Below are 121,896 nucleotides of genomic sequence, written 5' to 3'. Positions count from 1 at the left end.
CAGCTTCTTTTCTGGTCTCATAACCAACTGCTATTACCCAATAACATCTTAAATAGGTAATTAGTGGATGAGTTAAAGTCATAAAAATAAAAATTTTCTGTGTATTTTGATTCATCTAGAGGAACATGAATAAAGGATTAAATAAGAAAGACACTATTTCATGAATATAAATGACTTAAATAAGGGATGGGGAGGAAGGGAAGAGATGGAAGGATTAGGAGAAAGGCTTATATAACAATTTTGACACATTTTTTATTTGCTCACAACATTCCGAACAAAATGACATCACATTTCAACTATTGCTTTTACATAAGAAGTTAATTGTTTTATCCAAAGTAGACAAAAATCTATTTCTTTAAGTTGCCAACCAGCACTTTTTCCCCCAGGGAAAGCCACTGCTCATTTTTTGAATACATTAACAGAAACACAGAATTGCCCTATAATTAGAAAAAAAAAAGAAAAAAGAATTGTCCTATAATAGTTGGGTCTTAGCTGAACTACATTTAAATTTTTTCTTGTCAAAAGCTGAAGCCAGAAAAAAACAAAACAAAACGAAACAAGCTCACTCATGATTTCGCTCAGATGTTTAATAAGTCCATCAATCTTCGTTAACAATCTGCTTGTGTGGAGAGGTTCATAAATGTGAAAATGGAAAGTAAGCCTGCCCAGACTTGTTCGTAGAGAAGCTGGGTGGACCATTTATCCTGAGAAAATAGCTGCTGGCCCCCAATCATTAATTCAAGGAGGATAATAAACATTATTGCCCTCCAAGCCAAACCTCTTCTCTTCCGTGCCATGATAGTGTGTAATCTTTCCTGCTCTGGTAACGAGCATTCCACTTTTCACTCATATAATGCTGCTCCTTTGAGCAAATCTTTGACCAAGTTCAATTTCACTGAATGCAAAGGGGAGAAACAGTACATAAACAATTATTAATACTGGAATAAAAACGAAGACTACGTATATTTTTCACATAGAGAAACACATACAAATCCAAATAGTTGTTAAAATAGAAAAAAAAACAGGATGGGCATTTTCAAGAAAAAGATCTTGTTTTCTGAACTGGTGCCAGTAAGACACTGATTTTATATCTAACTCTACCACCATATATATATACAAAGAGAGGCTGGTCTAGGTTCACTGATACATTGATATCCCCTGATTTCTCCTATTTCCTTAAAGATTGTCTTTCAGAACGTATTTGAACTACAACCAGTGTAATTCTATGTTTACACTATTCTTGTCACTGGCACACTCTCTTCGATCTGGCACACACAAAAATTCATTTCAACATCGATTCACTTTTCTGATGCTAAAGCAAACATAATTTTCCTGCTACTTCAATTCTATCACTACTTTGGTATTTCATTCATTATTATAGAAACAGGTAAGATTCTAAATATGGATTTTAAGACTACATAAAATTCTAACATACATAGGTTGAAAGCAAGGAAAAGTAGGAAGGTAGACACACTTATGTTTTTCTTTTCATGTATGTCACTATGTTACATTCTAATTTACAAGCGGGGACACTTAGCTTGGCTTCCAGACTATCAGACAGTTAGATTTTATTGGTAGCTTTTAGACCACCTCACTACAGAATTTCTGAAATGGTTACTGATTATTTTAAGCAAAAACAGGACAATATCTATATTATATAAACAGAGTTCATTTAAAGACCATATTATTGACCAAACTTTCTAATGACATTCTTAAAACATTAAAGTTTTTTTCCTCCCTAGAAGGGGAAAACTTACTTAAAAAGTTTCCCCTTTCATAATTGGATCATTCTTTATTAAGTATATTGACAAAGGTTTAAATCAGTTCAAGACCTCAGCTGTTGAAAGATTAAAATATAAAGGTAAGTATTTTGAGCATGGAAATTAAACAGAATTGCTTTCCATGTAAGAGTAAACATTCAATATATAAAATGAACTTTAATGGTTAGCACCTGATCCTTACCAGGATTTTGCTACATCTCCTAGAACTCTAGAGCTGGATAATAAAACATTGAAAACATTAAAAAAAAATAAAAAAAGAAAAAAGATAATCCCAAGGTTGCAAAGTCTCCTACAGGAAACCAAAACCAATTTTTAAAAATTCCTGTGATACTGAGACGCCAAACCACCATGATTTTAATAAAATGAACCCAATTTTTTAAAGTTTTATCTTGTTGAGAAAATAATAGTTTTAATGCTGCGTTCTCAATGTACTTGCTACACAACACTGCATCTGTTATTGTCCACTTGGATATTTTTTATCACTCTTCTCTTTGGCAAGTTTGCAGAGAGAGGTGTGTCAACAGACATGAACAAATACTGCAAGTCTCAGGTCTTGCTATACCACAGGAGTCAATCCTTAAACATTTGATATATACCATGTGAAAAGATGCGTTAACTCTCATCATGTTTAAATTATGTCTCTCACAGGCTGGTTTCTGTACCATTTAAGAAGAACTTAGTAATTAGACATATCTTTAAACTCTTTTAGTTTTGCTAGGAGTACAAATTTCTAAAACACATATGGAAGAAATTATTCCCATTAGAATCTCATCACTCTATAATCCTTGACAGCACTTGATGCCCTCCTGAGATTTGAGGAGAATAAAGCTATACGCAATGCACAGTCATCATCCTCAGGCTACTTTAGAATCCCACAGACCATTAACTCAAAGAATACCCATAAAGTCCATACACCATTCTCTAGAAACATTCTTGGGGCAAAGCAAAAAGAAGCAACAGTTAACAGTAAGTAAAATAAACCAACGTTTTAACGGGTATTTTTAAAAAGCTTTAGGTTTTCCTTTTGTTTCAGTTCAAAGACAGCTTTATGGAAATAGCCACTGTCCTTTGAATACAGTCAAGATTTTCTTAGCAAATACATCTCTTTTCATAAACGCTCACTGGCAGAGAAGCCTCATAAAAGGCCTTCACACCGAGCACTAACCACATTTCCTTCCTACCACAGACTGAAAAGCAAATACTGAAGATGAAAAAATGCCTTTAAGCTTTAAAATACCACTGTGATATATCCAAGTGTGGTATTTAAAAACAAAAAAGCTAGTCACCAATACTGTCATTCTCTCATTAGCTATTACGCTAAATAATCGAGAAACCAAAAAGGAAGAGGCCACGATTGGTTATCCTGTCTGACGAGTCTATGCTTTTTGCTACGAATGAAGCAACATCAGGAATGTGACTGAGATGCAAAGAAAGCCATGAAGAACTACTCTTCCTGTTAATTAACCTAGGGCTAAAATAAAGCGAAGGAAATAAAAATCATTTCCAAACTGAAGCACAAAAAATCTGAAAGGAGCTCTGAAAAGAGACTGACTTGATAGTTACAACACATAAAAATGAAAACCGATTTTTATACATTTTAATCAACCAATTTAATACAAATACCTGATTTATACTTTTACACCAAATGGGCTAAGTCCCAAGTTCCAAACTATAGTTCGCAGGCCTCTACAGAAAGGATCTTTGGAAGGATAAGGTACCTTTGGAGAACAGTGTATAAATGACTGTAAACATACACTGATTGTCCACTAGCTTTCTTAAATAGAATTTCTGAAATATTTTTGTAGGAAATTATATATAACGAGTGTAATTGATCAGATTTCTATTACAACATATAAATTCTGTTGTGTGTGCAAAATGTGGTAGAAATAGAAGATACTACGGATGATTCATATTTTTAAAGTAAGTGATACATTACAATCCAGTAAGAGTCCTTTAATCTTTTCATGAAACTTCTCTCTATACATGTTGAAATACATAATGCTTTCTGGCTTTTCTTCAAACCAAAACTTGTCAAATTCATAGACAAGGTAACCTGCAGTTAAAGAAAAATAAAACATAAATATAGTGCTCAGTAGGGAAATCACAACCAAAGCATCTCATTTTAAAGTGCAGAATCATCCTTTAAATTCCACATTAAGATACAATAATCAGACCCTACGACCCAGCAATTGCACTACTAAGTAGTTAACCAAATGATACAAAAATAGTGATCTGAAGGGGCACCTGCATCCCAATGTTTATGGGTAATATCCACAATAACCAAACTATGGAAAGAGTCCAGATGTCCATCGACAGATGAATGGATAAAGAAGATGTGTTATATATACACAGTGGACTATTACTTGCCCATCAAAAAAAAAATGAAATCTTGCCATTTGCAACGACACGGATGGAACTAGAAGGTATTATGCTAAGCGAAATAAGTCAGTCAGAGAAAGACAAATACCGTATGATTTCACTCAAATGTGGAATTTAAGAAACAAAACAGATGAACAAAAGAGAAGGGAAGGAAAAATAAAGTAAATTGAAAACAGAGATGGGGGTAAACCATAAGAGACTCTTAACTATGAGAAACAAACTGAAGGTTGCTGGAGGGGATGGGGGTCGGGGGACTGGATAATTGAGTGATGGGGTTTATTAAGGAGGGCACTTGATGTAATGAGCACTGGGTATTAGATGCAACTGATGAGTCACTAAATTCTACCCCTGAAACCAATTTTACACTATATGTAACTAAACTGAATTTCAATAAAAAATTTTTTTGAAAGATACAGTAATCAGAAATTATATTAAACTACTAGAAACATGGAAAACCTTAAAAGAAATATTTTTGTATGTTCAAAATAAGCAGGAATTTCAATAAAATATTTAGTATATTTACTGTTTGTCTCAAATATCAATAAAATCCCTCAAATGGAAAGAGACACAGCACTGTCAAAAGATACCTTGGGAATAGGAAAAAAAGTTATCCTCAGAGACCCCTGAAACACAAATATGAAAGTAATGAGAAAAGATTTGACAAGGATAAAATACATGAAAGCTGTTTGCTACTTGATTTATAAATCTAAAAATTATTTCTGCCTTCCTCAATGAACTATCAGCACCTCCTCTTTTTAAAAAGAATATATGAGGGGTGCCTGGGTGGCTTAGTTAGTTAAGAGTCTCACTTTTAATTTTGGCTCAGGTCATGATCTCAGGGTTGTGAGACAAGCCCCACATCGGGCTCTGTGCTCAGCATGGAGTCTGCTGGTCCCTCTCCCTCTGCTCCTCCACAGCCTCCCCCCGGCATTGGCTCATGCTCTCTCTCTCTCTCTCAAATAAATAAAATGTTAAAAAAAAAAAAGAACTCTAAATAGTAGGCTTATCATTTTTGTTTTTTAACATCCTCATGATAGTAGCCAAATTAATCCTCAAAATGTTAACAGTACTTAATAAAAAATATGTATATAGATATATTTACAACCAAAAAACGTGAATTTAAAACCACTCCTACACTGTATTTGGATTCAACCAAATATATTTATTTAATTATTTAACAAATGCTATTATAGTGCTCACCATGTGCTCATGTGCATATTTACTCTCACAGCAATCCTATGATGCAGTACTACCTTATACCCATTTTACCGAAGAGGAAACGGAGTGTGCAGAGAGCTTTTACTTTTTTTCCCCGTAATCTCTGTGTTCAGCGTGGGACTGGAACTCATGACCCTGAGATCAAGAGTTGCATGCTCTAAGCTAGCCAGGTGCCCACAGAGCTTAAAAAACTTGCTCAAATCACATAGTTTGCAAGTGGTCTCTATTATGTAATAAATTAGACTTTGTTTCCACCAGAATCTCATTTCCTCTCCTGAAAGAATTTTTAAGAAGAAATAGAAGTGACTTAAGATTTTTTTTTTTTAGATTTTTAAATTTTATTTATTTACTTGACAGAGAGAGGGAGAGAGAGAGCACACAAGCAGGGGGAACAGCAGAGGGAGAGAGAGAAGCAGACTCTCCACTGAGCAGGGAGCCCGACGCGGGGCTCGACCCCAGGACCCTGAGATCATAACCTGAGCCAAAGGCAGATGCTTAACTGACTAAGCCACCCAGGCAGCCTTAAGATTTTTTTTTTTATTTGACAGAGAGAGAGAGAGCACAAGAGAGCACAAGCAGGGGGAGCAGCAGAGGGAGAGGGAGAAGCAGGCTCCCCACTGAGCAGGGAGCCCTATCTGGGATTTGATCCCAGGACCCGGGGATCAGGACCTGAGCCAAAGGCAGACGCTTAACCGACTGCCACCCAAGCACCCCAGAAGTGACTTATTTCAGATAAATGGAGCAGGGGAAGACAGTGACTACATAAAGTGTGGCTAGACTATCATAATCACTTAATATGAAAAAAAATAAAGTAAATTCTATTTTAGAACATTAGTCATAAATAAAGTAAACATTAACAGTTAAGAACCATGACATTTCGGGGTGCCTGGGTGGTTCATTCAGTCAAGCGTCTGCCTTCGGCTCACGTCATGATCCCAGGGTCCTGGGATAGAGCCCCGCATCAGGCTCCCTGCTCAGTGGGGAGCCTGCCTCTCCCTCTCCCTCTCCCTCTGCTGTGCTCTTTCTCTATCAAATAAATAAGTAAAATCTTGCAAAAAAAAAAACACATGACATTTCAACACTGAAATATCACTTCATAAGAAGGCCAATTTAAGAACGATCTCAGATTAATCTCTTGATATGATAAAACAGATATTTGTTAACCAGGATATGTGGGAAAAGTGAAGAATAAGCCCTTGCCGGGCAGAGGGATACCACTTGCTTCTCATTCCCAAAAGACAAACTGAGAATGGTAATCTTGTAAATATTTTTAAGTAGTACTTTTAATCTTTATTTCATTCAAAATTTAGCTTGTGTATACATTGGAACAATAGTACATCTACAGAAATTACATATTCATGTATAAATTGAATCTGTGCTCTCCCCCACCCCAAATCCCATCACATTGATAGGGATGTACAATAAAAAAATTTAGAGATTAATAATCTGGGTAGTATGAAAAATAAGACATCTATCTAAACTTTATTGTATTTTTGTTTTAGTATTTTTGGCTATTATGTTTTAGCTATTTACCATTCATATAAGTCCTTTAGATCGCCTTTTTTTTTTTTTTTAAGTGGGTTCCACACTGGGCATGGAGCCCAATGCAGGGCTTGAACTCATGACCATGAGATCAAGACCAGAGCTTAATCAATGGAGCCACCCAGGCATCCCAAAACTGCTTTTCATTACCACCTATGCAAATGATTATTTAGGTCTGGAACAAACTGCTCAAGTAAAAAGTACTAGAATTTCTTCCTTCAGAGTTGGGTTGTTGGTCTATAATGTAAATTGGTCTCAGAGAAAGACCTGCCTAAAGTCCTGCGACTATAATGGCTAAGTTGATGAGACATCAAGAAACTCCAGGAGATGACATCAAAATTATAGGAAGCTGGCAGGGCCTTACATGGCATAAACTATGAAATCCTTGCAGGGAAGGATGGAAAAGAGTTGTTTCCACAAAGCACATCTGTTTTCCTTTTGACTCTAGGAGTTCTAAAACACTAGTATTGACAGAAATTCCATTAAAATTTTTTTTTTAAGATTTATTTATTTATTTGACAGAGAGAGACACAGTGAGAGAGGGAACACAAACAGGGGGAGTGGGAGAGGGAGAAGCAGGCTCCCCACCGAGCGGGGAACCCGACACAGGGCTCGATTCCAGGCCCCTGGGATCATGACCTGAGCTAAAGGCAGAGGCTTAACTGACTGAGCCACCCAGGCGCCCCTCCATACAAAATTTCTAACTTTAAAATTCCCTGTGTGCTTTTACTGTCCCTAACCAAAGCCACAGGGGCACCTGATGTTTTCCAGTAGGGGTTAAAAATAAGGGAACCAGGGGCGCCTGGGTGGTTCAGTCGGTTAAGCATCTGCCTTTGGTTCAGGTCATAGTCCCAGGGTCCTGGGATCGACCGAGTCCCTCATCGGTCTCCCTGCTCAGTGGGGAACCTGCTTCTCCTTCTCCCTCTGCTGCTCCCCATGCTTGTGCTCTCTCTCGCTTGCTCTCTCTCCCTCTCAAGTAAATAAGTAAAATCTTAAAAAAATAAATAAATAAGGGAACCATAGGAATAGGGATTAACTGTAAACTGGCGTGAGGGATCTTGTGGGGTAATAAAAATGTTCTAAAATTGGATTATGGTGTTGGTTGTGTAACAGCAAATTTACCAAAACTCAGTGAATTGTATACTTAAAATGGGTGAATGTTATGTTATATAAATTATTCCTCAATAAAGTTGTTATTGAGCCATAAATTTTTTTGTTATACAAACTTGAGTTATTTTTTTTGGAATCACCAAACCAATCAGGATAACACTGGATATCTGCTTATATTTAAATGTACAAGAGGGTGACAAAGGAGCTAAGAAACTGAATTAGCACTCACCATTTCCAGCCTTGTCTATAGAGAACAGCAACACCAACAAAAAAGCAGTAGGAAAAAAGGGGGAAATGGGGAGATGGAGACAGATCACAGGGCAATCAAAAATGTGAAAGCTCCTCTCTTTATAGTTTTTTGTTCTATACAAAAACTATGACCTTGGAACCGATTTTTGCAAACTGGGCCCAGTCCCCCAATAAATAAGGTATGTATGTTCAAAAGATAAAGTTTCAAATCATTTTCTAGTTAGAATATGCTCCTTCTAAGAAAAACAGACCTTAATTAAGACATAAAACTTTACTGGTAAAGGGTATGAAAACCAATTTTTGGGAAGAAACTTCAGTGTATAAGATTGAAAGGGTGAGGGTGTGTGTGTGTATGTGTGTGTGTGTGTGTGTGTGTGTGTGTGTTTGCTTTAAATATTTCAAGAAATTTGGGCGCCTGGGTGGCTCAGATGGTTAAGCGTCTGCCTTCGACTCAGATCATGATCCCAGGGTCCTGGGATCGAGTCCCACATTGGGGTCCCTGCTCCTTGGGAGCCTGCTTCTCCCTCTGCCTCTGTCTCTTATGAATAAATAAAATCTTTAAAAATAAATAAATAAATAAATAAATAAATAAATAAATAAATAAATTTCAAGAAATGTGAAAAGCATAAGCTTCACCATTTGCAGGAAGATTTACAGCTCTTATGGATCTGAACTGATAGAAACAAGGCAACTGAGAAGGCCCTATGATGACTTCTGTACCTCAGATATTACTGTGATGCTCTTCTTAGACAAGCCAAACAAGATGTTGGTGCTGAGGGCACTGAGATCAACAGTATCCAAAGATACTCACATTACCCATAATTAGGGGAAAAAACCATAATTAAGAGGTCATTTTGCACCGTCTTCCTACCTACCACACTCCTGTATTTATTTAAATACGGCAAAATGTTTAATTTGGGGGAGGGAAGAGTTTATTTCTTCCTTTTTATATTTATGTTCAATGGGCAGCATTAAATAAGCATGTATTTCATAGAGAAAACAAATATCAGAAACTATTAGTGAAGTCTCAGGAGTTTAGACACTATGCTAAAAGTCAATGAGAGATTTAGGGGAGGAAATCAAACAAGACTAATGGGGGAAAAACAGTTCCCCAGCAACAAGATGAGAAAAAAAGACCCGGGGAACAGGGAAAAAGAAGATGCAGATTTGGATTAAAAATCTGTTCAAAATGCCCAACCCCTATAAAAACAGACTGGCTGAGGTTGACCCAAGGGAAGGGTCTTTTCCCAGCTCACAGGATGAATATACAGTCTGAGTCTATAGTAAAGGATAGGTACACTGGGACTATACTGACCCAGTTTCATTATTTATATCGGGGAGCAGCCATGGCGTGGAGACATCCACAGTAGGGTCAGGAAGGACCAGGAGGGTGCTTAAACAAAGCAACAATGACAGCTCTGCAAGGGTAAAGGAAAGCATCTCATGCCTGCTAGGAATCTTCAGTCCCACCAGGCAGAATCATCAGCGATGGTCCTAGGGACCTGAAAAACCTGTCTCTCCATCTGAAAACATGATGCATCGACTGCTACTTTGTGTAATCATCCTCCCCATATGATCCTTTATCCTTATCCATTAAAAAAAAATCTAGACATACAAATGGCGGGGGTTAAAGAGGTTGGGCTAAAGATGTACACTTTGGTATCACTAGTACATGCATGGTTTATCAAATGGGGGACTTAGAGGGGCGCCTGGGTGGCTCAGATGGTTAAGCATCTGCCTTCAGCTCAGGTCATGATCCCAGGGTCCTGGGATCGAGCCCCACATCGGGCTCCCTGCTTGGCGGGGAGCCTGCTTCTCCCTCTCCCTCTACTATTACCCCTGCTTGTGCTCTCACTCTGTCAAATAAATAAAATGTTTAAAAAAACAAAAAACAAAAAAAACGGGGGACTTAGGGATCACTTAGGGACAGAATGAAGACTCAAGAGAGAAGGGGGTCCAGGGCTGGGCTTTGAGGTGTTCCTACATTTAGTAAGGGAGTGGATGAAAAGCTAGCAAAAAAGTCTATAGAAGAGCGAGGGGGCCAGAGAAAAGCCAGAAGAGTGTGCCATCAGAAAAGCCCAGATGATGTTTTAAGATAAGAAAAGCATGGTGATCTATGCTTAGTGCTGCTAAAAGTATCAAATAACATGGGGAGAAAAAGGTGGCAAGTGGATTTGGCAACAAAGGATTTTCATGTATTTGTGAAAGTCAGTATAGTGGGGAGAGAAACTAAACTGGAGTTAGAAAAAAATTAGAAGTGAGGGAGTGAAAACACTTATTTGAAAAGTTTTATGATGAAGGGGAGCAGATAACTGGATTGGTATCTGGAGGTGGACGCTGCATGAAGGGAATGTTTTGTTTCAGTCTTGAAAATGGAAGCTCTATAAATGCCAAGACTTTTGCCTCATTTCTGCTCTATCCCCAGTGCCTAGAACAGCAACTGACACCCAGTGCATAAATGCATGAATGGGAGGAAGAAGCAGGTCTCTAGTTTGACAGGGATGCTCCAAAAGAGAAGGAAAGAAGAATAATGCAGAAAGAAATGGATAACTGAAGGAACAAAGTCTCTGATAAGACTTCCCAGAGAAGGTCACATCTAAACTGAGATTTGAAAGATGAGCAGGCACCACCTGGACGAAAGGAAGAAGCGAATGGGTATTCCAGGTGGAATGAAAGGTCCAGAGTCAAAAGAGAGCATAATAGATTTGCCTGACAAAAAGGCCAGCGTGCCCACATTTCAGACTGTGGGGAGCTGGTGTTTGGTAGGAGAATGAATCTGGAGAGGTTTCCAAGGTACGGATCATGAAAGGCCTTGTAATGGAACCTTTTGAAGAACTGTAGGCAATGGAGCAGAATGGTTCGATTTTCATTTTAAATCATTCTCTCTGCAATGTGGAGAAGAACTGGAAAAAGGTCATCACAGAAAGACTACTGAAAAAGCTACTGCATATTAAGGAGGGCACGGATTGCATGGAGCACTGGGTGTTATACGCAAACAATGAATCATGGAACACTACATCAAAAACTAATGATGTAATGTATGGTGACTAACATAACATAAAAAAATTAAATTAAAAAAAAAGAAAAAGCTATTGCAGTAACCTAGTAACAAAGGCCTCATGCTGCACACAGTTACAGTGGGGATGGGAAAGGCAAGAGAAATTTAGCAATCCACAAACCTGGAACAAGGGATTAAGTGAAGGCAGGGGAGGCTGCAGGAAGGAGAGACTTGGATGATGCCTTCAACAATGGAGATGACGAAGTTATGATTTGGCCGTTTATTACCTAATTAGTTTCCTATATCCTGCCAACATGCAAATGGCATTCTAAAGACACAAAAAGATCAAGAAAAGTAGAATGTGAAACTAAGCTGGGTTTAAAGTCTTTGCTTCTGAGCAATAGCTTCACAAGATAAATTCATTTAATTAAACCTTCAGGGTGCAAATATCATCACAAGAAAACTTAATGGAACAATGGTAATAATGACTGCATTAGGAACAGTTAGTTATGAAGTACCCCCAATCTAACACAAGAAAACCTGGCCTTGAAATGGGGGGTGGGGGGCGGGGAATGTTCCTTTAAATTAAATTTCTTTATAAGATTAACAAAATAATGTGCAAATGGTCTGTCCTTGACTCAACAGCATTCGCTAACCAGTATTCAAGAGGGAAAATGCATTTTACAGTTGACTGGAAAATGGATGTCTACAGGAAAACTGCATAAATCCTGAATTTACATATATGTGAAAAAACGGTCTTGCTAAATTTTTTTATTTAGCAAACACAGAAACTGATGATAAAATACTCTTGGGGACTCATCTTCCATTATTTCTCTGTTTTTCTTTTTTCTTTCTTTTTAAAGATTGATTTATTTATTTGAGAGAGACAGTGCATGAGCAGGGAGGGGCAGAGGGAGAGACCTAGCGTGGAACCTGATGCGGGGCTTCATCTCATGACCCTGAGATCATCACCTGAGCCAAAACCAAGAGTCAGATGCTTAACCGCCTGAGCCACCCAGGCACCCCCATTATTTCCATTTTTCAAAGATCCTAAATAAATAATAAATAAAATGACAAGCATAAGTTTGACATTTAGTAGAAATATTATATCTAGAAATGTCTAGCTTTAACTCATTTTAATACTCACAATAAAACTGATGAAAGTGTTCCATTGTTGGTACACCAGGAACAAAGTTGTAGAGATGAAACTTCAAAGCTTCACTTTTCAGCAAGCTGTAAGCCATCTCGGTAAGGTTGATTCCAACTATTGCATAAGAATACCTATGTCAGAAACATTACCAGTTATATCAGCTAGCCAAATAGCTCATAAAATAAATGTAAAATTATGCAAGAAGTTAGTGAAAAATTACTCTGATGCATTTCTAATACAGTATTGGTTTTATGAACAGATAAAAGATTTTTGTTCTTTTAGAGGCTGTTGATTTTCTGGATATAATCTAAGAAGTGATAATGAAGCTTTGGCCATACAAATACGAAAAACCAAAATCCTTAAAAAAAAATAAAAAGAGTACACTCTCATTGGTTTCTAAAATACACTGGGTAATCTGACATTTTCTCCTCCATTATCAGGGTATTTATTCTTATGATGTAATGTTGTTATAATGTTTTTTCAAAGGTAGGTATCATTGGAATATAAAAATAAAATAACGATAACGCCCTTAGTAGGACCGCAGTTGCATTTCACTTTACAATTTTCAGAGCTATTTCTCATTTTTCTATTTCAATGTCAAAGCTATTTCCATGTCAAAGCTATTTCCTATTCCTATTTTCAAATCTATTCCTCAACAAACTTTCATAAAGTCCCTTACCTCCATTTTATAGACAAACTATATCTTGTGACAAAAAAATATTGAAGTAATACAAAATTGGTGTATGATCACATTTCGCCTTAAAAATAATGTATCATGCAGTATATTCTACAAAGTTCTTATTAATAAAAATAATCTCATTTTAAAAAACACCTCAAAATACTTTCAAATTCAGATAATCTAATCAACATTTTAAAATTCAAGAATTTACAGTTTCTTTGATGTATCTGGCTTACCCTAATTTTGGATGATTTGAACGGGAAAGAATCTGGTGAGCTTCACTGGTATAATTTTCACTGAAATACCTTTAAAAAGTTGAAGAAAAATAGTAAAATTAACATACGTTATTCAAATTGAAGATATCCAGAAGAAATTTAAAAAGGTACTGACCAAGATGATAGTCTCAGTACTGCCACAATCATCCCAATCTCCACCTCAAATCACTTCAGTGACTCAGAAATGCTGGTGAATCAAAATTTAATTCTGAGGGTTCAGGCCTATCTAGTTAGTACAGGACATGGGTCCTTGGCAATGCTTTATTTTAAAAATAAATTATTTAACAAGAGACTTTCTACCTAGCTTTAAAAAAGAAATCTAGAGTTCTTTTTGTTTGTTGTTAAATTTTCTATAAAATAGTCTGTGTGTACCTGTTGAGACCTTCATCCTTTCGCCTCAGCTAACTCCTTCTATCGTAACTGAAGCCCATATTGTTTAATGCCATTTTCTGTGCAAACAGAAGAAAGGCAATAACCTTTCTTTTGCACTAAAAAAGCCCTCCTTGGTCAGTGGTATAACTGAAATGCTGGCCATAAAACGAAGTATTTGCAGGTACAATGGAGAAATACATAAAGCTACCTATTTGTAGGCTCACACATCCCGTTGGCTTATACTAATGCAACTTCTTTGAGTTCTTCAAGAGAGGGACTAAATCTTCTGTTCAACCTCCTGGGTCACCTCATGATGCACTGGTACTGAGGCACATATACATATATGATGAATGACTGGGTGTTTGTATAAGGATAAGAAGTAGAATAAAAAGTGGATTCCCATGGCTCATTTAAATTTTAGAAGTCACAATCATTGAAATTTTCATAAAGCATAGAAATTTCTAACCAAGTTTTCCCATTTTCCTTCTACAGATTAATACCATAGACTTTGATTTTTCTTTACTGGCTAATTTTCAACCCATTAAAACAAGGGTTGTTAATTCAGAAGTCCATGACTGAAGGATCATTCATGAATGAAGGGGTATCCATGAGGTTCAAATAATCTGTGTAGTTTGCAAGTACCAAGAAGAAAGATGGTCTTTAAAGGCTAAGAACAAAGATACTATGTGTTCTGAAAAACAATGAATTTCAAAATATTTTATAGTTTTTCCAAGTGGAAACAAACCGCATTTATTCTACTTCAATTCCAACTGGAAGTTTGTTTATCAAAGTAGAAAACAGGCAATCTCATCTTTTGTAATTTTATTTTTAAATTTTTTAAGACTATATTTATTTATTTGAGAGAGTGAGTGAGTGCACGAGTGAGGGGAGGAGGAGAGGGAGAAGCAGGCTCCCCACTGAGCAAGGAGACCAATGGTGGGCTTGATCCCAGGACCCTGGGATCATGACCTGAGCCGAAGTCAGACCCTTAACCGACTCAGCCACCCAGGTGCCCCTGTAATTATTTTTGTATTGTGTTATATCTTTGGCAGGTAGACTTACAGGGAATCTTTATAATATTTATACTTATAAAATTTAGGTATTACAGAAAATTAAGTACTTTTATGACTGGAAAAAATTAGAGATATTGAAACCCTACTGTATCTTCTATTTTCCCCCAAAATAGCTTTATCCATACAGACCTATTCTCAATATTAATAATTTAGCACAGTTTTAGGACTAACTTTTTCACAGTAACAATTATCCAAACTTTGCTAATGGTTAGGTTTCCCATTCTAGGCATTTTATGGTCTATAAATCACAGTTCAAGGACAGACACTAACACTGAAATCTTTTAATTTGCATATCCACATCCATACTAATCTAGTTTACTTTCTAGAATAGTTTTGGCCATCAATTCTGATTTTAATTACATATTTTGGGATTTCATGTATGTGCCCAAGCATAAGTATTAAAGGAGAAAAAAAAAGAGAGTTCATATAGGCTCTGAAAAGTAAGGGCTTTAGATCACTTATCACAGATGTTGAAGAGTAAGTGTGAAGAGACGTTATTAGTATCAAGTTATATTTCCCAAAATGGAATTAGAGAGCCAAGAGAGAAGAGGCAAGAAGATAAAACAAATAAGAAAAAAAGTATACGTGATTCCTTACGAGGTATCAGAAAGAGAAAGGAAGAAAGGTATCAGTAAGTAAAGAAATCACACAAACATACAAAATATGTTTCCCATGTCTTCATATTGTTGCCAGCACATTAGTAAATACTTTAAGCACTGTAGCTATTAAAATTCAGAGATAGTGTGAAACGACTAGGTCAATTCTTCTTAGAACTTAACAATATTGGAGGTTACCCATCATTTCACTTAGAGAAGAAGAAAAAGTTTATTTCACTTACACAAGATTGATTAATCCAAGTATGCCCATGCCTCTGAAGTCAGTTTTGGGATCATCACCCTGGAAACCAATGTCAGCCCACTGCTTGGAGATTCTAGCCTTCAACTTTTTCGTGGGCATTAGAAGATTCCAAAGCTGTACAAACATACTTCCATATTACAAATAATAGCGATGTTCTTAATTTACTAAGACATTTTTCTTCTCATAGCTGACATACAAGTAAGTTGAATGCTTTCAATTAAACAGCTTTAGTAGATAAATCACAGGGGTTCAACAAAGACTGTATTTAGAGAACTTATCAATTACCCTAAAAAACTTTACTTATTCCAATTTAAAAGACTAATATTAAGAATAGTAGATTTGAAAAAAGTGACAAGTACACAGAAATCGAAAACAATGAGATATCTTTATTTACTAAAGTAATATATATATATACACATACATACACACACACACACACACACACACACACATATATATATACCAGGACTGGTAAACTGCCTCCTTAAGAGAAAAACAAAACAAAACAAAACAGTGTTAGGTACTTGGTCCTTCGCTCAAACACTACATACTTAAATAGGCTCCACTCTAATGGTGGGTGATTGGTCCCTAAACAGAAGAAGGGAAACGGAGGGAATCACGAAGAAGTAAGACTGACAGGATTTCAATCCGTATGATCATTATTTTACAAATTTTCATAATTTTAAAAGAAAAAATAATATGGCTTGGTTTTAAGTAAATATGTTCCTTAAGACTGAGCACTTAAGAACAGCAATCAAATATTAGCAACAAACTGACCAACGCAAAACAAAGTTTAAAAAATTTAATCATTTTCTAAATTCAACACCACAAGTCATCAAACAAAGCAGACTTACAAAAGTTGTTTAAAAAGTTTGTAAATATTTGCAGAACAGAAATACTTGCATGTTTTTTTCCATTTCACTACCATTTCAGGCATTGTTGAGTAAAGGACTCCTAATGAAAGGAGTATCCTGTCACCTAAAATAAAATGTGAAGACTTGTGACCTTACTTTAAGACAGGGTCAGGACTCTGGCCCTGAAGCTAATCCAATCATTAGATTGGGTTTTTATCTGGTCCCTTCTCCTTTTACTAACACATCAGTGTCTCTCCATGGGTTCAGCAAGGGGTTTGATTATGCCAGTGATAAAGTCTCAGTGATGTGGGGAGAGACACAATAAAACCAGTAATAGTCAAATGTTAATATGCATAAATAATCAAATTTCTGGGTTCTACCCCTGGAGATTCTGATTTCATGGGGCCAAAGTGGAACCTTAAATTCTAAGTATTAAGATATTGGTTAACTGTAGTGAAGGTGGTCCTTAAACTACACTTAAAGAAACACATACCTACATAGCTCTTTACCCACAGAGACTGCAGAGTATATGCAGTGGCTGAGTGATTCACCGCCGGCAACTGGCTCCCTACCTTTAAAACTGAGTCTCATAATGAATCAACAAGATAAAAATTCCCTTGATTAAAATGCTAGGATGTGTATTTTACCCCTTCTAAAGGGAAGGTAATGTGTAGAAAGGGTCAGAAGTTATGGGAATAATGATAATAATGAAGATACAAATGGTGGCCAACCCCCAGTGAGTGCTAGGCACCATTCTAAAACTTCTTAAATATAAAGGTTCAGTCTACACCAACAGGCCTTTGAGGTACGTTTTTTCATTATCCTCATTTTACAAAATCAAGTTTTATTTTTAAATTTAAAAGTAGGTGAAGTGTATATTTATACCTTCTCAGAAAAAAAGGTGGTTTTTTTTAAAACTTGTCTGTTTACTTAGATATTACCTGTTACATAAATATTATCTGCTACTTAGATATTATCAATGTCTCTTTCCACAGCATTTTTAGATATAACATAAACTCCTAACTCCAAGTACAATGTGCTATGTTCTTTGACTTTAACCATTTAAAAATGAAATTGCCCTAAAAGCAAATTACTTCATCTCCTCTGGGCCTTAGAATCCTCATCCCTAAAACTAAAATGAAGGTGGCAGACTAGATGATCTGGAAAGCTTACTCCAGGTTTAATAATCTCTACTTTTGGCCTCTCACTGGCCTTATGTATTTATACTTTAGCAATAAGAATTAGGAAAATTCAAAGTAAATTTCATTACTTTCTTAATTTTCAATGTATGGTGGCATTATTTGGCAATTCACATTCTGCAAATCCCAAAATATATGACATAATAATATGAAAAGGGACAGTCATGTTTACAATTTGAAAGTAAGCTGAAAAAAATGCCCAACTTATACGAGCAATTTATATAAAAAGTAGGGGGAACGTCTGAAGCTTGTGGACTCACCAGTTGAAAAGATCCCTCTATTAATAAGTTTATAATTTATTTCAGAATTAAAAGCATTAAAATAAAACTTATGTGAATATATTTTAATGAGGCTTATCAGAAAATTACAAAAATAGGTACATCTTTCACCAACAATAAGGGGCAAAGAAATTGAATGACTGTATAAGCCTCTAGAATTTGCACACAGACTTTACTACCTCAAATACAGAAAACAAAAACTTACCTTGAGAAGCAGCTTTTCATGTTGGAGGTTATCAGAATCATATGGCCTTTTCCTCACACTTTCTACATCCAAATAGAGCTGTTTATAACCAGATATCTGCAGTAAGCACGCCTTCATACAGATTTTAAAACTGAAAATGAGAAAGTTATTATTTCTAAAAATCATACCTTCTATCACAATAAAGTAATGCCTTCCATAGCTTGCATTTTTTCTGTCTGTCGAGAAAGCATTTCCTCAATTCCTCATCTTAGAGAAGTGAGAGGGTTGAACTGGATGAACTCTAAAACCCCTTCAGATCCAATGTTTTACAATTAACTGTGTGTGATCTCCACACCTCACAATAAAAGTAGACCATAAAAACAACATACCTGGCATCCTTCTCAGGGTTAATATTCTTTTCCTTCATTATATCTTCCACACATTTGTCCACTTCACTCTGGACAACAAGAGTCGCTTTCTGTAAAACCTATTTATGTGAAAGAAAACAGAATGAGGAAAATCTCTTAGAGCTGAAAACAGAACACTAAGTTTTGGGTATTGAGTCAACACACAGTGCATATATTAAAATGCAAAATGAAACCAAATTTGTTTCACCAAGGCTAAAATCATACATACATATCTACATACATGCATGCTTACATAAATACATAAAAGAGAAGCAGCATGATGTGAAGAAGGCTTCCTCAACTGAGTATCAACAGGGTCTCAACTGATAAGTTCTTAACATATGAGCTCCCACCATAGTGGGCGTGTGAAGCAGATACTTTTTATAAAATTTTTAAATTACATATATGTGTACAAAAATTTTAGTGCAGAAGTCAAAAAACCTTTTAAATTCAGAAGAGCAAAAAGAAGAGAACTCAAATATTCTTGTAATTATTTGCCACCACCAGAGACAGTCACTGGTAACAGATATCCTTAGTCTTTTTTCTATTCACATAAAACAGATTTCTTACATTATATGCCCTATAAATGTCCACCGGATCATTCTTTCAACAAACAAGCAAGTTCAGGACTTTTTTTACCCTTAAAAAGTTTCTTTAACTCTGATCCCTCTGTAGACTACTAACAAAATCCTTGCTGGTATCTCTTATAGCCCCAGGCAAAATATTCTCATCATACCTGAAGTTATGCTGCTGCATCTCCTGGGCCTTTCTTCTGGAATGTTCCTTCCCAATCACTAAACATATCAATGCTGCCCATTTTTAAGCTAGCTCACATACCAGGTCCAAGAAGCTTTCCCTGATTCTATTCAAGTGGAATTAACCTCTCCTCTCTTGGAATCCCCATAGTAATTTATCTATAACCTTTTTATGATGCTTTCTGCTTTCTAAATTAGTTACTTTTATATATTAAGTGGAAAATTCTTTGAGCACAGTGATTGTATCTAGTTCATCTTTTCATATCCTGCATGTAAAAGATAATTGACAAGTAACTGTTAAATGGAGATATTTAACAGATAAAAACCTTAAGAAAGGCAACTGTTTCAGTAAAAGACGCATACAGCAATGCATACGATTATTTAAAAGAAGGAAGAAAAGGAAGGAAACAAAAAGAAGGCTCCTCAAAGTAAATGAAAAAGTAAGAAGGAAAATGATCAAAGACTAACAGTTGGTAAGGATACACATATGGTCAAGGTCTAATTGGTCAAATCCTGAGGTAATATGGCTACAGGAAAGGTCTTGAACCTTAAAACCCAGCGCTAATGAAAGGGTTACCTTTACCACAGATAGAAACCTTTTGCTTCCTGAAACATGAAAAATCTAGTCAAATATCACCTCCTTTTGTGAAGCCTTCCTCAGCCACTGAGTTGGCTACTCCCTTTTATGATCATACTCAGTGAGAAAGCACTTAGGATACTGTATTTGCTTACTTTTACAGATTTGACACCAGGCTTTGTCTCTCTTACATACTCTTATATTATGAATGAATGAATAACTGATTGAATGAACTAGCTCAAGGCCAAATAAACTTAGAGACAGAGTTCACATTAGAAATAATGTCTAGGGGCGCCTGGGTGGCTCAGTCATTAAGCGTCTGCCTTTGGCTTAGGTCATGATCCCAGGGTCCTGGGATTGAGCCCTGCATCAGGCTCCCTGCTCAGCGGGAAGCCTGCTTCTCTCTCTGCTGGTGTTCCCTCTCTCGCTGTGTCTCTGTCAAATAAATAAAATCTTTAAAAAAAAGAAAAGAAAAGAAATAATGTCTAGTCTCTCAGCAAATACTTTTCCTATAGACACTACTCTTACCACTTTTTATTTTTAAGATTTTATTTATTTGAGAGAGAGAGAGAGAGCATGCAAGAGAGAGCATGAGCGGGGTGGGGGTGGGGGGGCAGAGCAGCAGGCAGAGGGAGAGGGAGACGCCGACTCCCTGAGCAGGGAGCCTGATGTGGGACTCGAACCCAGAATTCTGGGATCATGACCTGAGCCGAAGGCAGATGCTTCACCTACTGAGTCACCCAGGCGCCCCAACTTTGTTCTTTTAATAGATTACTTGGGCTATACTAGGTACATTACATTTCTGTATAAACTTTAGAATGATCTTGTCACTTTCTTCAAAAATAGCTTGCTGGGATTTTGACTGGAATTGCATTGAATCCATTTTTAAGCTAGCTCACATACCAGGTCCAAGAAGCTTTCCCTGATTCTATTCAAGTGGAATTAACCTCTCCTCTCTTGGAATCCCCATAGTAACCTTTTTATGATGCTTTTACTTTCTTAACATCTTAACATGTTAAGAATTAACATCTTAGCAATACTAAGTCTTCCTATTGATGACTACCACCTGTATCTTTCCATTTTTAACTTATCTTAGGAAAAGGAGTTTTAGTGTAGAAGTCCTGTGTGGCTTTCATTAATCATTGAATATTTTATGTTTCTGAATGCTACTATAAGTGGTACTGTTCTTTTATCTTGTTTTCTAAAAGCTTGTTGCTAACTTACAAAGCATACTGTGTCCTGAGACACTGCTAAACTCATATATTAATAATGCTAGTAGTTTTTGTAGACTTCTTAGGGTTCTCTGCACTCACAAACTGCATCATCTGTTAACGAATAGTTTTTTTTCTTTCTTTTCAATCATTGTATTTTAGATTTCTTTTTCTTATTGGACTACCTAGGACCTCCAGCACAATGCTGGAAAAAAAAAATCAGAGAGCAACCATCTTTGCTTTGTTCCCAATTCAATGTGGGAGCATTCAATATTTCAGTATTATATATCATGTTAGCTTCATGTTTTCCACCGATGGCCTTTATTAGGATGAAGAAATTCCTTCTATTCCTAGCTGAGTTTTTAATCATGAATGGGCATTGAGTTCTGTCAAAATAGTTTTTCAGTATCTATTGCAATGATCTTATTCTTCTCATTTACTTTGTTAATGTGGTGAGTTACATTCATTGACTTTGAAAACTCAATCGTGATGTATTATTCTTTTTATAGATTACTGGGATCAATTTGCTAATGAAGAATTTTTGCATCTGTGTTCTTGAAGGATGATTTACAATTTTCATTTATTATACTGTCCTTGTCTGGTTTTAGTGGGTTATACTGGCTTCACAAAATGTGTTTTTTCTACTTGATGTTCTAGGAGTTTTTGTAATAGTGGTATTATTTCTTCTTAATGTTAAGAGTTCACTAGTAAAGAAGGGTTTTTGGTGCAAAATTTTTTAATTACAAATCCCATTTATTAGGTATATGGCTATTTATATTTTTAAATTTCATTTTGTTTTGATAAATTGTATTTTTCAAGGACTTTGTCCCTTTCATCTAGGCTACAGAATTTATTGGCATAAAATTATTCATAGTATACCCTAATACTTTTAATGATTGTGGTCTGACACCTCCTCTATCATTCCTGATATTGGTAATTTGGGTTTTCTCTTTCTTGATCAGTGTTGCTAGGGGGTTATTAATATCACTAAGAATCAAATTGTTTCAAAGAATCAAATTTGAGTCTGTTATTTCCTATTTTTGTCTGTTTACCATTTTGCTAATTTATCTTCTTTTTATTATATCCTTTCTTTTACTTACTTAGGGTTTAATTTGCTCTTTTCTGGTTTAAAGTGTAAGCAGAGATCATTGATTTGAGGCCTTAAACATCACTCAAGTAAATTTTTTAAAAAATTTCCCTTGTGAGTTCTTTTCTGATCCATGAGTTAAATTTTTAATTTCCAGATATTTGGGGATTTTCTAGATGTCACACTTTTCTTATTTCTAAGTTAGTACTGTGCAGGACAGAGAACATACTCTGTGTAAGTTCAAACCTTTGAAATTTATTGAGACTTAAAGTCTCATATATTGACATACCTATATGAATGTTCCATGTGTACTTGAGAATGTGCATATTGCTTTTGTTGGGGGTAGCATTCTATAAATGTCATTTGGGTCAAGACAAAGTATTGTTCAAAGTATTGTTTGTAAAAGTATTGTTCAAATGGTATACATCCCTTCTGATTTTTTTGGTATTTTTGTACTGTCAATTATTGAGAGAAGTATATTAAAATTTTCAACTACAACGGGGGATTCAAATATTTGTCTCTTTAGTTGAGTCAATTTTTGCTTCAAGTATTTGGCAGCTTTGTTAGTAAGTGCATATACTTTTAATATTGTTGTATTTTCTTGATAAATAAACCCTTTTATCATTATAAAAAAAATTCAGTCACTGATAATATTCCAAGTTTATGTTTTCTGAAACAAAGACACAACAGCTTTTTTATTCTTAATTGTTTGCATGGTGTATCCTTTTGCTTTCTATTTGTGTCTTTATGTTTAGAGTATACTTCTTGAAACAACATTCAGTTAATTGGGTCTTACTTTTTATCCATCTGTCAATCTCTGGCTTATTCTCTAACTTTTTGTTAGGTCTTTGTTTCCTCATCAAAAATAAAATAGCAGCCTGGATGGAGGATAAATATAAACCATTACAGCATTTTCTAAGTTCATTTTGAAGGTATATTCAATACTGGAATATATAGTACTTAGAGAGTTTCTAAAGTCAGCAATTCTACTTTCTTTTTTAATCTCAAACCATGTATGTACCCAAAGACTATTTTCCCAATGTCATTTAACTTTTTACTAAAGAAAACACAGGTGATAATAAAGAATAAGAGAACCACAAATACGAATCACTTATCATATACTTTATAAAAAAATTGTATGTGCTTATGTATTTTATTTTATTATAAAACAACACTTGATGAACATAAAAGTAAAACAGTCTTTTTTTTTATCACATCTACCTTGAGAATAGGTTACAAATTAAATGATTAACACATATTCCTAGGCAGTAAATGTCAACAGTGAGTTTCACTAAGCAAGTAAATTTGGGGATATTACACATACAGAGTATGAATGTTTCATTTGTGAACCACAACGCCTATGTGGTTATATACTTAAAAGCTAGGTACTTACAAAGTCCAGCTTTTGCAAAATTAAAGACAAAAAAAATGCAAATGTACATCACTATACCATACCATCAACCCACAGACAACTAAACTGATGCCATAAAACTAATTTATTATTCAACAGCTAGAATGTTATTATTTAAAAGCTAACACAGCAGCTGCAATTGAAAAGCACAGCCAGGGCGCCTGGGTGGCTCAGTTGGTTAAGCGACTGCCTTCGGCTCAGGTCATGATCCCGGAGTCCCGGGATCGAGTCCCACATCGGGCTCTCTGCTCAGCAAGGGAGCCTGCTTTTCCCTCTGACCCTCCCCCCTCTCATGTACTCTCTCTCTCTCTCATTCTCTCTCTCACAAAAAAATAAATAAATCTTTAAAAAAAAAAAAAAAAAGAAAAGCACAGCCAGTCAAAAACACTATTAGATTGACAAAGTGTTCTTTCCCTCAGTTTCAAACACCTGTATATGAGTTAGGACTGTGAGGCTTTGCAACGTTACCATACACTGCACAGCAGCCAGACTTGTTAGCACAATACTGAATTCGACTGCTCAAATTCTAAAACAGTTTTCATTTTCATTTATAAATCCTAAAGTTTAGTAACCCTTAATATAGATTAATAAGTAGTCCTTAGCCTGAAATACAAGTAAATGAGACTCAATTTTTAACAAAGACTTTCCACTATGAAATAGTTCACAACCCAGTAGGATCATACTATCACTGCTTTAAGGAACTGGCCTTAATAGATTAAAATCATTATTATTCACAGCAATTATCAGTAATGTTAAGTATTTAAATACCTAAGAAGTGTTCATGAATATTTTAAACTTCTAAAAATCTTGTAGAATATATTGGTTTAATCCCATCATCATTAATATTACTAACAACTAGTATTTGTTGCATAACCTATCATGTACTAGGCATTCTTTTAGACTGCTTTCATATTAATATCTATAATCCTAAAACAATCATGTGTCTATTAACACCTCCTTTGATGATGAGAAAATAAGTAACCTGCACAAAAGTCAAACTATTAGCAAGTGATAAAATCAGGATTTGAATTCAGACTTTTCTCATACCAATAAAAAAGTAGATCAGATTAATAAATATCACAAAATCGGAATTTGATTTTACTCTACAAAGCAACTGGAAGTATAGAAGTGAGATACAATACATACCAGAAATGGTATGTTTAAATTGATGAGGCTTCCTCCATTTGTTTATTGACAAGTTTACCTTAGATCTAAAACTTCAAGAAAACAAAGTTTCTGTGATTTAATTCAGTAAGGAACTACCCATTTGTTGACTATCCTTTTTTTCAACATGCCCTACGTAACATTATTAGCAATCTACACTTTTAATAATAAAATTGTTGGTTTTTTGTTTGTTTTTAAAGATTTTATTTATTGGGGCGCCTGGGTGGCTCAGCTGGTTAAACGACTGCCTTCGGCTCAGGTCATGATCCTGGAGTCCCGGGATCGAGTCCCACATGGGGCTCCTTGCTCAGCAGGGAGTGTGCTTCTCCCTCTGACCCTACCCCGTCTTGGGCTCTCTCTCTCTTTCACTCTCTCTCTCTCAAATAAATAAATAAAATCTTAAAAAAAAAAAGATTTTATTTATTTGTCAGAGAGAGAGCGCTCACAAGTAGGGAGAGCAGCAGAGAGAGAGGGAGAAGCAGACTCCCCACTGAGCAGGGAGCCCGATGAGGGACTTGATCCCAGGACCCTGGGATCATGACCTGAGCTGAAGGCAGATGCTTAACCGAGCCACCCAGGCATCCCAATAAAATTGTTAACAATACAATTTTAATGTTTACTTTTCAAGTGGGCTTTTGTAGTCAGTAAATCAGATAAAAAAGAATAAACACTGTATTTTTCTTTAACTCATTACCTCAACCTTAAAGTTCCCAATAAAGTTTACCTATACCTTCTCTAAATGCCTATTCATAATTACATTCAACACTGCTCTTTATTTCTTTTGTGTATCCCAAAGACCCTGTGGAATACTGAACATATAGCACCATTCAAATCTTTGGTCAAGGATTTCGACCAAGGCACTAGAGTTCTTAAAAAGCAACATCTTATGTATGGTCCCACTTAAGTTTGGCATAATTATACCACACATGAAGTCCCATTAGTAAAATCTGTGACCAAAACTGTTGTTACAATCAGTTGTAGTAACAACAGTTACACAGACAGCTGTGACACTGAGCTGCTGGTTTCAGAACTTCTCTAGAGGTTCTTCCACAATTTATTATGTTACTCGGTGACACTGCATCCTAAGTTTCAATTAATGGAAGGAACTATATGAGTGGATAAATTTTTAGAACCAGCAACTTATTAACTTTTTAGACCCCTACATTCTTATTAAAAAAAAAAAGAAAAGAACAAGAATATTAATCACTCTCTAGGATTCTGAACAAAAGGACTCCAGACTCTTGTTCCCCCAATATATACTCATGTATATGAGTTATTCTTACCTTGACCATTCATAAAAAAAGACTGTTAACTAAATCAATAAGGCACTTACTTTATAGGTCATTCCCCAGAACATAACTGATATGCTTGCAACATTCAACAATGCCCACTTTGCATGAATTCGTAACTCCTATCAGTTATCACTAGACAATAGCAAGTCAACAGTTTTTTATTCTATTTTTTACCCATGTACAATGTGGTAAAAATAGAATTTGAACACTACTGTTCAAAAGAAATATAATGCAAGCCAAAATGTGAACCATGTACATGACCAAGTACAAACTTACCTATGGATATCTAAAATATAAATAGATGCACACACACAGATAACTAAAATTAAAATTTCATAAAACAATATTTAACCTTATTATAACCAGTGTTATCTGGTTATTTTCTATTCTATTTCTTTTGTTTTGTTTAATGCTGGCTGTAATCTACTATGGGATTTTAAACAATGACCTAGATGACCCATACTCTACCTCTGCCATACCAAATAATCTATATATATACAGAGAGAGAGAAAATTGTGAACTACTATAGAGAAGTACAGGATGTAACAGACTGAATCACTGGTTCCAATTTTTCACTCCCCTATAATTAAATTATACACTCACATGCTTACCATGGCTTTGTAGTGGGCACAGTATATTTCTCTACTCCTTGACTTGGGCTGGCTATGGAACTTACTTTAGCTAATGGGATGTTAATGAACATAACAGGAGGAAATTTAAAAAATATGTCTGTGTGGTTGGACATTCAATGATCTACTGTAAGAACATTCTCCAAGTACCCACTACCTTTTCAACTGGGTTCCATAATGACACAACTGGAACAGACCTGAACTTGGGACTAACTTGAAGAAGAATCTCTCCAGTTGGCTCAAAGACCATAGGCAAGAAATAAACAATGTCTTCTTATATATGCCCCTGAGATTTTATAAGTTTGTTACACAGCAAAAGCTAACAAATAGCATGAGGTATGACTTATTTTGGATCAAAAGGCATGTGATTCAGGGTTTGTTTTTTAAGTAACTATCCAAAATTGCTTTTCTCTCACATAAGAATCTATCTGAAGGACACAGTTTATGAGGTTTTTCCCTTAAGAACTGCTTTCCCAAAGGCCATCAAGTTTTGAAGCAAAATAAAAAAACAAAACCTCAGCTAAGGACAAATTATTCAAATACCTTCTTTGTGCACCAGTAGCACACTAACATACAAACAGAAAATGTTTCAAAAATAAAATAATACTTTTAAAGTGGGAAATTTCATGTTAATACTCTACAGCAAAGATTCTTCTCGTAGAACCTTAAAAATAATTAATTCTAAAACTGGGGCATTCTTTTAAAAAAAAAGTATCTCCAGGTTAAGTTTTCTAGAATTACCACCTTGATATAATCCTACCTTATTCTTGGAGTATGTCAAGGAATTTTCTGAAATAAAGAAAAAAAGAAAAAAGAATTTTACCACTTAAATGTTGTTTGTGAGTTAGTCCATAAACAAATAATATAAATATCAAGCCAGTAATAAGTTAATAGTTCTAGAAGATATAATTTCTATGTGTATAACACAGCAAACATTTTTAAATGTTATCCCCACAGTATAGAGAACTAGATATGATTCCAAGATCCTCAACCCAATGCAACACACCAGAGCCAGAGAGGTGAGACCATCCTAATTTCCCCCAGGGTCATGTTTCTGTGCAAACCCCCAAGTGTCTACTAACCACTGTATATTCATTCATGGCTGCCTCACAATAGCTTAGGTTCCAGAAATTCATCTAAAGAACATACAAGGAAAGTGCTATCTACTACACTTTCTTCATTTGTTGGCCTTATGGAGTAAGCATTTAGATTTGAGGAGCCAGTGACTGAATCATACAACAAAGGGGCAAAAATGTAATGACTTAGATTATATGGCCAACTATCTTCTAACCAGACAAAGAGTAAAGCAGTTTCTCCATTCTCGTCTTCTGTTTCAAGAATGACTAGAACATTTTTACTAGACTATTTAAACATTTTTTTCTGGCACATTTACTAAGTCTCTTTATTCTCGGCAATTTGAGAAATTCAAGAAAAATGGTTTTGCCACAAATTAATGCCTTAATATGTTCTTTCCCCATAGTACAAAACATAAACCATTACTTCTAAGATTTCTTATCAAGAGGTACTTTGTTCTTAGAGCAGCCAAAAGGGCAAATCAAAAGAGCAGGCAGTAATTGAAGTCAGTCACAAAGTTGTGAAAAAAAACTAGGGAAGTAATTAAACTTCAATCATCCAGCTGCCCTGAGGCTTACTCCCTCCTTATATCTCCCATTCTTCCCATGTTGCCTTGGATACCAACACCCACTCCCTAGATCTCACAGGAGTGGATTTCTTAGTTGAAGTACACTTGTTCAACACAAAGGAGGATTTAGTTAAGTCATGATTTTCCATTTAACACAGTGAACATGAACTGTAGCCAATCCCTGGTCTTCCTTACTCTGGTCAAAGAGTAATTACCTCAACCACATTTCTCATTCCTCTGTGTTCTAATTTAAAGCAATATTTTCAATTAAGCACTGAAAGCTGATGAAATTTAGAAGGTAAAAGAACACTACTGTTCAAAAGAAATATAATGCAAGCCAAAATGTGAACCATGTGTGTACTTTAAAATTTTCTAGTAGCCACATTAGAATAAAAGAAACACATAAAATTTATATATTTTAACCCAATACATCAAAAATATTATCAACATATAATGAATAGAAACAATTATTAATGAGGTATTTCTATATTCCTTTTTCATATAAAGTCTTGGAAACCCAGGGTACATTTTTTATATTTCAGCACATCTCAAGTCACACTAATCACATTTCAAGTGCTCAATAGCCACATGTGGCTACTGGCTACAACACTGGACAGTGCAGACTCTGATGTAATAATCTTTCCCATGGATCACTACATACCTATTACTGTTCTTTCATGAATTACATAAGAGACTAAAAGACTGATGAAAGTGCTGACTATAAAAATTGATCTAGATTCAGATACTCTTCCCCATCATTTAAGTGAAAATTTTAAAGAACATAGAAGTATAAAGATTTTTCTCTGAAAAATAGGTTGCAACTATAATCTAAGGTACAACTGATGAATTTCAGGAGCCACAGAAGATCATTCTTTGTACAGATGTGGAACTAAATTATAATGACTCTTTTTCTCTAAAAGCATAGTTTTAGAGCTGGAATCATTTAAAGCTAGATTTCAAAGATTAAAAAACTAAATTTAAGTTTCTGGATCAGGATACACAATGAGTACATCTGTCACTATCAATATTGAGAAAAAAATTCATTCAGAGTTAAAATTGATTTATTCTTTTTCAAATAACATTACCTATCCTGTGTGTCCTTTGTGCACCTACATAGGTATCAAAAATTCGCTGCAATTCACATTTTCCAGTCATCTGTCGCAAGAGCCATTTCATCCAAAATCGAAAAAAGTGCCCATAGAAGAACTCCCACAAAGAAATAAACATTTTTTTTTCCTGGAGAAGGAAATATATGACAGATTTAATGACCTTAAATTAGATTTAAAAATGGAAAAAAAAAGTTATTTCGACTTGTCAAATCCCAAATTATATCTACGTTATTCCATTGGGTCTATTTTGTAGTAGTATTTAGGCATGTAAGAAAACAATGACAGATGTAATAAATACCATTTAGATCAGTTAAATAATGGATGGTCAAATGGTCAATTTACCACTTTTTAGGAATTAACTGTAAAAATCAAACTACCTACTTAGATTCAACTTCTCAGTTCCCTATGTTCTCATCTTTGAGAATGGGGCTCAACAGTTTAAGAACAAAAGAGACCCAACTTAGCAACAATTAAGTCAAATATGCCATACATCTGAATGGTTTGTATAATGAAGAGTTCTTTTAACCCCTATGTATAATTCCAGTTACATCTGTCCCACCGTCAGGAGATTCCAGGAAATAAAAACACGACATATGGCTTACAAATTGAAGTATAAAAGTTGAACACAGAGTAGATCACACCCTGGCTAAAAACTGATTTTCCATTCAAGAGGTGAAGGGCAGAAATACTAAGAGTAATAAGCTACACCCTCGACAAAACTGAATCTTTATGCCATTAGAAAAATCTTGAAGGGGATTGGGGGGAATAGAAGTGAGAAGTTATTTTAAAATAAAAATGCTTTATCTCCTTTCTGCCTTCAACATTCCCATAGATACATCATCTCTAGACCACGGCCTGAGGGACTGTCAAATTTGAAATCCCCGCAGGTCGGTGCAGAAGCAACGCCCATCGTCAGAGATCGGCAGAACTGCGACTTTAAAAAATGAATCCATCCAGTCCGCGCTCGATAGGACAAAAGAAGCAAGAACTGCCAAGCGCAGGGAACGCAAGCCTCGAGGCGCCTGAGCTCCCCAGACTTCGGGGAGTCGCTGCGCGGAACCCCCCTTCCGGAGCCCGGCCGCGCTGCCCGCGAGTGGGAAAGTACGTCTCGCACAAAGCCCCGCCGGCCTGGGCACCCCACGGTTTTCCTTAGGACACCGAGGGGCTCAACCAGCCCGCGCGCCCTCAGCGCAGCCGCACCAAAGCAGCGCGGGGCAAGAGGAAAAGAAACGGCAGCCACCTCACAGGAGCTGAAGAACTAGGGGGGAAGCTGGAGTTGCCTCGGTTTCCCCAACTGCAAACAGCCGGCAACGGAAACGACGCTACTCGCGCAGCACTCCCTGCAAGCACCGCGACCCGGAAGTCGGGGAGGGAGGCCGCGGGAACGCCTTCCCGGGGACACTGCCCGCCCCTGCCCCGCCCCTGCCCCGCCCCTCCCGCCACTCCGATTGGCCCGAACTCCACCAATTGCTAACGCTAGAAGGAGGTAGCGCTGAGTCGCTGGCGCGCGTGCTCAGGTTCTAAGGACGCCCAACGGTTTCCCTGGCAACGGCTACCTGGAGGCACGCCCAGCGCCAAAGGTTGGTCTCAGAAGGTCTCAGAAGTGCCGCTCTGGACGTATTTCTCGCCTTAAACCTCAGATCATTTGCGCTGACTGAAACTGCGTACCACTCCTAAACTCCAAGAACTCACGGGAGAAACGGCGTACTTTCAGTAACTTTCATAGCACCAAGGTTGCAAAAGCACTTTCACCTACATTTAATCTTAATTCTGCGAAGTAATTATTAATAGCTCTACTTTATAGATGAGGAAACGGGATTTACGTTTCATGACTTGCCCGTGGCTAGTACATGGCAAAAAAAGGAGAGTTCTTTATGTTGAGTAAAGAAGTTGGGACTTTGTTCTAAACCTAAGAGAATCTGGAGGAAGAGCATTCCAGGCCCTAGAACCGCAAGTGCAGAGGAGAATACTTCATAAATGGGAGAAAGAGCAAGAAGGCCAGTGTGGCTGGAGGAGAAAAGAACAAGGGGAGAGTAGAATATAAGGACAAAGGACAACTTCCACTGAGAAATAACTCACCCCTACCCACCCACAACTCCTGATCCCTCAGCCCCTTTTCTCAAAAGCAACCAGTATTAGTTTCTCGTTTATAGCTCCAGGAATATCTTATGCAAGTGTGTATTTGTATAATCCCTGCATCCCCTTGCTAACACACATTGCAGCAGCAATACACACTTTTCCACACTTCAACATTTTTTCAAAAGGTGCTAATTGTAAAGCATTAGACATGTGAAGCTCCATAGAAGCAACCAACACTCAACTTGGTAATGAAAACTGGACATGTACTGTAATAATAAAATCAGAGAATCTCAGATCTTGAAGAGAATGTAAAGATCATCTCATTGAATTTTTTTTTTTAAGATCTTATTTATTTGACAGAGACACAGCGAGAGAGGGAACACAAGGAGGGGAAGTGGGAGAGGGAGAAGCAGGCTTCCTGCCGAACAGGGAGACCGATGAGGGGCTCGATCCCAGGACCCTGGGATCATGACCTGAGCCGAAGGCAGATGCCTAACGACTGAGCCACCCAGGCGCCCCTCACTGAATACTTTTTATTGTTAATGAAAAAACTCAGAAAGGCAAAGTACAGAGCCAATTTGACAAGTTAAGAAGTAGAAACAAACTTCTATTTCAAGGGTCTTTCAATTATTACACAAGATCTTTGTATAATTGAAAGTGAGATAATCCTGTAGTACAAGTATATAATCCTTTTATGTTTTATTAAATTTGCTATACTGAGAGTAGGGAGTATAAAGAGGAACTCTCTCTTTGTCTCCATGCTGCCTGTTGGGACACTCCTATCCATGTTTTTCTCCAAGAGAAAGTAATGGTAACCTGTTTTGTCAGAACCTGAAAAATTGATTGAAATGCATTTATTGGAAGCAAAGTCATTGTACATTAAAATGTCACGTGCATATGATTGCCTCTTCTATTTTCCACTAATTCATTTGCATGTAACTGGCAGATATATTAAGCCCTTCTTGTCTCTCAGGGAAGATTGTCCTTCTCTCTTTCTCTCTTATTCTCTTTGGTTTTCTTCTTCCATGTGGCCGGCTAAATGATGGTTAACTTTGGGATTAGAATTCTGGCTTCAAGGAGAAGATGGGACCCTACTTAAGTCTCTGAACTAATCTGTATGCTTCTACCTGGCCCTATCAAATCACCTACATGGAAAACAAAGGCTATGGTGTAATGGTGTTTGGTTATATTTTTGAGTAGTACTAAGGAATCCCTGTTTTCTTAGATTCTCAGACTAAACAGTCAAGCACTGTTGATTTTAAAAATTGCTTAATGGAAAGGATGTTCGGCATGACCGTTAATCAACAGCTCATTGCAGTGTTCAGCATTTGATCCAAGAGGAATCAAATTAAATATCAATGCCCCCTTTTGGAGTGTGTGGAGCCTGGAATGCAGCAAATTTACAGTGAGAAGGAAAATTGTATACTCCCTTCACTAACAGTAAAATGAATCATCTCTGTGGAAGCATTAAAAATATTAAGAACAAAAAAATATTAAGGACAGTGGCAACGCTGATTGGTTGTATAATGATTTGTACTGCACTTCTCTAAAACTATTTTAAATGCGATACACTGTAATTAGAGGAATCACCTCATATGTATATGGTTCCCCTTATGATTCTTTTAGTGGGAGAAGAGGAAATACAGAATGCCAAAGCAGATTGTTTCTCATAGCTACCAGTACCAAGCTTTACTGATGATAAGAAAGTTTAAACTATTCAGAATTAAGCTAATGGACTGGGGTGAAAATGGTAACCAGGACAAAGGAAATAAACATTGAATCAGGTTAAATGATTTGTATGATTGTTTAAAAAAAGAAGGGAGGGTGAGAGGGAAGAGAGAAGCAGGAAATTGGACGACCTACGAAGGGTTTGGTAGCACGTTTGGTAGCAATAATTGAGAGGAGGGAAACCTACTCCAGCTCCTACATCCACCTCACCTAAGCTAACCTATCGGATCTGTTCCAATTATCCCAACCTGGGAGAGTTTAAAGCCAATGATGCTAAAAGGAAATAGGGAAGTAAAGAGTGTTTAGCACAGAATGGTGATTTTAATTCATCCATTAAGGTGTGGGAGAAAAGGTCGTTTAACTTGAGGGTCAAGAAATCTTCATTTGTCCCCAGGTAGGAGGTCCAAGATTGTTTGATGAAATTAATTTTGAGTGGCAGAGGGTAGTGAAATACCCTTTGGGGATTATTGAATGATGATGCAAAATGCACCAGCAAGAGAATGGAAGGACAATATTAAGGTATGAAAATTAAAGTTTGGAGCATATGAAAATGTTAGGGTAGGTTACACCAGAATCACCATGAAACTGAAGATGAAGAAATAAGAAAGAAAGAACTATCCAGTTCTTGACTTTACCTGAGTATATAATTAGAATGGATGTGATGGTGGTCCTTATCCCTGCCAGCTTAAAGCCAAATGTTTTTAAGAGACAGAGAAGTCTGCCCTTTGTGTAGCTTTAATTTGACACGCAAAACGGAAGATCTGAGAATTGCCCAAACCTTCCTTTTTAGTAAATATCAGGCAGTGTGAGATTCTGGAAGGACACAGAAAATCTCACCTTTCATTAAGGAAACAATGGGAGCATAAGAGCTAATCTCCACTAATGCTTGTTACTAATCCTCTGTGGCCCAGGAAAAAAAAAAAAAAGGCTCTTGAAAATAACATGTTAAGTATTATGATTTAAACAAGGTAGTTTCCATGATTTAAACAAGTGTCTGTTATGCCAGGAATTGTAAAAACTGTAAGAGGTTCAATATGCCAACTGGGACTGGGATTTTTTGTGATCATTTCAGCTAATGCTGTATTCTTGATCCCACTCTCAGAAGTCAAACACAGTTTTCTTGTACATGAGAATGAATGTAATATTTTGTTCATGGTCCTTCCCCAGGATATCTGACCTCTCCAACTCACTGCCACAATTGGTGAAATTGAGTTCAGACATGATTACCATCAAAATTAAGTTAATTCATTGTATTGATAACATTATGATCATTTCTATCTTGAAGGAAGAAACTCAGAAGATTTGAGATATGTAGTGGCAAATATAACTAGCCAAATGGTTCATCAATCCAGATAAAATTTAGAACTTACTGCAATCTTTGAAATTTCTAAACATAACATCGGGCTACCAGAGCTATTCTATGAACAGTAAATAATACATAACTCTCCCTCCAGGACTCTGCCAATAAAAAGAAGGCACAATACCTTTACGAACTATTTGGAAAGCTATGAAAAATATATAATGGGCAGTGGCCCAAGAATGCTCCGTGACCCTCCCATTCTAATACGTTCACCCATAATTTTCGAAGTTTCTGACAAAAGAATACAAGCAGATTGGAGGCTTTGACTAAAATACGATACTGCCGCCTTGTGGCGGCCACTGGGATTTTTTTACTCAAAAATTTCCTGATGGTGGCGCTAGAGAGCCGGTTTGACAGCATGCTGTTGGGCTCTAATGAAAACAGTCCCCCATAACTTAAGAGGAGCAAATTATATTAAGACCTGAACTACCTATGATATGATATGGGTGATGTCAGAAAGAAATTGTGATGAAGAGGAAGCTGCACAACAAGTTCTCAAATAAAATGTAATTCGTGTCATGAGAGGGGTCTCTGAGGAGCTATAACACACCCATGACCAAATAGCATCTCTGCTTTAGGACTAATTCATCGTCCACTTCTCTTGCTGACCAGTTTAAACCTCATGACTTTCCTTTCACCAAAATAAAACAAGTTTCTTGGTTCATCCGTGAGAGGTCCTGTATCATAAAAACTCCAATGTAAAAGTCAGCTACCATTTGCTCTATGGGTGGTAAAAACCCAGTGAAATTAGGCAAAGGTAAGTTCATGCAAGGGGCCAAGTTGAGGGCAGTATACTTGACAGTGGAGGAAGAACTTAGTTTTTTTACCTCAGGGCAATGTCCGCACGTTTCAAGAGTCGTGGACCAGTCACCAAATGAGAATCTTGGTGAGTGAACATAAGAACACTCCCAGTATAGGTGATAAAATTGTGGAAGACCCTAGGAGACTTCCCAAGGAAGATTCTAGTGGATCATAGAAATGCCCACGACAAGAACTGAATTGGTTCAGGAGGAGAATGGAATGCCAAGGTGATGCCCTGCCACTTTCTAGAAGTACCCATGTGGGTAATTTTTGTGGGTACAGTGGTGCCAAAGCCATGCAATAGTGGGTGGAATAATGATATATTCCACTTGTCTCTTACCTGTGCCACTAATGTGGTAAGAGACTGTTGAATGCTAATAACAACAACAAAATTAGCTTTTTAAAGATTGGCATTCAGAAAAATCTCCTGGGCAAAAGAATCCAAGCATAAAAGCCAGTGAGCTATATAGGATTACTATTTGCAGTCCCGATAGGATCCAAATGAGTCTGACATTTATTTTATCCTGGACTACAGCCCAGACACTGTCAAGTGCTATTTGGTTCCCTATCCTACATCTCTTTGTGTGGGGTGTTCCGATCGGATGGGAACGACACCAAATGTGGGGTGCTCTGATTGGGTGGAGGCCGGCGGCATGAGCGGTGAAAGAATTCATCCAAAGCAGAACAAAAGAGATAAAAGTTGGGGCACCTGGGTGGCTCAGTCGGTGAAGCGTATGCCTTTGGCTCAGGTCATGATCCCAGAGTCCTGGGATCGAGTCCTGCGTCGGGCTCCCTGCTCAGCGGGGAGTCTGTTTCTCCCCTCCCTCTTCCTGTGGCTTCTGCTTGTGCTCTCTAAATAAATAAATGAATTAAATAAAATCTTTAAAAAAAGAGAGAAAAGTTTATTGAATACACTGAAAGGGAGCAGCAGGCTGGGCAGGAAAAGAGGGACCGCGGCCGGGAGGCAAGGAGGTGGTGGTGAGGGGCCACAGTTAGAGGGTGGAGTGAGGGAATATGGGGACCTGCGGAATTTCCCCTTTTTTGGTAATCTTAGGAACCATGCCTACTTGTTTAATTGGTCATTTAGGGCCTATAGCTATTTCCAGGTGGGTCACTTAATGAGCCTGTTTGCATTAAGCTCCGTGGTGGTCACTGTGGGCCCTTTTCCCTTGCTCTACACTCTGGACCAAAGAACGCAGTCTACATTCCAGTGTGCAGAAGTTGGCCCCCCAAATGCTAACATGATATGGACACATCAAATTCTTTGCCGTCTATAACGTAGCTGTTAAATTGGAACTAGAACTGGTAATTAAACATTATTGAATATACAATGTAAAGATATGGAGGGCTGGCTTGATCAGTTAGGTGAATGTGTGTTTTGTCCAAATATAGGGGTAGTAAAAGAGGAATAGCTTTACAAAGGTTTTTGGGTACTGGGGATGGGTATGATTCTGGCCCTCAATTCCAGTGTAAGAGTTTTTTCCACATCACCAAGCAATGCTCAGACACCAGCTGGGTAGCTACAATTCTATTCAATTCTGACAGTAGATAATGTGGGATCTAACAGGTTAATGGCTCAGTCTACAATAGTGCTCCTCCACCCACCACTTCAGACACCAATTGCAGGTTGTCAACTGTGCTTCTGACCAGCCCTCAGGGATCAGAGGTTCCAAAGACCCCCTCATCAGGTTTGATTAAATTGCTAGAGCAGCTCACAGATTACTGGTTTATTATAAGGGAATTTAACTCAGGAACAGCCAAATGAAAGAGATGCATAGGACAGTGTGTGGAGAAAGAGGCACGAGGTTTCCACACTCTCTGAGTACTCCACTTCCCCCCAATCTCCACGTGTTCCCCAACCCAGAAGCTCACCGAATTCCGTCCATTTTGGTGCTTATGGAGGCTTTATTACATAGACACCATTGATTAAATCTTTGGCCCCCTTGGTGCTTTTACTCAATCTCCTGCCCCTCTCCCATCCCCAGAGGTTAGGGTGATAGGACTGAATGTTCCAACACTCCACACACCCCTGCTTTAGATGCTTTCCAAAGTGACTTCATTAACATAACAAAAATCACTTTTATCACTCTCTCAGGAAATTCCAAGAGTTTTAGGAGCTCTGTGCCAGGACTGGCTGATGACACAATATATATTTCTTATTATAAATCACAATATGGCAACAGGAATGAAGAGGTGGGGGATGGTGCTCTGAGAGAACTCTCTTTCCCACTGTACACACTTATTTTATTGGATCCCGTGCTTAAGGACCAACATTTCACAGGGAAGACCCAGGGGAAGGGAATTGTTCCCCAGTCCATTCTACATAATGTGCATAATTTGAAGGAACCCCCTGTGTTGGATAGTGACTTCACATCATGTGGCCAAACAAGGATTGGCTGTATGTTGAACTCCACTTCTCCCAGGGACCCCATAGAGTGGGAATATAACTATGTTGTACTTGGCTGAGGCAACCCTACCACTTCCTCCTGAGAATGGACAGAGGGGAGGCCCTCGCAAGTTTCCAACTGCTGCTCTCTTTTTGGATTGAGAGCATGGCTGAACCAGAAGCCCTTGCCTGGGGAGACCAGGTCTATATTCTGACAGGTGATAAATGGAAAAAAGATGAAATTTTAAAAGAAGGAGAACAAGTAAATGATGATGCTGGGGAAAGAGACTGTTATGCTCAGTCCTCAAGAGTGTCTGATAGTAAGGACGCCTGGCGGGCTCAGTCATTGAGGTCTGCCTTCTGCTCAGGTCATGATCCCGGGATCCTGGGATCGGGTCCCACATTGGGCTCCCTGCTCAGCCGGGGGCCTGCCTCTCCCTCTCCCCCTGCTTTGTGCTCTCTCTCTCAAATAAATAAAATCTTAAAAAAAAAAAAAAGAGTGTCTGATAGTAAGAGAATAACACTTATTATAGTGATTTCTCTCAGAGGTAAAGCCACATCTTGGCTGATGATGGGATCAGCCCTCAGATCTGTTCTCCCTGAAAACTAGACTGAAGCTGATTGAAAACTCCGCCAGGATACTCTGGAGAAAACCATGACACAGGACCCCTGAGCCCCTGCCCCGATGGTAGAAGATTGGCACTGTCATTTGGGTTGTGATTTATGAGCCATGCTTGTTTTTCTGCTGCTTTTCTAGGTACCGCATGTGGTAATCTAGGTGGCTTCCTAGTTTTTGTTAGGACTGGGACAATGCCTTGTGCTTGTTCCACTCCTTCCAAGGACGGCGAGACTTCCGTCAGCCTACTTGATGCTTTGGTGTGACTTAGTATAAAATACATTCCTTGCTCTGAACAGACACAATCCTGCATCAGAGTACAGTTGGAGCACGTGCTGATTTTAGCTCTCACCTAGGCAGGCCGCTTTGGTAGGATTATAGACTTTCAATTCATGGGGACAATTCCAGAAACTTGAAGCCTTTTTTTTTCTTTTTTTCTTTTTTCCTAATCAGGCCTGTCTTAGTACATTTGGGGATATGAGACAAATTTTTATAAGTATTGTTAACTTCTAGAATATAATGACCAGGGCACATAATGGAATCCCCCTCACTAGTGGTAGAGAATATGGTGTCTCTATTAATTGGGTATTTGGGGGTGGTTTGAACAAAGAGAATAAACTAGGTAATCTATACCTTTTTCTAAATCCAACCTATGATTCTATGAAGTGCTACTGTGCAATGATTCCCAAAGTGTCATCCTTTGGACCAGCAGCATCAATATTATCTGGGATTTGTTAGAAATGCAAATTTTGGAGTCCCAGCCTTACCCCACTGAGTAACTGAAGGTGGGCCCAGAACTCTAGCAAGATTTCCAGGTGATTCCTTTTTTTTTTAAGATTTTATTTATTTGTCAGATGATCTATAAAAGTTCCTTTAGTGCTGTCATTTTCCTGAATTGTGCTGAACAAATGGCACTCGGGTGGGTACAGTGACTTATTTCTAAATAACTTGAAACAGACAACAGGGCCAGGGTAACTGGCATTTTATCAAGTTATTATCTTTCAGATTCTTTTCACCTTCAGGATCCTACATATAAACAAGACTAGAAAAATTTGTCCCCACTTAGTTTATTTTTCTGTGCTAACAGTCGTGAGACCACCATTTAGACTGAAGTTAACTCAAGAAGCCCCGATGGCTGGTAATACCCCCAGAGAATACTCTCCCCATTCCTATTATTATTCTATAAATATTCCTATACATATTGAGCAATTATTTGGCCTGGCAATTCTCTACTTCCCATGGTCTGAATGTGCCACTAATTTTAGAAAACAAATCGCAAAAAGGGAAGTCTGAAGGTCTTTGAAAATGCTACTGTATTATTTATCCACTGGATTTCCTGGAGTGTATTTATTGTTGTCTTAAGTGGTAGCAGCTAGTAACTGCAGGTAGTTCGTTGAGAATATTGCTCAGTTGTACTATAGGCTTGTGCTTCAATCCTACTTTTGATCTATAAAACACCCTTGAATCCACAGGGGGAAGTAGGATATGGAAATAGGTAAGGCATAATCTTTCTCTTGTAGGGACTCATACCATGGTAAAGGAAATAAAATATGTGCATAACAAATAAATATTGAGTGTCCTGAGAGAGAACACAAATGCTACAAGATTTCAAAGAGGATAGAGATTTCTTTACACATGGGTGATCACCAAAGGCTTCACGTAGTGTCATTTCAGCTGAGTCTTGAATACATTTGGAAGGTCGGAGTCTGAGTGTGTGCAGTGCAGTCCATGTTTGAGCATGAAGAAGGTGGAGCCCAGAACCAGCAGGTGACCATTTGTATCTCCAGTACGTAGTTCAGTGACCAGCACAGAGTAGATGTTCAGTGACTATCATGAGTTCCGACTCATAGACAAACCATTGACTGATTATCACGTTTTTTTTTAAGATTTTATTTATTTATTTGAGTGAGAGAGAACAAGGGGGAGGGGCAGAGGGAGAGGGAGAATCAGACTCCCCGCTGAGGAGCTGCAGGATTCCATCCCAGGACCCTGGGATCATGACCTGAGCCAAAGGCAGACACTTAACCAACTGAGCCACCCAGGTGGCCCTGATTATCAAGTTTTTGGTTTTTCCTTTCTTTGGAAAAAAAGGCAAAAGAAAAATAAGTAACTCTATAAAAGGAAAAATCAGAAGACACATGCTGATTTCAAAAAAATTCATTAAGATGTGAGAACAAAGTGCTTTTCTGAATCTTGAAAACATGGTATTTGGTGGGTTTGAGTGGAGTAGAACTTTTGAGTACTACATTAGAGGCATCTACAGAGCTGGAATAGGGAGAATAGCTGGAAAGGTAGATGGAACCAGATTGCGAATGGCTCTGGATTCCACGTTAACACTTTTCACTTTTAACAGAGTTGCTAAAGGATTTTTGAGCAGGTAGTCTGCTCAAAATAATATAGAAAAAATAATAATTAATGGTAGTTAAATGCCATAAACTATGGGAAAGCTCTCCACTGCTTTGTAGAAAAATGATAATTAGAATTAGTGAGAAAACTGATACTGCTTCTGATGAGCAACAGCAGAGAACCAAAATGTATTGAGCATTACATAATGACAAGGCATATGCTAATTGGTTTTGAATGTTATTTAACTCAGCAACCTGGAACAGATATTATTCATGTCATCTTTTTGTTAAACCCTAACTTAGAGAGGATTAAAAACTTTCCCAACATACTGCGAGTGGATTCTGACATCGTTTGCTTTTCAATGCAAAGCTGAAAGTGTGAAACTGGAGACCAAGTAAGAGGACTGTGACAGATTGAATTTGGAGATATCCTGTGCTGAATAGCCTCTTGCCGCAGGTCAGTCTGCTCTACATCTTTCTCTACCCTGCTCCATACCCCAGGAGGCAGGTCCTAAGATCTAGTACACTATACAGAACTTCCTTGCCTTCTGGCTTCCAGTAGAGCTTAGCCAATGGGGGATACTGGCAAGGGACCCGAGGGCTGAGGGAGAATAGAGTTGAGGTGTTCCTCTTGCCTCCCAATCCTGGGATCTGGCTGGGTCACTGCTCAACTGAAGGTCACACCTCCTGCCATCAGCACATGAGAAAATACAGCTTATAATGGCATCCTCAGGTTGGCATATGTTCAAATCTTTTTTCTCTTTCAAGGAGCCAGAAACTAGCTCAGCCAGTGGTGTAGGGCTGGTTTGAAGTAGCTTATTACCAGATGCCCAATAAGAAGATTGATCAGCGTGGAGAATCCAAACAGCAAACCACAGTTCAAGGATCCCAAAGAGAGCATCAACCTACTGATTTTCTCCTAGTATTTCCCAGGCTTGGTTTTTTTTTTTTAAAGATTTTATTTATTTATTTGACAGAAAGAGACACAGTGAGAGAGGGAACACAGGCAGGGGGAGTGGGAGAGGGAAGAGCAGGCTTCCCACCAAGCGGGGAGCCCGATGTGGGGCTCGATCCCAGGACCCTGGGATCATGACCCGAGCCGAGGGCAGACGCTTGACGACTGAGCCACCCAGGCCCCCCCCCCCCCAGGCTTGGTTTTTAAGGGGCTGAGAAACTGATACCTTGACCTTGGCATAGCTTAGCAAGTCTTCGTTGGTCTACTCATATATAACTTCTTTCTTTCACAAACGTTGATTCCCTGCTCCTTTCCTGGGGGAGGAGGTACCAAAATATAAAAAATAAAGAGATTAAGCTGAGTGTCTGGCGTTGGCCATTTCCCACGCAAAAATCTAAGCCCCTGAGTTATTTGGGCATTTGATGGCTTTCATTTAAAACTAAAGATACTCACTTTATTTAGGACCTTCTTATCAGATTTTATTTATAAACTTATCTAGGTACACAATTTGTGGAGGAACCAATAACATATTGCTCAGTCCCAATAGCAAATGGCTCAATTTCACAATGGCTCCCATTTTTCAAGATAAAATGAAGAGAACAATAGCATATTAGAACTATTGTCATCTTGCCTTTAAAAAATTGCGATGTTTGAGGATTTACCAAGATAATATATACAAACTGCTTAGCCTAGGGTCTGGCACAGAAGTACAGCTACAGGAAAATAAAGTAACAGTTACTGAGCACCCACCAACCACATGCTAGGCAGTGAAGCGCTTGCCCAAAGTTTATAACGTTGAACCACCAGCGGTCCTAGCAACGGGTTCGAGACGCTAAGTGCTGAGCCACGGAAGGGGGCTCCCAAGGGGCGGGCATGCTGGGGTCCCCAGCGACAGGGGCGGGATGGGGGGCAGGGGGCGCGGGGGCGCGCGCCCCGCGGCGCAGGCGCGGCCTGCGTTCCTCCTCCGCTGCGGGGGGCGCGCTCCGAGTCGCCACCACTCGCAACGCTGGGGGTTGCCGGCAGTCAATCCAGCTCCATGAGGACCAAGCACGTGAACGCGCTGATCGCCCTGGCCGCCGTCATGCTCTTAAGCTTTTCCTGCTTTTGCATCTCCAGGATGACTCGAATCAGTGAGCTGCGGCTAGCTTCTCCGGCTTCGGGGCTGCGGGATTGCCAGGGCGGCCCGGGGTGGGGGTGGGGGTGGGGAGGAGAGAAGCGGGGCGACGTGAGAGCCTGGCGCTGTCGCCCGCTCTCGTATGAGGTGTTTGACCGATGGCGCCCCCCCGCGCCCTTGTCCGACCGGCGGTTAAGCTGTAACGGGCGCCCTTCGTCTATCCCGGCGGCCGCGCCCCCCGCCAGGCGCGCGCGCTAATCGATCGGCCCGCGCGGTTGCCCGGCGCTGTCCCGCCTCCGTGCGCCCTTTCCCTCCGAAGGTTCGAGGGTCCGGTTTGTGCCCAGCTTCCCGCCGCGCGCGTCTTCCTCTTCCCCATCGTTTCCAGAAATGTGCCTGTCTGAATTAAGAACTCTTTTTACAAAGCCAACATCTTTCCTCTTCGTATTCCACGTTACGTTATTGAGCCACACTTCAAGGCTCCCTAGAGTATTTTTTGCGAAGCCAAAAAGGGGTATGATGGAGAGACAATTTAGAGCGCGGGTATAGCACCTGCACTTTCTCAAATGAACCTTGAGGCTTAGGTTACTGCTTCGAAATACACCGAGGTTTTAGTTCATTTTGTTTTAGGGTTCCCAGTTTAGCAAATCAAAGTGGAGATTGCCCAGGGAAATTTGAAGTTTGGATAAACAATGAGTAAACTTTTAGTATAAAAATTGCACAGAATATATTTCTACCAAAAGACTTGTTTATCTGAAATTCAAATTTAACTAGATTTCCTGCGTTTTATCTTTCAGCTCTACTTGTCCATTGGCCAGTGTAACATTTTTTTTTGAAAGTAATAGAAGAGCTTTATTTTTATTGATTTTTTTAATTATGTTAATCACCATACATTACATTGGCCAGTGTAACATTTTAGCGTCCATGTAGTTGGATTTTTAATTTAAGCTTAGGAATCCTGTAAATATATTAAGCCAGCCTTCCAAGATTGTCCTTAGGTTGTTTTAGGTTAAATTTTCTTTCTTAGTAAACACATTTATGACCCAGGATTCACACAGAGTAACCTTGGTGGTAGTGTCAAGGATCGCGTTTAGAAGTGGCTTTAGTCTTCTGATTAATACGAAATTTTGTCATGTATACACAATATCAACATTCTACTATTTGTTTCAAAGGATTAGGAATACATAATAATTTATCTGATTTATACTACTGATTTTTAATCATTTTATACACTTCCCCCTTCTTCATTTTCTGTAAGGAACATTATCCAGATGTGTTTTTATGCATTCTAGGACAATAAACAATTACTACTTTTATAACACAAAATAAATCGTCATTCATAATTAGAAAGTAAAATGTAAACTCTCTTTTAGACTAATTTTGGAAGGCAATTTGGATTGGTAATGTCAGAAGACATTTTAATACAACTAATATTATTATATTATTTATTATAAACTGTGGACTTTGTGTTATGACCAGGAAAAAGAAGTTTGGTCCCTCAAAGTATTTATATTCCCAGCATTCATATGTTCAAATTCAGAATATGAGATACTGTTCTTGAAAATGTACCACTCTTAGAATAACTGATAAAACAGGTTTCTCATGTTTTACATTTATGTTTCTGTGTAACCTAGGTCTAAAATCAATCCTTGTACAAAATCAATCCTTGTACAAAATCAATCCTGAGATGTTCTTATGTCAACAAAAGAAAACAAACTTCATTTAGTTTTGGAAGCAGCGATTTTTATAAGACACCAAAGATAGTCCCAATGGTTTTTAAAATTTGATCCATAGTTGTAATTCTTATCAATGAAAACTTGGGAATATTTATTAGAAAGATGGCTGGGGGTGCCTGGGTGGCTCAGTTGATTAAGCGCCCAGCTCTTGATCTCAGCTCAGGTTTTGATCTCAGAGTAGTGAGTTCAAACCCCATGCTGGGTTCCATGCTGGGCAAAGAGCCTACTTAAAAAAGAAAAGTTGGCCACAACCTAGTGGCCTTCTTTACCCTTTTAAATTTTTATGTGCCTATAACCTTTTGTTTCTATAAGCTCATAGTATTAACAGTTCATTAATTTATTCTATAAATATGTAAGCTCCATGAGGAGAAGAATTTTTTCTGTTTTTGCCTGTTTGGTTCACTGCTGTGTCCCCAGCATCTGGAAAAATGCCTGATATAATAGGTATGCTAAATATTTGTTGTCTGGTTGAATGAATGAGTGAATTAATGAATTTGATAAATACTTCTTCATGTTGTAGGAACTAGGCAACAAAAATTTTTAAACCCTCACTTTCAGGGAGCTTACATTCTGGTTAAGGGAAATAAACAACAAACAGGAATGATAATGCTCTGTGATGTCAGGTGTTGACAAGGGAGAGAAAGTGCTATTTTAGATAGGGTGGTTAAGGAAATTCATATTAATGCCTATTCCTGAATGAAGTAAGGGAGACTATTGTGTGGATATCTGGGGGGAGAGTTTTCGAGGCAATGAGAAAAGCTGGTGCAAAAGCCCTGTGGTACAATCAGCTTGATATGTTTGAGAAACAGCTAGGAGGCTAATGTGAACAAGGAAGAGTTGTAAAGGGATAAGATCATGGAGACCATAGTAAGAACTATGACTTTTATGCTGAGTAATATAGGAAGCCATCTATATAAAAAGATGGTCAACATCACTAATCATCAGGGAAATGCAAATGAAAACCACAGTGAGATACCACCTCATACCTGTTAGGTTGGCTATTTTTAAAAAGACAAGAAATAATGAGTGTTGGTGAAGATGTGGAGAAAAAGAGAACCTTCATGCACTGTTGGTGGGAATGTAAACTGGTGTAGCCATGGGAAAAAAGCATGGAGTTTCCTCAAAACAATAAAGATGGCACTACTCATATGACCCAGCGATTCCACTTCTGGGTATTTATATGAAGCAAGTGAAAACACTAACTTGAAAAGGTATGTTTATTGCAGCATTATTTATAATAGCCAAGCTATGGAAGCATCCTAAGTGTCCTTCAATGGATGAAAGGATAAAGAAATTTTATATATTCTATTATAATGGAATATTATTCTTTCAGTCCCAGGTGTAGCTCGAAGTCAGCAGAGTCCAGGATGTACATGTGGGCCAATCAAGACAGTAATTGAAATGTCTTGTGGAATTTAAAGTGTATCTAGAACAACAATGTGTGACAATAATTACAAGATAAGATAGGAGAGGGGTAAATGGAGTTAAATGGTACTAAACTTGCAGCACTGTTGAAAAGTGAGAATGTGAGAATTTGTATGAGACTGTAATAAGTCAAAGATTCACATTGAAATCTCTGGTCTAACTACTAAAATAATCGTAAAATAATGCATAGCAATATCACTCATTATAGTTAGTGCTCCAAAAAGGAAATTACAGTATTTTCTGACTGGATATAAAACATAACCAAACTTGATGATGTTTACAAGAGATACATTTAAATTTTAAAGATAGAGAAATGTTGGAAGAGGGATGGAAATGTATATACCAGCAACCTGATCCAAAAGAAAGTTGATGTAGCTATATTAATATCAGCAAAATAGACTCTAAGGCCAAGTGCAACATAAATGTTGAATAAACATGGCAAGAACTTCATTAGCAATCAAAGAAATGCAAATTAAAAACACAAGATAGCATTTCATACCATTCAGATTTTTAAATTTAGGAGATAAGACATTTGGTGAGGATGGGGAAGTACAGGAATTTGCACACACTCCCCTCGGGAGTGGGGAGTATACATACATACAGTCAATCACTTTCATTATGTGACGTGCATTTCCTGTGTCCTAGCAATTCTGCTAGTCAAGACTGAAATTGGTGTGCAACCTTACCCAGTGGTTTATGGCCACCTCCCCTTGTCACACTGATCAGTACCCATGCCATATAGGTTGTTCAATATTTGTTTTTTTTTTAAGATTTTACTTATTTATTTGTCAGAGAGAGAGAGCACAAGCAGGGGGAGCAACAGGCAGAGGGAGAAGCAGGCTCCCCACTGAGCAGTGAGCCTGATGCAGGACTTGAACCCAGCACCCTGGGATCATGACCTGAGCCGAAGGCAGATGCTTAACTGACTGAGTCATCCAGGCATCCCAAGGTTGTTCAATATTTAAAATAACATCGCTACCACCAGATATATCAAAGGGAAACTCTTGAATATATCAATCTGGTATATTTTTGGTAGCATTTTTTATAATTGTTCGTCAACAGAAGAGCTAAATGTGTTACTGTATATTCAAAACAGTGGAACATTTAACAGTAGTGGAAGTGAATGGACTAGAGCTTGACTTATCAGTATGGATGGATTGCAAAAACATAAATTAAGCAAAAGAAGCAAGTACAGAAGAATGCATATAAGTATTATTTATTAATAGCTAAAAACATATGAGTCAGCTTGCACAAGTGGTAAAACTTGAAAGAAAAGCAGTGGAAGATTAATACAAAATTCAGAATTCTGCTCATCTGGGAGTAAGGAGGAAAGGGAACATAATCTTGGAAGGAAACAGATGGACTATTTAAGGCTAGGGTAGTAGTGGATTCATGGATGCTCATTTTTATTGTTGTCTTTCAAACTATTTTATATGCTTTGTAATGCCTGAAATATTTCATCATAAGACCTAACGCATAGAGGGACCACTCAAAGGGAGTTCAAAGGGTGTTGTTCGTAGTGTGATTTGATTATTGCAAAATATATGTGGAGTGGAATAATCCAAAATATATTTTACCTTCATCTCCTACCAACTGCCTCGGATAGTCTTTCTTTGGAACCACTTTGGGTACAAATAAATGAGTAATAAATTTGAAGTGGTCTGCCAATACTTCAACCTCATGCCATTCATTCCCCTTTCTTTTGACCCCCTGAGTGAATTACTTGCTTTTCCCCCAGTACGCCATACCATTTCATACTCATGCATTTATGTTGCTATTTTCTTAGTTTGGAATGCCCTTCCCTTTGCTGTAGGGCGGCATTCTGTACATTCTTCAAGTTCTTAAATATCCCCTCTTCTCTGAAACCTTTTCCCTTGTCCCTCCCCCACTCCTCAGTCTTCCTTACTCGTTAAGAATTTCTGCCTCTCTCTGCCTGTGGCACTTGAGCATAACTCCATTTTCACAATTATATTAATTGGTTGTTTAAATACATGCTCCTTCCTCCATCTCTTGTCAGGTAATTTAGAGCAGGAACCTGACTTTATCCATGTTTACCTGTCATATAGCTCAGTGAATAACACATGGTAAGTATTAAATGGCAGAAAGAATGCACACCCTGTGATGCTTCTCATTGCTGGAGGGGTTTAGTGAATGAAATGGGGTGGGAGAGTCAGGGCATGGCCATATGGGATAAGACCTTGTATGTTAAGGCAAGTCGTTTGGACTTAATTCAGTAAGCATTCAGGGAATCATTTAAAGTCTTTGAGCAGTGTTTCCAGAAGATTAATTGTGGATTGGAGGTGAGAGACTAATTAAGAGACAGTTAAAATAGTGTAGCTAGAGGCAGTAATGACCTGAACTATGGTAAAGTCAGTGATGAGAAAGATAAAACAATTAAAGAGATCTATAACAGTGCTTCTTAAATTTTAACGTGTATACCAATCACCTGTGAATTTATTAAAGCACAGATTCTGACTCAGTAGGTCTGGGGAGAGGCCTGAAATACTGCATTTCTTTTCTTCTTTTTTTTTCTCTTTTTCCTTTCTTTTTTTTTTTTTTTTTTTTGAGAGAGAGAAAGAAAGCATGCGTGCATGTGAGCGAGTGGGGGAGGAGCAGAGGGAGAGGGAGAGAGAGAATCTCAAGCAGACTCCATGCTCAGCGTGGAGCCCAACACGGGACTCTGTCTCACAACCCTGAGATCACAACCTGAGTCGAAATCAAGAGTCAACACATAACTGACTGAGCCACCCAGGCACCCCAAGGGATACTGCATTTCTAATAAGCTCACAGCTGGTGCCAAGAAACCGCTGTCCAATATGGCAACCCCTATCTAGGTGACTGTCGAGCCCTTGAAATATGGTTAGTGTAACTGAGAAAATGAATTTTAAATTTTGTTTAATTTTAACTAACTTAAACTTAAATATAAAGGCTGAAGCAGTGCAAAATATTTATCCATTAAGCAAAATTTTATTGTTTTGGTAAGACTGCATTTCACTATTAAAATTTTACATGTGAATTAAGATGTACTGTAAGTATAAAATATACACAGGATTTAGCATTCATAGTACAAAAAGGAATGCAAACTATTCCATTAGTTACTCTTTATGTTGGTTACATGTTGAAAAATATTTCAGATATATTGAATTACATTAAATATATTCTTTACAATTACTTGTTTCTTGTTACTTTTTTTAAATGTGGCTACTAGAAAATTTAAAATTACAAAGGTATCTTACATTTTATTTCTACTGGATAGCGGTGTCTTGGACTCTTGCTGTGAGAAACAAAGGTCAGTGGTACTTAGGATCTCACCTGGCCCCTTTATTATGGGTGGAAGTCACATTGGCCCATTGCACCCATGGACTGGTGTTTGTTTTCACAATTTCACCACACTTGATTCAAAACATCAAATTATTGTTTATTTCAAACCTTTGAAACATAGTTTTATAACATCTCACCCTCGCAAATACCTAAGTGAATATGAAAGTAATGTAAATATTTGAAATAGAATATTGTTGAATAGAATTATCAAGTAAAATTGTATAAGAAGCAGATGTAAGACTAGGGAATATATCCTTTAACTTTTTTGCATGGTTGTTTTCTGCAAATACTACTTCCTCTAGAGAAAACTCTGTTTTCATGTTTACCAAATTGATCCCTCAGGGACTGACTTAAAACATTGTGGAAGCTTAGCTGTGTTGCATCACCCATGATATATTAGCTTCAAACACGATTCACTTTGCAGAGAGAATATTACCCCAGGAACCCCAATAAGATAGGGTTATACTGGTGAAACTATGTCTACTTCTAAAGTTTGTCGACATCTTTAAATAGTATCCATTTTATGAATATTCAAGATTTATCTGGGATAGTTGCAGTTCTTTTGATTAAAGCACAGTTCAGTTTAAAAATCACTCAGGGCGCCTGGGTGGCTCAGTCAGTTAAGCTCTTGGTTTCGGCTCAGGTCATGATCTCAGGGTCATGAGATCGAGCCCCACATCAGGCTCTGCGCTGGGTATGGAGTCTGCTTGGGATGCTCTCTCTCTCCCTCTCCCTCTGCCCCTCTCCACCACCCCCCAAAAAGTTGTCCCCCTGCCCTGTCTCTAAGCCCACTGGTCCTGCTTTCTCCTGAACCGGCTCCAGCTAGGCTTTCACTTCGCCGGGGACTGCACACTGCTGTCTCGTGGCTCCCACCCTGTCCTTACCCTCCTTGTCCTATTCAACAGCACTTGACAGTTGATGCCTTTCATCTCCTTGACACATTTTTCTCACTTGGTTTCCAAGGTCTTGACACACACCCGAGCTTCCTCCTGCCTTACCAGCTAATCTGTCTTAGCTTTGTTACTGACTTCTCATGTGTTCAACTTATAACTAGGGGTGCCCCAGAATTTAGTCCTTGGGCCTCATCTCTTCTCTGTTCATCCTCGTTCTCATAGTGATCTCCTGCTTCTTACCCCAGGTCTCTCTAAGTGTCTGTGGCCAGGCCAGGCCAGTTCTCCTGCCAGACCCACACATGGAGCTGCCTACTGAGATGTGTGATAAGCATCTCAAATCTAACATGTCTCAAACCACACAGACTCCTAATATTCACACCGAAACTTGCTCCCTTCATCTTCTCCATCTCAGTAAATGGCTACTCCTTTCTTCTAGTTGCTCAGAATATCATTGCCTCCTTTTTTTTTTTTCCGTATCCCACATTTGATGTCAGCAAATCCTATCTTCTTTATCTTCAGACTCTATCCAGAATTAAACCATTCCTCAGCACTTACCCACCAACAATCTTTTCTAAGCCACAGACGTCTTTCCTGATCGCCCTTCTTCAGTCTTAGTTTCCCCAACTCTGTTGTTCACACGGCAGATAGAAGGATCCTGTTCTGGTAAGTTGGATTATGTGGCTCTCTGCCTATAGACTTCTATTGGCTCCCCAGTTTGCTTAAAGTAAATCTAAAGTACTTACAAAGGTGGCTTTGTAATTTCATCACCTACAACTCTTCCTGTCATCCATTTTGCTTCAGCCACACTGGTCTCCATGCTGTTTCTGGAGATAACGGGCACCCTCCTGCCTCAGGGCTTTTGCACAAGCTCTTCTCTCTGTACCAGAGTTACCTGCAGCATTCTTTCATTTGCTTTGTTCTTGTCTGTGCTCACACGTTATCTCCTCAAGCCTTCTCTGATCACCCTGTTGACAGTTAAAACCTCCCCCCACCATCAACACTCTGTATCCTTTTTCCCTGCTTTATATTTTTTTGGTACTTATAAACATATGATTCACTTATTTCTTGTTTTTTCCATTCAGTAGGATGTAAGTTCCAAGGGGGCCAGGAGTTCTGTTTTGTGCATTGTCATATCCCCAGGACATGTAACAGTATTTAGTTTAATAAATATTTGTTGAACGAGGGAATTAATTGCATGGCCAGGCAACTGTTCTGGCTGGTGACATATAGAAGGCCCTGAGAAGAGCATTCCTTCCCAAAGAAAAACTCGGGCTTTGCTTGGAATTGTAAATGAATTCTGAACTCTCTGTCACAGTGTATTAGGAAGGAACAGAAAATTGCTTTTACTCTTGACATCCCCCTCTCTACTGAGACCAAATGGTTGATCTATAGCCATGTATTTCCATCTGTAGAGAATAGGCAAAAATCCTAGTATTGTACTGTGAGGGCAATGATGACCAACACAAATTGCCAACCAGTACACTGATAGGTCCTGGAGACCAACCATTGCTTCAGCTAGATTGATTCTGGGGCCCAGATTAGGAGGCCTTCAAGAGGTTGCAGAGAAAAAAATAGTTCAGAGCAGCAAGCCTCCATCTTTTCCTTACTGAGTGATTTATATGTACAGATTAAATTGTGGCTTGGATCCAGCAGTGCCTTTTCACTCGTGTCCTTTGTCATTCACTCTTGTCTGGCCTTTCCCTGGAGGTGGATTGAGGGAGGAAACTGTATATCTTGTGCCACCACCCACTCGCTAGTGAAGACTAGACATGTAGAGCCTTGAGTTCTGCTGGTTGTATCTTAACAGGCTAGGGACTTGTGCAGGGATGGGGCACAAGGCTCACTGCGAAAGACTGCAAGAAGTCTTCATAATTACAGGATTCTCTGTAATGGTTAGTCAGCCAGTTGGGTCTTTCCCTAAACCTCCACTGCCCTGTTTCAGCAAGCCCAACTATGCATAAAATCTGAATCTACATGTTTGTGTGTGCACCCCATTGATGGGAGTCCCTGTTGGCAGGATACTCCATATAATATGAAATTGTTGCATTTGAGAGATTCAGTGACACAGAACTGGAGATGGAGAGGTGTTGTGAGAGACCCTAGAGATGGAGCTGGCCACTGTGTGAGGACTGGAGAAGTGGGGCCCCCTCCAACCCAAGCGGGAGAGACAACGTGTCTTGTTAGAGAGCAGTGAAACAGCAGTTTAATTTCCTCTGTTGTATCTTGGGGTGGATGATCCATTGAGGCTTGGCAGAGAAATACCGGGATATTATAGTTTATTGGTTGCTTCCTGTCTTCAGTAGAGTAGCTCAGGCAAGACACAAGTTTTGTTCCAAGCTGGCCTATCTGATGGATGTACAGTGGCCAGCAAGATGGATGTATAGTGCTGTCAGGAGGGGCCGAGTCTGCCCATGGCCAGGGATTCAAGACCTCTGGGAACCACGTAGGCACCTGCTGGACTTCAAATTCTGAACCCTCTGCCCAAGGCTAAGGCTAGTGTGAGCCAAGGCAGGGAGGGAAGGACACAACAGAGATGAGACTGGGAGAGTTTTTATCACTACATTTTCTTACTCCATGTTATAAGTCAATCTCACTTTTACTCTCAAATCTATAACACCAGCCCTAATCTCTCCCTTGAACTTCGGAGTCGTAGAGCCAAATGTTTGCCACATATGTAGATGCCTCATAAGCATCATCACGGCTCCTTTTCCTGTTTTCCCAATTCAGACTGAAGAAATCTGTAGTCATGTCGGAAACCTAGTAGGGATTCTAATCTCTTTCAGTCAGTTCAAAGTCTTTTCAATAAAAGCTCTTAGATGTTTTTCATATTATCCCCTATTTCCTAATCCTTTCTGCCCTAGTTTATTCTTTTACCATCTCTCACATGAAACTACTATCAATTTAGGTTCCTAACTAGTGGTTTCTTTGGCTTTAGTTTTGCCTTCCTGAAACAACCTTCAATATGGCCACCAGAATGATCTTCCTAAAACGCAGGTTGCGCCTAGTAGTCTTCAGCTATGTTTCTTTTTTTTTTATTAAAGATTTATTTATTTATTTATTTGAAAGAGAGAGAATGAGAAAGAGAGAAAGAGCACATGAGAGGGGGGAGGGTCAGAGGGAGAAGCAGACACCCCTCCGAGCAGAGAGCCTGATGCGGGACTCGATCCAGGGACTCCAGGATCATGACCCAAGCCGAAGGCAGTCGCTTAACCAACTGAGCCACCCAGACGCCCCTTCAGCTATGTTTCTTGATTGAAATACTTGTTCCCATGATAGCCAATAGTGCTGTTCCAAGATATATAAAGTCACCTGAAAAAAACGTTGGGAGGAGGGCAGAACATGACTCTGTTATCTTTATATTAAAACAAATACATCTTAACTAGGATTATTGTGATCATTTCATAACATGCAAATATCAACTCATTACTTGGCACACCTGAAACTAACGTTATATGTCAACTATGCCTCAATTAAAAAATAAGTAAATGAAAATCCATGAACCCTAAACCAAAACAAAACAAATATGTACTGTAGAATGGGCTACAAAATTTGCACATATTTTATTTTTAAATTTTATTTATTTATTTATTTATTTATTTATTTATTTATTTATTTATTTGACAGAGAGAGACACAGCGAGAGAGGGAACACAAGCAGGGGGAGTGGGAGAGGCAGAGGGAGAAGCAGGCTTCCCGCAGAGCAGGGAGCCCAATGTGGGGCTCGATCCCAGGACCCTGGGACCATGACCTGAGCCGAAGGCAGACGCTTAATGACTGAGCCACCCAGGCGCCCCTTTGCACATATTTTAAAGAAACTTCACTGAAATTTCATGACTGGGGGGTGCTATTTCATGTTATGCCTCCACCCACATCCCTTTTATTCAAATTTACTGCCATTAGAGGTTTTTTTTAGAAAAAAGGTTTGAGAAATATAGGTGTAGGAGAGTGTTCAAGCTCTTTATCATAACTTATCAAAAAGATCCGCAGAACCAGATTCCTCTTTTAACCTCTGAATTTTCCCCTGTTGTCCCTGAAATACTGAATAGCTTCTAGGTGTGTAGGACCGCGTTTTTGAAAGCCTCCTCGCCTTTCCCACGGCAGTGCTCCACATAGAACACCTGTCTTTGCTTCCCTTGATTGCCTCACTCACACTGCCCCCAGAGTCCCCCCGGGCAGCGCATCCTCCAGATTCCTCCTCTGAGTTCCTGCCCTCCCCCTCCTAAGCTGAATGGATCCTGCCCTCTGTGCATACTATTATCACTAGATGTCAGGGCTTGCAGCCTTGTTTTACTGTGTCCATGTTTCCTTCACGGGGACACCTTTCATTTCATTCTCCTAGAAGGGCCATTTTCAAGTGACCTCTTGGACCTTCTCTCAGAAGATAGAGTCATCTGAATGGTGAGATGGGTCAGACCTGACTTCTGTGGGCCAATACATGGACAGGGAGGCGGAATAGCTTCCTTGAAAAGGCAACTTGGGCCATCTCTGAGCTCTTTCTCTCATAACATCTCTTATGTACTCCCTGAAAGAAGGGCCAGCTCTCTCTACTTTTTCCTCCAAAATAGTAAGCACATGTGGCAAGTCATCCCCTTTGTGGGTATGGCCCCACTGTGGTCCAGTTGCTCTTTCAATAATGGGTGGGAGTAAGTTAACTTGGGTAGGGAAATAGGACATCCCACTGCACTTGGCAACGTACCCATTGTCAGACAGCCCCCGATAAAACTGATAGCTACTGTTTGGGGCTGGTGTTATCTATGTACTCCTAATAAGTTAAAACCCAAGGAGAAGGAAATCTGTAACATCCAAAATATCACAATGATTTAAATGACCAGTTAAGTTAGTTCTACCAATTAGTCTATAAACTTCCTAAAGGCAAGACTACCGTATCTTTTTTTATTGTTGTACTTCCCTTGGCACAGAGTACTTGGCAAATAAAAGGTGCTTAGTATTTTATTTGTTAATTTTTTTCTGATTATAGAAGCAATGTAACATGATTCTAGAACAAAAGAATTCTAGGAAATAAAAACTGATCCAGCAAACTAAAGATTTTATATTAACAAAATACAAACTTGTGTTCTTACTCTTTTTTACTATCTGTATATGTGTTGTTTTACAAAAAAGAAATGATTTTATACATAGCTTTGTTTTTAAAAAACAATTGTTTGTACAACATTAAATATTCTATAAGATGATTTTCATAGCTGTATAGTATTACATTGGCAAATGAATAAAATGTAGCCTATTGATAAATAATATTTGTCAGATGTTTGTCAAAGCGTTTTTTTTCAGGTGCTTTGCCACATGGCTTATGTGCATTATTGTATCACTTCTTCCCAACTCTGGGGCAGGGATTTTTATAAATCCATTTATACGTGAAGGAACAGAAGTTAACAAACATAAAATAGCTTGTCCAAGATCACACAAGTATTAAGTGATGAAATTGGGATTCAGTTATACATGATTTAACCCCCGAGCCACTGTAACTTTTAAAAAGGATATTCTGTAATTTATTTAGCATATGTCCATGTTGAGCATTTAGGCTGTTTCTGATTTTCTTATAATGATTAATAATGCTGCTGCCTGTGTTAGACATCCTTAGAGCCAAATCTGTGTATATATTTCTGGTTATTTTCTTCAGATAAATTCTTAAAAGTGAATTTTTTGTCTCCATTGGTTTTTCCCTCTAATTACAAATCTACTATGTGCACAAAATGGAAAATTTGGAAGATATAGAAAAGCACAAAGTAATAAAGCAAAAACCGTTTATAATAGTTCCACTCCCAGATAGTACTGTTTTAACATCCCACTCTTTCTCCAGCCTCTTATGTGTATTGTATAGACATATATATATATAAACTGTGTACCTGTATATATACACACAGTGTTACAGCTATGTTGAAGCATATATTTTATTTTTTCATTATATATTACAGAAAATTTTATGATACCATTGCTACATATATAAATATATACACATATGTTTTCCTTGCAGGTAATCAATTAATTAATTGTAGAAACCATATTTTGGAGTTTAAGGAAAAAATGCTACATTTAAAAAACAAAACTGAAAGAAACCACCAAGAACTGACCAAAGCCTTGAGTAAAATGAAGTATGAAATGACACAGAGAAAAAATATGTCCATAAACTTAGGTTTGTGTTGCTTTTGTTTTTGTGGGTGGTGGTTTGTTTGTTGGTCTTGTGTTTTGTGTTTGGGAATTTAGATTTTGTGCTTTGTGATTTGAGGACACTTCTCCCCAACAAATATAACTAAATTAGTTACTTGTTCTTTTATTGTGAGACATACAAAAATCGGGTAAGAGACAACACTAATATACTTCCTCTCCTCTGGAGCTCAGAAATGGTCTTCCTGTGTTTGCTGTGTGACCCGCACCACCGTCATGACCCATCCGCTAGGTGAGCCAGAACCCTGAGTGTCACTCTGACCCCCCCGCCCCGCCTCCTCTTGCATATTCCCATTTCAGTCAGTAAGCAAACCTGTTGATTCACAATCCTATGTGTCCACAAATCTGTCCACATTTTCCCATCACCATCTCTGCTGCTCTAGTCAGGCCGCCTTCATGCCTCGTCTGAATGACTGCTAACATACTTCTGTTTTTTCTCTTTCCCCAGACTTGTCCCCGCCTGTCTATTTCCACTGTAGCCAAAGTGAAGGCTCACTATCCTGTGTATCATCCTGCCGTGGCTCGCACTTCTCCAGGATAAAAAGTCCTGCCTCTGTTTCCTCTTTTGTAGTCAGGTAGTCCTTACTCTTAATACCTTGCAACCACTAATCAGTTCTCTGTTCTTAGAGTTTTCTCTTTCCCAGAATGTCATTCAAAGGGAATCATACAGTGTGTAATTCTTGGAGACTGACTTCTTTCACTTAACAAAGATTCATCAAAGTTATGTGACCAAATTTTTTGTTGACTTTATATTGCTGAGTAGCCTTTGATTATATGGATGTACAGTGGATACAGTTTGTTTATCCTTTTACCAATTGAAGGACATTTAGGTTGTTTTCATTTTTTTGGCAATTACAAGTACATGTTACTGTAAACATTCATATGCAGGTTTTTTGTATGAAAAGAATTTTCTTTAAAGTGTATATATTTATATATACGTATATATATCCTGAATACATTTCAGATAGATAGGTGATTTGGAAATGTTTTCTCCCAATCTTGGCTAGTCTTTTCATTCTCCTTATGGTGTCCTTCAGAAACCAAACACTTTTAATTGTGAAGTTCAATTTATCAATTTTTCTTTTTATATAATGTTTTTGATATTACCTTTAAGAATTCTTTACCTCTCTCAGGGTCACGAAGATTTTCTTTTATGTGTGTGCTTTGAATTTTATAGTTTAGGTTTTACATTTGGGTCTCTGAAACTTTTGAGTTGGTTTTTGTAACTAGTGTGAAGTACGGGTCAAGATTCAGTCTTTTTCATGTGAATGTCCAAGTATTCCAAGTATTCTTTGTCAAAAACGCTGTCCTTTCCTGCATTGAATTGCCTTTGTACCTTTTCCAAAAATCAGTTGATGATATTTATGTGGATCTATTTCTGGATTCTCTATTCTGTTCCATCGGTCTGTGTATCTTTTTTAAATGTAATACCACACTGTCTTGATTACCATATTATATATTATGAATTATATAGGGTGTGAGTCTCTAATTTTGCTCTTCTTTTTCAAAATTGTAGAGGTATATTCAAATGAGTGGTACAAGTAGAATCATTAAATGTTGAGCTACAAAACGAAGTTATAGAGATACCAACCTTAATGTGATATTAATCAAAATAGCAGATCAGATCAATTATAGCATGTTTCAGTTATACTTCATTTAGAACTGACAGTTCTGTTAGTCTCTGGTTATGTAGCTCATAGTGCTAGGCTTAAATATTATTTTTAAAATAAATATGAATCAATAATATTGGAACTATATTTTGTAGCCATATGTTTTAATAGTTCACATTTAATTGTATTTCTCTTATATATTGAATACTAAATCTGTTAATCTCATTATGAAAAATTGTACCAAAGAGAGAAAAATCCCTGTCGTCATGCACTTAGCAACTCTCTTTTTTCCCTCTTTCAGTTGAGAAGAAAATGAATACATTGGGTAAGAATGAAACAACATCTAATACATTTGAAATCCTAAAGTTCTTTTTTCCTCATCTAAGGAAAGTAGACAGAATTTATCCTGATGTAATCATTGGCAAAGAGAAAACAGGTGGTAAGCAAATTTAGAATTAGAAAATCAAATATAGATATTTTGATCTTTGAGGACATGCTTTTAAGTTTTGTTGTTGTTTGTTTGTTTGTTTTTTTAAGTAGGCTCCATGCCCAATGTGGGGCTTGAACTGAGAATCCTGAGATCAAGAGTTGTGTGCTCTACCGACTGAGCCAGCCAGGGGCCTCTTGGTTTTGTGGATGCTTCTCTAACTATTATTATATTGCTTTTAAGTTTTAATATGTAATCCATTAATATAATACTCCAGTACATAGACCACCAGCTTATGTGGCATTAATTTGGACTGGCAGAAATTATATGACTTGGCAGAAAAAAAATAGTTCAATAGATATTTAGAGACTTGAATTCAAGTTCAACTTGAATACAGATGTTTTAAAAATAGGTTATTATAAGTCACATATACATCTGACTTATATTAAGCATCTGCTAAGTACCTGGCAACGCTTGTCTCCCTTGGTTTTGATCAATTCATTCTTACCTGGTTATCTTCCTATTTCCCCATCTTTCTGGGGACCAAGGTCAGCGAAAGCTTTACAGAAGAGGTGATGTTTGAGCTAATCCTTAAATAATGAATTTAACTTCAGCAGGTATTAAAGAAGAGAGAAAGCATTTAAGTTAGAAGCAGGGATTTTAGGGTGAGTCTCCGAACGCTTGCCATTCTCATAGACCTTGTTTATTCTAATGAGTCACCCCAAGCCAGTGGCAGCCAACTACAGCCCTCAGGCCAAAGCTGCTACTTTACAATAAGATTTTGTTGGAGCCTAGTCAGTGCTCATTGTTACTTGTCTGAGGCTGTTCTCATGCTACAGCGACAGAATTGAGTAGTTTCAACAGAGACTGTATGGCCCGAGAGACAAAAATGTTTATTTACTACCTGGTCCTTTACAGAAAAAGCTTACTGATCTCTGATCTACACGGTTCCTTGGGAATAAGTAGTGTTCCGAAGCACATGCCTCTGCCGAGCTTGCTGAGTTGGGGTGGGGGTGCCAGTGGCATTGCTTAACATCTGAGTTCTCACTGTGTTCCATATACTGAGTTACTGTGCTTTCCTTCCTTCCTTCTTTCTTTTTTCTTTTTTTTTTTTATGTTTTCTCTCATTGTCTCATCTGACCCTCACAACCCAGTACAGTAGGACCTATAATTATCTCTATTTTACACCTAAGAAAATTGAGGTTTAGAGATATTAAGCTACTTCTTGAGATCGCACTTGAGTCTTAAACTGCATCAGATTCCCTCTTAGGAGTATTTTGAATGTGGCACGTGTATGTACATAGACGTGCATAATGTGTGTGAATACACGAGAAAGTGTGTGCTCCCCCAAAGCTAAAGGTAACAGGAGGAGGAGATGAAAGACATAGGAAAAAAAACCCAGTATGTAGAAACTATAAAATAGTAGATACCAAGAATCAGCATAGCTTTAACTAAACATCAGCAAAGATAAGCAGAAGCCCATGCCAGAGAGTGAAAGGAAGGAGGGAGAGATGTTTGTAATTGGGAAGAACAACAGAACTCCTTTTGGGGTTTTGAGGTGTTGAGGTAACCCAGTTAGCAGAACTGTGTTAAATCTTTTTTTTTCTTTTTTAAAGATTTTATTTATTTATTTGACAGAGAGAGACACAGCAAGAGAGGGAACACAAGCAGGGAGAGCGGAAGAGGGAGAAGCAGGTTTCCCGCGGAGCAGGGAGTCTGATGCGTGGCTCCATCCCAGGACCCTGGGATCATGACCTGAGCCAAGGCAAATGCATAACTGACAGAGCCACCCAGACACCCTATAGAACTGTGTTAAATCTTGAATAATTTTCTAATTCCCCAACTATTTCCTGATTCCCACCCATGCTGTATATATTGATCCTCCTTTTGAGCCCTTTGGTGGATTTTCATTGGTCCTTGGGAGGACCAGTTTGCCTATAAACCTTCATTACCAGAAGTAATTGAAAAGATTTTTTTTTCCTGGTAACTAAAAGATCATAGCACATAAGACATTTGTGAAACCACTGAAGCCTATAGCAAGGCCTACTGGGGAATCTGTCATCAGTCTTATTTGTTCTATATTCTGAGTATATTTCAAATAATTTCTGCTCTCTACCCTCTATAACTATTCTTTCAGCTTTCATTTCTTGCCCAGTGTATTGAAATAGACTTGTAAATTGACTGAAGTCAATCCATTCTTCATACCCTCCTCAGAGCTGTGTACTAAAATGCATAACATCATGCTCAACTCTTGCTTAAAATCCTTTAGTGGATCCTCAGTACATATAGGATGAAGCTAGCTCTTTGACATGGTGTATGCACAATAGACTGTATTTTTCAAATCAATTTTTGCCACTTCCCCTCCTTTCCAGCAACCCCAAAACACTTACAGTCCCTGTGAATAAGCCAAGTGATTAGCACATGCAGATCACTGCCTGCAACAAACCCACCACCTCCTGTCGACCGCAACTAACTTCCCCACTATGACTTTTCAGCTTAACTGACAATTTCTTTGTGCAGTCCTCCATGTCCTCAAGTAACCAGCTTCTACTAGGGGAATAGTGGTCGATAAGACAAGACCCTCATCTTCCTACAGACACGTGAGAAGGCAATTACAGTATAGAGTAGCTAGTGCTGTGACAAGGGAAATACAAGGTGGAGCAAGTAATCCATACTTGGGGAATTAGGGAAGACTTTCTGGACAAAGTGACATTCACCTGAGTCATGAAGGGTGAACAGAATTAGAATAGACTAAATAGGGAAAAAGCAGGTGATGGATAGTGGAAAAGTAGAGGATGTTCATCCAGGTAGAGAAAAAGAAATAGGAAGGGTCTAACAGCAAGAGGGCCTGGACAAAAAGTGGGGCGTGTGTGCACAATTGGGGCTGGAAGTTATTGTCAGTATGACATGGGGTAGAGCCCAAATAATAAAGAGACTTGGCTATTCACTTATTCACCCCAAGTTTGTTGCCATTATTATGTATTCCAATAACAAATAGAATGATAAGTACTATATGAGATGAAGTAAGAATATGTAGCTGGTACGCCCAACCTAGTTTAGAAAGAAAGTATAGAATCAGCACAAGGAACCTGAAGAAGAGTGTTCTAGGCAAAGAAAGGATGGCATGAGCAAAAGCCTGGAGATGAGAGTGTCCTATTTGGTCATTCTGAGAAGCTGAGCGATGTTAAGTGAGACTGGTTTTAAAGAGAGGATAGTTGGAACGGAAGAGGAAGGTCAGGACCAGGTCATTAAAGGCCTTGTAAATGTTTGTAAACGTGTTCGTTACCCTAAGGCATTGGGAGTCATTTCGGGAATTGCATTTTAGAGTGGATCCCAAAGTTTGAATAGTAAAAAAAATTTAAAAATTCACTCATATTAGAATATAATTTTAAAATAAAAAGTTCAACATGGTAACAACAACAAGAAAAACCACCCAAAAACAAAAACAACAAAACCCAAAGTTTGAAACTTGATTCCTGCCTTATACCATCCATAAAAATCAATTCCAGATGGACTGTAGATCTAACTATAAAAGGCAAACAATAAACCATCGAGAAGATATTCAGGAGAATGTCTTTATGACCTGAAGATAAACAAAGATTTCTCAACAGGAATCAAAAAAGCACTAACTTTATGTAAAGGAAGAGATGGATAAATTGTAGTATATTAAAATTAAGAATTTCTGTTCATCAGGAGGTAAAACATTGAAAAGGGAACCCAGAGTGGGAGATGATACTTGTAATACACATAACTGACAAAGCATTCATATTCAGAATCTATAGAGAGCATTAATAAATAAGAAAAGTCCAGAAAACTCAGAGAAATGGGTAAGAACTTAAACAGGAATTTCACAGAAGAATGTCCAAAGACCAATAAACGTATGAAAGTATGTTCGAACTCAATAGTAATCAGAGAAATACTAATTCTTACTGTTGTCACCAAAGTTCAGTAATTTTTTGTTACATAAATGCTTCTCAGTTTGTTGTATATCCAGGGCCCTGATTGTTTCGACAGTTTTTTTCTAGTTTTATTATTGCTTTTTTAGGGAGAGGATTTTCTGAGTTCCTTACTTAGCCATTCTAGAAGTCCCATTTTAAAGGTGGGGACAGTGAGGCTGGAGAGGCTGTGTATCTTGCCCAAGTTCATATGTCCAGGCACTAGTGTTGAGTTTGGGCAGACTTTACTGATATAATTTTAGTATCTATTTGGATGACATGAGATCTGTTCTCCCAGTGTTCCAGTCAATAGTGGTCAATACAAGTAACTTAGGGGTATGGATTCATTCCATTAAATCACTTGAAAATTACTTCATACATTTTTTTTCACAGATGAAAATATTTCATAGTATTTTTCCTGTTTTGGATTCCAGCATTTCCTTAGGAAGAGAAGTAGAGAATTCGCCAATGTGTGACATTTTGTACCCAAGTTAGGTAAAAGCTAAAATAAATGGAGAGTGGTTAGTTTTATCTTTTACTACACTGAAACCCTCCAACATGAGAACATCTTGGAGTCTACTTAATGCATTTACTAACAATCCACTGCAAATTGGAATTTGCTCAGGCAGAAAATGAACTTTATGATGAAAATTAAGAGTAGTTTGGATAATTTTTGTAATATAGTTTCGGACATTCTTTATGACCATATGACTAACCCAAACACAGTAATAAGCATAGATATTAATGATAAATTATGTTTTTCTCTGTGGTTTGAAATGATGATTCCATGCTCCTTTGCCTGCAGTCTCTTTCGCACTGGGCATTTCCACTGTTAACAGAGGAAATCAAAGTTACCTGAAGCAAACACTGAATTCTCTCGTCTCCAGGATGACTCCTTCAGAAGAGAAGGACTCTGTGGTGATTGTCTCTGTCTCAGATGTACGTATGAAAAATAAGTGGCTCTCCTCAGGCCCAACCTGTGGTCTCCAAGTACCCTTCCTCCATGGTAATCACTGTATCGTTTTGGATTTTTCTTCTTAAATTTAAAAAAGCAATTCATAGATGCCTTTTTGGTTGGCAGACAATGTATTTAATACTTGTTTGATACCACTGAGAAGGAACTAAATATGTCAATCTAAAAAGAAAATATAGTGGTTCCATGTGGAGAAATAAGATTGCATTGTTAAATATGTTACTAGGAGCCCTGCATACTATGTAGTACAGAAATTATATTTACAAACAGAACATTAAAATTGAAGCTATAGTAATAAAACCTGCCGGCCCAATAAAAGGTAGGTATATGAATCAAGAGTACTTTGTGTTAACTTAAGTAACAATAACCACCATGAATATTGAGGGATTCCTTCCTATATCTGAAGGATTGTAGACAATTTTTATATACATTATCTATGGTCTGCATTACATCCTTGTAAAGTAGGTGTAGCTATCCTGATTTTACAGGTGAAGAAACTGGAGCTTATAGAAAGTAAGTAACTTGCCCAGTAATTAATACAGCAGATTCAAATCTATGTCCAATGGCCCCCAAATTTTCTATCTTGTCTTCTAATGCCATGTAAAATGTACATAAAGCACTGTATAAATATTGACACCATAAAACCTTTTGGAGGGGGAATTTGGCGACTTGTGTTAGATTTAAAATGTGTATATCCTATGTATCAGAAATCTCAATTCTGGGAAGTTATCCTAAGGAGATAATCAAGCAGGAATTCCAAATAATAAAAATATGACAGTATGTACAGTAGTTGAGAACACATACTCTGGATCTAGATTGCCAAGGTTCAAATGCTGGCTTCTCCATTCCCTGGCTTGTGAACTTGACAAGTTCCTTCAGTTTTCTATGCTTCACTTTCTTTCTCTGCAAAATAGTGATGATAATATTACCTATGTCATAGGGTTGTTTTGTCAATTACATTAGCTATTATATTTAAAGTATTTAGAATGATGCATGGCATATAGTAAACGTTCAATAAGTAACTATTTCAAGGATTTTCAGTGCTTTATAAAAGCATAACATTGGAAAACCACCAAAAATGTCTATCAATAAGAGGCTGGTTAAATCCTTGTGTCTACATTGCAATAATCCACAATGCAATTGTAACCATGGAAAAGAGAATGAATATCTGTATTAACTGACATAAATGACATCCATATCATATTGCTGAGTGGGAAAAAAGTTTTAAAGCATCACATTTAACATCATATTATCTACGTAAAATGTGGTAGATGGAAGGAAGGAGGTAAAAAAGATATAGACAAAATGTATTTAAAAAAAAGAGAAAATGAACAAACCTTGGAATAATGGTCTCCAAAATATAAATAATGTTATCTCCAGATAGTAAGAGTTGGAGGGATCTTTGTTGTCCTTTCTATATTATTTTTTTTAAAGATTTTATTTATTTGTTTGACACAGAGAGAGACACAACGAGAGCAGGAACACAAGCAGGGGGAGTGGAAGAGGGAGAAGCAGGCTTCCCGCCGAGCAGGGAGCCCGATGCAGGGCTCAATCCCAGGACCCTGGGATCATGACCTGAGCCAAAGGCAGATGCTTAATGACTGAGCCACCCAGGCATCCCTGTACTTTCTATGCTCTTGTCTTTATTTGAATTTTCTACAATAAATATGTCTTTGAATGCAGAAAAAACTCAAAAAACAAAACAAGCAATAGAAAAACTAAGAGGAAAACATAAAAGATTAAACAGTCATTCTCTCCAAGTTTAATTTCTTAATATTGAAAGCATATACATAATCTCCGAAATGTTTTGCCACATTTCTGTACGTTACATATTATAATCTTTATTTCTTTGCTGCTGACACAGTGCACATGTGCCTAAAATGTTTAGAACGGTAATAAAATATTAGGGACAAATTTTAAAATGGAATGTCGATTGCTTAAGAAGTGTAACTTTAGTACTATATTTAAGATATAAAATATTTCTGTGTAACAAATAGCTGGTGATTCAATTTATGGCTATCTTAAGAACCTTAAGTACTGTCATAGGGTTATCTGCATCATGATGGATATTTTAAAATAAGCAGTCTGTATACATTTCAGAGTACTCAGATTTGACAATAGAACTGTCATTATTCAGAATTTTTCAGGATTTTATATTAGGAATGTTTGGGGCCCTGAGGCAATATTGTGTAAATACTATCACTTTTGTGAAAGTAAATACATACATACATACATACATACATTTGGGAATGTACCACCGAAAGCTACTTACGGATGAATCTGTCATCAGTAATCTAGCACAGAATTTGATAAAGAGTAGGCACACAAGGTTTGTTGATGGAAGACAATTTGGGAATCAAGCTGAGTAATACCATCTTGAAAGCCGTGGTCTAATTTTGAAGTACGTTTATTATCCTATAATACTCATAAAATGAAGACATTTTCAAAAAGTGCAGTTCTTAGAAATAAACCATCCCATTTTTAGGACAAAACTGTTTTAGATACATAGGTTTTTGCATACTAATTTTTAAGTGTAAATAATGTGTAGTGATATTTTGTACTGTGACGAAGGAAGAATGAAATCTTTTCAGTGTTCACATCAGGTCTTTTAGACACATGGGTATTTTAAATTCTTTTATAAAAACAAAAAATTCTTAGGAAGCAATGACATTCCATACCTAAACTAGAATTATATGTAGCAACCGTATCGTAGCAAAACTATGAGGCATGCTTAATTTCAGTAAAATATTTTTCTCATTTTTAGAGAAATGAAGATTATTTAAAATCTGTTGTTGGCATGATTACAAAAAGGTAAGTACTGTCTGATAAGTTTGAAAATAACTGTTCTTTCATTTTTCTATTTTATTTTTTCTGCCCGATTATATTATTGTATTAGTGATCATATTCATTCTGATGAGTGAGCTGTATAGAAAGAACTACTTAGGACTACAGGTAGTTCTGAGCTGTGACAAAGTATAGCTTATAACTTTCCCCAATTTTGTAAGTTGTCTGCCTAATAAAATCCACCTTTTCCATGTTACTATTGTTGTATCTATTCTCCATGAAATCCACTTCCTCTGAGAGAAGCCTACTAGATTATTTCTTAATAATCTAGTTCTTGTGTTCCTTACTGTATGGAGTCACATTGTCCACGTCTGCTTACAATCTCCTGTTGGATGTAGCCTGGGAGATGCGAGCACATAATGATGAGCCAACATGATGTTATTTCTCAAGCAAGATGCTGTGGAATGGACCCAGCCTTTCAGATCTTTATGTTCAAGTGGGTGATACAACTGGTAAAAAACAAATCACAACCCGGAAGCTGGTGTTTCATATTGGTATGGGGAGGGCAGTATGAGAACACGTAGAGGGTGAAGTCTTTCACTCTACCTGCAAGATATAAAGAAAGTAATAATTGAGCTGAGTCTAAAGGTATAAGTAGACACTCTTAAAGCAGATTAAAGGAGAAAGGGATGCCTGGCAAATAGAATTGCTTAAGAAGGCAGAAAGGCCAGAAAGGCGCACACTAGATTTTTGGAAATATGAGTGTATCCTGGAGTATGGACGTTTGAGGTTAAGGAAGCAGTATCAGGGGGAGTTACGGCAGGCTGTGATAAGATCCTGAAGAGCTTTGGGTAACATGCTGAGGATTAAGCACTTTATGCTACAGACCAGGCTCGCAAACATGGCCTTCAAGCTGAATCTGGCCAATAGACGTTTAGCTTCGCCAGCAAAGTGTTTGGTTTTGTTCCCTTACCAAGTAGCTCAAGGGGACAAGGCAAAAGTTATTTTCGTCAAAAAAAATTCTAGCTAATAACTGTAGAATGAATAGAATTAGAAAATCACCATTTTGAAACAGCTGGCCCAGGCATGTCCTTCAGTGACATGTGGATGGGGCACTTGATGTGGAAGGTGTACCAGCCAGCACCCAACCAGGAAAACGCTTGGTAATTCAGATAGAGGGAATTCAGTACAAAGAACTGGTCAAAAAGTGTTGACAGGGGCTGAGAGAACAAAAGAGAGGAGATGGGAGAAGCATAAAGGGAGGTGGGGTTTGATGAGCTGACGTTGGCCGCACCTGCTGCAGTGCTGTTGGGAACCCCCCCCGCCCCCGCCGGGTAGCAGTGCCATCTCTGTCAGGGCTGGAGCCTCCGCTGACCCCCCACCTCCTGCTGCTCCATCCTGCTTCTGCTGCTGCAGACGTCACCCCAGCCCCAAAGGAGGAAGCATAGCCTCCACTTTACTGCCTTCTAATCTCTTAATGCTGCCTCCCATAGGCAGAACCTACCCGGAAGCCGGCCAGCAAGGGGGTCTGGGGTTGTGGCATGCAGACCCCCTGCCCCTACAGTCCCTGGCAGAGCAGAGTGGGAGAGTGGGGGCTGAGGCCAGAGGGGCAATCTGCAGGAAGGGCTCAGATGCCCCCACCTGAACCTGTTAGCAGTCTCAGCGTCCCTGGAAGTTAGACAGACGTTTTGTGTCTTTTGTTGTGTAGCCAATGAAATACACTCTGAAAAAACTGTAGGGAATTATTGCCCACCACCCTCCAGAATACAATATAACACAGTACAAGACAGAACAGCCTTTTTGTTTGTTTGTTTTTAGTTTCAGAGGTAGAATTTAGTGATCCATCAGTTGGATATAACACCCAGTGCCCATTACGTCAAGTGCCCTCCTTCATGCCCATCACCCAGTTACCCCATCTCCCCCATCCACATCCCCTCCAGCAACCCTCAGTTTGTTTCCTAGAGTTAAGAGTCTCTTATGGTTTGTCTCCCTCTCTGTTTTCCTCTTATTTTATTTTTCCCTGCCTTCCCCTGTATTCATCTTTTTGTTTCTTAAATTCCACATATGAGTGAAATCATATATTTAAGACAGAACAACCTTTAATCTGATCTAAAGTCCAGTTTAGAGTATACACACACAGTGAATAGAGGAAGCAATCTGTAGTAACCACTAGGATGTAGGACATTCTATAGGACAGTTGACCCAGTTCTATTCAAAAAGATAGTTGAGGGAAAAAGAGAAAAACTGAAATTACTGGTCTGGATAATAAGTTTAAAAAAAGAAGTAAGAGATAACTGGTTATAATGAGAAGATCTTAAGTGGATACTCAGTGAAACAACCCCCCCCCCCGGCCTTCACCCATTAGATACTTGTTAGGATACTGGGCATATTTGAATATCAACTGAATATTATGTGATATTAAGTAACTATTCTTAGTCTTATAAGGTGTGGTAATGGCATGTGGTTGTGTAAATAAATGTCCTTTTTTGATTTTGACACTGAAGAACTAAAGGGTGAGAACTGATTAGGATTTGTTTTAAAATACTTCAGCAACGCATCGCTTCTCGGCCTTTTGGCTAAGATCAGGTGTAGTATCTGTTCTTATCAGTTTACTATCTGATACGTCCTCTATCCAAGGACAATATATTAAAATAGTTGAGCAACAAAAAGGGGGCTGTATGGATGAAACAAGTGTGGTAAAAAAAAAATTAATGGTTGTTGAAATCAAGTGATTCGGGATTCATTGTAGTCCCACTTGTGTGTGTGTGTGTGTGTGTGTGTGTGTGTGTGTGTGTGTGTGTGTGGTAATTTTCATAATAAAAATTTAAAGAATTGAATTAGACTATTCTCAACAAGTTTGGCCAATGGAGAGAGATGTTAAAACACAGCAGCCTGAGGCAAAGCTTATGTTTGGGGAGGTCTGGAGATGGGGGCACTAGGAGAGGTTTTACATGTGCTCTCATCAAGAGGGAGGGAGCCGATGCACAAGGTCTACGGGGGGCAGGGGGTTGGATGTAAGGTACACATGGAAGGAGGTTTAGGCAGGACCAAGCTAAGATAACGTAGAAAAAAATAATTAGCTTGAGAAAGGAGGGTGAAATGAAAGCATTCCCTCCCTAAAGGATTTTCTTTTCTCTGTGAAAGGAAAATAGTATGTTGAGAATGAGGAATTTATTGGCAGTGAACTTGAACTTGAGACTGGTAGGGAACCTTGAAGTAGATGATGTGTATGGAGGGAGATAGAACTGGGCAAGATTAACTAAAACACCTTTGTATGTCTAGTTTTACCCAAAAAAGATTCCCCAGGAAAAAAATTGCCTCATACTTGAATCCTTAAAATGTTCTCATATTCCAGGATACCCTCTCTTGGTTGCTTTTTTCTGCATAATAAACTGTTTGCAGAAGACACATTAATGTGAAATGACTTAAATCTATGCTAGTTTGGTGTCCTTATAAGGTAGTCTTCACGGAATCATTTACAAAGAAGGCAGAGATTTACAAACAATTCTTGGGGATATGTTTTGAAATCTTTTTAGGATGACTTTAAAAAAGAATTACAGTATATGGTTACTTGTGGAGATCACAAATAAAAAACTACTTGACGTATAAAAACACTTATGTTTTGCTATAAAATGTACAAAGACAGTGTCACTAACTAGAAATTTAGTTAGACTTAACCATCATGTGTACCAGAGAACTATGTCAGATGATTCAAAAAGAGAGTCATATTATCTGTCTCTAAAGGAAAACCATTTAAAATGCTCTATCTGGTGTGTCCCATCCTTTACCTTGATGGTACAAGATGTGTATTACGGTTTTTGTGAACAGTATTTCGTGCATTTTAATGATTTCCTAGTTGGTCTATAAATATTAACTTTTAAAAATAAAGATTCTAAAAAGCATACATAGTCATCCAGTGAGTTGTGGACAAGAGTCACACTCAATCCTCGCTTGCTGTGAGGAGTCTATAGTTTCAGCAGGCATGATGCTATTCAATGGGACTCTTTTTTTTTTTTTAAAGATTTTATTTATTTGACAGAGAGAGACACAGCAAGAGAGGGAACACAAGCAGGGGGAGTGGGAGAGGGAGAAGCAGGCTTCCCGCTGAGCAGGGAGCCCGATGCAGGGCTCGATCATGACCTGAGCCGAAGGCAGACGCTTAACGACTGAACCACCCAGGCGCCCCCAGTAGGACTCTTATTAAACTCAAAACTGTGCACTTTAAAAAAATCATCTAATGTTCTATGCTAACTCGTTAGTTCCATTATTTTGAATCTTTTAGTGTACATATCTGATTGTAAATGTGCAAAAATTTAAAGTGCCTATAATTTTTATGAAAGGAAATTAATTTTATATTGTATATTTTAACTTTTTGTTAGGTTGCTTACTAATTTATAAAAGAAATGTTTTGGCTAAAAAGTATTAGTTTCATAAGGTGGACATCATGTATCTACATGTGAAACAATTCAAATAAAAACATGTGGACATGCATGAGGACATTCTTTTTAAGTATTTGTTATTTTGGTAAATTAAATATTGAGTTGCAAGCTTCCATTTACTTCTCTTTACAGATTCAAAAGGCAACTAAGGTCTGGATCCTTAGAAATCATTTCAATACCTGCCTTTTTTTATCCAAACATATCACATGTCAAGGAGTCAACTGACGACTCAGGAAAGTCAGAGAGGTATTACGGATTACCTGAAATAACTTCATCAGACGTAATGTTGGAACCAGTATCTAAGAGATCCCATTTCAAACACAGCCAGCTCCTATTAGCTTGCAAGAGCTGACAAAGTGCAGCACTTCTCAGTCTGCATCCAGCGACGTCAAGTTGGTAGCATGAAATCAGCCATGGTAGGAGCATTTACACCATGGAAATGGGCAAAAGCACAAATCATGGCTCACCCTTACCCCACTCCCCGAAGAGTCAGTTGTTGAACATTTACCACCAGCACACCACTGATTATCTGTGTTTGCTTATTCAGCCAATAATTAGCAAGGGCATAATGAAGGGGTAAAGAAAGCCTGGGGTTATAAATTATTACGTGTACATTCTAGTTCCAGTTTTACTGTTTGTTGTAGGTCATCCTAGACAGGTAATTTAGCCTTTGTCTTGGCTTCCTCTGCTTTCCCGTGTGCATAATAAAATCTACATTATACATTTGGAAGAATCATTGTAAGAATAAAATATGATAGTAGTTATGAAAGAATTTTGAAAAAAAGTCTATACATGTATAAAGGATCACTATTGTTTGATTTTAAATGTTGTAGGTATTATAAGAAATGTAATAATTTGGCTCCTCAAAACTTAATAGAGTAAAAGAAATGTCAGAATTCAGAAAAAAGTCAGATCCCAGGAAACTATTAGCTCTGTTTTATGATAATAAATGGGTATGTCAGAATCTGGAAATCTCTTAGGGGTTTTCTTTTGCTTTGAATTTAGTCAGTTCTTAGAGTCATAAACCTGGGAGACATTGTAGATCCTGTTTTTCCTTCTGCTGTTTATATCCCCATCATCATTTCTTCTTTTTAAAAAAAACTCCCTCTGCATCATCCCTCTCATCCCCATTCCTCTGCCTTGGACTTAGTTCAGGTCATTCATGATCTATTTGTTTTCCCTAAGCGTAGCCTAGCCTGGCCTCTCTTCCAATTCATTCTCCATAGTGTAGCCAGAAGAATCCATTTTCATGGGAGATCAAGTCCAAAGTCTCGTTCATGATCTGGTCTCTGCCCACCTCACCATCATCAGCTTTTCCATCCCCTCTTGGTGCTGTGGATCTAAGGTGGCATGTGCTCTCGTGCGTTTCATGCCTTTGCAGTATTCGTCCTCCCACTGAATGCCCGGCCTCCTGATCTTATTGTATGTCATCATTGCCAATGTCTCTGTGTAGCACTTATCTAATTGTTGTGATTTTATTAATTTTCTGTCTTTTCATACTGGATTATGAAACACAGAACTGCATTGTGTATTGCTCTTTGTACGTTCAGGAACTGGCCTAATACCTAGCTTAGTATTAAATTAGAATAAAGTTTCTTCTTACTTTTATTTGAACAAGACCTAAGACCAGAAAGAATATTAATTTTACTACACAGATAAAAATTTAACCAAAACATAAAATAGATTATGTTTATCCTAGTTTAGTGATGGCCGATATGGTCCACTGAATAAAGATGGGAAACATTTTAATATAGTATAAAATATTCAATTACACTTACTGTAGATAGTACTCTATGTTAGCAAAGCGTAAAAAATTGTTTTTAGTTACTGAAGTGTGCTTATAAATAAAAATTATGTAATAATGACAAATATTAACAGATTTTATTACTATCTTTAGTAAGTGCATCAAACAAGTACTGGATTTTTGTTTTTTGATGCTGTATGCCCAACCCAAGGCCATGTATTATTTACAGGTAAGACCATGGTATATATATATATAATTTAAAGTGGAAGAATTATGTTCTCCTCGAACCATGAGAGATGATGGACTCTGAAAAACTGAGGGTTCTAGAGGGTAGGGGGGTGGGGGGATGGGTTAGCCTGGTGATGGGTATTGAGGAGGGCACGTTTTGCATGGTGCACTGGGTGTTATGAACAAACAATGAATCATGGAACACTGCATCAAAAACTAATGATGTAATATATGGTGATTAACATAACAATAAAAAAAATTAAAAAAAAAAAAGAATTATGTTCTCCTTCCCTCTTTTGATTCCTTCCTCATTGTATTCCTCCACCTTACTTTGTATTCAGAAAATACTCATTAAAGTTCCAAAAGGAAGTTTAAAGTTGATTTTATGTAAGTCTTCTTGCTGGATTTACTATTAACAGAGGAAATTATAGTTACCTGAAGCAAACTGAAAAGAAATTCTCAAATTAGAAAAAAAATAGAAATTATGCTCCCTACATTTCTCTTCTCACAAATTTATTACATTAACATTAAGCAGACATATTTTGAGCACTTACTATATGTCAGACAGTGTGTATGCTCACCATTGGTACCTTACATTGGCTCACCTTGTATGTTCTACCCAGTTCTACAATGCCTTACTGTATTTCTGAAATAAATCAATTATATATAGCTTGAATTCCCTGAATTCTGGTGTATTGTTAAATAATAGTGTTATGTTTCCCAGCAGTGAGTATAGGCCTTACTACATGTGACAATATACAGTTGTAAGAAGAGTTTGCAAGATATCACTGGAGAAGAGAGAATGTTAGAAAAAGGCCTGAAGTAGGGTCTTCTCTTTTACTGGAAGAAAAAAAAAATCTCTTTTGATTCCTAGTTAGTGGAATGTAACAGAAACTTGAGATCCAGCCAATGTTTTCTTAAACAATTTGAAACCACGTAGTTCTCTTTTGTGTTCTGGTAATGTGCTTGAGGACGTCCACATTTTTCTGAATCATTTAGGAGGTCCTCTTAGCAGATAGATTACACGTAATATATATGAGATTAAATAAAAGGAAAATTATAGTTTTCCTTTCCCCCTCTCTTAGGGAGAACTATTCTTAGGTTTATGTGCACCGCTATTCTACCCAGCTAGTGGTGGATGAGAGTGCCAGTTCCCTTTTGTCATCTCTTGGGCAGCCACCCTCTCTGGCAGTAGGACATGGTGGCACCTGTCATCTCAAACATAAAGCTAGTTGGCCTTAAATTAGAAATGGAAGTCTTGGTAAGGATGAAAATGGATTCAGATAAGCAAAATTTTTTCAATGAGGATTTATTTATTTTTTTAAAGATTTTATTTATTTATTTGACAGAGAGAGACACAGCGACAGAGGGAACACAAGCAGGGGGAGTAGGAAAGAGAGAAACAGGCTTCCTGCGGAGCAGGGAGCCCGATGCGGGGCTCGATCCCAGGACCCTGGGATCATGACCTGAGCCGGAGGCAGATGCTTAATGACTGAGCCACCCAGGTGCCCCTATTTATTTATTAAAAAAATTTTTTAAAAAGATTTTGTTCATTTGAGAGAGAGAGAATGAGCAGGGGTGGAAAGGTAGAGGGGGAGAGAGAGAGAGAGAGAGAGAGAGAGAAGAGCCGGCTCCCCACAGAGCAGGGAGCCCGATGTGGGACTCGATCCCAGGACTCTGGGATTATGACCTGACCGAAAGGCAGATGCTTAATCGACTGAGCCACCCAGGTGTCCTTCACTGAGGATTTAGTTTGAGTGTTCCATATTATTATTTAGGGAAAGAAACAGATGATCTCTGGTCTCAGAATCTGAAAGTGAAAACTAACAGTAAATACCCTCAGCGAATTGAACTAAAAATAAAATTAGCCTCATAAAAACATTTTCTTCAGTGTATGCTATTGAAAGTATTTTCACTTCTCAAGCTGATGCAGCTTATTCAGTGGAAGTATCAAAGGTACTCACGACTTTTTGTTTTTTTCCAGCTAGAAGATGATATCATAGCTAAAAAGATGTACTTTACAAAAATCACAGATTTTGTGCATAATATCACTTCAAAAAATTGGTTTTATATTGAGTTTTCAATTCTTGGATTCATAGGTAAGCAATGTATCTATTTTTTAGCACACAATAATCTTAAAAGTTCTTAAGAACTTATCAGTTTGTTAATAAATGGAAAGGAAGGGCATGATTTCTATAAAGATACTTTTAATTTAATAATAAGATCAAATTCAAGTATCTGAATTTCAGAAAATGTATTTTAAACCAATTTTTTCCTAGATGGACAATATAAATTAGCAGGTTGATTTGTACATAATATTTTATCAAAAGGTAAGAAAGATACCACTTGCCAAGTGTTTGCTGAGAGTCTGCAGGCTCAGTGACTAAGGTGTACTTCTCTATTTTACATAGAAAAATACTTTCAGTTTATATAGAAACTATATAGAAAAGAATTACAGTTCTAGAGAAAGGAATTCTAACGTAGGACTCCCGTACTCTAAATTCCCTGTAATTTCCAGTATGCCAAAGCTGACATACTTAGAAAAGGTAAAAATACATGAATCGGCCCCACCACAGAAGAGTTCCTAAAATTGTGTCCATGAGGGGATTTTTAAAAAATTTCTTCTATAAACTTCTTTTTCTTCCTTCCACTCTTTCCACCCTTCCTTCTCTACTTTTCCTTTTAGTTGAACTTTGAGGTAGCAAGTTGAATGACCTTACTCATTTCATGGTGCACGGCATCGTTTCTTCATGCAGGAGCCCTCTCTTATTTTTTTCGTTTTATGCCCAGTCCCTACTCCCACTTCTTCCCACATCCCAGTAGGTTTGCACTCTACTGTGTTCAAAGTATACATATAAATATGCATGTATCCATGTCAAATACTCGGTGTTTATCATGTTTGTACCTGTTTAAAGTTTACATAAACGAGTGATGTGATGAGCCTATTCATGCCCCTTACATTTTTGTCCTCAAAACTAGATTTTAAAACTGCCAACATGTCGATATATGTCCATTTAGTTTATTGTTCCTCACGGCTGTTGCATAAGCCCTACATAATAATCCATTTGATTTATCCATCCTCAGAGTAGTTGACCTTGATTGCTTCCAACTCCCTGCTGCCGCAAAGAAATGAAGTGATGTATTTGTCCCCGAGAGCAAGATCACTGAGGGTGAAAGTAGCAGTGTCTCTGTGTAGCCAGATTGCTTTGCAGATTGGCTGTACAGTTTATCCTCCCTTAAGCAGTACGTATGGGTTCCTGCTTCCCCATGTGCTTGACAACATTTGATTCTATCCATTACATTTTTTTTTTTTTTTTGCCACTGGGAGGAGTGTAAAGCATTTCTCTGACTGCTCATGAAATCTGTTATTCATATACTTACTTGATCACCTTCTTTCCCATACATTTTTTGTCAAGTGTTGTAGAATCCAGTTTTAAGACCCCAAAGATTTTTGCTCAGCTTTGATTTAAATAAGAAGAAAAATTATAGCTAACAGTAACACCCGATAAACTTGAAGAGGAAGTGTTTTGTTGATACATTACCTTGTGAACTATAAATTCCTTTTTATTTTTCTCGCCAAAGTCAGGTATGAGAAGGATAGAGAATATTCACATTCTGATCACAAGAGCACAATGAACAGGAGCACATATATGTAATGCTGAAGTCTTATTTAAGCTTAAGTTTACAAGGGCTTTGTTCTCTGTTGTTATAATAACAATTTTCTTACTCAATATTACCAAAAATATGAATTTGCTAAACAGAATTTTATAGCATACTGAGAGCAGATAAGGAAAACACAAATACTGAATCACCTGTTTCCATCATTAAATCACTTGTTTTGGTCGCTATATAAATGGGTGCCAAAAAATTAAAATACAACTATACATTTGATTAAGTAACCCATACAGACTCAGCTCCTAGTGAAAAAAAGGAAGCATGCTTACTTTCTACCAGCATGTTTATTAAATGGTTAGATGTATTTTATACTCTTTACTTTAAAGTGAAAATTTACCTGAATTTTATACCTTCAACTTCATTTTAAAATTAATTTTAAAATTAAAAATGCAGTGTATTAGAAAAAAAGCAATTGGACCTAATGAAATATCCTACTTTAAAATAGGGCAAATCTTTTAGAATCACAAATACAAGAGAAATAAAATTCATATAAAAATGATGCTCAAATACTGAAATAATACTGTATTCTAATAAAAATTAAGTACTAAGCATAAAAAATCTGGTAGATAAAGTTCTACAAAAGTCAGGTTATAAATCAGTTTCTGCAAAAATAAGTAAAAGATTATAGCTCCTATAATTTTCATTTTTTAAATATCTTTTTAATTATTATGTATAAATCTTTCACATGACTTAGAAAATTGATCTCACTGGTTATCAAAATTGATTACCTGAGAGTATTCACTATTCTAAACCTGCTTCACACTTTCCTGCCCAGAAATGGTAATCCTTAATACTTAAGCAGATGTATTATTTTGCTTTATTATCCTTCAACTTCACGAATACTTTAGGCTTTATTTATTTTGAAGGAATAATTTAATTTTTAATGATTTTTTTGGTCCTTTCTTATGTTAATAGAATGAATGACTATATATAAGCATTATTTTATGATATATTGTTATTTGGATTTGTAAACACTCAAGAGTTGTTTGGATTTGTTTACTTTTTCTCCATAGGAAAGCTGTTTAAATCTCAGGACTTACCTGACTTTGTACGTTTTTTTTTAATGTTCTATAAAGATAAACCCATAGACTTGCTCTTGAGGGACATTTTTCAGGTAAAGATGTGTAACCCAGGAGAAAATCCCGTAAGTATTTCTTTACTTTCAAATGCAAAATATTTTAGGAAAATACTATCTGTCTAATGTAATTCCCTAAAATTTGTTCACCAAACTAAACCTGATGAGTGCATTAATTTTTTAACTTCTGGTATCCAGAATTTTTACTGACACTTATACGTACTAAATGAAGTAATGAGAGGCCACAAATTTAGTGAAAAGTAGAAAAAAAGAGACAAAAAAACCCCAAACAAATAATAAAATGTTGGTTGTAAATCCAAATATGTCAATATTTACATCAAATATAAATAACCAAAATATACCAATTAAGAGAGAGTTCATCAGAATGGATTAAAAAACACTATGCAATTACTTGCTGTCTCTACTTAGTTCAAATATAATGATATACATAAATAAAAGTAAAAGGTAGAGGGCGCCTGGGTGGCTCAGTCGGTTAAGCATCTGCCTTCGGCTCAGATCATGATCCCAGGGTCCTGGGATCGAGTCCTGCATTGGGCTTCCTGCTTGCGCTCTCGCTCATTCTCTCTCTCAAATAAAATATATTTTTAAAAAGTAAAAGGTAGGGGGCGGAGCAAGATGGTGGAGGAGTAGGAGACCTAGATTTCGTCTGGTCTCAGGAATTCAGCTGAATAGGGATCAAACCATTCTGAACACCTACGAACTCAACAGGAGATCAAAGAGGAGAGTAGCAACATCCATCTGAACAGAGAAGCAGCCACTTACTGGAAGGCAGGACGTGCGGAGAAGTGAATCCGAGGCGATATTCGGGAGGATAGACGGCGGGGGAGGGGCCTCCGCCGGCCGCTTCTGGCAAGTGATAGAGCTGCGGAGCACAAAATCGGAACTTTTAGAAGTTGGCTCCGCTGAGGGACGTTGCTCCAGTGGCTAAGCGGGGGTGGAACCCTCGCGGGACAGTGGGGTCTCAGGACCCTTGGGGTCACAGAAAGACCGGGGGAGCCTGAGTGCGCCAGAGCTCCCAGGTATCGGAGCGGGGAAGCCGGCTGCGGAGACGGAGCCGAGGCGCGGGCTCTCAGCTCGGGGTTGCCATAAACTGTGATCCGCGGCCCAGTCGGGCCACTGCTCCTGCAGCAGGGACCCAACAGGCGGCAGATCCGGGGAGACTCCGCTTCCTTCCCGGGGAGGAGCGGCGCGGGAACGCACCGCAGGGATCTGCTGGGTTTGGAGACTCCACACGGGGTCGGGTGCCAGAGATACAAACGCTCGGTCACAGGCCGGGTGAGCACGGAGTGCGGCCAGAGACCAGGGAGGCGGGAGTGATTGACTGCTTTTCTCTGGGGGCGCACTGAGGAGCGGGGCCCCGAGTTCTCAGCTCCTCCGGGTGGAGATTGGGAGGCCACCATTTTTGCCCTGGTCCTCCAGGGCTGTGCGGAGAGCTTGCAGGGAACAAAAGCTCCTGAGATCAAACCCGAGCAGCTTGCTTAGCCCGGACCGACAAGGGCGGGGCAATTCAGCCTCTGGCAAAGACATTTGGAAACCACAGCAACAGGCCCCTCCCCCAGAAGATCAGCACGAACAGCCAGCAAGCCAAGACCAAGTTTACCGATCAAGGAGGAACGGGAGAACTCCAGCGCTAGGGGAATACTGCACATAGAATTCATGGCTTTTTTTACCATGATTCATTAGTTCATCAAAGTTAATTTTTGTTAACTGTTTTTTTTCCTCTTTTTCTTTTTCCCTTTTCCAACCAATATCTTATCAATCTCTTTTAAAAAAAAAAAACATTTTTTATTTTTCATTTTTAGAGTCATATTTTATCCCTTCATAGTAGTTACCCTTATTTTTGGCATATATATATAAGTTGTTCTCTCTTTAAAATTTTGAGATACAGTTTCTTCTAACAGATAAAAATATACCCTAAATCACTAGTGTATGGTTCTGTTCTAGTCTCCTGCCTGATCACATTCTCTCCCTTTTTTTTTTTAAATCTTCTTTCTTTTTTCAAACAACTTCTTATCTTATCAAGTCCTTTTATAAAATCTTTTATAATTTTCATCTTTACAGTCATCTTCTATCCCTTCATTGTATCAACCCTTATTTTGTACATATATGTCTTTCTTCCTTTAAAATTTTAGGAGGCACTTTTTTCTAACAGACCAAAATATGCCCAAAATCTAATGTGTGGCACTGATCTATGCACTAGCCTGATGATATTTGATCATATTCTGCTTTTTTTGTATTGTTCTGTTTTTGTTTTTATCTTTTTTTTTCTTTTTTTTTTCTCTTTCTTTTTTCTTTCTTTCCCTTTCTTTTCCCCTGGTTTCAGGTCTTTTCTGATTTGTATACAGTATATTTGCTGGGGACGTTGTAAACCTGTTAGCATTCTGTTCTCTCATTCATCTATTCTCCTCTGGACAAAATGACAAGACGAAAAAAATCACCTCAGCAAAAAGAACAAGAGGTAGTACCGTCAGCCAGGGACCTACTCAATACGGACATTAGTACGATGTCGGACCTAGAGTTCAGAATCATGACTTTAAAGATACTAGCTGGGCTTGAAAAAAGCGTGGAAGTTATTAGAGAAACCCTTTCTGGAGAAATAAAAGAACTAAAATCTAACCAAGTCGAAATCAAAAAGGCTATTGATGAGGTGCAATCAAAAATGGGGGCACTAACTGCTAGGATAAATGAGGCAGAAGAGAGAATCAGTGATATAGAAGACCAAATGATGGTAAGTAAAGAGGCTGAGAAAAAGAGGGAGAAACAACTACAGGATCACGAGGGCAGAATTCGAGAGATAAGTGATTCGATAAGACGAAACAACATTAGAATAATTGGGATCCCAGAAGAAGAAGAAAGAGAGAGAAGGGCAGAAGGTATATTGGAGCAAATAATAGCAGAGAACTTCCCTAATGTGAGGAAGGAAACAGGCATCAAAATCCAGGAGGCACAGAGAACCCCTCTCAAAATCAATAAAAATAGGTCAACACCCCGACATCTAATAGTAAAACTTACGAGTCTCAGAGACAAAGAGAAAATCCTGAAAGCAGCTCGGGAGAAGAGATATGTAACCTACAATGGTAAAAATATTAGATTGGCAACAGACCAATCCACAGAGACCTGGCAGGCCAGAAAGGCCTGGCAAGATATCTTCAGAGCACTAAACGAGAAAAATATGCAGCCAAGAATACTATATCCAGCTAGGTTGTCATTGAAAATAGAAGGAGAGATAAAAAGCTTCCAGAACAAACAAAAACTAAAGGAATTTGCAAACACGAAACCAGCCCTCCAAGAAATATTGAAAGGGGTCCTCTAAGCAAAGAGAGAGCCTAAAAGCAGCAAAGATCAGAAAGGAACACAGACAACATACAGTAACAGTCACCTTACAGGCAATACAATGGCACTAAATTCATACCTTTCAATAGTTACCCTGAATGTAAATGGGCTCAATGCCCCAATCAAAAGACACAGGCTATCAGATTGGATTAAAAAACAAGACCCATCCATATGCTGTCTGCAAGAGTCTCATTTTAGACCCAAAGGTACCCCCAGATTGAAAGTGAGGGGGTGGAAAACCATTTACCATGCTAATGGACACCAAAAGAAAGCTGGGGTGGCAATCCTTATATCAGACAAACTAGATTTTAAAACAAAGACTGTAATAAGAGATGAGGAAGGACACTATATCCTACTTAAAGGGTCTATCCAACAAGAAGATCTAACAATTGTAAATATCTATGCCCCGAACATGGGAGCAGCCAATTATATAAGGCAATTAATAACAAAAGCAAAGAAACACATTGATAATAGTGGGGGACTTTAACACTCCCCTGACTGAAATGGACAGATCATCTAAGCAAAAGATCAACAAGGAAGTAAAGACTTTAAATGACACACTGGACCAAATGGACTTCACAGACATATTCAGAACATTCCATCCCAAAGCAACGGAATACACATTCTTCTCTAGTGCCCATGGAACATTCTCCAGAATTGATCACATCCTAGGTCACAAATCAGGTCTCAACCGGTACCAAAAGATTGGGATCATTCCCTGCATATTTTCAGACCACAATGCTTTGAAACTAGAACTCAATCACAAGAGGAAAGTCGGAAAGAACTCAAATACATGGAGGCTAAAGAGCGTCCTACTAAAGAATGAATGGGTCAACCAGGAAATTAAAGAAGAATTTTAAAAATTCATGGAAACCAATGAAAATGAAAACACAACTGTCCAAAATCTTTGGGATACAACAAAGGCACTCCTGAGAGGAAAGTATATAGCAATACAAGCCTTTCTCAAGAAACAAGAAAGGTCTTAAATAAACAATCTAACCCTACACCTAAAGGAGCTGGAGAAAGAAGAGCGAGTAAAGCCTAAGCCCAGCAGGAGAAGAGAAATAATAAAGATCAGAGCAGAAATCAATGAAATAGAAACCAAAAGAACAGTAGAACAGATCAACGAAACTAGGAGCTGGTTCTTTGAAAGAATTAACAAGATTGATAAACCGCTGGCCAGACTTACCAAAAAGAAAAGAGAAATGACCCAAATCAACAAAATCATGAATGGAAGAGGAGAGATCACAACTAACACCAAAGAAATACAAACAATTATAAGAACATATTATGAGTAACTCTATGCCAGCAAATTAGATAACCTGGAAGAAATGGGTGCATTCCTAGAGATGTATCAACTACCAAAACTGAACCAGGAAGAAATAGAAAACCTGAACAGACCTATAACCACTAAGGAAATTGAAGCAGTCATCAAAAATCTCCCAACAAACAAAAGCCCAGGGCCAGATGGCTTCCCAGGGGAATTCTATCAGACATTTAAAGAAGAATTAATACCTTTTCTGAAACTGTTCCAAAAAATAGAAATGGAAGGAAAACTTCCAAATTCATTTTATGAGGCCACCATTACCTTGATCCCAAAACCAGACAAAGACCCCATCAAAAAGGAGAATTACAGACCAATATCCTTGATGAACATGGATGCAAAAATTCTCACCAAATGTGCTACGGTGAGCGCTGTGAATTGTGCAAGACTGTTGAATCACAGATCTGTACTTCTGAAACAAATAACGCAACATATTTTAAGAAAAAAGAAAAAGAAGATAACAGGAGAGGAAGAAAAAGGGAGTATGTCAGAGGGGGAGACGAACCATGAGAGATGATGGACTCTGAAAAACAAACTGAGGGTTCTAGAGGGGAGGGGATAGGGGGATGGGTTAGCCTGGTGATGGGTATTGAGGAGGGCACGTTCTGCATGGAGCACTGGGTGTTATGAACAAACAATGAATCATGGAACACTGCACCCAAAAAAAAAAAAAAATTCTCACCAAAATACTAGCCAATAGGATCCAACAGTACATTAAAAGGATTATTCACCACGACCAAGTGGGATTTATCCCTGGGCTGCAAGGCTGGTTCAACATCCGCAAATCAATCAACGTAATACAATACATTAACAAAAGAAAGAACAAGAATCATATGATCCTCTCAATAGATGCAGAAAAAGCATTTGACAAAGTACAGCATCCTTTCTTAATCAAAACTCTTCAGAGTATAGGGATAGAGGGTACATACCTCAATATCATAAAAGCCATCTATGAAAAACCTACAGCCAATATCATTCTCAATGGGGAAAAGCTGAGAGCTTTTCCTCTAAGGTCATGAACGCGGCAGGGATGTCCACTCTCACCACTGCTATTCCACATAGTATTAGAAGTCCTAGCCACAGCAATCAGACAACAAAAAGAAATCAAAGGCATCCAAATCGGCAAAGAGGAAGTCAAACTCTCACTCTTTGCAGATGATATGATACATTATGTGGAAAACCCAAAAGACTCTACCCCAAAACTGCTAGAACTCATACAGGAATTCAGTCAAGTAGCAGGCTATAAAATCAATGCACAGAAATCAGTGGCATTCCTATACACCAACAAGACAGAAGAGAGACAAATCAAGGAGTCGATCCCATTCACAATTGCACCCAAAACCATAAGATACCTAGGAATAAATTTAACCAAAGAGGCAAAGGATCTGTACTCAGAAAACTATAAAATACTCAGGAAAGAAATTGAAGAAGACACAAAGAAATGGAAAAACGTTCCATGCTCATGGATTGGAAGAACCAACATTGTGAAGATGTCAATGCTACCTAGAGCAATCTACATATTCAATGCAATCCCCATCAAAATACCATCCACTTTTTTCAAAGAAATGGAACAAATAATCCTAAAATTTGTATGGAACCAGAAGAGACCCCGAATAGCCAGAGGAATATTGAAAAAGAAAAGCAAAGCTGGCGGCATCACAATTCCGGACTTCCAGCTCTATTACAAAGCTGTCATTATCAATACAGTATGGTACTGGCACAAAAACAGACACATAGATCAATGGAACAGAATCGAGAGCCCAGAAATGGACCCTCAACTCTATGGTCAACTTATCTTTGACAAAGCAGGAAAGAATGTCCAATGGCAAAAAGACAGTCTCTTCAACAAATGGTGTTGGGAAAATTGGACAGCCACATGCAGAAGAATGAAACTGGACCATTTCCTTACACCACACACAGAAATAGACTCCAAATGGTTGAAAGACCTAAACGTGAGACAGGAGTCCATCCAAATCCTAAAGGAGAACACAGGTAGCAACGACCTCAGCTGCAGCAACTTCTTCCTAGAAACATCACCAAAGGCACAGGAAGCCAGGGCAAAAATGAATTATTGGGATTTCATCAAGATAAAAAGCTTTTGCACAGCAAAAGAAACAGTCCACAAAACCAAAAGACAACCGACAGAATGGGAGAAAATATTTGCAAATGACATATCAGATAAAGGGCTAGTATCCAAAATCTATAAAGAACTTATCAAACTCAACACCCAAAGAACAAATAATCCAATCAAGAAATGGGCAGAAGACATGGACAGACATTTTTCCAAAGAAGACATCCAAATGGCCAACAGACGCATGAAAAAGTGCTCAACATCGCTCGGCATCAGGGAAATCCAAATCAAAACCTCAATGAGATACCACCTCACACCCATCAGAATGGCTAAAATTAACAAGTCAGGAAACGACAGATGTTGGCGGGGATGTGGAGAAAGGGGAACCCTCCTACACTGTTGGTGGGAATGCAAGCTGGTGCAACCATCCTGGAAAACAGTATGGAGGTTCCTCAAACAGTTGAAATTAGAGCTACCATTCGATCCAGCAATTGCACTACTGGGTATTTACCCCAAAGATACAAATGTAGGGACCCGAAGGGGTACGTGCACCCCAATGTTTATAGCAGCAATGTCCACAATAGCCAAACTGTGGAAAGAGCCAAGATGTCCATCGACAGATGAATGGATAAAGAAGAAGTGGTATATATACACAATGGAATATTATGCAGCCATCAAAAGGAATGAGATCTTGCCATTTGCAACGACGTGGATGGAACTGGAGGGTGTTATGCTGAGTGAAATAAGTCAATCAGAGAAAGACATGTATCATATGACCTCACTGATATGAGGAATTCTTAATCTCAGGAACAAACTGAGGGTTGCTGGAGTGGTCGGGGGTGGGAGGGATGCGGTGGCTGGGTGATAGACATTGGGGAAGATATGTGCTACGGTGAGCGCTGTGAATTGTGTAAGACTGTTGAATCACAGATCTGTACTTCTGAAACAAGTAATGCAACATATTAAAAAAAAAAAAGAAAAAGAAGAGAACAGGAGAGGAAGAATGAAAGGGAGTAAGTCAGAGGGGGAGACGAACCAGGAGAGATGATGGACTCTGAAAAACAAACAGGTTTCTAGAGGGGAGGAGGATAGGGGGATGGGTTAGCCTGGTGATGGGTATTAAAGAGGGCACGTTCTGCATGGAGCACTGCTGTAATGAACAAACAATGAATCATGGAACACTACACCAAAACAAATTATGTAATATATGGTGATTAACATAACAATAAAAAAATAAAAAAAAAGTAAAAGGTAGAGAAAAGAAATACCTGCAGACACTAATCAAAGGAAATCTGTAGTAGCTATATTAATATCAAAGTAGACTTTGGTGAAAAAAGCCAAAAAATTTAACCAGGGATCAAGAAAGACACTTATATACAGGTAAAAGGGTCAAATCACCAAGAAGATATGACAATCCTAAAAGTGTATGCATCTAATGACAGAGCCTTAAAATACATTAAGCAAAAGATGACAGAACTAAAAGAAAAAATAGATTAGTCTATAATTATAGTTGGAGACTTCAACACTCCCCTCTCAGTAAGCAACAGAGCTGGTGGGTCGAAAACCAGCAAAGTGATAAAAGAATTGAACAACACCATCTACCATCTAGATTTAATTGGTATTTTATTTTATTTTAAAGATTTCATTTATTTATTTGACAGAGAGAATGTGCATGCCCAAGCAAGGGGAGCAGCAGGCAGTGAGAGAGAGGGAAGAAGGCTCCCCAGTCAGCAGCCTCGATCCCAGGATCTTGGGATCATGACCCGAGCTAAAGGTAGATGCTTAACCTGCTGAGCCATGCTTAACCTACTGAGCCCCTTAACTGATATTTTAAAAACACTATGTCCAACAGCACTAGAAAACACATTCTTTTAAAATATGTATAGAACACTCACCAAAATAGACATGTCTTATATCATAAAGCAAAGCTTAACAAATTTAAGATGTAATCACAAAAAATGAAACTAAAATTTGGCAACAATGGAATAAAATTAGAAATTAATAACAGAAAGATAACTGAAAAATCTACAAGCACTTGGAATTTAAACAATACACTCCTGAATAAACCATGAGTGAAAGAGGAAGTCTCTAAAGGAAATTAGAAAATACTTTGAATTGAATGAAATGAAAATACAACCTAACAAAATTTGTGGGAGGCAGCTAAAGCACTGCTTATGGAGAAATTTGTCCTAGAAGAAATCATTATCTTAGAAGACAAGAAAGATCTCCCATTAATAATCTCAGCTTCACCTTAAGTCACTAGAAAAAGAAGAGCAAAATAAACCCAAATCAAGCAGAAGAAAGAGAATAATACCTCTAAGGGCAGAAAGAAACAAAACTGAAAACATAAAAGCAGTAGAGAAAACTAATGAAACCAAAATCTGGTTCTTTGAAAAGAGCAAGAAAACTGATAAATTTCTGATAAGACCAACAAAGAAGACACAAAAAATAAATTATCAATATTAAAATGAAAGAGAAAATATCATGATATGTATGTATATGTGTGTGTGTGTGTAAGTCTAACAAAATATGTAAGTTATCTATATGCTGAAAACTTAAAAATGCTGATGAAAGGAAGAGACATACCTTGATCATGGATTAGAAAGCTCAACATAGTAAATATGCAAATGCTTCCTAAATTGATCTATGTATTTAACATAATGCCAATCAAAATCCCAGCAGGATTTTCTATGGTAGATATAGACAAGCTAATTCTAAAATTTTTAAGAAAAGGCAAAGGAACTAGTTTAGCTAAAATGATTTTGAAAAAGAAGAATAAAGTTAGAGGCATTATACTATGCAATTTCAAATCTTATGATAAAGCTACAGTAAGCAAGACAAACATTTATAGGTAAAGAGCTAAACAAATAGATCCATGGAACTAAACAGATAATGCAGAAATAGGTCCACAAAATATGGCCAATTGATATTTGACAAAGGAGCATATACAATTCAATGGAGAAAGAATAGTCTTCTCAACAAATGTGTATTGGATTAATTGAAGGTGTGTGTCTGTGTGTGTGTGTGTATGTATGTGTATATGATCTCAACCTAAACATCACACTTGATAAAATCATTACTTCAAAATACATCATTTATCTAGATATGAAACATAAACTATAAAACTTTTAGAAGAAAGTATAGAAAAATACCTTTAGGATCCAGGGCCAGGAGAAGAATTCTTAGACATGACACTAAAACCATGATCCAGTTTTTTTCCATTGCTAAATTGGATTTCATTCAAATTAAAATCTTTTGTACTGTAAATTTTACTGTTAGAGGGTAAGACACAATAGACTAGGAAGAAATATTTGTAAACTCCATATACAACAAGGATTTGTATTCAGAATATGTATAAAATTCTCAAAACTTAACAACAGGAAAACAACCCAATTAAAAAATGGGCACAAGACTTGAATAGACACTACAAATGTAGTTTCTTCCTTACTGTAATAAGCAATGAACTCAGTTTTTCTTTATCAACAGGTTATTTGGGGGGTAATTTTGGGAAGCCAGCATTTGATAATACCATCTCAGTGGTACTTCTATTAATAGTTTAGCAAATATTAGAATATTTCCTAAAGTTTAACTCCTCAACTAATTTTATCTGACTTTAGTTTAAATTAAATTAACTCAGGATTATTTATTTAGTTTACAGTTTTAAAAACAGTCATTTAATCTAATATTTTCCTACATGTTAGTACTGAGTAGAAATGCATTTAAGTAAGTCTGCTATTTAAAAAATAAAACAAGGCAACCTACTGAATGGGAGAAGATATTTACAAATAATATATATCTGAAAAGGTTAATATCCTAAATATATAAAGAATTTATACAATTCAACACCAAAAAAACCCCAAACTAATTAAAAATGGGCAGATAACCTGAACAGACCTTTTTCCAAAGAAGCCATACAGATAGAGGCGACTGGGTGGCTCAGTTAAGTGTCTGCCTTCAACTCAGGTCCTGGATCAAGCCCCATGTCAGGCTCTCTTCTCAGCAGGGAGTCTGCTTCTCCCTCTCCCTCTGTGTGTGAGCTCTCAATCTCTCTCAAATAAATAAATAAATAGCAATACAGATGGCCAACAGATAACATGAAAAGATGTTCAACATGAGTCATCATCAGGGAAATGCAAATCAAACCATAATGAAATAGCACTTCACACTGGTCAGAATGGCCAAAATAAAAAACACAAGAAATAACAAGTGTTGGCAAGGATGTAGAGAAAAAAGAACCCTTGTGTGCTCTTGGTGGGAATGTAAATTGGTGCATCCACTATGGAAAACAGTATGGAGGTTCCTCAAAAAATTAAAAATATAATTACCATATGATCCAGTAATTCCACACTGGATATTTACCCAGAAAAAACAAAACACTAATTGGAAAATATATATGCACCCCTATGTTTTTGTAGCATTATTTACAATAACCAAATTATGGAAGCAGTCCAAGAGTCCATCAATAGATGAATGGATAGGGAAGATGTGATATATATACACAATGGAATATTATTCAGCCATAAAAAGAATGAAATCTTAACATTTGCAACAACATGGCTGGAACTAGAGAGTATAATGCTAAGTGAAAAAAAATCAGAGAAAGACAAACACCACATGATTTCATTCATGTGCAATTTAAGAAACAAAACAAATGAGCAAAGGAAAAAAAGAGACAAACCAAGAAATAGACTCTTTGCGGGGAGGGTCAGAGGGAAAAGGAGAGAGAGAATCTTTCTTTTTTTTTTGTATTTAACCCTTATTTATTTACTTTTATTAATTTTATTTTATTATGTTAGTCACCATACATTACATCATTAGTTTTTGATGTAGTGTTCCATGACTCGTTGTTTGCGTATAACACCCAGTGTTCCATGCAATATGTACCCTCCTTAATACCCATCACCAGGCTAACCTATCCCCCCACCCCTTCCCCTCTAGAACCCTCAGTTTGTTTCTCAGAGTCCATAGTCGGAGAGAGAGAATCTTAAGCAGCCTCCATGTCCAGCATGGAGCCCGACCTCACAACCTTGAGATCATGACCTGAGCTGAAATCAAGAGACACTTAACTGACTGAGCCACCCAGGCGCCCCAAGAAATAGATTTAACTATAGAAAACAAACTGGAGGTTACCAAAGGGAGGTAGTGGGGGGATGGGTGAAATAGGTGAGGGGAATTAAGGGCACGCTTATCATGATGAGCACTGAATAATGTATAGAATTGTTGAATCACTACATTGTGCCCCTGAAACTAATCCAACTCTGTATGTTAACTATACTGGAATAAAAATTATGTTAACTATACTGGAAAAAAAGACATCTGGGTGGCTCAGTCAGTTAAGTATCTGACTCTTGATTTGGGCTCCGGTCATGATCTCAGGGTCATGAGATCCAACCCTACATCTAGCTCTGTGCTCAGTGCAGAGTCTGCTTGAGATTCTGTCTCTTCCTCTCCCTCTGCCCCTCCCCTCTGGGTGCTTGCTCACGCAAGCGCGCACACACACTCTCACTCTCTCTCTCTCTCAAATAAATAAATCTTTAAAAAAAATTGAGTATATAAATTTGGGAGGCATTTTTATGAATTTTCTATGTATACAGTATGTAAAATAATTCTCATCATAATAATTTCAGATGTTTTCTTCTTTTTTTATTATGTTAATCACCATACAGTACATCATTAGTTTTTGATGTAGTGTTCCATGATTCATTGTTTCTGTATAACACCCAGTGCTCCATGCAGTACGTGCCCTCTTTAATACCCATCACTGGGCTAACGCATCCCCCCATCCCCTCCCCTCTAGAACCCTCAGTTTGTTTCTCAGAGTCCATAGTCTCTCATGGTTCGTCTCCCCCTCCGATTTCTCCCACTTCATTTTTCCCTTCCTACTATCTTCTTCTTTTTTTTTTTTTAACATATAATGTATTATTTGTTTCAGAAGTACAGGTCTGTGATTCAACAGTCTTACACAATTTACAGCACTCACCATAGCACATACCCTCCCCAATGTCTCTCACCCAGCCACCCCATCTCTCCCACCCCCCACCACTCCAGCAACCCTTAGTTTGTTTCCTGAGATGTTTGCTTCTAATAGGAATGGTGTCACAGGTCATCTTTCTTATTTTTATTTTTAATGAGATTAACCAAATCTTTTTCCATAAAGTATAATATTGTTTTTTTGTTTTAATTATATGGTTTTTTTTTTACTTAAGAAGAAATTAAGGAGGATGTAACTCTGTAGGAATTAATGACTATGGAAAGAGAAAGAATAATGTACTCTGAGAGAAATGGATAGAAAAATATGAAAAAATTTCATCTATGTTATTGAAATAAAAGGAAGGGAGCAGAAAATTATAGTTGGTACAACAGTAGCCTGATTTTCTAACACAGAGTTCAGGAAAATAACATGCTTTAACTAAAACCTTTTTGTATCTCAACCTGTGTTTTATTATTCTTATGAAGAAAAAGCTAAGAAACAAAGTTTTATTTAATTTTTAAAGATTAAAATAAATCTCTGGCAAAAACTAATATTATACAAAATTCTGCCATCCATAAATGTAATAAAAAGGAGTGTTTGGGTTGTTACAGAAGAGTGTTGTTTCTCTTATTTTTCCCTAGGAAAAATGCGCAGAACGAAATAAGCAAATTCGTATTCGATATAAACCTTCTCTTTTCCAGCATGTGGGTATACAGTCATCATTCCCTGGAATAGAACAATACTCCAAAGTAAGATTTTGAAATGTATCTTGAGTAATATACAATGTCTCATTAACTTATAAAATATTGTTTAGAAAAGGAGTGATGAAAACATGAGAATAAAATATGGTCGTTCAAACATAATTATCTTATGACAACTATATGTTGTGAAGAGCAATCATTTTTTCAAGACCCAGTTTATCTGTCATGGTAAGAAAAATCCAGTGTATGTTCTTTGCCTTACTGTTACCAGCTGTGCGGTTCAAGTAATGACTACAAATGTGTTTTAAAAATCATAATAAAATTCACTCTTTTAGTCTAATATTTAAAGTTATAGAAGAATATTTCTAAATAAAATGCTCCTATTATTGAATTTAAATGTATCAACATTCTTATTTCAGATTACTGTTTACCATATCAACAAAAATTCAGTCTTGTTTGATTTTTAATCAGTCTTTAATGTTCCATCATTTTTTGGAAGCAATGTTATTTGTCATTGACTTAGCATCTTGGTAGAGTAGAAGCAAAGACTTCAGAGTCAAAACAACTAGTTTTTAGTTATGGTGACCTGTGTACGTGATATTGGGCAAGCCCTAACACTCCTCTGTGCTTTTTTCATCTGTACGAGAAGCTTAAATTAGTTGATCCTTAAGGTGTTTTCTGCCTTTGAAATCTCTCCTTTCTTAGTTTCTTCACACAACAAAGCAAATGATTGCTTTAATCCTTTGTCAGTTGAAATGAGAGAAATGCACATACACATACCCCCATCACTTCGTTCATTTTTTTATGAACTGCCCTCTTTCCACCTTTTCTACTTCTTATCTCTGTGTATTTATTGCACTGCACTCTTTGGAGCACTGTCTGAAACATAGTGTGAATTCAGTGAATGTTAGCTATTAGCAGTTAGGCAAAGTGAAATTCTAGATTAAAAGTGTTCATTAAACAAAGCAAACAAGTGCCGGAAATAATGAAAATTTAACTATTATAAATCTTCATGCAACAAATAACACCGTGAAATACATAAAACATAGCTGCAGGTGATGCAGAAAGAAATTGGGTCTATGCCATTCTATTTGTTGGTGCTATTATAATGGGACTCTTTTCTTCCATCATATTTTTTGCTGGATAAGCTATTTTAACCTTACCTTTGTAAATTCACAACAGAATAGAATATTTATCTAATCACTCATATTTTGATATTATAATCTAGCTTTTGTCCTTTTTTATGCCTCACCCCATGTAAAATAGAAATAAATAACAATTTAATGGTATGTCAAATGTGATTGTATATTTTTAAAATTTATATTGTTATAATTAATTATTTTAAAATTTTCTAACAGGATATTTATTATTAGGAGTTTCATAATTCAAATACCTTCTTTAAAAATGATCAGCATCATTCTTTGGAAAAAACGTCATAATAAGGATTAGTCTTAGTTCTCAACTTTCTTCATAGTGGATAAAAGGACTATATCATATAAAAAAATTTAAGCCTTTGATAATATAGTGGTAAGTATAAAATTGATATATAGAAAATTATCAGATATTTGTTAGCTTTATTTATTTTGTGTATTTTAAAATCTTATACAGATAACTTTCTGATATACTCTCTAATATTTTGTTTTAGAAGAATGAATAGGTATTTTCTTTTCCTTTTTTATCATATACTGTAGACATACAACGAATTTGGAGACAATAGATCCGAGTTTGAAGCCTCATTTTTTTTTAAGATTTTATTTATGTATTTGAGAGAGAGAGCATGAGCAAAGGGAAGAGGAGGGGGAAGGGGAGAGGGAGAAGCAGGCTCCCTGCTGAGCAGGGAGTACAATGCAGGGTTCATCCCAGGACCCTGGGATCATGACCTGAGCCAAAGGCAGACACTTAACTGAATGAGCCACCCAGGTGCCCCTGAAGCCTCATTCTTATCAATGGATGCAACAAGATGGATGAATCTCTAAAATTACATTATGCTAAATGAAAAAAGCCAGATGCAAAAGACTATACTATATGATTCAATTTATATGGAATGCTAGAAAAGGCAGATCCTGATATCTCATTATGATTTTAATTTGTATTTCTTTAATGACCAATGATGTTGAGCATCTTTTCATGTGCTAATTGTGTGTGTATGTGTGTGTGTATACAGATATACACACACATTTTTATGAAATGTGGATTTTAATAAAATATATGTATATATTTTGTGAAATGTCTTGTTAAGTATTTGCCCATTTAAAAAATTGGGTTGTTCGCCTGTTTATTTTTGAATTGTTATAATTCCATATATAAGCTGACCACAAGGTTCAACTTATGGCTTGTTCTTTCATTTTCTTAATTTCATTTTCTTTTAATGAATGAAAGATTTTAACTTTGATAGAATTCACTCCACCCAAACCTCCACCCTGTCTGTATAGTTATGTCATTGGTTAGCTCAGTATTCAATGATTTTATAATGACAATATAAATGCTATTTACACTTAAACTATGTAATATGCTCTATTTGTCCTTTATCATACAACTTTTTTTGGAGTTTTAAATTGGCTTTATTTCAATGTACTTATCACTAATTCGCCCTTAGATTCCCTGTGAATTATCTAAATCTGTTCTTAGTATATTCAAACATTTTTAAAATCATGGTTGAATGTAGAATATTGTCAAATGCTTTTCTGCATTTCTACTGCTTCTTAATCTTGAAAAATATCTTTCCTGCAGCCTTCTGACCAGTTCTAGCTGATATTTTAGGAACCAGGGGGTTGATGTTCTTGTTTTCTATATCCCAAATATGCATCATACTTGGTCCACGTGTTTGTTAGTAAAGCACACCTCCCCCCCGTAATTTCTTGAGGAAGATTGTGTAGGAGGTGAATTCTTGGAGAACTGAAACATCTTAAAATTAATGCCGTCTGTCAAACTTAATTGTTAGGTTGGCTAGGCAAAGAATTCTGAATTCTGATTTTTGAAGGCATTCAAGAGTGTAACCAATGAAAAGTAGTTAAAGCCATTCTAATTCCCGTTTCTTGGTATATGAACAATTTTCCCATCTGTAAACCTTTAACATTTTTCTTGTATTTAGGGTTCTACAATTTCATGATGATGGTATGGGTCTATTTTTATTGATTGTGCTTGATATTTGGTAGGGCTTTTTAATCTGAAAACTCATATTTGGATTCTGGAAAATATTCACAAATTATTTTGTTGATAAATTTTCTCCTCTATTTTCTATATTCTTTTTAAGGAACCTTATTTCAAATGTTAGATTCCTTGGATTGATGTTCTCTCTCTCTCTCCTACTTTCCCCTTCCTGTTTTCTTTCTATTTGTTTCACTTTCTGAAAGTTTTTCTGAATTTCATCTTATATCCTTTTTATTAGTGCTTTTTTTGTTTTTTGGGGGGAGTTTTCATTGATTGGTTGGTTTTTGTTTTTGCTGTTATAGCTTTAATGTCTAAGAACTCCTTTTGTTCTCCTAATGCCATTGTCCCCTTTTATAACACTTGGTTCTTATTTTATGATTGAAATAGTTCCACTTATCCCTCTGAGGATTTTAATAGTTTTTTTTTTAAGATTTAAAAAAAAAATTCTTCCTCCTGCATTGTTTCTATTTCCTCCAGGTTGTTTTTTGTTGTTGTTGTTGTTCTCTGTTCTTCAAGTTGTTGAAGGGTTTCCTCATGTATGTAGTGGTCATAGATTGTATGTTCAAGTGGAGAAAGCTGGTTGGAGGCTCTGAGCACATGGCTGAACCCATCAGTTTCACTGACAGAGGAGTGGCTAGGCTCTTTCCCAGGAAATCACCTTAGTGCCTCCCAGTCTTGCTGCATGGGCTAATCAAATTGCTAGAGAATCTGGGAGCCAAGTGGGCAAAGATAGCTGGGGCTTTCAGTGTTCATTTTGTCAGTATTTACTTATTTGTTCTGTTTTCTCTCTTTTTTTAAGATTGATTGATTGATTGATTTATGGGACGGGGAGGGGCAGAGGGAGTGAGAGAATTTCAAGCAGACTCCCCGTCAAGTGTGGAGCCTGACAGGGGGCTAGATCTCACGACCCTGAGACCACGACCCTGAGATTATGACCTGAGCCAAAATCAAGAGTCGGACACTTAACGGATTGAGCCACCCAGGTGCCCCTGTTTGTCTTGTTTATCATTATTATCCTTACCCTGGTTTGAGTCTAGATACACACCTTATGTTTGCCTTTTCAGAGAATTATCCTTCAAGAGTGAGGAAAAGATAATCGCCTGTGGGGCGATTATGGCTCTGTGGGGTGGGAGAAGATATTTAGAGCTTTATTCACTGCTGAGACTTGCAAGCCATCTTTTGCCCCATCTTCACCTCTGTTTCTAGCAGTAGTGGGGATTTCTGCCCTGCAGATTGTGCTTCTCTGCTTCCCACTGGCAGCTTGCGACACAGCTCTCTCACACCTCCATTTGGTTACCATTGTATGCTTTCGCATTGTTTGTAAGATCATGTATCTTCAGCTGGCCCTTATGGTTAAGTGTGACTTCTAGAAAGAGTGAAAGTTAATACTTGTGTCCGATTCGCCATCTTTACGAGGCATCCTGCTAGTTCATTCTCGAACTTTAACTTTTTGGCTCATTTGTTTTTGAACTTCCAAAAAGAAAATCTTAATTTCCAGGACTTTCAGCTGATTCTTTTTATATGACAATATCCTTCCTATCATTCAGAGAAAATTAATTACACTTAAACAGTAGTATATTATGTAATGTGTAATTCATTATTTTTTTTTTAAGATTTTATTTCTTTGACAGAAAGATATAGAGAGAGAGAGTACAAGTAGGCAGAGCGGTCAGCAGAGGGAGAAGCAGGCCCCCCGCCGAGCAGGGAGCCCGATGTGGGACTCGATCCCAGGACCCTGGGATCATGACCTGAGCTGAAGGCAGATGCCCAACCAACTGAGCCACCCAGCGCCCCTGTAATTCATTATTTTAACGCTTCCTATACTTAGTGTCTGTCGTTAATTCTGCATCCTTGCCATCCTCCTCTCCACTCTGCTTCTCAGGGGAGAATTGGGGGCGTACACCTCACAGAATGTCTTTCCCTCACAGAGTGCCGTGTTAGATTCTGTCTGTGAGAGGTACTCCTAGTAGACCTGGAAGATGGCGGCCAAGAGGGCAGCAGACGCCTGGACAGGAAGTTGAGTTCACACTTGCTGCCCCGCCAGCTGAGACCACGGGTGGCTTCTCCTGGCTTCCAGGGTTCTGAAAATGGCCCACTGTTCTGCTGAGGATTTCCAGGTTTCCAGAAGTGGCTTCTTAACCTTTGCTCCCCTAATCCTTCCAACAGTTGAGCTCACCTCTAGTTTACTCTAGCTTCATGAAGCTGATTTCTTTATTCAGAATACCCCAAGTGTCATCTGTTTCCTTGACTGGCCTCAGTTTCTCAGGATCTGCTGCTGCTTTTGCTTCACGCCCCCCCCCAAACTGAAATTTTATTTCTTACTCATTGGGACTCTCCATTGTTTTGTCTGTGAATGTTGAGTCTGTTTTCTGTAGCCTTCCTCCAGTATTTATGGGAGGAATGGGCAGTCTATGGCTCACTCTGTACAGAGGCTTTTCTTCTGAGTAGGGAAGACCCCATTCTTTTTGGGTATTGTTTTCTTCTCCACGAACACCCATACTCTATGCCCCTGCTCGACAAAGGTCATTTGATGTCTGCTGCTGGGCATAAGCATGCATATCCCAACTGTGACTCTGCAGCTAATTCCAGTGTCCCTACTTGTTGCCCTATATCCACCACCTCTGAGCTTGGGTCATCCTTAGAGCCGTGCCCACCTTTTTAGTAGCTGGCTCCTTTGTGTTTTGGAATTTGAATTCCTCCCCTTCTAGTCCAGTCTCATCTGCTTTCCATTTAACATTCCATCTGCATGGTGTATATGGATGGAAGTGTGTTCATGCAGAATTACCTTTTGACACTTCAACAGCAAAAGAGGCCTATAATATATTATTAAAAGTATGCATTATTTATACAAAGACCACTTCATGGAAATGTGGGTGCATTTCCATGAAGATAACCCTGCATTCTATGCATTTCGATTAGACCTGCGTCACATTAAAAGGTGTTTTTCTTTTTTTAATGGGACTGAGATCAGCAAAAGTTTGAAGAAGATACCTCAGCTGGCAAATTTCCCAGGAACCTGTATTTGTTATACTCTCAGTCACCTGTCTTTCTCTTTTAGTAGCTCCTTTCAGAATGTCTCCCTTCTTTCCTTCAAGAACAAGAAGACTACCACCACCTCATAGTTTCCCTCCCACGTTAGGAATTAGAAATGCCTTCAGCATCCTCCACTGCAACCACATTTCACTATCAAAAACAATTTCAGGGAAATAATGAGCTGTCCATTTGCTAAGGCTTTTACATATTTAAAATTAGATGTTTCCAAACTGAGGAAAGAGTTGCAGAATGGATTACCCCTTTCACTTCCCAAAGGCTGTATTTCAAAATGGAATAAAATTTAATTGTATAAAATTTTTAGCTTTGTTTATATTTTTCAAGCAATATGCACATATCTGGCTAAAAATTAATAAAAAGAGGAGCTTATAATAAAAGGCAACAACCCCCTGCACTTCCCCAGCCCTATCTCACTCACCAGAGGCAATGACATTTCATCATTTCTGGTTTAAATGCCTCTGGTAGTTTTCTTTATATTGCTAAATAATATGCTTATGCTACTCATTTTTATTTATCCACATTATTTTTCCTGCAGTACAGATGAGTATTTAGCTCAGATACTTATTCATTTTTGTTATGTCTTAGTTTCGGCTGCTAAGACAAAAATACCACAGACTGGGTGGCTTAGACAACAGAAATTTATTTCTCACAGTTTCAGAGGTTGGAAAGTCCAAGATCAGGGTTCCCACATGGGGGCTTTTGGTGAGAGCCCACTTACTGGTTTGTAGACAGTGTCTTCTAACTATATCCTCACATGGCCAAGAGTAGAGAAAGCTCTAGTCTCTTTATCCCCTTATAAAGGCACTAAACTCATTCATGAACCCTCTGGACCTAATTATCTCCCCAAATCCCCATTTCCAAATACACTGAAGACTTAGGCTTCAGCATATGAATTTGAGGAAGGGGACACAAATACTCAGTTGATAGCATATTACGACTTTAATTATTTTGCCCCTTTCTTTTCTAAGTTCTCTTTTCTGAAAGAATAATCAAATATTAAACTTACTGAATTGATCTCCTATATGTCATAGCTTTCATTTACTTTTTTTTTTTAAAGATTTTATTTATTTGAGAGAGAGAGCACATGAGAGAGAGCTAGAGAGAGCATGAGCAAAGGAAGGAGCAGAGGGAGAAGCAGACTCCCCGTGGAGCAGGGAGCCAGACGTGGGCCTCTGGGCTGAGGCTCGATCCCAGGATGCTGGGATCATGACCTGAGCCAAAGGCAGACGCTTAACCGACTGAGCCACCCAGGTGCCCCTCAAATTTTAATTTTATTAAGTAAAATAAAATTTAAATTCATGATTTCAGCGAGATAAATGTCACTCTCTTTTCTTTAACCAGGTCCAACATAGCAACACTTGTGTTGCTACGCTTTCCTTAATATTCATTTCTTTAAGTCTTTAAAAAAATTTTATGTAAAATTTGTTCTTTAATCAGTTAAATTATATATTACACTCCTCATAAAACTTTTTATTTTTTTATTTTTTTAAATTCTTTTTGAAGATTTTACTTATTCATTTGAGACCCAGAGACACACAGCGAGAGAGCATGAGCAGAGGGAGAGGGAGAAGCAGGCTCCCTGCCGAGCCAGGAGCCCAATGTGGGGCTCATCCCAGGGCCCCAGGATCATGACCCAAGCTGAAGGCAGACACCCAAACATCTGAGCCATCCAGGCACCCCTCATAAAACTTTTTAAAATGCAAGATAAATTTTCTATAGCTCATTAAGGAGAAAAAATAGTTTGGTTTATTTCTATTCATCTAACTTGTAGTTAAAAATAATAATTAATAAATAAAAAACTTGTCTTAGTGATAAATTTTCTAGGTTTTAAGTTTAAAAATTTTGCCTGTGTCATCAGGTTAAATGTTCTTTATCATTTCATGCCCTAAATCTGTAATAAAAATAAAAGAAATTTCTTTTAGAAACAACTAAAATATTTCTGTATGAATAATTTCTGAAAACTCAAAGTAATTAAAGTTTTGGGGCACCTGGGTGGCACAGTTAAGCGTCTGACTCTTGGTTTTGGCTCAGGTCGTCATCTCAGGGTTGTGGGATCGAGGCCCCCCCCCCCCCCGTCGGGCTCCACACTCAGCGCCGAGTCTGTTTGGGATTCCCTCTCTCCTCTTCCTCTATCCTCCTTCCCCCCACCGTGCTCTCTCTCTCAAATAAATAAATCTTTAAAAAAAGATAAAGATTTTCTGTTGATAAGCAAGCGAATAGTGTGTTTCTATAATTTGCTAGTGCTTCATCCTACATGAAAAGTTATTTTTGTTTTACTGCAGCATACTGGGGTGTTTCGAGGTGTTGGAAGTAGGGTTACCAGATAAAATACGGGATATCCCACTTAACCTCGAATTTAGTTAAAAAATAACTTTTTTTTTTTGGTATGTATGTATGAGCCATTTGTTTTATTGCTGTTGCTAAATCTGGAGATGCCTAATTGGAGGTGATGGAAGGAAAGAAGTAGATGGATATTTCCCATCAAAATGCTTTAACTGGATTATTTGAGTTTATGCTTTTGACTTTTATTAAAGAATGATATATGGCATATTTGCATTTCCTTCAAAACCGTTATTTCAAGTTTTATGTTTCTTTTCTATGTAAAGATACACGTGACAACTTTCTCTTAGAATTTGGAGCTAGAAAAAAGATATTCTTTCCCAAAGAATTGTCATGATCCCTTTTGCCCATTATGGATATTTTTGTTCCCTTTGACTAGCAAGAAATTCAAAACTAATTTCATATGAAATGTAGTACTCATAGTATATTCACAGCAAAATTTCTCCAATTCTAATTTTATATTACTCTCTGATTTTCTTTCATATATTAGTGTTAAAAGATTATTTTGTCTTTACTTTGTTATCCTAAATCTTTTCAATATTTATATTTTAAATTATAAAAATAAAGTGAATGTTTAAAAATATCTGTACTTTATCTATAACAGTTTGTTGGCTTAAATGATTATCCAACAATATAGACTTCCCAGGTGTCCCAGGGATGGAAATCTACTTTCAATAATTTTAACACCAGGACAGTATTAAAACTGATATTGTCGAATACATCTTAAGAATCGTGTCTTTCACCAATGTAAAATTATCTTCTCTATTTATAAGGGGAAAGCATGGTCAAAGGAAAGAATAAGGAAAGAACGTTATCAAAAATTTTCACGAAAATAATTATATCCTTGTGAATTAATGTTATTTCTAGATGTTACAGGTTTCTTGTTTTTATTTCAGAAAATAAGATAAGCATAACAAGAAAAAACTCTGTAATACCTTGGAACCTCATCTTTCAGAAATGATAATAATGAAAATGCAAAATTGTATAGAAGAGGAGAAAACAATAAACAAACTACTAGGCTTGAAAGTATTAACTACCTCTTATGTCAAGAAAAATTAGAATATTTGTTTATGATGTTTGTACCATTACTATTACAATTTAGTTTAAAAATAGTAAAGGCAGGTAAGTTTTTGAAATTAAGAAATGCATTTTGTTGACTTAGATAGTGATGCTATCACATAATCTCAATAAATAGCTACAAGTTTAGAAGCTTGTCATTGTCACAGACAGGTTCTGTGTAAATTGGCAAATGTTCTTACCCATTTTGTAGGACATCTAAAGTAATAGAAAGCACAATATAAGCAAGCCTCGGTCTGGCAGTGCCACAGTAGCTTCTTCTCTTTTAAATAAATTCATTTAAAACTATAAACTTACGCCTAAGTGCCATTTGAGTTGATTACCAACCTCTTGATATTTATGTATTCTGGTAGTCATTCAGTTCTAAAGATTTATAATTTCTCTTATTACCTTTTTAGCTCCTGGGTATTTGGGAGTGTTTTCCTTTTTTTCAAATATATTGGTTTTTTGCCACCTTTTACTGTTGATTTCTTATTTAAGTACGTTGATGTTAATGAATTTTATCTGTGTGAATTTGAGAATTGTTATGAATTCTAGTGTTTCGTGTGAATTTGAAAAGAATCTATAGTCTCTGTACACTCCCTTTAAAATATGTTGCTTTCATTTGTTTTTTATAAATGTTAGTTTTGTGCTTTAAAAATGTCTTCTTAAAATAAATTCTATTTATTGGGTGCAGTATTCTCTTACATCAGGCTTTTTAATTTACTTATTCAAGTTTTTTAAATTCTTACAGATTTGCCTGCTTGAATGATCTATCAGTTTCTTAGAGAAACTGATTAAACTCCCCTAGAGAAACTATTAAACTCCCCTATCCTTCTTATTATTCTGTTGAGTTTTACTTTATTTATTTTGGGAAATAATAAGAGATGTTTCTTCTTCCTTCTGATTTTGCAATAAACTATGGAAATCATACTTTATACTCCTAGCTGTATTATCTATCCTTGAGGACCAAAACGACATATTTACCTCAGTCTGAACTGCATCACATACCAACATATAAGGAGAATATGAAAGCTGAACTGTTCACGTGTCTGTTTCATTCTCCCCTTTTAGAAAAGAAGAAGCAATATGTCAAGTATATTTCAGTAAAGCCAGGCGGAAGGGAGAGATAAGAAAAGACATTACATGTCTGTTACAAAAATTTGTTTATTATTTTTTTAAGATTTTATTTATTTATTTGACACACAGAGAGAGCACAAGCAGTGGGAGCAGCAGAGGGAGAGGCAGAAGCAGGTTCCCTGCTGAGTGGAGAACCTGATGCAGGACTCCATCCCAGGACCCTGGGATCATGACTTGAGGCAAAGGCAGATGCTTAACCGACTGAGTCACCCAGGAGCCCCTACAAAAATTTTTAGTTTGACTTAAATTTTGAACTGAAGTACTCTGAGAGTGGCAGATGCTAGAAGGAAAAAAAAAGAAAGAAAGAAATTGAAGAACAGCCTTAAAGATTCAACCCCAATAACTGCTGTCCTTAATGAAATGATTCCAGGACAGAGATTTTGATAGCACAAAGCATTTCCAGAAAATGTTCATAGTACAGGCAGGACACCCGCCCCCAGTTTCCATCCCCATCCCAACTGCCCAAATGCTGGATGTTTGGACCGTTTCACTCACCACCCGTGGTCTCTGGTCTGAGGTGTATGAGAAAGGGGCAATTTGGAGAACCCCTGACACCCATCTGGGATAGAGCAGAGCAAATAGTGCTTATTGCTTGGTTTGGGAATTTGTTTTATTGCGTTCATACTGATTTTGCTGTTTAAAATCACTTTTCTTCAAGCATTCAGATGAAAGCATATGATATATTTATGTCACTGACTCAGTATAGCAGATGAGTTTGTAGAAACCACATTCAGACAAGATCCTACCGAAATCTTTTTTACCCCCTCAAACACTACTTTTGTAGTAAATAGAAGCTCTGCAAACTTTGGAGAAATGGTAAGTGAGATTCTTTCAAGTATTGAGATAAGCTACCAACAAGCTACCATAATATGGTAATATTACTAGTATTGTAGTAATAGCAAATGTGACTATACTCTTGGGTAAATGGGAGTTAACCCTCTACCAGCATAGGTGTGTAACAATAACTTGGGTTTTGTTGTATACTCTTAAATAGACCTTCCAGTCTGTGGCAGAGTTGCAGCAATTATGAACAAATAATGGGAGCTAAATCTGGGCAAGCATTTTCCCATGAAAACTATCTTACTATGTTTTTCCCCTTAATTACCTTTTTTCCTCCTAATTACATTTTTAGATGCTATGTTATTAATAGCCAGTCATAGGCAATGAATTATGAGGAAGTTTATATGAGCTGGTAAGTGTTTGTTTTGCCAATATTAGTTTTCTTTCTAAAAGCCCAGATAAAAATGAAGATTTCTTAGGAGGATTCAGGTTACTGAAATTGATGTGAATAGAAACAGAAAGCATAAACCAATGAATTTTCATTGAAGAAATAGAGAAAGTTACTGAGAAATAACAAGCACAAAGAGACATTGATCTTGTGCAATCATCTCTAGATGATTGCACAAGGGAACTTAACTAAACTTTGAGAAAACAGTCCCAGTGTTTTAAAGTTGTTTCAGAGTATAGCAAATAATGGAAAATTAGTAAATTTTCATAAATTTTTAGTGATGTAAGTATAGTGATGTAAGTATAACATGAATACCTGGTCCTAATAATGATAGCACAAAAAAGAAAACCACAGACCTATATCATCTATGATGATTGATGCAGAAATCTTAAATGCAATATTAGAAATAAATTCCTAAGCTACATGAAGAAAACAACACACCATGACCTGGCTTTTTGATACCAGGAGTGCAAGGATCTGGGTAGGATTCTTACTAATAGGTCTAAGGAGAAAAATATTACCTCCACAGAAAAATGCAACACCTATTTTCTATAAGAATATTAAAATTACAACGAATGGATACCTTAACATGATAAAATTAAGGGCCAGATAAACATATATGAAAAAGATATGTACGAAAAATTATTTGTCTATATGAAATTAGAATCTCATTGAGTGTCCTGTATTTTAATTTGTTAAATCTGACAGTCATAGATACCTCAATTATAAAAATGGTTCCTTATTTAATGGGGAAACACTGGAGGCATTTCTACTAGCATCAGAAACAGAGCAAACGAGCCCCACTGTCTCCAGGACTGTTACATTGTTCTGGCAAGGTTAGCCAATGAAATTTGATAAGAAAAAACAATTATAGGCATAAGAATTGGAAAATAAAAAATAAAGTTCTATTTGAAGATAGCATGATACTTATGTGGAAAAACTCAGGGGACTTCATCACAAAACTAATTTAAATAAAATAATTCAGCAAGATCTCAGGATATAGGCTTAGCATTCAAAAATGAGTAACTTCTTAAAAGTGATAATAAACCCTTAGAATATATGATGAGCGAGAAAACCTCTTTTATAACAGCAGTGAAAAAGATATTTAGGAATAAACCTAAGAAGAAATATACAAAACCAGGAAACTCTTGGAAGTGATGGAAGTAGTCTGTATTTTGATTGTGGAAGTGGTTTCAGAGGTATATACACCTGTCAAAACTCATCAAATTGTAAACTTTAAAGGAATGATATTTTGTGTATGTAAATTTCAATGAAGTTGATCTAAAATGTGCAAAACCTATACAAAGAAAGCTATAAACACTCTTAAAGATGCAAGAGACTCAAGCAAATAGACTTTTCTTGGATAAGACATCTGATCAAAATGTTAGTTCTTCTTAAGTTAAGTTAGAATTTTATTGTGATCCCAATAAATACGCCAACAATCTTTTTTTCCTGGAGGCTGACATACTGATATTAAGGTTCATATGGAAAAAAACCATTCAAGAATATCTAGAAGAGCACTGAAAAGAGCCGGGAGGGGATTTAGAACAACCAGACCCTAAAACATTTTTCAAAGCCTCTATAATTAAAACACTGTGGCAATTTGTACCAGCACTTGAGTAGACAAATCAATGAAATAGAATAGAAAGTCCAGAAATAGACTCAAGTACATATAGATATTTGGTAAATGATAAAAGCAGTATCTTAAGTCTCTGGGCAAAGAGATACTCTGATAAATGGTATCAGGACAACTGGATAGCCATTTGGAGCCATAAGATTCACATGCTACACAAAAATAAACCTCAAATGAATCAGCAATAAATAAAATTACACAAGTATTACAAGAAAATATAGGTGAATCGTTCTACAACCTGGGGACAGGGAAAGGTATTCTATGACTCAAAATCTGGATGCAATAAAAAGAAAACTTTGCCCTTATATATAAAAATTTATTCAGCCTCAGAAGTAAAAATTAAAATTACACTGAGATCTCAAAAACTGCCCCACCAGGTTGACAAAAATTCAAAAGCTTGACAGTGCATTCTGTTGGGTGAGGTTAGGTGGAAATAAACATTCTCATACACTGTTAATGGGGATAAAAAATGATATAACTCCTAAGGAGGGGATTTGGTAATACATAAGAACACTACATAGCATTTTAAAGCACAGTGAGGGGCATCTGGGTGGCTTGGTGGGTTGAGCGACAAACTCTTGATTTCTGTTCAGGTCATGGTGTCAGGGTCTTGAGATCCAGCCCCATGTCGGCTGGGCACTCAGCAGGGAGTCTGCTTGAGATTCTCTCTCTCTCCCCCTTCCCTCTGCCCCTTCCCCTGCTGGCACTCCCTCTCACTCTGTCTCCCAAATAGATAAAAGAAATATATATATAAAACCACAACGAGACATCACTGATTGACCTCTGGAAGGGTTAAGACTGACCATACCAAGCAATGGTGAAAACGTAGCATAACTGGAACTCTTATACTATATCGCTGGTAGGAACGTTCAACAGCTCAGCATTTTCTTAAACAGTTAAACATATGCCTACCATACGTCCCAGCTATTCAAAATCAGTCAAGATTTACTATAAAATATTAAAGGAAGCTGCATGGTAAACCTCAATGGGGCAAAGAAGCTTCTGATTCAATCCTACCTTTGTGCTGTATTTTTATTTTTGGTGTGTTGATTAAAAGTACAGGCTCTGAGAGAGAGAGACCTGGATTTGAGCCCTGTTTGTTAATCAAAGATTCGGGCAAGTAATTATCTTTAGTTCTTTCACCTGGGTTGTTGTGATGGTTAATGAAATGAATGTAAAGCCCCTGGAGTACAGTGAGCGCAATAAATGTTACCAATTCTTATTAATAGTATTTCGGAAAGAAAATTTATTACATCAACATTTAATAGATCTATATTTATCATACACACCCACACGAAATAGGAAGCCTCCCCGAGGATCACAATGACTTCTCGTCTTTTTTTTTTTAAGATTTTATTTATTTATATGACAAAGCGAGACACAGCGAGAGAGGGAACACAAGCAGGGGAAGTGGGAGAGGGAGAAGCAGGCTTCCTGTCGAGCAGGGAGCCCTATGTAGGGCTCGATCCCAGGACCCTGGGATTATGACCCAAGCCGAAGGCAGACGCTTAACGACTGAGCCACCCAGGCGCCCCTACTTCCCGTCTCTTAACATACAGAATTCTATGAAAAGCCTGGGGTACTAAGTGGGAACTGTTCAGAAACGTGGTTTATATAAAACTCAGGACCCATTTATGCGCAATAGCAGGCAGAACCCCTCTGAGTGCAGAGGACAGGTGCTCCTCGGGGGGAAAAAGTCTTCGGGCTAATGAAGAACTCGTGCCCTGCCGGTCCAGGAGACCCGTCCACCCCACTACCGGCCGGCGGAGCTGGCGCGGGCCCCAAGGGCGCGCTTTACGGCGGGCTCGGCAAGTCCGCGCAGGCCTCGCCCAGCAGCGCCCCTCCGCGGCGGTTGAGCCCCTTGGTGCAGGTGCGCGCGGCCCGCGCCTCCGGCCGCCGCCTCCTCCCAGCCTGCGGCCGCACGCGCATGCGCGGTTAGCAGTCGCTGCTGAGCGGCCACTGGTGGGCTTGGTCTGGGGAAGCGCGGGGACCAAGTGGCAGCGACTCGGACATCTGAGCTGCCACTGCCGAAAACGGGCCCGCAAGACAGGTGCGTAGGCAGTAGGCCACTTTCCTGCTGCTCTTCGCGCTCGGGCTAGGGTGAGGAATGAGAGTCATTGCTTCTACGCCCAGGGCTTCTACACCCCTTTCTTTGGCGGCCCGCCAGGCTGAACAGGTTGGGGCCGGGTGAGGGACTGGCTTTTGAGTTCGGGGATGGAGGTGACCCGAGCGAGGTTCTTGGGTGGGCTCTCCCGGCCTCGGGAGGAGGAAAGCCAGCCACGGGTGGCGGGAGTTGATGTCACGCCGGTTCCGTTGGGTCCTCTGGAACTGCTGTGCCCACCCGCTGCGCTGGGGCTGGGGCTGGGGCGCAGGGAAGACTGGTGCCTTCTCCATCCCGACCTGTCCCCGAGGGCTTGAGCGGCCCCAGGGAGCCGAGTCCGTTATTCCAGCGGTTACCATTTCAGCCCCGTTCCAAGCTCGAGCCCGGGCGCGCGCTCCCGAGGGGTGTACGGAAGGCCGGGGCGTGTCTGGGCGCGGCTCACCCCCCTCGCAGTTTTCACGAAAACGTGAACAAAACCAAAAAACGCTCAGTTTATGCAATCCTCGCCTCTGTGAAGGCGAAGAGACCCAACCCTCTTAGCAGGGTGGCCTGTAATTCCTGGCCACTCCCTAGATGCGCTGCTTGGAGCCGGGTGTGCGCCGTCAGGGAGGGAGCGGGAAGGTTGGGTTGAATCCAGTGAAGCCCTAATTACTATAGACTCATTATCGCCTAAAGCCTGTTTACGATCAATGAGACACTTTAGCTGATTTTTTTTATAGCATCACCGGAGCAACAAGGAGGAGGCATTTGCTTGGGATAAAAAAAAAAAAAAAAAAAAAAAAAAAGCAAGTGGCAACAAAGCTCAGAAGGGGGAGAGAGAAAGTGACCATGGGGTCACAAATTAGAAAAAAAGTTATTTTATTTTGAAACTTTTTGGTTCATTAAAGCCATCAAAACCCTGATCTAGTCTTAAGATTTTGCTTGCTTTTAAAATTTTGACATCACTCTAGGTCATTTAATCACTCTAGGTAGCCTTCCATTGGTAATTGTAAATTGGCCTCTTTTCACTTTACATTTCTGCCTTCACATTTAGTTGGTTTGATCTTCCAATATCATTTAGACCTATCCCCAAAGCCTTAGAGCAAGATAATCTATATTATCTAGTTGATAAAGTTAATTATTATGTATGAACCATGTAAGTATGTTGATGGATCTCTAGAAATTGAACAGTGTTATAAGTTAGCCTTACTGCTTTTCAGGGCCTCCTAAGTTTTAGTGCTCTTAATTAGAAAGTTAGAATTGTCAATTTTAATGGACCTTTAAATCATCTAGTTTGACCCTTTCACTTGACAAATGAAAAACAAAACAAGCCCCAGGCAGTTTTAACCTCTTGCCTTTTTAATAATAGAACTAGGAGCTTGATGTGATGGTGCCAAGTTCAGTGTACTTTCTATTATATCATTCTGTAGTTGAGTTCCTCCTGAAACTGCAGGACAACTAAAACTTTAAAAATAGTTATTTTTCAAACTGTACTTTTGAGGCATACCAGTGTTGGGTGAGTCCTCAGTCAGCCATTGGAAATGAACAGCAGAAAGGCATCTCGGTTATAAGATACAGCATACAGAGCAGTATTAATGTATTACATACGTAGGTGAATGTTGAAGGAAGTGAAAGAAATGAGTCTTAAAAGGACAGAATTTATGCTGAGAACTGCAGAGAACTGCTGTACATTTTTATAAACAGTAAAATGAGACTTGTTTTAGAAAACTCATGGTAGAGAGAAGGTGGAGGAAAGATTTAGAGATTGGCAAGACTGGAAATGAAGAGGCAAAGTGGGAGTTCGCTAATCTACTTCAGAAATGATAGATTCCTAAATCAGGCTATGGCTTGGGGATAGAACAGGACATTTAAGAAATGCCCAGGTGTGTTCAGCTACCAATGACATAAGGGATTCATGAGAAAGAATAATCTTAAGGTAATGGCAAAGTAACTTGACTGGTTTACTTGACTGGAGGTAGAGTTAGTTAATGGAGGAAGAGTGTTCAGGAGCTAGAGAAGCAGGTTTGGGAGGAAAGACTAAGTTCAAATTAGGAAAACTTTGGGACATCCTTGAAGATGGATAGTGATTTGAAATTAAGGAGTGACTTTTGAGCTGTGGATAAGATTTGGGAGTCCCTGGCTAGCTTTTGTTTTTTTTTAAATTTTTTTTTAATTAAAAAAATTTTTTTAAAGATTTTATTTATTTGACAGAGAGAGACCAGTGAGAGAGGGAACATAAGCACGGGGAGGCGGAGAGGGAGAAGCAGGCTCCCCGCAGAGCAGGGAGCCCAATGCGGGGCTCGATCCTAGGACCGAGCCGAAGGCAGACGCTTAACCACCTGAGTCACCCAGGCGCCCCTCCATCACACTTTAAATGTAACTTTCTCAAGGAGGCTTCCTCTGACCTTTCCCCTACCATGTAAATTCAGTTCCCCAACTACCAACTCTTAGAACGAACTTACTTTTCTGTCACTTACTATGGTTTACATGTAATACGTGGGTTAATTTTTCAATGTTGGCTTTCCATCCTAGACTATAAGCTCTTTGAGATCGAGGGCTATGTATGTTTCACTAATTACGGTAAATTCAGTGTCTGACATAATTCCTGGCATGTAATTGGCAGTCATAAATATTTGTTAAATGAATCTGTGAATGATGAATGTTAATATCTACTGGCTGACTTCCCCTGAATTTCTGGACACATCAGCCATCACAAAATTAACAAATCCCTGGTGCAGTTCATTCTGAAGCACGCTAGTTTCTTTTGTAAGAAAATAGCTGCATTTCAAATGGAGTCTTGCAGCGTCTTTGGAAGAAGGCTGCCTTCTAAGATGCCACTGTTTCCTACCTCCCCACCTTGGATTTCCTGTGATCCTTCAAAGTGAATTTTCTATGTGCTACACAGAATGCCCTCTAATTTTGGTGAGAATCTGTCCCGTTTTATTTTGTGATATGGTAATATAAAACCTTTTAATCTGATTTTTCTGTTTACTATCTTTTCTAGCAAATTATTAGTTGGGTTGTTAAAATGCAGTCTGTAACAAGATTCTGAAATAACTCATAATAAGAGATGTTTCTTCATAGATGTAGAGTAGAATTTTAATTTTCCCATATTAAATTAGATCATAAAATGCAAACTTTCTAGACCATTATTTCTCTTCTCTCTAGAAATGCTTTTATTGTGTTAGTTTTACCAACGTCCTAACAAACTTTAGAGGACCAGTGTTAGAAGTGTTTACATAACTATTTTTCTCTCAAAACCGTAGTTACAGACATCTATTATGGAAGGATTTAGTCCATAAATTTTTCTAGCAGTTAATTCTAAAGTAGGATTTTTCTCTTTAAGGATCTTGTAGACTTCTGTAGACAGTGAAACTCCCTTTATTTCTGGCTGTTCTCTGAGTGAGTAGAAACCCTTCACTAAATTTATTGCTGCAGTGCTGCCTCAACAACAAACTCATTCCAGTTGGTTGCCTAGTAACATCTATTTTCTTTTTTTCCCTGTCACTTAGGCACTCATGCATTCATTCATGCATTCATGCATGCATTCTCTCATTCATTCTATAAACGTGTTTCTGTTCCTAGTCATCATGTGCCAGCACTCCTGGGTACTGTGAATACAGAAATGAGAAGGAGTTCCAGTCCTCAGCAGGCTTATATTTTTGTCTGTTTTGTGTTTTGCACGATGCCTTGAGCTATTCTTTTTGGAACTATGCAGAGGTAGTATAAACCCTAAATACATAAGTAATGTATCATTCTAATGTTTATATAAACATGATTTTGAAAATGACCTTAGTGTATAACTCAAATAATACTTTTATATCCAGGATTTCAGCTCTGTTCCTTTCATTAATCTCAGAACTTCAGTAGTTTCTCACTTTGTAGGATCAGATCCAGGCTCCTTGGAATGTTTTATAGTACTGTGGTGTCTGAACTGCCAGAAAGTTGCATTTTCAACTATTATTTCTGCTGTTATGGTTCTTTCTCTACTTTTTGTTGTATTGCTTGAGGTCTTTTCATTGTTTCTAGGTTTTTCTGACTTAGAAAAAAAAATACCGGGTTTTAGTCAAAAGTATGTGTTAGTTAAGGTAATGAACAGAAATAAATAAACAGAAAATGAAAATATCCCAGAGACCTAACATGGTTTCTGGCTGCCGGCATTCTGGAGGAGTGTGTGGTTGTGGCAGTTAGTTGTATGTATCAACTCGACTGAACCACGAGGTGCCCAGGTACTTAGACATTATTCTGGGTGTGTATGTGAGGGTGGTTTTGGATGAGGTTACGTTTGAATGATAGGCTGGGTAACGCAGATTGCCCTCCCCAGTGCAGGTAGCGTTCATCCAATCCACTGAAAGTCTGAATTGAACTGAGAGGCTGACCCTCCAGTGAGGAAGAGGTAATTCCTCCTGCCTGGCTGTCAGAGTGGGCACTTCTGTCGTTTTCTGTCTTTGGACTCAAGCCGAATAATTGGCTGTGTTTGGGTCTTGAGCCTGCTGGCTCAGACTGAAACTTATATCAGACTCAGACTCAGCCTATACCTACATCATTGGCTTTTCTGGCTCTCAGGGCCTCAGACTCAGCCTATACCTACATCATTGGCTTTTCGGGGCCTCACCTAACTCCAAAGGAAATATAGTCCAGTCATGTCCCCTGGAAAAAGGCAAAAAAGCTTGGTGATTAGCCAGCAATCTCTCTCGCACTTTACAATTATTGGGTATCCTGTGATTGTCTTTCTTTTTAGTGCTCCAGCTACCTTTGATGTGGGAGTGAGCATTACTTCAGTACCAGTAAACGAGCTGCACATTATAATTTGTGATTATGGGCTCACAGTGGAGATTGAAGAGGGCTTGTAGGTGATGTTGGTGAAACTCTTTGAGGTCGATTGGGCTGCTTGGTCTTGGTTTCAAATATTAGCAAGAATGGTATCTCATACTTGGCCAAAGTTACTTGCACTTTAACTTGTTATTGAATCAGCCCAGAAGCAGTGCAAAGAACATACACAGGATCAAAGATATAAGAAAATGGATGTACTTCTCCAGTGCCTCTCTTCTTCCTCAGGAAGGCACAAATGATATTTGGTGATTTCAGCAATCTTGTGGAGTAAGGAATACACAGGAAGCTTAGAATCCTGGACCTGCTAGCTTTTATATGTTTGTAAGCAGGGAAGGGGGGATAGCATTAGCATTAAATGTTCTACCTTACACCATATAAACAAATTATTGCTGCACTAAACATGCATAACTTAGGACAACCATTTAAATCAATAAGGAAACAGAAAACTTGAACAACACTATATACCAATTGGACTGAATAGAAGTATTATATAGAACACTCTATCTAACGACAGAAAAATTAATACCAATCAATTGAAATAAATATTAATACCAGTCTTCCTCCAACTCTCCCAAAAAATCGAAGAGGAGGGAATACTTTCAAAGTCATTCTGTGAGGGCAGTATTACCCAGATACCAAAGCTAGGCAAAGACACTACATGAAAAGTACAGACCAATATAACTGATGAATATTGATTCAGATACATTATTTTTCTTAAGTGCACATGGAATATTTTGTAGGGTAGACCATATATTAGTCCAAAAAACAAATCTTAATGAATTTTTAAAAACTGAAATCATACAAAGTATTTTTTCCAATTATAATGTAATGAAGTGAGAAATCAGTAGCAGAAGGAAAACAGAAAAACCCACACCTATGTGGAAATTACACAAACACTCTTAAACATCCAAAAGGCCAAAAAAGGAAATCACAAGGAAATTAGAAAATATCTTGAAATAAATGACAGAAACGCAACATGCCAAAATGGGATACAGTTAATGGGATACAGTGAAAATTTTGTTAAGAGGGAAATGTATAGCTGTTGATGTTTACATTAAAAAATAAAAATCTCAAATTTACAACTTAACTTTATACCTTAAGGAACTAGAAAAACCAAAGCTAGCAGAAGGAAGGAAATAATAAAGATTTGATGAGAGATAAGTGGAATGGAGAGTAGATAAATAACAGAGAAAATCATCAAAACCGAGAGTTGGTTTTTCAAAAAGATTGACAAAATTAACTAACCTTATCTACATTGAGTAAGAAAAAAAGAAGACTCAACTAAAATCAGAAGTGAAAGAGGGGACATTACACCTGATTCTATAGATATAAAAAGGACTGTAAGAGAGTATTATGAAGAATTATATGCCAACAGCTTGATAATCTAAATGCAATGGATGAATTCCTAGAACATACAATCTATTAAGACTAAATCATGATGAAACAGGACCTAGAACTAGTAAGGAGATTGAATCAGTAATCAAAAACCTCCCAACAAATAAAAGCCCAGGAGCATATGGCTTAACTAATAAAGTCTACCAAACATTGAAAGAAAAATTAATACCAATCCTCCTCTAATTCTTTTGAATAATTAAAGAGGAAGGAACACTTTGAAACTCATTCTGTGAGGGTAGTGTTATCCCGATACCAAAGCCAGACAGAGAAGCTACAAGAAAACTACAGACCAATATCCCTAATGAATATTGATGCAGAAATCCTTAACAACATACTAGCAAACAGAATTCAGCAGCACATTAAAAAGATTATACAACAGGGCGCCTGGGTGCCTCAGCCAGTTAGGCGTCTGACTCTTGATTTCGGCTCAGGTGATCTCAGGGTTGTGAAATTGAGCCCTGTGTTGGACTCTATGTTCAGCAGGGATTTTCTCTCTGTCTCTCCCTCTGTTCCTCCCCCTGCTTGCATTCTCTCTCTCTCTCTTATAAATCTTAAAAAAAAAAAAAAAAGATTATATACCATGAACAAGTGGGATTTATTCCTGGCATGCAAGGATGATTCAACATATGAAAATCAATCAATGTAGTATAACCCATTACCAAAATGGAGGGAAAAAAAAACCATGATCATCTCAGTTGATGCAACAATACCATTTGACAAGATTCAACACCCTTTTATGATACAGACACTCAACAAACTGTGAATAGAAAGACACTAGCTCAACATAATAAAGGCCATATATAGAAAAGCCAAAAGCCGGCACCATACTCAATGATGAAACTGAAAACCTTTCCTCCTAAGAACTAGAATAAAACAAGTATGCCTGTTTTTGTCACTTCTATTCAACATAGTATTAGAAGTCCTAGCAGGAGCAATTAGGCAAGAAAAAGAAATAAAATTGGAAAGGAAGAAATAAAATTTATTCATAAATAACATGATCTTATATATAGACAAAACCTAAAGACTCTACCAAAAAAAAACATGTTGAACTAATATAGGAATGATGGTTGCTAGGGGCTTGAGAGAGGGAGAATTAGAGAGTTGTTGTTTAATGGTATAGAGTTTTAGTTTTATAAGATGAAAAGAGTTCTGGAGATTGGTTGTACAACAGTGTAAATGTACCTAGCACTACTGAATTGAATGGTTAAAATTGTTTTAAATGTTAACTTGTATGTTGTGTATTCTACCACAGTTAAAAAAAATAGTTTAACTGCACAAATTAGTTAGTTGTGTTTTGTAGTATTACCTCATTGTCAGCCTCTCAAAGCTACAATGCAGTCCTGGCCATATTTTACCACTTCCTTTAAGAAATGATATGTGACAAACCTCACAATTTTGTTTGGAGCTGATGACATATTGTCACCATAGTGTGACAAGTAATACTGTGATGTCACCTTCATGATTTAATTCTTAGTTATCAGCTGGTCCATCACTGAATAATTATAGAGCACTCAAGAATTAAGCAGAAACTATTAGGTCTGTATTTCTGATTCTTATTTAAAAGGAATAAATAGCAGCAATGACCTTGAACTACATAATTTTTAAATGGAGACTATTATTTATAGAACTGTATTGCCTGCAGAATGGTTTGTGACCAAGAGCAGTTTATTTTTAAGTATTTTACTTCTGTAGTAAGGTAATATGGTCATTTCTGGGTAAATATCTTCATAGCTTAATACTAATAATCTAAATTTGAGAAATTTCCAAGAGGTTCAGAGTATGTGCTGTTACCATTTTTGTAATTTCTTTCTGTTGTTTTATCAAAAAGTACATAATAATGCAGCGGGATAAGATTAAAATATGAAGTAGCATGGTATATTGATGGACAGATCTAGATTCTGATCTTGTTTCACATTTCCAACCCATGTGACTTTGACCAAGTTGTTAAATCTGTTTTCAGTTTGTAGATTGGAAGTAATAATGCCTTCTTATTCGTGTCCTGGGCTGCAGAGATTAGTTTAGCACATTGCTTTATGCAAATGCATGATCATAGTCATAGAACTTTAAAGATTCAGATTTTTTAGATAAAAGATTTTCTAAACTTTTTTCCTGAAGCTTTGTCAATTATTTATTTCTGAAGGGAAGTTAGGAAGAACTCTAATATAGAAAACAGAATGGGATTGCTCTGGATGAAGTAAGAATGGGGTTCTAGTAGAGTACTGCCTGCTTGGTTTCCCCTTAACTTTCCCAGCAGCCCAATACACCAGAACTCAAAGGACTTAGAATGTATTTTTTCAACAAATTAATTATTAAGAAACTAAAGTGTGTGTTCATTTTGAAGAAGAAGATGTGGGCCATAAGTGATATTAATGGTCGTTATTACTGCTATTATTTTATGCATTTCTGTTTTACTTAAATGTTATTGATAGTGAGTCAAGCAAGACACTTTACTACATTATGGAAATCATGGGAGGCTTTTAAAACTTTAGAACCGAAGCTTTTAGAATTATTAACAATTCATAAGCAATTTGCAAATGTACTCATTCCTGTGCCAGTTAGTAAAAAAAAATTTAAATAAACCTACCTATGGTTATTGAGTTAAATTGATCTCTTTAAGACATACGAATGGCTAACAGACACATGAAAAAAGTGTTCATCATCATTAGCCATCAGGGAAATTCAAATCAAAACCACATTGAGATACCACCTTACACCAGTTAGAATGGCAAAAATTGACAAGGCAAGAAACAACAAATGTTGGAGAGGTTGTGGAGAAAGGGGAACCCTCTTACACTGTTGGTGGGAATGCAAGTCGGTACAGCCACTCTGGAAAACAGTGTGGAGGTTCCTCAAAAAATTGAAAATAGAGCTACCCTATGACCCAGCAATTGCACTACTGGGTATTTACCCCAAAGCCACAGATGTAGTGAAAAGAAGGGCCATATGCACCCCAATGTTCATAGCAGCAATGTCTGCAATAGCCAAACTGTGGAAAGAGCCGAGATGCCCTTCAGCAGACGAATGGATAAAAATGTGGTCCATATATACAATGGAATATTACTCAGCCATCAGAAAGGATGAATACCCAACTTTTGCATCAACATGGATGGGACTGGAGGAGATTATGCAAAGTGAAATAAGTCAAGCAGAAAAAGTCAATTATCATATGGTTTCACTTATTTGTGGAACATAAGGAATAGCGTGGAGGACATTAGGAGAAAGAAGGGAAGAATGAAGGGGGGGAAATCGGAGGAAGAGATGAACCATGAGAGACGATGGACTCTGAGAAACAAACTGAGGGTTCTAGAGGGGAGGGGGGTGGGGGGATGGGTTAGCCTGGTGATGGGTATTAAGGAGGGCACATTCTGCATGGAGCACTGGGTGTTATACACAAACAGTGAATCATGGAACACGACATCAAAAACTAATGTACTGTATGGTGACTAACATAAAAAATTTGATCTCTTTAAATTTACTTTCTATCTCAGTTACACCTCTTTTTTTTATGATTCAGGGAACTCAAACTCTTCTAACAAATAACAGCATACATCATTTTTTGTGCTGTCTTTGTCCATAAAGAGGGTGGTATTAACATACTTTTTAATATAGAATATTCCTATTATGGTAGATTGGTCGATTTAAAAAAAAACATGCATTTTTCAAAGTAAACTTCAGTGTTATAGCCAGTGTCCCATAGAAGAAATCAAGGTTTAACTGGCTCACATATTCACTTAAGTTTTGATCTCATTAGGAAGGGTTCTAATCATAGATCAATGAAACCAGGAATTAGTTCTTTGAAAAGATCAACAAAATTGATAAACCTCTAGCAAGACTTACTAAAAAAAGAGAGAGAGAGGACTCAAATAAAATTACCAGTGAAAGAGGAGAGAAACAACTGACACCACAGAAATACAAACAATTGTAACAGAATATTATAAAAACCTATATGCCAGCAAATTAGACAACTTAGAAGAAATGGATAAATTCCTAGAAATGTGTAACCTATCAAAATTAAAGCAGGAAGAAATAGAAAATTTGAACAGACCAAGCACCAGCAATGAAATGGAATCAGTAACCAAAAAACTCCCAACAAACAGAAGTATAGGACCAGATGGCTTCACAGGCAAATTCTGCCAAATACTGAAAAAAGAGTTAATACCCATTCTTCTCAAACCATTCCAAAAAATACAACAGGAAGGAAACCAAATTCATTCTATGAAGCCAGCATTACCCTGATACCAAAACCAGATAAAGACATCACAAAAAAAGAGAACTGCAGGCCAGTATCTCTGATGAATATAGATGCAAAAATCCTCAACAAAATATTAGCAAACTGAATCCAACAATATATTTAAAAAATCATATACCACAGTCAAGTGGGATTTATTCCTGGGATGCAAGGTGGTTTAATATTCATAAAACAATCAGCATGATATGTCACATCAATAAGAGAAAGGATAAAATCCATATGATCATTTCAATATATGCAGAAAAAGCATCTGAAGAAGTACAAAATCCATTCATGGTAAAAAACAAAAACAAAAACAAAAAACAAAACCCTCTGCAAAGTCGGTCTAGAAAGGAACAAATCTCAAAATAATAAAGGCCTTATATGAAAACCTACAGCCAACACAATACTCGATGGTGAAAAACATAGAGCTTTCCCCCTAAGGTCAGGAACAAGAGAAGGATGTCCACTCTCACCACTGTTATTCAACAGAATACTGGAAGTCTTAGCCACAGCAATTAGATGACATAAAGAAATAAAAGGCATCCAGATTGGTAAGGAAGAAGTAAAACTCACTATGTGCAGATGACATTATTATATATAGAAGACTCCACCCAAAAACTACTAGAACTGATAAATGAATTCAGTAAAGTTGCAGGACGCAAAATCAATGTACAGAAGTCTGTTGCATTCCTATATGCTAATAATGAAGCAGCAGAAAGTGAAACTAAGAAAACAATCCCATTTACAATTGTACTCAAAACAATAAAATATCTAGGAATAAACTTAACCAAAGAGGTGAAAAGACCTCTACTTTGAAAACTATAAAACACTGATGAAAGAAATTCAAGATGTTACAAAGGAATGGAAAAACATTCCCATGCTCATAGATTGGAAGAACGAATATTGTTAAAATGTCCGTTCTACCCAAAGCAGTTGACACATTTATGCAATCCCTATTGAAATACCAACAGCAGTTTTCACAGAACTAGAACAAACAATCCTAAAATTTGTATGGAACCATAAAAGACCTCAAATAGCCAAAGCAATCTTAAAAAAAGAAAAACAAAACTGGAGGTATATCACAATTCCAGACTTCAAGTTATATTACAAAGTGATAGTAATTAAAACAGTATGGTACTGGCATAAAAATAGACACAGATCAGTGGAATAGAACAGAAAACAATTATACAGTCAAGTAATTTTCAACAAAGGAGGAATGAATATGCAATGGGAAAAAGTCTTTTCAACAAATGGTGTTGGGAAAACTGGACAGCCACATGCAAAAGAATGAAACTGGACCACTTTCTCACACCATTCACAAAAACAAACTAAAAATGGATTAAAGACCTAAATGGGGGACCTGAAACCATAAAAATCCTTGAAGGGAGCACAGGCAGTAATCTCTCTGACATTGGCTGTAACAACATTTTTCTAAATATGTCTCCTGAGGCAAGGGAAATAAAAGCAAAAATAAACTATTGGGACTACATCAAAAAAGTTTCTGCACAGTGAAAGAAACAACAAAACTAAAAGGAAACCTATTGAATGGGAGAAGGTATTTGCAAATGGCATACCTGATAAAGGGTTAGTAAACAAAATATATAGAGAACTGATACAACTCAACACCCAAAAACCAAATAATCCAATTAAAAATGGGCAAAAGACTTGAACAGACATTTCTCCAAAGAAAACATACAGAGGGCTAACAGACACATGAAAAGATGCTCAATATCACTTATCATCAAGGAAATGCAAATCAAAACTACATGAGATACCACTTTATACCAGTCAGAATGGCTAAAATCAAAACACAAGAAACAATGTTGACAAAGATATGGAGTAAAAAGAACCCTCTTGCAGTGTTGGTGGGAATGCAAATTGGTGTAGCCATTGTACAAAACTGTATGGAGGTTCCTCAAAAAATTAAAATAGAACTACCCTATGATCCAGGAATTGCACTACTGGATATTTACTGGGTATTTACCCCAAAAATACAAAAGCACTAATTCAAGGGATATATGTGCCCCTATGTTTATTGCGGCATTATTTGCAATAGCTAAATCATGGAAGCAGCCCAAGTGTCCATTGATGGTTGAATGGATAAAGTTGTGGTGTGTACACACACACACACACACACACACACACACACACACACACACACAGGAATATTCCTCAGCTGTAAAAAAGAATGAAATCTTGCCATTTGCAACAACACAGATAGAACTAGGGAGTATTATGCTGAGCAAAGTAAGTCAGAGAAACTCAAATATCATATTATCTCACTCATATGTGGAATTTTAAGAAACAAAAGAACAAAGGAAATAAAAAGAGAAAACCAAGAAGCAGATTCTTAACTATAGAGAGCGAACTGATGGTTACCAGAGGGGAGGTAAGTGGATGGATGAGGGATATAGGCATTGGAGATTAAAAAAAGAAGCGTTCCAATCATTTGGGCTAACTATATGGAAGAAAGCTTTTTATAATCTGATGTTTCTTTTCTAAAAACAGCTTTATTAATACATTGTACACCTCCAGTTCACTTGTTTAATGTGTGAAAGTGAATGGGGTTTAATACATTTACAGAGTTATGTAACCATTTTTAACCACAATTTTAGAACATTTTCATTACCCCTCAACCCTTTCTTCCCACTCCTTTTCCTAGGCACTCACTAAATCTGTTTTCTGTTTCTATGGATTTGCCTGTGTCTTTTCAGTGGGATCATGCAATATGTGGTGTTTTATTACTGGCTTCTTAACTCAGCATGTTTTTTTGAGATTCATCTATCTTGTAACACATCAGCACTCTATTCTGTTTTATTGGTAAATAATATTTTATTGTATAGATAGCCCACATTTTGTTTAACCATTAGGTGATGGACATTTGGGTTATTTCTATTTTTTGGTTATTATGAAAAATGTTTCTTTAAACATCTATATTTATGTTTTGTGTAGATATCTGTTTTTGTTTCTCTTGGGCAGATACCTAGTAGTGGAATTGCTAGGTTATAGAGTAATTCTATTTTTAACATTTTGAAGAACTGCCACACAGTCTTCCAAAACTTGCAACATTTTACATTCCTGCCAGCAGGGTATAAAGGTTCTAATTTCTCCAAATCCTCCCAGCACTTGTTATTGTCTCTTTTTGATTATAACCATTCTGGTAGATATAAATTGCTTATCTCAAATCCAGTGTTTCTTAAGCAGACCCATGTAGGGGCTATAGATATTTTGTGGAAGATCTAAGCATTCTTTCTAAGAATTTACTTTTTTTGTTTGTTTGTTTTAAAGATTTTATTTATTTATTTATTTATTTTGACAGACACAGCAAGAGAGGGAACACAAGCAGGGGGAGTGGGAGAGGGAGAATTAAGCTTCTGGCGGAGCAGGGAGCCCGATGCGGGGTTCAATCCCAGGACCCTGGGATCATGACCCGAGCTGAAGGCAGACACTTAATGACTGAGCCACCCAAGAGCCCTCTAAGAATTTACTTTTAAAAAAAATTTGTCATGTTGATGGTAACTGAAAAAAAAAAAAAGTAATAGAACTATACTATGGATCATCTGGCTCACCTGCCCACCTTATAACCAAGGACTGCCACACTCTTTTGGTGTCCACATTTACTTTGTGTTTAAAAGGGCATTGGCACCAAAAAATAAAACTTGAATTTTAACATGTTAACATTTTAACATGTTAAAGCCATAATTATACAAATCATATGTTTTCTGCCAAGAGGCAGCCAAATTATATTTGGTTTCTGCTCAAGTAATGCTATAATAAGGAATGGACATTTTACAGTATTTAAATAGAGAAATGGTTAAATTATTGAGTCATCAAAGTATTATGATAAATGTAAAAGAACGTTATCCAACTTAGTCAACCTGATTGCAGTTTGATTGTTCTTTTAGCTGTGATTTGATTCATGAAAAGACTGTCACATTAAATTGTGATAAAATTATTTTTCTTTAGTTTTTTTTTGTATTTATATGTAAGTGTACTTTGGTTTCATAATTATGAAACTCTGGTTGTATGTTTATATATACTTAAGCAACATTGTAATAAAAAAACAAACATTTGAGAATCATGATCCTTATTTCTTTCTTTTAAAAGGGTCCACATATTTTTTTTAAGATTTTATTTATTTATTTGAGAGAGAGAGACAGAGAGAGTGAGAGAGAGCACAAGCCAGAAGGAGAGGGGGAAGCAGGCTCCCCGCTGATCATGACCTGAGCTGAAGGCAGACTCTTAACCAACTGAGCCACCCAGGCACCCCAGGGGTCCATATATTATTTGAGTTTGGTAATCACTGTTGATATCTTTAAGTTTAAATGCTTGGCTCTTTGTTTTTAAAATATTTTTATTTATTTATTTATTATTTATTTATTTATTTATTATTTATTTATTTATTTATTATTTATTTATTTATTATTTATTATTTATTATTATTTATTTATTTATTTATTTATTTATTTATGAGAGAGTGTGAGTGCACGCAAGTGCAGAGGAAGGGCAGAGGGAGAGAGAGAGGGACAAGCAGACTCCTTGCTGAGCAGAGCCCTAGGTAGGACTGGATCTCAGGACTCTGAGATCACGACCTGAGCGGAAATCAAGAGTTAGCCGCTTAACGGACTGAGCCACCCAGCTGCCCCTTGGCTCTTTGTTTTTAGTGGCAGGTGGGTAGCTCTAGAATCTGTGTCCTGTGGGATTTGAAGTTTGTATTTTTATTTGTTCAAAGTGTAATTTAAATAATTTTGTCAATGATTTGTTTTAAAAGCCATCCTACAATAAAGGCGGTATTAAAGAAAAATTATTTCTTTGTAAGTGTACTTACATATTTTTCACAACTTTTATCTTCACTGATAACTTTTAACTTCACAGGTAATCAGTATGCATTTCCAAAGCTTTTGGCTATGTTTGGGTCTTCTGTTCATCTCAATTAATGCAGAATTTATGGATGATGGTGTTGAGATGGAAGATTTTGATGAAAATTCAGAAGAGATTGATGTCAATGAAGGTGAACTCTCCTCAGA

The 121,896-nt window shown here is 37.6% G+C and overlaps 3 protein-coding genes and 1 pseudogene across 8 annotated transcripts in view; 3 read left to right on the top strand and 1 right to left on the bottom strand.

The window, feature by feature from the left end:
* Nucleotides 1–227: 227 nt before the first annotated feature.
* On the bottom strand, nucleotides 228–30,828 carry ELMOD2 (ELMO domain containing 2). 3 transcript variants are annotated; one of them, XM_025874229.2, is made up of 10 exons: nucleotides 30,724–30,828; nucleotides 29,460–29,610; nucleotides 27,493–27,521; nucleotides 18,589–18,686; nucleotides 18,221–18,350; nucleotides 15,665–15,798; nucleotides 13,343–13,411; nucleotides 12,425–12,558; nucleotides 3,718–3,834; nucleotides 228–895 (listed from the first exon to the last, which is right to left on the bottom strand). In XM_025874229.2, the coding sequence occupies exons 2-10, from the start codon at nucleotides 29,599–29,601 to the stop codon at nucleotides 843–845; spliced, it is 906 nt and encodes a 301-aa protein (XP_025730014.1). In that variant the 5' UTR covers nucleotides 29,602–29,610; nucleotides 30,724–30,828; the 3' UTR covers nucleotides 228–842. The 3 variants fall into 3 exon arrangements, with proteins under 3 accessions (XP_025730014.1, XP_025730015.1, XP_025730016.1); XM_025874230.2 differs by having other exon boundaries at nucleotides 228–3,834; XM_025874231.2 differs by lacking the exon at nucleotides 3,718–3,834.
* Nucleotides 30,829–42,696: 11,868 nt separating this feature from the next.
* On the top strand, nucleotides 42,697–101,235 carry MGAT4D (MGAT4 family member D). Of its 4 annotated transcripts, XM_025874001.2 has the most exons (12): nucleotides 42,697–42,883; nucleotides 56,231–56,389; nucleotides 58,333–58,470; nucleotides 63,199–63,332; nucleotides 66,131–66,177; nucleotides 70,722–70,835; nucleotides 72,487–72,562; nucleotides 74,546–74,660; nucleotides 77,250–77,380; nucleotides 90,673–90,780; nucleotides 92,091–92,259; nucleotides 100,170–101,235. In XM_025874001.2, exons 1-11 carry the CDS (start codon nucleotides 42,790–42,792, stop codon nucleotides 92,103–92,105), a joined length of 1,131 nt encoding a protein of 376 aa, XP_025729786.1. In that variant the 5' UTR covers nucleotides 42,697–42,789; the 3' UTR covers nucleotides 92,106–92,259; nucleotides 100,170–101,235. The 4 variants fall into 4 exon arrangements, with proteins under 4 accessions (XP_025729786.1, XP_025729787.1, XP_073747323.1 ...); XM_025874002.2 differs by lacking the exon at nucleotides 92,091–92,259; XM_073891222.1 differs by lacking the exons at nucleotides 92,091–92,259; nucleotides 100,170–101,235 and adding an exon at nucleotides 98,437–98,601.
* LOC112826256 (U2 spliceosomal RNA) lies at nucleotides 68,707–68,818 on the top strand (annotated as a pseudogene).
* Nucleotides 101,236–106,223: 4,988 nt separating the features above from the next.
* Nucleotides 106,224–121,896, top strand: part of CLGN (calmegin) — a 53,954-nt gene continuing 38,281 nt past the window's right edge. The window contains exons 1-2 of the mRNA XM_025874227.2: nucleotides 106,224–106,380; nucleotides 121,745–121,896. The exon at nucleotides 121,745–121,896 is cut by the window's right edge and continues 1 nt beyond it. Coding sequence (XP_025730012.1) covers nucleotides 121,754–121,896 — 143 coding nt within the window. The 5' untranslated portion in view covers nucleotides 106,224–106,380; nucleotides 121,745–121,753. The remainder of the gene's footprint in view (nucleotides 106,381–121,744) is intronic.

The sequence above is a fragment of the Callorhinus ursinus genome, unplaced genomic scaffold, assembly GCF_003265705.2.
Source record: "Callorhinus ursinus isolate GAN/ISIS: 27379988/994484 unplaced genomic scaffold, GSC_fseal_2.0 scaffold4, whole genome shotgun sequence".
Taxonomy (NCBI): Eukaryota; Metazoa; Chordata; class Mammalia; order Carnivora; family Otariidae; genus Callorhinus; species Callorhinus ursinus.
Note: the sequence above shows the minus strand (reverse complement) of the source record. Positions and strands in the feature narration are given on the sequence as shown.

Bases quoted from the DNA above. Each gene is read 5' to 3' on its own strand.
- ELMOD2 (XM_025874229.2), bottom strand. From the start codon at position 29,601: ATGTTTATTTCTTTGTGGGAGTTCTTCTATGGGCACTTTTTTCGATTT. The intron at 15,799-18,220 runs GTAAGTTTTTGT...ATGTTTGTACAG, and splicing joins ATGAAAAGCTGCTTCTCAAG to CTTTGGAATCTTCTAATGCC. The intron at 12,559-13,342 runs GTAAGCCAGATA...TTTCTGACATAG, and splicing joins TCAAATCATCCAAAATTAGG to GTATTCTTATGCAATAGTTG.
- MGAT4D (XM_073891222.1), top strand. From the start codon at position 42,790: ATGAGGACCAAGCACGTGAACGCGCTGATCGCCCTGGCCGCCGTCATG. The intron at 63,333-66,130 runs GTACGTATGAAA...TCTCATTTTTAG, and splicing joins TGATTGTCTCTGTCTCAGAT to AGAAATGAAGATTATTTAAA. The intron at 74,661-77,249 runs GTAAGCAATGTA...TTTTCTCCATAG, and splicing joins TTCAATTCTTGGATTCATAG to GAAAGCTGTTTAAATCTCAG.